Genomic DNA, 144,179 nt, shown 5'->3' on the forward strand with positions numbered 1-144,179 from the left:
CTCACCCAGCATTCTGTGGGTGATGACCTCACCTCACCCGGCGACCGCTCGGGAGTATGAGGCCCCGCTCTAGAGTGTAGACAGAAAAAGACACAGTAAGCACAGAACTTTACGGTGTCCAAACCAATGGTGCTACACTTAAAACTCAACGCACTTGTAAAAAAGCCCCACCGACATGCCATACACCCCAAACTCAAAAGAACCTTAGGTGGCGCCTGGAGAGAACATACGTTGTAATTAGAGTCATAAAGCAGGATTACCTGCTAATTCATTCAAATGTCTCTAAATGGCCTCTATAGTATATGTCTATGCCACAATGCAGTAGATGGATTACCAAAGAAACAACCTTATTATGGATCACACCCCTAGACATTGGGGGTGCTTAAAAAGGCCTCTCAGCAAATACCTTAGCCACTGTCAACCAATCTCTTATGGCTGGATATCCACAGAGAAAATCCCCGGTTTGAAATATCAAAAAACAAAGAGGAGCTAGAAGGTAAAGTTCTGACCACATATGCAAACGTGCCCTAATGGCAAATCGCTAGACTAGCGTCATTCAGATGGAATGCCGAGAGTCAAACAGAAGATGACTCACCTATCCGTCGGTGCCCCTGATCTGAGCGCGAGCGGAAGTGGAGGTGAGCAGACCTCCGCCCTTCCGTCTTAAATAGTTATCCGTGATAAAGTTACAAGGCTCCCATAATGCGGGGAAAATGGCCAAACCACCGGAAAAAGGTGCCGCCTAGGTCGCGCGTGCGCGATAGTAAGGGAACACTGTTCTCTCGCGCATGCGCGAACCTGCAATGGCGAGCACCGGAACGGTGGCGCGATGCTGTCAGACCGGTAGCGCGAAGCTGTTCACACATGCAATGACAAATTGTGCAGCAGTTTATGCACTCAATAATAAACCTTGTGGGAACTAGAACAACGCTTTCTATTGCGATGAGTTCGTGTCCCCATAATAGAGACACTACCCCTCTTGGCATGCGCCCTATGGCCCTGGACACACCAGGCACAGCCAATAAAAAAGTGGCTTGCGGTTGCAAAAAGGCCTGATATGCAGGAAATAAATGGCAATATCCACCCACTTATCTTATAATCTGCAGATTGATGGTATAATAAAAAGTGGATAATATTATTCCACCCACTCCGTGAAGTCTGAGGTACAGAAAACACTTATGATGAGTGACCACCTCTACTAGATGGAGAGATGGGTCTGGCAGTACCCCAGGACGTGGAATCTCATTGTTAGGGGGACTGTGCTGATTTTCATAGAAAAAGAGATATATAAAGGGGTATCTAAGACCCAAGTTGGTATATACTCCATCTGTAATCCCTCTCTGGCAGAACGATACTACGCCCCACACAGAAAAAATACCGCAAAAACTGTTAGCGGAAGGTATAATTAATGAGTTTGGATGAAGGCACGCAAAGGGGCAACACATACAGTTGAGTTGAGTGAGCTAAGGAATACAAAATAGGTTTGCATCCTAATCAAAACATGACCCGCAACTGAAGAGTTGCACTATAGACTAAAAAACACAAAACAGGTATGTGGAGGGTCTAGGGGAATATTTATTGACCTGTCTGCTCAAATAAATATTCCCCTAGACCCTCCACATACCTGTTTTGTGTTTTTTAACCATTTTGAGCATCCAGCTAGTTTGCTTTTGTCATAGACTTGAATGTGTTCTTTGTTTCCCATGCTCCTTGCTCAGTGTTATTGTATCACCATGTGGCAATGGCTGGTGGCCAATTTGTACTTCCAGCCAGTATGCTTTTTCCAAAGGCATGCATGTGTTCTTTGTTCCCAAGCCTCCTTGCTCAGTGTGGCTCTGGCTGTCAGCCATTTTGTGTGTCCAGCCAGTATGATTTTGCCATAGGCTTGCATGTGTTCTTTGTTCCCCATGCCTACTTGCTCAGTAATATTGTTTGACCATGTGGCACTGGCTGGCAGCCATTTTGTGCATTCAGCCAGTGTGTGAAGAACCGGGTTTTTTTAAAACCCAGTGGTGCCAGGGACACACCCGATGTCTTCGGATTCACCTGTCTTGGCAAACAGAGACACGGAATACTTCTAGGTGGTGTCAGAGATCAAATGTATTAGCTGCAGCTAGTAACAGTAAACCAAGCAATACAACGCGGTGTACAACCCAGGAAACTGCTCAATTTTTGTAGAGCAAGACATCTTCTTTTATGCACAGTTTCAACCCATTACAAATGCACACCCATTGCGGCAAATTATGACCAATCAAGTACATTTTACATACATTATTACATTCCAAGGAGCTCACTTTACATCGTACCAACCCACAAGTTAATTATTAGGATTGTCCCAAATTCGATTACCAAAAGCCGGACAAACCCATAATTGAAAGCACTACCAATGTAATGAAAAGACATAAGGAAAAGAGCAATTCAGATGTAGAGTAGGATAAGATATGTGCAAGAAACTAAAAGTTAACGATATCCTCAACATTGATTGCCAATTTGAGACAACGATCAGCTAGAGAAACTGGCTTCGTGGAAGGGTCAGTTTCAGGTGATGGGCTCAGCATCTTGCAGTTCACTCGCAAGTCGAAAAGGGCATGTTAATATGTACGTGAACAACGAGGCCCATGCAACTTCGTTCGTTCATTTACTTCCACGGCCTACGTGAGGGCAACACAAAATGGCGTCTCGAACAACGCAAAACAAAATGGAGTCCGGTCCCGAAAACCACGGAACCTCAGTCCCTCCTTTTGCCATTACGTAGGCAATAACCCAAACTCACGTCAATCTGAATCCAGGTCTATATCTATTCTCATGAGATCATCAAGGTGTTGCTGTAACATCATCTTATTCTCTATCACTTCTCTCGGAACGGGTCGCTTCACACAGATCGTAGCACAAAGGCCACAAATGGCGGGACCACACTGGATGCATAAGCAACACGAGAAAATGATCGCTAAAACCATACCAAAAAACATCAGAATCTTCCATACCCATTTGGGCAGCAGTTCCCAAAGACCAGTTCCCTTCGTCTACGTGTATAGATTCAGCAGACTTATGCAACTTCAAGATGGCTTGGTACACTGTTGGGGCGTTATCTGGTATGAAAACACAGCAACTAGATCCGATCAATTTGCATACCCTACCTCTATCTGCAAGTATAATATCTAAAACAAAACGGTTCTGTAATGTCATAAGGCGATCCGCTTGAAGCTCAGCTGTAATATTGCTAAGGGCACCTGCAGTCTCATTTATAGTGGTCTCAACCACTCTCGTAAGCTGACGAATATTCCTACTATTAGCCATAGGACCCCAAAAGAGTAGGAAACCCTTAAAGAAGTCTCCAACTTCTTGTGCGACAGTATCTTTCGCATCGATAATACCTCTACCAAATCTTGTCCTATGGTAATCAAAAGCAGCTGTGTATGTAGGGGGAAGCAAAAATGCTACATAACATGTGCCTGAAACATCAGATGGCAACCATGTATATATTCTCTGTCATAACAAACAAAATACGTGCCTTTGGCTGGCACGAACTGAGGAGATTTCTGGGACGTATAGACATAGGTGTGAACACACACACTCTTACCAAGCTGAGCTCTCGGATTCTGACCATTACCTTGCAGACAAAAATGACCTCGATGGGGTACAATCCAAATCGGAGGAGACCTTTTCTGTCTCTCTTTTTCAGACAACCTAATACTATATCTCGTCTTCTTCCAACCAACATATGCTCGTACCTCATCTTTGGGAATAGCATTATACGCATCGATATCTCTAATCATATCGACTATTCCCCGTATCAAAGCATTATTACTCACGTTGTCCTTAACGGAACGCACTGGAGATGCTTCATTCGCATAGATAAGCATTGCTTGGAGTGCCCATACTGACACATTAGGCGAAAAAGGCAAAACCAAATACGGCATTCTCTTATCTGTTGTATGTGGCATAAGACCACAAACCCAACAATTCGTAGTATTTATGACTAGCTGATGCTGGTGCAACATCTGTATAAATGAATTGTTCACAAATTCTGATCTTCGTGTCTGTTCATGTTCAAGTAACGTATGAAACTCATGTGGAGAAACAGTAGGAAAAGAAAGAGTAGGTTGGGACGTAGATGCAAGCGTCTGTTGTGTGACATAGAAAATCCCACGCACACATACTAATGTAATGTTCAAAAGCATTAGAAAACACAGTATTATAAAACATATGCTACGAACCAATATACATATTCTCACTTTTAGAATCAACTTTCCTAACACTCTTATCAGACTCAAAAAACTCCATCCTCTAACGTGCTGCTCACGGTTATTACCTTCTTCACTTAAGTGTGCGCCAAGATCGTACTAACAACCCTGAACCACAGACCTTGTGTCAATACGCGGTTCACCCCTTAAGGCTGTACCGCGACCCTGCAGCTGAGTCCGGATGGTGACTCGAAAAAGGAAAAATCAAAAAAGTTTCTTGATCTGACAAGGTGTAATTCACTATATATAAAAAAAATTCCAATCTCAATTTTATTTGTTCATATGTACAGTCTTTCGCGGTCTTAGATCGTAGCATTCTTTACCAGGCACAGTCTCATCTCGAAACAAAAGTTCTGGATTCGTTGTGTCGATTCTCAGGTGCGGCGGCACAGCAGCTTGAAGAGCATCATCATCTGCACGTTCTGACTGAGTCCATATCAAATGAGCATCACTAAATGGTACGAATCTAGGGACTTTCTCACAGTCTAAATCAGCAATTCCCTCTCTTACCCACTGATCATATGGTAAAGGCAAAGGAACTTTCTTACAATGGGTGGCATGCACCCAGTTCTTTTTGCCGGCTACTCTAACAGCAGTTCTAGTTGCCAACAACACCAAATAAGGACCAGTCCATCTCGGTTCCAAATTCTTGGTCTGTTGATAGTTCTTTATCAAAATATAGTGTCCAGGTTGGATCGCGTGCCCTGGATCTGTAGTAGCTGTTGGCAAACTGTCATAGACCTGTTGGTGGAGAACACGCAATTTAGCAGTCAAGTCATGTAAATAATCCACCAACATAGGGTACTCAATATCACTATACTTTTTGGGGCGAGGCACCTTCCACACATTTGCTGGACGACCAAACACGATTTCATACGGACTAAGTCCCACTCGAGAATGCACAGTCGTCCTTGTTGACAAAAGAGCCAACGGCAAGGCATCCGGCCATGTAAGACCAGTGCTCGCTTGAATCTTAGCTAATTTCAGCTTGAGCGTGCCATTATAGCACTCAACAAGTCCAGCTGACTGGGGGTGATTCGCAGCGTGAAACTTCTGATTGATGCCCAATCCAGAACACACGTTCTTCATGATTCGACCCACAAATTCACTCCCACTGTCCAACCATACAATTCTCGACAATCCAAATCTAGGAAAGTACTCTCTGAGCAAAACCTTGGCTGTAGACAAGGCAGTATTATCCTTTAGGGGGTAAGCCTCTATCCATCTAGAAAAGGCGCAAACAACCACAAGGACATACTTCAGATTGTTGCATCCCTCCATGTGAATGTAATCTAACTGTATCACCTCAAACAGATACGTCGGAGGAGCAAAATGACCAGCTGGAGTTGGAGTTCCCTTACCAGGATTATATTTCAGACAAATCATACAATGCTTCACCACATTCTCAGCACATTTCGGAATTCCAGCATTCTGCCAAACTGGAGCCAACAACTTGCATATTCCCTTCGAACTTATGTGAGCCATTCCATGAGCCATAGTAACCACTGGGAGCACATACGCATCTGGCAACAACCATCGCTGGTGCTCCGACAACTCAACCTAACAACCTGTCGAATCCAACATACCCGTACTCTCTCTCCACGTACTCACTTCTTTCTCAGTCGCTTCAGCCTGAATCATCTTCACACTTTCTATTGTGTCTTCACACATTCCACCTGCCATGACCCATCTTGCGGGGCCTGCAACATACATACGACTCATCATATCATATCTTTCGGCGCGACACTTTTCTATCTTGCAGCCATTCATCTGCAAAAAACCTTGCAGAATCTTCCGCCATGCGCCACTTCAGGGCACACACAGTCAGAATTAGTTCTGATTCCGACTAGGTGAGTTTTCCACCATAGTCCCTCTTTATCACACTGCTATCGTATGCAATCCACACATCTCACATTCATGTATACTTTGTCCATAGGCTGTTACCCAAAATACACCACCAGCCCCCCCTCACCGCACACTAAGTCCTGATGAAGACACATAGTGACTACCGAAGGGAGCACATCGTGGGTTAAAACGTCAACAACATAACAAGGCTCAGACAGACCAAGGCCCTCTAAAAGGAGAATTAATAGCCACCAGGGCATTTGGCTACGAGTCCATACATTTCACCCATTGCGAACAGCCGTTCTTTGTATCTTTGAAAAGGACTAATATATTTGAATGAATTAATTTAGGTAAAATGCAAAATTGATATGCACAGATCGTGTTCTTGTGGTTATTTGTGATAACCCTGTACTTATGTTTAGACGTGTGTGATATCCAGGCCCTTTTGAATAGTTGGGCTTTGCAACACTTAGTGCCCCGAGGAAATGAGATTCGAAGCCTTGGCACACATGACCCTACTGGAACTACAGATGTCCCCATTGCTGGCTTTGTTGGGGTACACCGAGGCGATTCCAGCTGCCCAACGTAAATTCGTCACTTTTAGCATATTATTAGCCAGGCACAGGGTGGCCTGTAGATAGGGCAGGGGAAGAGCTCCAAAATTAAAGGAATGGCGAGGTGGCCTGATCTTGTGGCAAGAGCAGCTGAATAATTATGCAGAGTTGATTCCCGCACCCTCCAGACCGCGAGATATATGGGCTCCTCTCACCGTGTACCTAATAGAACACTCACTCCCGTTACATACTGACACAAACTCAGTACCTACAAAAGATGGTTGCACTAAAACACATTAGACTGGAGATACTACTCTGTGGGATGTTCAAATAATAACCAATTGCATAATTGAAATTATTCCCTACAGAAAGCTATGTGAAATTTCTTTCCAGGATGTAGTAATGTTCGCCTGCTTAAATATGGACACGACCGGGTGCAGTCCCTCTGCTGAACTTCAGATGCCTAGAAGAACAGAATCAAAGACTATTGCCAATAGCACACATATTACCTTTGTATTTTATCTCTTTATTAATATGTGACGTTTTGCCGTGCTTAGATGTCTGTACTTGTGCTGGAACCAAAAGTTGGACATGTTAGTTATTGCTGAATAAAACATAAATAAATACTTTAAAAAAATTTGTCTTAGGAAATTGCAGTTCATCTCGATATTCATGAATCATACCAGACAAGTTTATCAAGTATTATATATGCTGAGCTTCATCAGCATCAATAATTATCCTAATGCCAAATTCTCCTACAATATCAGCTAATGCCTGTAAGTAGAGGACAAAGAGAATCAGTGATATTGCTAAGCCTTGCAGGACACCACATGAAGAAGTAACTATTTTGGACTGAAAGGAAAGTATAATGAGAGAAAACGTCCTGTAGTGTAGATATGATTTAAACTAATCTACAGCTATTCTTGAAAACCCACCTCCTGAAGTTGCAGAATCAATTTTGAGTGATCAACCAAGTCAAATGTTGTTTAGAGATCAAGAAAGATGATAAAATATGGACTATAGTGATTTAGATCCATTCTTAGATGATTAACTACTGACACTAGGGCAACTTCAACTCACACATTTTCTCTAAATCCTATTTGATTCTCATCCAGAGATTTGCATTTTCTAAATGCCCCGTCCAGCGACTGAGCCAAATTTATTCCTCCCATCTTGGAGACTGCTGTCAATAGAGAGATTGGTCTAAAGCTAAAAACATCTGTGGGGTGAAGGTTAGTTTTTTTTCAAAAGTGGCTTCACTACCAAATGCTTCCAGCACTGCAGAACCAAACTGTTAGTAAGTGTAGAATTCAAGATGGTGTCACTTGCTGGAATAGTTACTAAAGATCACTATGGTGCAGATATCGTCAGGCAATGTCGATTTTTTTTTTTTGTGCCAGTAATAGTCTCTTTACGTCTACCTCAAATACAGTAGGGAAGGAATTTACTTAAGTTCTTAACATCTGGTAAAGAGCTTTGAAATCTAAAGCCACCACTCCCAAAATTCTTGCTTTCAACTCCGTCAGAGAGTTGTATAATCTTGAGGTTTGGGTATCATGAGGTTGGGTCTGGATGCATCTCGGAGCTATGTCTCTGGAAAGAAAACCAAGTCCCAATTATTATCTGAATGCAGAGGAAAAAGTACCTATTTGTTTTTCCTTAGCAAGCAAATATTTAATGGGCCTGGGCAGTAAACCCCACTCTGCATGCAGAGTTTGTGGAAAATGGGTACTCCTTGCTCTGCGGAGGGGAGCAGAGTTCCTTAATTCTGCCTGCCCGGGCATGAAGCAAAGTTTTTTCCATTCATGCGCTCAAAGTTTGTTTCGCCACTCGCTCACGAGTTCCACGATAATCTCAGACCCCAAGTGAGCTCATGCGAAACTTCACACTGGCTTGCACAACTTCCGCCCACCACGGTACCAATGTAGTGCTGATCGCAAACACAATGCTCAAGTAGCTTTTGCACTCCAAAAGCAGCTGAGAGGCTTTTCAAGATGATTTTCTTCTCCAACTGTCTGTTGAAGGTTTTTTTTGCACAACAAGCCTTTATTTATTTCTACTTTTTTTTATCTGGTAGGAAGTGTGCCAGAGACTCGACCTTTCTGTTCCTGTCCAGCAGGTTTATCCCAGAGCTTTGTCCCTCTTCTGGTCACTTTTAATTTGAATTTGGAACTGAAAGGACCAGTCTCCTTTTCTGCTGCATATCTACCATTGGATTTAAGAACTTTGTATTTGAGATTGCACAAATTAGTTCAAAAACAGTTGTATACAGGTGTTGTTTTGATTGATAGAGAGCATACACCAGTAATTATTAGTACTTTCATTTGATTTATCAAAATGATTGTGGTGGGTGGCCTGCATTTTTTCAGTAGTGGCCTAGTTGTATTTTTACATTTAACTTTTCTTCTTTTGTAAAGAAACAATGTTGCACAGTTCAATACATTTTCTCCATGTTTGTTAAATTTGCAATATTTATTTTTTTACTATGTAGCCTAGTCTGCCATGGGTCATCCAGTAGGCCAGGCAGACAAAAATGGTGTCTGTGGTATATATTGTTTTAAACATTATTTAAAGTTGGGAATGCATTGGATTGAATTAAAAAGGTGGGCTTCTTTTGTATTTCATGTTTTTTAGTGTACAAAAAATGTATATGTGGGGTAATATTTGATACATTGGAAGGATGTGTGTTATTGTAAAAATGTTATAGCTCAGTTAATTATTTTTTTTTATATCTTTTTATTATTATAACACAAGAGGAAATGGTACATTTCGGGTGTCATCAAACGGAATACAGCACAGCTGTGGACGGGCAAATAAAGTGACGAAGTAATATACAGTCATAAGCAGCAGAAAAATCAAGTGGATCGTGAACCATAAGCAAAACAATTGGATAGCAATGACCGCAGGCTCCCATCAATAGCACCCGTCCACCATGAGTACAGGATATACAGAGCAAACATGTGACACCCAGATACGTTTAGGCAAGAATCAGGAGAATACGAGTTATCTCTTGTGAAGAAAGGAAAGGGGGAGATAGAATGGTCATAGAAAATAACAAAGGAAAAATAAAAATAAAAAACACAACCCCCCACCCTACACCCTGCAGATGGCTACGACCTAACCCCATTAGCAGCGTGCCTGTCGCCCCCTAAACTACACCCCAAGGAAGGGAAAAAGTTGGAGGAGGAGAACATAACAAAGCAATACGAGCTCCCAGACTCCCGTCCACCCGCCAAAAGCAGAAAAGGGACCATCTCGCCCGATCCCCGGCCCCACGGAGGCAGCAAATCCCGTGTCAAGCACATCAGACAAATAAATATCAGACACTCAGATCCAGGTCCGGCCCCCACTCCCACAGATATGACCCAGCAAAAATAAAGAAACATCACATCAGAGTCCAATCAAGTTCCGCCCAAACCCTCACGCTCCATCACAAAGCTCCCGTCCAGTACAATTGAGTTGTTGCAATTTGCACTCGGACTCTATCCATCCGAAACCCCCGCCTAACAGAACCACAAAAAACAGTAGAGTGTCAAAGTCGGTTCGAAAGAGGGGAAAACAGGATAGGTGCATACCGAGTCTAAAAGTCCAAGCAGGACCACTGCCCACCAGCAATAAATCAGCAAAGCATTGTTGACTAACCACGAAGAGAGGCAAAGGGTGAATCCTACAGACGTTGGAGAAGTCACAATGGCTCACAAATATAGGCACATCCGTCTCGGTCGGGGTTAATATAGGGCTAGATTAACTTCTGAAAATGGAGGAGGAAAAAAAAGAAAAATATTTTACTGCCCCCAGCCGCCCACGCTTCCGAGCCCCGGCTCTCAAAATCGGTTTCGAAACGACAAGAGTTGCAATCAACAAGAGGCAAGTCCCACATAGTCACCAGGAAATCAAACTCCAACAATTCAGGGCACGATCTCAACCCTGTCCCGTACGATCCAAGACATAAGCAGATATCAACCGGTCAGCCGCCATGTTTGTCGACGTGGGCAACGAAGGTAACCAGGACAGATCGGTGGGCTGTCTCCCCAAGCCAGCCGCAAGCAACAGCAGTTCACGATAGCCAACGGAGATTGTCCGACAAAATGTCCAAAGCACCCGCACAAAGTTCAAAGACAATAAGGCTGACATCGGCCCCTGTGACCCCAGGGGGGCACCCCAGAAACGTTCTTCAGATCGCGAGGCCCTGCTTACATCAGTACTGTCTTCGTGGTGAACAAGTCCGTGGGAAGATGTAGATGGGAGCATGCCCAGTTGCGACCGAACCACATCGTCAACGAGCACACAGGGCATTACTAGCTGGGGCTCATCCCCTTCGTCGGCCCCGGCGGGAACAGCTCTTGTCGGGTAGAATGCAATGAATCCCGTGTCCAGCGCTGTGGTCAGCTTTACGAACTGCGTATCCAGAGAGACTCGGACATCAGCTATGGCCGCCATGATGTCCTGCATCGTAACCGCCATCTTGGGGATGGGGGGTCGTCAGACGTTCCAAGCGTTAGTTATCAGACTGCAGGTAAATACTCCCGGAGACCCAATGGACCACACAAAAGTCAGAGCAAGTAGCACAACAGAGTAACGTTGCTCCTCACACTGCCAAGGCCACCCTGCATATGTAAAGGACAACCCGTTCAGTGTCAGGTCCCGCCATGTAGCGCCAGCAATGGGGGCACCTCAGCATCTCAGAAACAATCTCACCTCCGACAGGATCTGCAGAGCCGGTCATGCGCCAGTGTGAGAATCAGCACAAATACCAGCCCATGTCGTTTGCCAAAGCGCCCTGCTCCGTACCACCGCTACGCGGTAGAGTCCCTCCTCATCAGCTGTAGATGCGGCAGCTCCAAAACATCCGTCCGACGGACCCGACCGTCAACTTCCGGTCCGGGTCCCCGATGTTGGTGCACTCGGTGGCGTGCAGGGTGGCAACTCCAGGTCCCGGCTTCGGTGATCAACAGGCCGCAAATCGGGACGGGCAAAACTCCGGCCATCGGCCGTCCCGAAGCTCCAAAGTCGGCCCCCGATGGGCAGCACAGCTTCCGACAGCGATCCCTTGTCCCGGGGAACAGAATATGTGACCGGATGATGGGCCGGCAGACGGAGCCCGGAGGAGCCGAGCGTTTACACGGCCATGTTGCTCGAGCACAAAGCTCCTCCCAGCTCAGTTAATTTTAATTGTTTGCATTGCTGAATTAATGGTAGTGTTTTCTTCAGTGTTATTATGCCCCCTTTTTCTGTCCAGTGTGTGTGTTTGTTTACTATAGGCCATCATTGATTTCTCTTTGTTCTCCATTCCATTTGGTTAGGGGCCATTTTGTGGAGTGTGTGTCCATAGCCCTGAATGTGTTGTCTATGTTCCCCATGCCTCCATATCATTCTTGTTTGACCATGTGACACTGGCTGGCAGCCATTTTGTGCATCAAGCAGTGTCCTTTTGTGATAGTTTTACATGTGTTCTTTGATCCCCATGCCTCCTTGTTCAGTGTTGTTGTTTGACCATGTGGGACTGGCTGTCATCCATTCTGTACGTCGAATCAGTGTGCTTTTGCCGTAGGCTTGCATGTGTTCTGTGTCCCCCATGCCTCCTTGCTCAGTGTTGTTGTTTGACCATGTGGCACTGGCTGGCAGCCATTTTGTGTGCCCAATCAGTGTGCTTTTACCATATACTTGCAGTAGTACTTTGTTCCCGATGCGTCCTTTCTAAGTGTTGTAATTTGACGATGTGGCTCTGGCTGGCAACCATTTTGTGCATCCAGCTAGTTTGCTTTTGTCATAGACTTGAATGTGTTCTTTATTTCCCATGCTCCTTGCTCAGTGTTATTGTATCACCATGTGGCAATGGCTGGTGGCCAATTTGTACTTCCAGCCAGTATGCTTTTTCCAAAGGCATGCATGTGTTCTTTGTTCCCAAGCCTCCTTGCTCAGTGTGGCTCTGGCTGTCAGCCATTTTGTGTGTCCAGCCAGTATGATTTTGCCATAGGCTTGCATGTGTTCTTTGTTCCCCATGCCTACTTGCTCAGTAATATTGTTTGACCATGTGGCACTAACTGGCAGCCATTTTGTGCATTCAGCCAGTGTGTGAAGAACCGGGTTTTTTTAAAACCCAGCGCTGCCAGGGACACACCCGATGTCTTCGGATTCACCTGTCTTGGCAAACAGAGACACGGAATACTTCTAGGTGGCGTCAGAGATCAAATTTATTAGCTGCAGCTAGTAACAGTAAACCAAGCAATACAACGCGGTGTACAACCCAGGAAACTGCTCAATTTTCGTAGAGCAAGACATCTTCTTTTATGCACAGTTTCAACCCATTACAAATGCACACCCATTGCGGCAAATTTTGACCAATCAAGTAAATTTTACATACATTATTACATTCCAAGGAGCTCACTTTACATCGTACCAACCCACAAGTTAATTATTAGGATTGTCCCAAATTCGATTACCAAAAGCCGGACAAACCCATAATTGAAAGCACTACCCATGTAATGAAAAGACATAAGGAAAAGAGCAATTCAGATGTAGAGTAGGATAAGATATGTGCAAGAAACTAAAAGTTAACGATATCCTCAACATTGATTGCCAATTTGAGACAACGATCAGCTAGAGAAACTGGCTTCGTGGAAGGGTCAGTTTCAGGTGACGGGGTCAGCATCTTGCAGTTCACTCGCAAGTCGAAAAGGGCATGTTAATATGTACGTGAACAACGAGGCCCATGCAACTTCGTTCGTTCGTTTACTTCCACGGCCTACGTGAGGGCAACACAAAATGGCGTCTCGAACAATGCCAAACAAAATGGAGTCCGGTCCCGAAAACCACGGAACCTCAGCCCCTCCTTTTGCCATTACGTAGGCAATAACCCAAACTCACGTCAATCTGAATCCAGGTCTATATCTATTCTCATGAGATCATCAAGGTGTTGCTGTAACATCATCTTATGCTCTATCACTTCTCTCGGAACGGGTCTCTTCACAAAGATCGTAGCACAAAGGCCACAAATGGCGGGACCACACTGGATGCATAAGCAACACGAGAAAATGATCACTAAAACCATACCAAAAAACATCAGAATCTTCCATACCCATTTGGGCAGCAGTTCCCAAAACCATCCTATCAACGACCAGTTCCCTTCGTCTATGTGTATAGATTCAGGATACTTATGCAACTTCAAGATGGCTTGGTACACTGTTGGGGCGTTATCTGGTATGAAAACACAGCAACTAGATCCGATCAATTTGCATACCCCACCTCTATCTGCAAGTATAATATCTAAAACAAAACGGTTCTGTAATGTCATAAGGCGATCCGCTTGAAGCTCAGCTGTAATATTGCTAAGGGCACCTGCAGTCTCATTTATAGTGGCCTCAACCACTCTCGTAAGCTGACGAATATTCCTACTATTAGCCATAGGACCCCAAAAGAGTAGGAAACCCTTAAAGAAGTCTCCAACTTCTTGTGCAACAGTATCTTTCGCATCAATAATACCTCTACCAAATCTTGTCCTATGGTAATCAAAAGCAGCTGTGTATGTAGGGGGAAGCCATATTGCTACATAACATGTGCCTGAAAAATAAGTTGGCAACCATGTATATATTCTCTGTCATAACAAACAAAATACGTGCCTTTGGCTGGCACGAACGGAGGAGATTTCTGGGACGTATAGACATAGGTGTGAACACACACACTCTTACCAAGCTGATCTCTCGGATTCTGACCATTACCTTGCAGACAAAAATGACCTCGATGGGGTACAATCCAAATCGGAGGAGACCTTTTCTGTCTCTCTTTCTCAGACAAGCTAATACTATATCTCGTCTTCTTCCAACCAACATATGCTCGTACCTCATCTTTGGGAATAGCATTATACGCATCGATATCTCTAATCATATCGACTATTCCAAGTATCAAAGCATTATTACTCACGTTATCCTTAACGGAACGCACTGGAGATGCTTCATTCGCATAGATAAACATTGCTTGGAGTGCCCATACTGACCCATTAGGCGAAAAAGGCAAAACCAAATACGGCATTCTCTTATCTGTTGTATGTGGCATAAGACCACAAACCCAACAATTCGTAGTATTTATGACTAGCTGATGCTGGTGCAACATCTGTATAAATGAATTGTTCACAAATTCTGATCTTCGTGTCTGTTCATGTTCAAGTAACGTATGAAACTCATGTGGAGAAACAGTAGGAAAAGAAAGAGTAGGTTGGGACGTAGATGCAAGCGTCTGTTGTGTGACATAGAAAATCCCACCCACACATACTAATGTAATGTTCAAAAGCATTAGAAAACACAGTATTAAAAAACATTTGCTACGAACCAATATACATATTCTCACTTTTAGAATCAACTTTCCTAACACTCTTATCAGACTCAAAAAACTCCATCCTCTAACGTGCTGCTCACGGTTATTATCTTCTTCACTTAAGTGTGCGCCAAGATCGTACTAACGACCCTGAACCACAGACCTTGTGTTAATACGCGGTTCACCCCTTAGGCTGTACCGCGACCCTGCAGCTGAGTCCGGATGGTGACTCAAAAAAGGAAAAATCTAAAAAGTTTCTTGATCTGACAAGGTTTAATTCACTATATATAAAAAAAATTCCAATCTCAATTTTATTTGTCCATATGTACAGTCTTTCGCGGTCTTAGATCGTAGCATTCTTTACCAGGCACAGTCCCATCTCGAAACAAAAGTTCTGGATTCGTTGTGTCGATTCTCAGGTGCTTCGGCACAGCAGCTTGAAGAACATCATCATCTGCACGTTCTAACTGAGTCCATATCAAATGAGCATCACTAAATGGTACGAATCTAGGGACTTTCTCACAGTCTAAATCAGCAATTCCCTCTCTTACCCACTGATCATATGGTAAAGACAGAGGAACTTTCTTACAATGGGTGGCATGCACCCAGTTCTTTTTGCCGGCTACTCTAACAGCAGTTCTAGTTGCCAACAACACCAAATAAGGACCAGTCCATCTCGGTTTCAAATTCTTGGTCTGTTGAAAGTTCTTTATCAAAATATAGTGTCCAGGTTGGATCGCGTGCCCTGGATCTGTAGTAGCTGTCGGCAAACTGTCATAGACCTGTTGGTGGAGAACACGCAATTTAGCAGTCAAGTCATGTAAATAATCCACCAACATAGGGTACTCAATATCACTATACTTTTTGGGGCGAGGCACATTCCACACATTTGCTGGACGACCAAACACGATTTCATACGGACTAAGTCCCACTCGAGAATGCACAGTCGTCCTTGTTGACAAAAGAGCCAACGGCAAGGCATCCGGCCATGTAAGACCAGTGCTCGCTTGAATCTTAGCTAATTTCAGCTTGAGCGTGCCATTATAGCACTCAACAAGTCCAGCTGACTGGGGGTGATTCGCAGCGTGAAACTTCTGATTGATGCCCAATCCAGAACACACGTTCTTCATGATTCGACCCACAAATTCACTCCCACTGTCCAACCATACAATTCTCGACAATCCAAATCTAGGGAAGTACTCTCTGAGCAAAACCTTGGCTGTAGACAAGGCAGTATTATCCTTTAGGGGGTAAGCCTCTATCCATCTAGAAAAGGCGCAAACAACCACAAGGACATACTTCAGATTGTTGCATCCCTCCATGTGAATGTAATCTAACTGTATCACCTCAAACAGATACGTCGGAGGAGCAAAATGACCAGCTGGAGTTGGAGTTCCCTTACCAGGATTATATTTCAGACAAATCGTACAATGCTTCACCACATTCTCAGCACATTTCGGAATTCCAGCATTCTGCCAAACTGGAGCCAACAACTTGCATATTCCCTTCGAACTTATGTGAGCCATTCCATGAGCCATAGTAACCACTGGGAGCACATACGCATCTGGCAACAACCATCGCTGGTGCTCCGACAACTCAACCTAACAACCTGTTGAATCCAACATACCCATACTCTCTCTCCACGTACTCACTTATTTCTCAGTCGCTTCAGCCTGAATCATCTTCACACTTTCTATTGTGTCTTCACACATTCCACCTGCCATGACCCATCTTGAGGGGCCTGCAACATACATACGACTCATCATATCTTTCGCCGTTTCCTTCGCAACTTCATCCGCAAACGCATTACCTCGACCAACATCATCCACAACTTTCTTATGCGCACTACACTTCACAATTGCAATCTGCTTTGGGAGAGTAAGCGATTCCAAAAGTTCATTCACTAACTGCCCATGCTGAATTTTAATGCCATGGGAAGTGAGGAACCCTCATTCTCTCCACAAACGCCCAAAACTATGGGCAACACCAAACGCATACTGGCTATCAGTATAAACATTCACTTGTTTTCCTTCTGACAATATACACGTTCTAGTCAGTGCAATCAACTCTGCTGCTTGCGCAGAATTCTGTGCTATGCGTGCTGTCTCAACAACTGTATGCAAAGTTGTAACCGCATACGCTGCAGTCATTTCACCATTCGGAAGCTTAAAGCACGAGCCATCAACCCATAGGGTACCATCAACATTCGTAAGAGGAGTATCTTTTAGATCTACTCTAGACTTCGTTTCTTCCTCTGTACGAAGAAAACAATCATGCTGTTCTTGAGCATCCGTTTCTGTAGAGATCCGCAACAACGTAGCTGGATTCAACACATTGCATCTCTTGATATGAACATGGCTAGCCAACAGTGTCAGCTCATAACCTGACAGACGTGCACTAGTAAGGTGCTGTGTTTTGGTCCTGTTTAATAACGTATCCACTGCATGTGGGACCATCACAATCAACGTATTATCCAATACCAAACCAGCTGACTGCTGAATAGAAACAGCAGCTGCCGCTGTAGCTCTCAGACAACTCGGCAACGCTTTAGCTACCGGATCTAACGTCGCTGAAAGATACGCACATGGACGTTGCTTGTCTCCAAAACACTGCGTCAACACTGACAACGCACAACCTTCTCTCTCATGGACATACAACGCGAAAGGCTTGCTATAGTCTGGAGTACCCAACACCGGAGCCGAACACAATGCATCACGTAATTCAGAAAAACTTTTCTGACATTCGTCAGACCAAGGAAGAGGATATGGAGTATCCTTAAGAGTCAATGCTAACAGAGGTTTCGCAAGAAGAGAAAAATTTGGGATCCACTGTCTACAATACGAAGTAATACCCCAAAAAGCACGTACTTCTCTCTGTGTAGCTGGCACACTCATTTGCGCAATCGCTTGAATTCGTTCTGGGGTCAATCTCCGTCCCTCCTTCGACAAGAGATGACCTAAGTAGGTCACTTCTTGGCGGCAATATTGTAGCTTCGAAGGTGACACTTTATGATGAAGGTCAGACAAGTACCGTAACAAAGAAAGAGTAGCCTCTTTACAAATTTCTTCATCATCAGCAGCAACCAAAAGAGCGTCAACATACTGAATAAGAGTCGCACCAGAAGGCAACACAATACCATCAAGCAGAGTTTTCAACGCCTGACTATAAATTGAGGGACTTTCACAATAACCTTGGGGAGCTCTCTTAAACCAGAAACTTCGTCCTCCTAAAGAGAATCCAAAAATATCTCTACTCTCCTCTGCAATCGGAATTGTGAAGAAAGCATTCTTCAGGTCAATGACAGAAAACCAGTCTGCCGAAGCAGGAATCAACGTCAACAAAGCAGTGATATCAGGAACAACAGGAAACTGTGGCACGACAATCTTGTTAACCTCTCGAAGGTCGATCACAAACCGATACACAGGTGGCTTAGAAACATCAGTACGCTTGAGGACAGGCAAAACAGGACTATTTCACACATTTCCTCTTGTTTCTTCAACTACGCCCTTCTCAACCAGATCATAAACAATCGCTAAAAGAGCTCGCTCGCCATCGCTCGAGATCTTATATTGTGGGATACGAGGCAGCCTAGCATTCGATTTGAGGGTAACAACATACGGAGGAATTTGCAAAAGGCCAACATCATTTGGACCCGTAGCCCAAAGCGTATCAGGAAGCGAACGCAATTCCAGTGGAAGGCAATCTTTAGACAAATACATTGGAAAAATCACTCTCTTACCTAAAGTAAGATGTACTCCCGAAGGAGAACAATGTAGTGTCGCATACACTCTTTTCAACAAGTCCAAACCCAACAGATTCTCACCACAACCAGTCGTTAGAATAAGTGGAGCTTCCAATTCACAAGGGCCAATGGAAAGGGACAAAGGACTAGAAACCGGATTACGAACTGGGGCGCCTGAAAATCCTACTGAAACATTGGTCAAGCCAGACAAAGGTGCGCCAGGAATTTTAGAGTGCATAATAGAACTCTTCATCGCACCTGTATCCAAAAGAAAAGGTTCTACCACACCTGATGTAATCACTTCGACATAAGGTCCACTCTGATCTACTGGAACTGACACTACTCCCTCGCTTTGTCCATGGCTGTCCTAGTTATCATTATAACCAACACTCTCACCTTCAACACAGTAATCCTCAACATAGTACTGGGCAGACTGACCACTCGGAACATTCTGTCTGTCAAAATAATTCGCAGAATTCTGAAGGGAAGAGGAACGCTCATTTTGAGGAAACACACCACGTCCCCTACCCCTAGGAGCTTGCTGGAAACCACCACGACCTCTCTGACCAGACGCACCATTCGCACGCTGTAACAAAGCCGGACATCTATTCTTGAAACGACCTTCCTCTCTGCAATAAGCACACTGAATAGGACCAGGAAAGAATCGCGGAGCATAGGGCTCAGGTTTCTGTAACAATCTCTGAAATTGTGGAGGTTGCTGAAACTGAGGCTGATTCGTACGAGGCAGATAAGCTTGCTGCAAAAGAACTTTCGTCTTTAAATCTTTAGTTTTCTTCTCCGCTTTATCCTTCTCATCTTTATCCCTATTCTCGTAATATTGTGCAGTAGCCAATATCTGGGCCGACGAAGAAACAGCCCATGAACTCTCAGAGTCCTTCAACTTATTCGATAGTTCGGGAAGCAAATTAAAGACAAATTTGTCCACAAATAATCTTTGCCCACCTTCCGTACTCATATCCTGACCACTATGATCGATAAATGTCTCTTCAAACCTAGTGAAGAAATCAGATACACTCTCGTCTTTCTTCTGCTTACATGCTGCTAACTTATCCCAATTCACTCCTAACGCGGGCATCATCGTTTTCATTAAATTAATAATTCTACCTGGTAATTCTGTAACCAAAGGTTCAGGTTTAGCACCTCCTTCCTGTCGACCATCCGCAGCAACAATATTCGCCCACGTATCTCCTAACTCTTGCGCATGATTCTCATGACGAATCTTCGCCCACAAAGGTTGAGGGACTACATTACCCATCAACATATCGATGTCGGCTAAATTCATAATACACGCATCTACTGTCTGAGACAATTCTTTGTAATAACCAGCAGGATTCTTACGAGGATCAGGTAAGGTCTGCTTAAGAGCCAAGACATCTGCTCTCTTCCAAGGGACATGTACCCGTACTCGCTGAAAATGAGCCGGAGCGGCAACAATATTACGACCGGCATCAGCTTGAACTGCTTCCTTCCATACAGGAGGAACTTCTCTCATAGGATACTGTCTCGCTTTTCTCCTAACAGAGGAATCAGGTTCATACAATGTCTGAGGCGGAAGTCTAGATCTGAAAGCAAGTATCTTCTCTACGGCATCTGTAACATCAGATTCCACTATCATCCCTTTAGCAAAGTCTGACTGAACATCGAGCACATCCTGCGGAATCGGACCCAACTCATTATCTTCCCATTCCTGACGCCGAAAAGTACACATCACATCAAAAACATACCTTTGCTTAGGCAGTTCCCACTGAAAGAAAACATCCATAACCGCTGGCAAATCATACCTCGAAGCATTTATAATCCATCTACGAGCCAACAAATCCAACACTGTCCGTTCCTCGGAACTAGGAAGCTGACTACGACTCTGCTTACGTTCCGAAACAGGGGTCATATTCAGTGACCCAAACAATGGAGACAACAAATTAACAACAGTTTCAGTCATTCGTTTTCGAGCAGAAGGAGAAGAAGTAGACATAAGAACAGGAGAATAAGTATTTTGAGGCAAAAGAGGTGTAGGAACAAGAACAGTAGAAGTCGAAGATTCAGAAGTAGAAGGCAAAGAAGTTTGAGGCAAAGCTTGTAGCAAGGCTGGCGACCCTAGAGTGGGTTGCACAGTAGAAGGGAGAACCATCTGGGGAACAACGGGTGGCTGAACAACAGCAGGAGGTTGAACAACAAAGGGTGGAACAACCGGGGGTAATGGAGGCGCAGTAGCACCCTGCACATAAGGAGGTGGCAATCTCAGTAAATGAGAGATCAAAGGATCTTTTTCAAGGTCTTCAATCACTTTCGGAGGAGAAGACGGCAAGGCCGGATAACATTTATCTATGGCCATGCAACGCTGTCTATCTGAGACTTCACTCGCACGCTCTTCCCCATCTTCCTTAAACTGCCTAGCAGCTTGTAGTACTGACATATTCTTATCTTTCTTATCTCTTTTCGCTTGCTTAATTTCTCGCTGTTTGGCTTCCTTTCGCCAGAGACGGAAAGAGTCAAACATTACCGGCCAGGCTTTCTTCTTAAATAGCGCAACTTCCAGATTATCTAAAATATTTAATTCGAAACTACCATGTTGGGGCCATCATAAGACACCATCTTTCCTAGTATAGCGGACCCACACTTCATTATAAGTAATAGGACCCACTCCGTGTTTTGAATAGAGCTCATAAGTTGGAGTTCCAACTGGAGGTATCGGACACAAATCCTCTAGTCGGGAATCCCTGTTGCAACCACAACTAAACCATTTTCAAATCTTGCTAAGACCAGGCATCTTATAGCTCACTAATCTAGCTTCCAACTTCAAGGGGTTATCGACTATCGATACACTCGCAAATATACGAGCCCCTCGGCTTCGATTGCTGCAGTAACCGAATCAAACCAATACCAAGAACCAAACAAATTCGTGGGAGTGACCCTCTTACACTTAACCAAAATATCTGTCACGCCACCAGAAGACCGTCTATCGTCTCGCTCTACAAAGGATCAATCAAGGGTCCAAGACAGGGCGACAGTCAGGGCAGCAGTCCTCCGTAGCCGTCGGAAAGTGGGAAGCCTCGCAGCAAAAACCTTCGTTCCACGTCGACATACAGGGGTCGATGAAGTGGCGGCCTTCCTCCAGAATTTTCTCACGTGGCTCCTCACGATCCTCGGCTTGGACCGGTACCGTTTGATGTCGCCCCCCGTTGGGCGCCAACCGAAGAACCGGGTTTTCTTAAAACCCAGCGGTGCCAGGGACACACCCGATGTCTTCAGATTCACCTGTCTTGGCAAACAGAGACACGGAATACTTCTAGGTGGCGTCAGAGATCAAATTTATTAGCTGCAGCTAGTAACAGTAAACCAAGCAATACAACATGGTGTACAACCCAGGAAACTGCTAAATTTTCGTAGAGCAAGACATCTTCTTTTATGCACAGTTTCAACCCATTACAAATGCACACCCATTGCGGCAAATTCTGACCAATCAAGTACATTTTACATACATTATTACATTCCAAGGAGCTCACTTTACATCGTACCAACCCACAAGTTAATTATTAGGATTGTCCCGAATTCGATTACCAAAATCCGGACAAACCCATAATTGAAAGCACTACCCATGTAATGAAAAGACATAAGGAAAAGAGCAATTCAGATGTAGAGTAGGATAAGATATGTGCTAGAAACTAAAAGTTAACGATATCCTGAACATTGATTGCCAATTTGAGACAACGATCAGCTAGAGAAACTGGCTTCGTGGAAGGGTCAGTTTCAGGTGACGGAGTCAGCATCTTGCAGTTCACTCGCAAGTCAAAAAGGGCATGTTAATATGTACGTGAACAACGAGGCCCATGCAACTTCATTCGTTCGTTTACTTCCACGGCCTACGAGAGGGCAACACAAAATGGCGTCTCGAACAACGCAAAACAAAATGGAGTACGGTCCCGAAAACCACGGTACCTCATGTGCCTTTACCATAGGCTTGCATGGATGGATGTGAGATATCAGTTTAATAATATACTTGAGGATCATTGTAGTATGTATATTAAGAATAGGATTTTGATGAACAGTTCTTATATAATATTCCATGTATTTTTTTATTTTGCACCTCCTATATGTTTCTTCTCATCCTCCCATATAAACATTAGGAATTTTTTTGTAAATTATAATTTTTGTTTTATCTTTTTAATTTTCATGTTTGTATTCATATGTTTTTTTTACTTATTTGGATTTTACATTTTGCTATTTACATTTTTTACTTTTAAAATATTTTTTTTTTTTTACATTTTGCCTTGGTTGATCCATCCAGCCACCATAGGCGCAACAGGATCCGTTTTTCCAGGTATATAGTTCAATTTCCTCCTGGACACTCTGGCTGTGGTGCACTCATTAATTTGTGTTATGATGATTATTCAGTTCCTCCCTGGACCACATTGCCTGCCATAGGCACACACTAATGTCAATTTTTTAAATGATTACTACTCCATTTACTCATGCAGTTCCCTGAGTGCCACCGGTTACTCCTTTGGAAAATATGGATATAAAGGAAAGAGCTCCATTATTCTGTATATTGTGTTTTATTCTTATGGGGAATTACATTTTATGGTGGTTTGACGTTAAAGTGGTTATTACCTAAGTAACCAACCACACTAATATTGCCTTTGTCTGTACTAATTTAAACAAAAACAATGCCATGATTCACTAAATGTTTTCTGCTTGCGTTTGCTTTTAGGTGCACAAGAGAAGAGACATCACCTGAAGTACTGCCAAACAGAAGGCCTGTGCAGTGACGTCACATGCCAGTCCTCCAATCTCTTCTGCTTGTGCAGTTTAGTACAATTGCCAACTGAGAGTTTTAAAATGGCCCCAAAGAAAGATACTTCCATGAAAGTAGTCATTGAGAAGAAGCAGCTTCTCACCAGGGGTGTGTCACCCCAAACCTTTTTTAGACCACATTGTGTGCCTGCCATACCAACATGTGGGGAGCAAGCTGAGAGCAGCTCTCCCGCATCAACAGCAGCACCCCAACCTATGCCCAAGACCATGTCTGTCAGTGAGGCGGCCACTGCAATCATGGTGACACTGACGAGCTGTGACACTGAATTTGATTTGTCCCTTTCGCAAAATAGTACCCAATAATTTTAGGAAACAGAGCAAAGTAGGCAGCAGCCGCAGCCAGCAATATTACATCTTCCTGATGTTGGACCAGAACTAGAGGTTGAGCTTCGTTTTGAGCAAGAACACCCTCTTTTAGAATCACTGGCTCCCAGTTCTACTGCAAGGAAAGGGTACTACGCCACCATTTTCTCCAAGCACTTCTTCTGGTGATGATGATAGGGACATGGAGTGGACCCTGACAGAGTCTAGGAGACACAAGTAGAGGCAAAGGAAAAGAAAAGTTCATGAAAGCCTTAGAATTATGGAAGGGGATGAAGAGGAGGATGGCAAGCCAGTCATTGTGGAAGATGACACAGAGAAGTCTGACATTGCTATTCAACCTGCTCAAAGGGTTGTGGCAAAGTAGCACTGCCTGCTCCCCTATTTGCAAAGCCCAAAAGAGACCTGCACTAGAAACCACTACCTCAGTAGAAGTATGCACTGCAGAGTGGCAATCAACAACACCCCCACCTACCTCCAGTTCTTCTTCAGGCTTGGCAGTTGCACAGTAAAAATAAGTACTCGTCCCCAGTTTGGGACTTTTTTAAGGTTAGCAAAGAGAGGGAGCACATTGCACTATGCACCATTTGCCACATGGATTTTCGACGAGGTAAACCTAGTACACATTATGGTACGGGAGGCCAAACAACCCATGTGAAGAAACACCGTGCAATCCGGTGGGAGTAGCACCGTAAAAATTTTTCGGAAGAACGTTGTGGTGATGAAGGTGAGGTGAGCCAGGGAAAATCAGCTACAAGTCCAATCACGGTGGGAGGTGATGAAGATGAGGAAGAAGAGGGTGACATCCTCACGCAAGGCAGCCCTGCCCACAGCAGTACGCTAGCAGAATCACGCACATGAGCAACTTCAAACTGACACAAGACTCAGAGTCAGCTGGAGACACTACGGCATACAGTGACTGACCACCTACAACGCACACTGAGTCTACCACCCACTTCTCAAAAGTTGCCTACGTCAGTGACCTTAGAAAAGAACAAAAACTACGGGCGACTATTACAGGCATGGTCAAGCAGGAAGGGCCCTGTGACCATAACCACCCAATGGCATGTTTGTACAATGTGAAGCTGAACAAAATGATAGTGCTGGACCTCCTCCCTTTATCGTTTGTGGAAGGAGTGGGATTCTTAGAATTTGTGACAGCCATCTGCCTGAAATGGAAGGTTCGAAGTCAGTCCTATTTTGCCAGAGTTGCTATTCCAGTGCTGCATCACGATTGGACAACCTTTGCAGCAACTTGTTGTTCACACTATCCACCTGACAACAGACTGTGGACCAGTTGTCCGATGACTGATTACATGTGCATGACTGTATACTGGATCTCCTTTCTAGAGGTAAAGCAAAATATATTTACAGGTCTTGGTAAGAGCATTCTGGGGCATGCAACAGTGGCCATGTTCACCATGGAGAAATTGCATACAGCTGTGAACATCTTGGACAAATTTAACAGCAAGGTTTATGAATGGGAGTGACTTCGACATCTCAGAATTGGATTTGTTGCCACAGATAATGGCACTAACAAAGTCAAGGCCATGCCACAAGGTGGCTATTTCAGGGTCCTTTGTTTGTCCATCGTTATAAAAAAGAAGATATGGTCAGCAATATACTAACCACCTGCAGAAGGATCTGCACTCATTTCAGCCATTCTTGTTAAGCTCAGAAGCAGTTGTGGATTATTCAGCTTTCAAATAGAGCACCAGTTAAAGCTCTGATAAAGGACGTGCCATGACATTGGAGCTTGACTTATTATATGTGGCAACTACTCTTTGAGCAGTACAAACCGATCTCTGATTATGTCATTCAAAAGGGAGGTGATGCAGTTGGGAAAACTAAGACCATGGATGCGGACAAATGTGTTTTAGTCAAATGCATGACACAGATGCTTCTCCCTTTTGAGGTTTTTACATTGGAAGTTAGCAAGGAGGAAAGTACGATGGGCCAAGCTATCCCGTTGTTGCATCTGCTACAGGACCAGCTAAAGAAGGTGTCTGGAAAATTTGCCCCAGCTTCTTTGAACGAAAACACAGTGGCGCATGTCTTGGTTAAGAGCTTAATCCTTCATTTGGCTTGTAACACAAGGCTGCAACATGACATCATCTTGTCCAAAGAGTACAAACTTGCCACACTACTTGATCCACGGTACAAAACAATTCTGTCCACTTTCATTCCGTTTTCTGAAAGGGATGTTTCAAAATACAAGAGGTGGATTGTTGAGCAAGCCGGAACCTGGAAGAAGAACGGCTGGAACTTAGTGATCATCCGCATAAGTTCTGGGGTGCCACCTACAACTTCCTGAGAGGGAAGTCTTGTCTCACAGCAGGCAACAACACCATCAACCAGAACACCTGCAACAACAGCAACAGAAGGACTGGACCCAACCTCTGTATTGTATTGGTTTCAATTGGCAGGGATTAAGCTCCATGCAGAGGCGATGGCAAAAGAGTTTGAGCAAGTGGCAACACCAATGACAATCCAGAGGATGTTCTAGGAGTATCTGGATGATCCAGAAGAGTTCTATGTGGATCAAAACCCGTCGATATATTATTATTGGAAGGTGCGCCAATGGCCAGAGCTCAGCAGGCTGGCAAAAAAGTCCTGTTGCCAGTGTGTCTGCGGTTGTTACAGTGAGAAGGACCAGCAACTCACTCAAAATGTGGACAGATTGACTATGATCAAAATCAATCAACATTTCATACCACATTATTTTACCATTTCAGAAACAGCAGAGGAGGAGGATTGGTCAGAATCAAGTGTGTTAGCAAATTCTGGGTAAACCACCAGAGTTTGAGGACAAACTCTACTTACCAAACTGAGGATGCCAGTGCCACCATAGAACTTTTTTATTATTTCTTGTTGAACTTCTTTCTTTGGAAAAAAAGTAGCTAGTGGAACATTATGTTTGTGTCAGATTTATGCTGTCCCACCACTTTTTTGTTACATCTATTGCCAGATTGCAGTTGTATTGTATTGCATTGTATTGTAATTGCATTTATATAGCACTTACTACCCCTGACGAGGATTCAAAGCACTTTTTTGGTGACTAGCATGCTACTCAGGAACCACAAAAGGATTAGTGTTGAATTAGTATAGTCAAATATAAAAGTAATTTGAGTGGTGGGTATTAGTCAGTTGTTTGGATTGAGAAGGATAGCAGATGGATTAAAGAGGGGAAAAAAGTTTGCATTTATATAGCGCTTGTTACCCCCGATGGGGTGTTTAAGGGCTTCTTTGGCGAGTTGCACGCTACTATGGAACCCATAAAGGATTAGTGTTGAATTAGTATAGTGAAGTATGAAAGTAATCTGAGTGGTGGATATGTTAGTCAGTTATTTGGATTAAGAAGGGTAGCAGAGGGATAGGAGAGGGGAAAGGGTTTGCATTTATATAGCCCTTTTTACCCCTGATGGGGGTTGAAGTACTTTTTTGGGGAGTAGCACGATACTCCGGAGCCCATAAAAGATTAGTGTTGAACTAGTACCAGTGTGCAGTGAAGAAGTCTCCACATTTCCTTCATGGCTTTGGAGACAGTGCCTGCCTCTGTTTCATGCCTATCCTTTTTTGCATCACTTATTATGGCTGCCCCAGAAGATTGTTGATTTACAAGAGTGCCAATACCAATTTCCAATGTGTTGCCTGTACCTACCACCGTGCTTGGATTGAAACAGGTAACTATTGTACCAAGATATTATTGATTGCGAGTGATGATTGAGCATTTATCTGGTGGCAGACAGTGAGTGATGGTTTTGAACTGTAATTTGGGAACTTGCTTGAGATTATTTGCAATCTTTTGGGCCTAAATGATGGGGGATCATTTTATCCTGGAGGTGATTAGCCCTTTCACACTTAGCCAGATTTACTTGCAGGGTCCACTCCTTTTTTCTGGTTCTTCAGAGACCTCCAAAGAGGGCCCGATTCTACTGCCAGCCACTCTCCTATTGAGAAGCCCTCCTGGCTGACTCCTTTTCCCAGCAAGACGTACTTCTGGCCCAGCATTGACTTATACCCTTGGCAGGCCCACAAGCCTAACTATCCACCACGGAGGCAGATGCAGAGATCTCCAGCTTTTCATACTTGGTGGAGAGTGGGGTGGCTGCTGCTTCCCCCCCTTCTCTCTAATTATGCCTCGCAGTGAACAGGCCTGCATATGCTCCGACTCCACCGTGAAAACCACAATGGCTTTGACTCACCTCTTGCCCTGCACTGGCTACTGGTCTGCCTGCCCGTGCCTCTGATAGCACTGCTTGCCACATTCTGAGCCTGAGCCTCTTGGTGGGCTCTGGCCATCACTTAGGCACCTTGCACAGTAGCACAGAGTTGAACTACTGCTTGCTCCCCATACTGGATTTACCCTTGCTTCTCACTTAGTACTTTCACCTGGTTCCCTGCCTGTCTAGGTGAGAAATCTGCCTGGCTCTTTCCTTGCAGCACTAGGGGACCAATTGCCCTTCTGGGAGCAGACCCAGAAAACTATATGCACCTCCATTACCTGGCCTACTGCCTTATGGAGTCCAGGGGTTGGCATGGAGCCTCCTCCTCAAGCCCTGCTCCAGCCCGTGGGGTAGACAGCTCTCCTGGGTTACTGGCGAGGACATCGTTATCAACGGTGTGTTGCTGCCTAGACACCCTCCCTCGAACTCAGCCATATAGTGGATCCCTATCATGTCTGTGGCCAGGTCAAAAAAGGTTCGCCCTCTTAGAGACATGCTAACAAAACCAGTAAGGCAAGCAGAAGGGAATGATGGGTGGAGCACTGAAACATTTCAGACACTCACCCCCAGTCACACATCTGGGTTGAATCCATCATCGTTCTTTAGCTCTTTTTGCCACCCTAGTTCAGACCCAGTCAAATGCAAATCAGTCTTGACCCTGTTCCTCATGAGAACAGTCCATCCAGCCCGAACTGCCAAGCCAGGTCTTCCCTGAACCTGAAACAAGCATCCTGAGACCGATTTCAGGACAACACCCCTTATCAGCCAGGCTAGTTTGAAACCAGTGGCAAAGTGAGCAAGGGACCAATGTCTGGGCATACCCTGCCAACTTAGGGCAAACAAAGCAAACACAAGGAGATGATGGACGATGTAGCCCTGAAACTTTTCAGACACTCACCCCCAGTCACAGATCTGGGTTGAATCCATCATCATTCTTAACAAAACCAGCAAATCCACCACCCACGCTTGATTCAGACCACCTTTCTGAACCAGAAGACCTGGAGAGGCTGGTGATATGGTCCTTTTTGGAGGCACTCTTTGCATCTCTCTGCAATGACTTGCAGGAGGTGAAGAAGGGCCTCTCTGCCACGGATCTGCGAGAGGTTCTTTGCGACCTGAAGGAAGTTGGTGACAGCGTGTCTGCTATGGAAGACTGCGAAACTGGATGTGATGAAGAGGCTGGATAGCTATAACAAGAAGTTCTCTCCCTGAAGTAACAGCATGTCGATTTACAAGCACACGCTGAGGAGTTCGATAACTGCTCTCAGCAGAATAATGTGGGTATCAGAGGAGTCCTGACACAAGCAGAGTGATCTGATTTCAGAGAATATGTGGGGGCCCTTTTTTGACATATCTTGGGAATCTCAGAGGACACAGCCTAAAATTTGATCATGTTCATCGCGTGGGTCCACAGAAACTGGAGAACACCCCCAACGGACATTTTGGCCTATGTCCTTTGCTTCCAAGTGAAAGAGAGTATTTGTTGCACGGCATGGGAGAACCCCCTGATTCAATTCTGGGGTCACACACATCTGTTATATCAGGACTTGTCAGCAATAACTCTTCAGAAACCTTCATATCAATGATTCTGGGAAGGTACCCATGGCGTCAGTCTGGGAGCCTCTGATACTTGTGATGAGGGGGGAACTTAGAGACGTTGATTGCGGAACTAGAGGCAATACACAAACATACAGGTGCACTCAGAATTTGGGGGGAGCTAGAAAAAACAAGGATTCTCCTTAAATGACTTGATCTCGATAGGGCAAAATATACCCTGCTATGAATGGAACATAAATTCTACCTCAGTAGTAATTGCTGTGGGTGTATGCTAGCCCACTGCCTCCGGAGTAAAGTTTACTCCGGCTCCGTGAAGATGATACGTACTGACCGCTCTACTGAGATATACTCCAATGCAGAGATTGCTTCAGCTTTCAAGGGCTTTTACTGTTTCCTGTATTCCTCTTCTGATGGTACTAAGGGAGATCCCTCTGAGTACCTTAATGGTGTGTCTTTGACTCCGCTACCTCCGGCAGAGTCAGCCTTGCTCGACCAACCCATATGCTTAAAGGAGGTGATATTGACAATTGCTCACCTAAAGAGCCCAAACTCAGCGGGCTCTGAGGGCTTCACCGCCCAATTTTATAAAACCTTCTGCTATGAGGTTGCACCCCTCCTGACACGGTTGTACACTGCCTTCGCTGACTTTGTCTCCCTGACTGATGCTATGTTGGAGGAGTCTATTTTTGTCACTCCCAAGCCGGGCAAGGATCTCACCTTTTACCGATCATACAGACCCATCTCCATTCTTAAAGTACACACCAAATTTTTACCTGTATTCTGGCACACCGCCTGAACTGAATCATGCCAGGTCGAGTGGAACTGGATCAAGCAGGATTCATTTCAATATGGCACAGCAGTGAAAATACCAAACGCCTAATACACCTTTAGTTTAAAGTTTCCCAGTCACAGAAAGAAACCCTCCTTCTTTGCATTGATGCTAACAAGGCGTTTGATCATGTCCACTGGCCCTACCTTTTTGTGACTCCCCAAAGTTTGGCATTGGCAACACATTTATTAGATGGGTCAGAGCATATACTGAGCCCCTGCGCTTCAGTCCAGGTCAACGGTGTGTCATCTTCCACATTCCCTATATGCTGGCACTATGGGGGTACGTCTGAGGCTGAGGGGGAGTTTGTTACATACCTTGGAAACGAGATGCTCTTCCCCCCGTTCTGGCTCTAGATGTGAGGGATTTCAGCTGGGGCGAGGCCAGCAGAGCGGCATTTTCTCTTGGGGGCATGGAAGGAGATTCTTTCATTGAGGTATTGGGGTCCGGTGTTGTGGAGGGATTCGTAGGCATAAGTGAGCTCTCTTTTCGACGGGGAGCTAGTGGAGGTCTCATAGATGCTGGGTGATGTGTCTTGTCGTGGGATGCTGAGGACGAGTCTGGCTGCGGTGTTTTGGATGGTCTGGTGTTTGTGGAGTACACCTTTGTTGATTCCAGCAGAGAGGGCCTTCCAGTAGTCCAGTCTGCTGGTTATGAGTGCGTGGGTGACAGTCTTCCTGGATTCGGGGGGATCCACGTGAAGGTCTTGCAGAGTATGCAGAGGGTGTTGAAACATGAGGAAGATGCTGTGTTGACCTGTCGGTTCATGGTGAGGACGGAGTCGAGTATGATGCAGAGGTTGTGGCCCTGGTCTGTGGGTGTGGGAGGGTTGCCGAGGGCAGGGATCCACTGTCCTTTTACCTTCCTCTGAACCCACCAATACTGCAGGAGCGATGATAATCCCACTCCTCCACTACAAAACCCGCCGCCACCACTATCTGATAACACACAGTGGCAACTGGCGAATGTCACAGAAGAGGGTGGGGAAACACGATGGAATGCTTGGAGATGACACAGGACCTCACTCATGGACTGTGGACCCTCAAGGATCTACAACAGACAAGAAACAAAGAAAGAAAGAAATGCGATTTTATACATTCATTTCCATGCGTGCTTGGGTGGACAAAATTCAGTAAAAACACAGGCGATAAAATGCCTTACCCTTCTTAAAGGGTCAAAACGCTATGGGATCTTGTCACTGTCTTTACACAGCATATGCCAGTCACCTTCTATCTTTTCACAATGTCCAAACATCCATTATGTTCTTCATACCATTAGGGGAAAAAAGCCTTCAGACTGAGGCAAAAAAAAACTCTTTATAAAGTGGAAAAAAGGGAGCTAAATCCAGGACAAGTGCACTTATTTCAAGAAATGGAGTGGGGTGGACGGAGGGGGAAAACTCAAAAAATTAAGAATCACGAGTGAAATTCTATGCCTGAAACGCAGCCGCGTTAAGCCCAGGTGAATATATCTATAGCAGCAGGAGCCCCCACCCCTATGTACATGAGCAGTCCTTTTACCGGGATTCAGCAACACAAAACAAAAGGACTCATGGAGTTCAGTGCACGGACTTCAGTGCCAACGAAACTACCTGAACGGTAAAACGTGTCCTTCACAGAACAGGAGTCCAAATCCCAAGAAACAAGAGCCGGCAAAGTTCCTCACAAGAACACGCGATCTTCATACTCTCTTTAGCCGCTAGTAGATGTTCCTGTGCTTTCTCCCAATAGCTGTCAAAGAGTGATTCCTCCCTCCCAGATGGTTGAATAGGCAGTGCTCATGGATGGAAACCTGAGGAACAAAAGAAAGGGGTCATGCCCAAAGCAACTGTTGTTATACGCAACAGCCAATCACACGAAAGAGATGTTAACATGCAGCGTATGTACTGTTCCATTTTTTGATTAGTACGCACCGTTTATCCATCTGATTGAGGATGGTATGCGTATGATAACCGCAATTCCATCTTCAATGAGGAACATAGCACAGCCCAAAAATGTGACACAAACTGGGGGCCCCTATCAGATACAATAGCTGATGGCAACCCATGTAACCTCACGATGTGGGTAATAAACACCTCTGCAAGGAAACGAGCATCAGGTATCTTTAACAAGGGTACAAAATGCTGCCTGAGTGGATGAGGACCAGACAAAAGGAACACCCTTCCTTAACAAAACAGTCAGCGGGGATACTATATGCGAAAAGTGTGAAATGAAGCGCCTATAAAAATTGGCAAATCCCAACAACACCTGGATTTCTCTCACACAAGTAGGAGGGGGCCATGATAATATCGCTTCGATCTTACGGAGATCCATCTTAATTCCGTTAGCTGATACAATAAACCCTAGGAATTCAACACTGGTAGCATGAAATTTACATTTTTCCAGTTTGACGTACAGGCGATGTTCATGCAACCTTCGTAACACCTGTTTAACATGATCTATGTGCTCCTTAGGGTCCTTTGAGAAAATCAAAATATCGTCAAGATAGACGATAACACTGATGTCAAGATATTCACGTAATACCTCGTTAATAAAAAACTGAAATGCAGCCGGGGCGTTGCACAGCCCAAAGGGCATGACACAATACTCAAACAAATAGAACTTCGTACGGAAGGATGTCTTCCACTCGTCTCCATGATGGACACGAATGAGATGGTAAGCCCCCCGTAAGTCCAGTCTGGTGAATACCGTGGCATGCCTCAATTGGTCCAGCAAGACAGGAATTAGAGGTAGGGGATACTTGTTCTTAATCGTCACCTATTAAGTGCCCTGTAATCCACACAAGCGCGGAGATCACCCTCCTTCTTTGGGATAAAATAAATAGATGAAGAGACAGGGAATACTGATGGACGTATACACCCTGTACTCAAAATCCCATCAAGATAATCCCTCAGATGCCTCGCTTCCGGTTCAGATAATGCATATACCCTGCTACATGGGAGAGTAGCACCCGGCTGCAAATCAATCCGACAATCAAACTTCCTATGAGGAGGAAGGACGCCTGCCTGTACTTTGTCAAACACCTCCCTAAATTTCTAATACTCCCTGGGTATCAATAGAGACTCCTCCAATCTATTGGCTGCACAAGATAGAGGTACAACACACTCATTGGCCTCCAGATAACAATGCTGTAAACAATACACTGAATCCAATGTTACAGTCCTCCGAACCCAGTCAATCCTCGGGTTGTGTAACTGCAGCCAGGGAACACCCAATACCATCCCAAAAGAGGGAGCATCTATCAGATCAAAGCTGACACTCTCTGAATGCCCATTTTCTACACTCAACAACAACGGTTCCGTCTGACGTGTTATCGCCCCTGATGACAACTCCGTACCATCGATTGCCCTGACCGGTTCAGGTTGTTCCTTGAACACATACGGGACCTTTAGAGATTCCGCCAATCGGTTATCCATGAAATTACCAGTAGCACCGGAATCAAGCAGTACTTTCACCATTGTCCTACAGCCACCAGTTAGGACCATACACATAGACACAGTGAAGTGTGGAGGTATCCGCTGTACCGCTCCTGGAATATCATAGGGATTAGGACCAAAGACTCCCTCTGGGGCTATCCTCCTTCCCACACATGCCACAGATTTAGGGCTGGGGTAAATGAGGGCTTAATCGGGCACTCCCGGGCAAAATGCCCACCTTTCCCACAATAAAGACACAGATATGTAAACGCCTTCGATTTTTCTCCTCACTTGACAATGGACCTCTCAATCCCCCATGCTGCATAGGTTCTTGGGTTGACCTAACCTCCACTGGTTCCTTGTTTTCGCTCCGTACCCCAATTGCCCAAGACCCCAGAAACCGATTCCTTTCACCAGGACGTTCCAAAAGGCGAAGATTCAATTTAACCACCAAATCAATGAAGTCTACACACGCCTCAGGTGGATCCACTACCTGGGACACAACATCCTTCAATTCCTCACATAACACTTGATAGAAAATAGAAGTGCATTTCTCCATTGGCCAATTGGTCTCCGACAACAGCCGATTAAAGGATGAAATTAAGCATGGGCGGATTTTGCGGATCCACGATTCACGGATTTGCGTATTCACGGATCGTGGACCTGCAAAATCCGCGTATTTGCGGATTAGCGTATTTGCGGATTTGGGGCGGGGCTTCCATGCGAGTGCACATGCCTCTTGTGTGTATAAAAGGTCAGAGACCGATCAGAGCAGCGGATTAAGAAGATACAGAAGCTCCTGGTCACAGGAACAGCACGAGGATTGCGCTCGTGAAAGTCAAGGATGCAAAGGCCTCTGTCCAGCATCACAGCTGATTTTCGATGGTATATTTGGGAAGAGGGCACAGCTGCCCAGCCTTGACAACGCTCACGATTGTTTTTTGGGCCGATGAATGAGTCACTGAATTTAAGCTTCAACTAGGGCACATGCTTAAATGATATCTGTAAGTGCTTCCGGTTGAGGTTTAATTTTTGTGCCAGGACCATCGTGCCAGAATGAACTCTGCCCTTCATATTTATTCAAGAAGACGCCACCGTTTTGTGCCATACCTCTACTCAACTGGAGTACTTTCTACTGGATAATCAGTAAGTGCTACCTCGTTGGGTAAATGTATAGTGCTTTTATTACACTACAGCTGCCTAAAGTGCCAGAGAGTTGTCTACAGCGACCAGGTGTGGGTTACTATGCAATAGCGCCGAAGGGCGCAGGGGTCCCTTGAGTGAGCTATAAAAGCTCCTGGCCACAGGAACTAACTGCACGAGGATTGCGCTCGTGACAGTCAAGGATGCAAAGGCCTCTGTCCAGCATCACAGCCGATTTTCGATGGTATATTTGGGAAGAGGGCACAGCTGCCTGGCCTGTTAACTATTTTACGATGGTGCCGGCAAGCTGTCAGCACCATCCTAAAATAGTTACTAAATTAGGTTCAACAGGAAGCTCCAATAGATAAAATAAAGCAGATGCACGAGCGCCTGCTTGATTTTATCTATTAGTGCTTACTGTTGAAGCTAATTTAGTAACTATTTTACGATGGCGCTGGCAGCTTGCCGGCGCCATCGTAAATTAGTAACAACAACAGGCCAGGAAGGCTTGAACTTTTGGCCTCGGAATCCGCTGCTCGCGGATTGCGAATTTTCGGTAAATTCGCGAGAGTTCGCGGATCGCGGATTTACCGAAAATTCGTGAAATCCGCGAGCGTAGCGGATTTGGCGCTCATTAGGTCAAGACATCTTGTTTTCCCTGCCGTAACTTTAACAAATAGCTCTGCGTTGCTTGACTGCATAAAAGAATGTTTTGCAAACAAACAACACATCTGCTCCTTAAATACTGCATACTTATATAATGCATGATTATTCCCTTCCACTAACGGAACAGCCCATGTGGCTGCAGAACCCACCAAATAAGAAATAACAAATGCCACCTTGGATGAATCAAGAGGGAAAGCAGAAGGACGGCACAAAAAGTGTAGATGACATTGGTTCATAAAGACTGCATATTTATTACAGTCTCCAGAAAACCTTTCAGGGACAGCCAGGGGCACTGGAACAGGAGTATTGACAGTAATAGCCAAAGGATAGCTCCCACCTGCTCCCTGACCACTAATACGTACATAATGGAATGTAGCTGGCTGCAATACAGGTCCCTGTGTTTTAAAAGACGTCCCTGCCGTAGCACCCCAAGTACGCTCCTTTGCTCTAAAAGCATTTAACTCCTGCTGCAATCCTACATTTTCCTGTCTTAATCCATGTACTTCAGACTGAAGGGCAGTAACCGCAGCCATTAATGTCTGTAAAGAAGGGACTCCTTCTTCAGCTATGCTTCCATCATCGCTCAGGCAGTATATAATATCGTGGGCTTGGTTTTCTGTCCTGTTACCTTCCTCTTGACCCACCAATACTGCAAGAGCAACGATAATCCCACTCCTCCACTACAAAACCCGCCGCCACCACTATCTGATAACACAAAGTGGCAACTGGCGAATGTCACAGAAGAGGGTAGGGAAACACGAAGGAATGCTTTAAGATGACACGGAACCTCACTCATGGACTGTGGACCCTCACGCATCTACAACAGACAAGGAACAAAGAAAGATAGAAATGCGATTTTATACATTCATATCCATGCGTGCTTGGGTGGACATAATTCAGTAAAAACACAGGCGATAAAATGCCTTACCCTTTTTAAAGGGTCCAAACGCTCTGGGATCTTGTCACTGTCTTTACACAGCATATGCCAGTCACCTTCTATATTTTGCCACGTTTTCACAATGTCCAAACATCCATTATTTTCTTCATACAAATAGTGGAAAAAAGCCTTCAGACTGTGGCAAAAAACCCCTCTTCATAAATTGGAAAAAAGGGAGCTAAATCCAGGACAAGTGCACTTATCTCAAGAAATAAAAAAAAAGACCCCAGGGCCAAAACTCAAAATATGAAGAATCACGAGTGAAATTCTATGCCTGTAACGCAGCCGTGTTAAGCCCAGGCAAATATATCTATAGCAGCAGGAGCCCCCACCACTATGTACACGAGCAGTCCTTTTACAGGGATTCAGCAACACAAACCAAAAGGACTCACAGAGTTCAGTGCACGGACTTCAGTGCCAACGAAACTACCTGAACGGTTAAACCTGTCCTTCACAGAACAGGAGTCTAAATCCCAAGAAACAAGAGCCCGCAAAGTTCCTCACAAGAAGACGCGGTCTCCCGAAGGCTCCGAGGACGAGAATCCAAAAACCCCGGAAGTCAGGCAAGGAGGAACCGGAAGCCCCCACCAAGCATGCAGGACATGAACACTGAGAGAAAGAGGCAGAGAGGAGAGAAAAAGGACGTCCCATCATAAAGGTATGTGGCTTTGAAAGAGAGCTGGGACGTTAATTCCCAACAGCCACCATGTCTCATCCCATGAGGAGGGGTGGATCCGAGGAAGAGGACTGCTGTCTTCTCCGAGTTGCGCTTCAGGCAGCTTCTGCTCATCCAGGATGTGACATCCTTTATTACTTCCTGGAATCTGCGTCTGGTGATGTGGGGTTCATGGGTGAGAGAGAGGATGAGCTGGGTGTCGTTGGCTTAGGATACTATGCTGAGTGCATGTGTGTTATGTTCCATACAGGTGCCCAATATAGGCTCAGGTAGCTATCAGACCTTTCATTTATATTTCCCTTGCTATTAAACTACATAACAGTTCTTGGGACTGACCTTTCACCTAGATACTTTTATGCCTCAATGACATGGGGTTTTCTCTGAAAACTAGCCTAATTTATTATGCATGAGGATTCTTGGAATCACAGCAGGACACAGCAGGACACCATCTCCTGCATAATAACTATGTATAAGGTCATTCCCTCCGCCATCCTAGTCCGACACGACACAGCAAGGTATATCGCCTGAGGGTGCCACTTTGGGTATATACACACATCATATCTTGCTGAGGTAATCAGAAGAGAAAAGGACTTCCATGCCGACACACAGATGTGAGACGCTGAGGTTCCTGCACGCAGACACACCAGCTAGCAGTGGATTGATAGGGAAACAACCTTTACAACGCAACTTTTACAACGCACTACCATTACAACGAAACTTTTACAACGCAAAAACTTTACAACGCATACCATTACAACGCATGTTTTTACAACGCAAGTACTTTTACAACGCATGCCATTACAACGTAAGTATTGGTAAGTATATAATTATATTTAATATTTTATATGTTTGGTTTTTTTTTAAGTTTTCAGTTTTTGGGTAAAGGGGTATTTTTAGGGTTCAGGGTCAGTTTTCAGTTTTTGGGTAAAGGGGTATTTTTAGGGTTCAGGGTCAGTTTTCAGTTTTTGGGTAAAGGGGTATTTTTAGGGTTCAGGGTCAGTTTTCAGTTTTTGGGTAAAGGGGTATTTTTAAGGTTCAGGGTCAGTTTTCAGTTTTTGGGTAAAGGGGTATTTTTAGGGTTCAGGGTCAGTTTTCAGTTTTTGGGTAAAGGGGTATTTTTAGGGTTCAGGGTCAGTTTTCAGTTTTTGGGTAAAGGGGTATTTTTAGGGTTCAGGGTCAGTTTTCAGTTTTTGGGTAAAGGGGTATTTTTAGGGTTCAGGGTCAGTTTTGGGTTTTTGGGGTACAGGGGTATTTTTAGGGTTCAGGGGCAGTTTTGGGTTTTTGGGGTACAGGGGTATTTTTAGGGTTCAGGGACAGTTTTGGGTTTTTGGGGTACAGGGGTATTTTTAGGGGTCTGGGTTAATTTGGGTTTTTTTGGGGTACAGGGGTACAGGGTAAAAAAAAATTATAATTAATTAAATTAAATTAAATTAAATTATATTAATTACAATTAATTTAAATTAAAAAAAATATTATATACTTACCAATACTTAGGTTGTAATGGTATGCGTTGTAAAGGTATTTGCGTTGTAAAAATATGCGTTGTAATGGTATGCGTTGTAAAAGTTTTTGCGTTGTAAAAAATTCGTTGTAACGGTATGCGTTGTAAAAGTATGCGTTGTAACGTCATACATCCGATTGATATCCCTTACAGGGTCTCTATCTTGAGACCAAAACGGGGTCCCACTGTCTCTCCCTTCAGGTAAAGGGATTGATTTTACCCTAGAGGGATTCTTGGCTCTTACACCTACATACATGCTAGGTGCACTTAAGTACATATATAGTTAGGGTTCCAACGTAAGAGTACGCATTTAGTACTGTCATGTATTTTATATACTTGCCTGTGTTCATTGTTGTAGCACAATGGTAGAAATGGTAGAAATCAACCATCTTTTTACTCTGTCAGTGCTTCTAATCATTTATATCTGTTTCTGTCTAATGGTTGTTTCAGCACACCTATTTTATACTAGAATGACGCTGGTTCAATAAATGCTTATTGAGAAACGCCCCCACCGTTTATTCTGTGTATCACTCTGAGAGAAAGTGAGCACGAGTGACCGAGCAAAAAGTATTGCACTGTTTCCACGATCCTGAGGGATCAGGGATTTCGTGTTTGATAGTTGCCAAGAACTATTCTCTCCTTGGTAAGAGGAGTTTCTAGTGGCACTTTGAGCTAGCTGGTATGCAGGCTAACATACCCGGTAGGGGTGTCTAGAATCAGCCGGGGCTCCAGTCCTACAGTGTATGTTGTCTAAACGTGCAGATCCTATATAGGTTTATAGGAACTATATGACATGGTTGTGAGAGGGGCCATGTAGATATTGAAGAGCATGGGGCTGAGTGAGGATCCTTCTGGTACTCTGCATCTGATCGAAGCGAATTCAGTCTAGTGCATTTCTCTGTACGCCGGCATCATGGAGTCTGGCGGCTAGTGTGTGGTGGGACACAGTGTAGATGGCTGCTGACAGGTCCAATAGAATGAGTGCTGCTGTGTGGCCTTGGTCAAGGAGAGTGTGGATGTCATCAGTGCCGGCTAGGAGGGTGGTCTCAGTGCAGTGGTTGCTGCGGCATCCAGATTGGGAGGTGTTGAGGATCGTGTCGGATTCTCTGAAGTTCATAAGCTGGTTGTTTTGACTTTGGTGGCGAAAGGGAGAAGGGAGATGGGTCTGTAGTTCTTGAGGTCTTTGATTGTAGATAATCTCTGATTGAGGATAATCCTTGAAGTTAAGCAGCTAAGCGCTGTAAAGAGTGTTCTCATTCCAGGGTCTGTGGTCACTGGCCCTACATACAGAGGGTAGCGGAAATGCTGGTGATCTGGGTGAAAGATCATTCGATCTATCAGGGTGTTTTGGCTGAGCATTTTACTAATTTGGATGCCCAGCTTGTGTGCTATCAGAACAGAAGAGTGTCCCACATGACGTATATGGTGGTACAGCCTGGAAGGAGTATGACAAGGAGTTCGAGGGGTTAAGGCCACTAACCCTACTTTAGAGTGGGATCAGATCAATGTTATTTTGTGGCTGGGTCATGTGAAACCTCAACGCATGGATGCTACCCCCAGTCAACCCTTTCTCGCTGGCTTGGGCTGGCTAACAGGCCTGGGGGAGGAAAGAAGGGTTCCTGTTTATCAAACAATCCTGCTCCAGGCCCTTGAGGATATGTAAATTCAAGAATTGCTGATCGTTCTTTGGCATATCCTCCCAACCAGATCAAAGTGTTTCAGAAATTCCAAGGACGGTGGGCAAAGAGCAAGACTGACCACTCCCTCTTAGTCAGAGCCCACCACTCCCCGGTCAATTGGATGCCAAGGGTTCCATGGCTCAATGTGTATGACAATCCTGGGGCAGGCCAGGTCTTGTTTGAAGATTTTAGAGAGGGTGTCCAATTCTCAGCAGGAGGATTTGTGGGTGTCTCTTACTGCAGGAATCAGCAGTCACTGAGGTCCAATCATGGCGTGGCTCGGACAAATATCCTCAAGGAAGTGGGTCTAGCATGGGTAGCCGGTCCAATCGATTCAGTCCCCCTCATGGGTTACATCTGCTCCCTCAGGGGGTGGCCTCCAAGAAAGACCCTTGGGAGGTCAGATTAATAGACAGCTTATCTGCTCCCAGAGATTAGTCTGGGAATGAGGATATATATGGCTCTCTATGCTCCGTCAAGTATGCTTCCATGGACCAGGCGATTAAGATTCTTCAGTAATTGGGACGGGGTACCCTCATAGCAAAATCAGTCATAGAATCAGCCTTCCGCTTGCTCCCTGTACATCGGCAGGATTTCCACCTGCTGGGATTCCAGTATGAGGACTCACTTTACTTTGACAAATGCATACTAATTAGCTGTTTGGTCTCCTGCTCCTATTGGCAGAAGTTCATCTCAAAGTAGCAGTGAGCCCTGTTGTGTTTGTGATTTGGTGGGACAAACCGAGGTGAAAATAAGGTCATGCATTGTTGTACGGGCAGCAATGAACAAAATGTGTTTGTAATAGAACACCAGAACAAGCAACTGTTTCATTCACTCTAATTGTGTGAGAGTGAAATCCAGGCACTGATAAATTGAATAAAGCTAATTGCCAAAAGCAGTATTTAGTGTTTGATTCTATGGGAAAAACGAGAGGTAACAGTCTTTGTGATTGGTATTTTATTATAATCCTCTTTTTGCAGTGTTCTTGCCACTCAATCTCCTCTAGGTTCTGCCTTGAAAAATTGCACATGCAAAAAATCCTGGACAAAGTGAAGTTAGCTTGGGACCTGCTACTTAAATCGAGTGCAAACACCATTTGCACTACATTTTACTTATACTTCAGAGCGCTGGAATTTGTGCAGCAGTGGAACAAATTATGCGGCAGGGTTGAGCAAATCATGCCACACATTTTTTTAATAGTATTACTTCATTATTTTGTCAATTTTAAACGTGTTAACACTGTTTGGCCATTAGTTGCACCTCTTTAGTATCTGTTAAAGACCCAAATATAGCAATAAGCTACAGAAAGGTAACCAGTGACATCACTTTGACTTGGTGGTCCCTTGGAAGATTGGTGTCAAGTAAGAAGTTTACACCAGCAGAGTGTCTGCTGGTATACAGAGCCTCTGCTGGTGCAGGCCTTTCACTTCCCCAATTCTAAATAGAGCAGAAGAACTGCACGTTTAGCAGTGCAGGAGCACCAACTTTTTTATCACGGTGCTTCCACCCCACCAAACTTTAACAAGCATTTGCAATGCAATATGTCTCGCGTTTATGAGAGTTTGACCTTTTGCCATTTACAATGCTAATAGCTTAAACTCTCGCAAATACGAGACCTATTGCTTTGCAAATATTTTTTGTGTCAAAGCGCCTTGTGCTAAGCTTTCATGTTAATGAAGGCAGCGCTCCTTTCTTTAGACAGGCCACGTCTAAAGAAAGGGGTGTGGTTGACATTAAAGTGAAACTGCGGCATGGGGGCTTTGACAAATAAAAAGCATCTGTGTGTCAAGTTGCCAAACAAATGCTTTTTTTTGTAAAAGCGTCCCATGCCATGCTTTCAGTTTAATAGCGGCTGTGCACCTTTATTTAGACGCGGCTTGCCAAAAGTAGTGGCGAGGCATCCATTAATGTGAAAGCACCACATGGACGCTAGTAAACAAAATAAATAAAGAAATAAGTGCGGCTGCTATACTTAAAACAGACCTCGCTGTTAAAATAAATAAATAAATAAACGCAGCCACTATAGTTAAAACAGACCGCCATTAGTAATTAAAATTAAAACGGGCAGCGCGCTGCGACCTAGTGGGTGGAGTAGGGGCAAATCATTGAACAAAATAGTGCTCACAGCCAAGATAAAACAGACCGTGTAACAAAACAAGTAAAAGGTCCAATCGTTATGGGAGGTTACAAATGCAGGCAAGGAGGTACCAAGGAGGGACTAACAGGCCTATTCAGGAATGAAAAACAACGATTTCGCAAGGATGGTAAGAGGAGCCAATTGAAAAGATGGGCGGGACAAGGGCGGAGATTCAAGTGCCTACCTCAATACAGCATGCCTCACAGAGCAGTGCACGTGCTGCCCAGGCTCGACCTAAAAAGCACACCAATATTCAATCCCTGCAAGAAGCCCTTTCTACTTAGAAGCTACAGTCTAAGTCGCAGAGCTATTTTAACCGATTATTTAAATACCAAGCTAAAACTTGCCTACAATCAAAATTAACTACATCTTGATATGCAGCTGCAGCTTTAAACAGAACATCCACAGATGAAAAAAATAGATGATGTACATTTTGTTTCTTTCTCACAACAGGTCGACGTGGTTTCATGTGCGCCTACACAGGTTAAATAGCTTATCTCACTAGGAGTTCATTAGGATTTAGCGAAAAAACATCATCTTTTTCTTAAAACGCCGTTTACCGCCTAACGATTGCTAGTTAAAAAAGATTTATGACATTTTCCAGAGATAAAATCAAGTAGGTGCAGCCTCCTTGGCTTGTTAGCCGTCATCGGGAAATGGACTGCTCCCTTAGATCTATGTAATTGTATTTTCCAGTTCACTGGGCACGTGCTCGGCGAGCTCGCGGCGGCCCACAGCGGGGAGTGGTCAGGCCGTCCCGGGCCATTCAGGGCTCTGCCTCCGGGCCAGCTTTAAGAGGAGTGGGGGCGGCGTGAATACTTCAGAGGCATTCTGAGAAGCCTCTCGGGCAATTTACACCAATCTCAAACATGTATGTTTGGCTGAAGTCTCTTTTATCAGCGTGATAATCCCATTACTAACAAATGAAGACGTGATCACAGTTTATTCAAAGCATTTGAAAGTTTTATCCCCTTGGAAAAGCAAAGAGGCTACAATTGGCTGCAAATGACTTTAACCTCCCGCCGTGCAAATGGCTAGGTACTGTAAAAAAAACCTTTGAAGGCTCGGCGGATTGGCTGTAGCCCTCGAGCTTCACTGTAATAAGCTATGACAACATTATTGCACATTAGAAGACATCAGCAGAGGCTTAGGCAAGAGCGTCCATTAAATAAATGTTAACCTTGTGAGCGGCTGATTGATATGTAGATAAGCCGCATTGAAAGACCAGGGTAGAAATCAGCGTGACAAGGCGTTCCCCGCAGCAACTAGGCCTTACCTTTGAACCAAATAGAAACATACTTTTTCCAGCCGTATTTTTATTTTTGTTGTTGTTTGTTAGCGCTTTTTTTGCAATTAACTTTGAATCCGGAAGGATTTGTGTGGCTGTTAAGTAAACACTGGAGTTGAAACAGACCTCTGATCACTTGGGATCTGAATTTCTCTGTTTCTGCTACACAAGAAGAAATGGCTTCCAGAAAGGATATGAGGACAACGATGGAGTGGCATGTCTATCCACTCTGCTATCATTTTACAGACAGGTAAAACCCTTAAATAGAATATTGAATGTTTCTGTTTTTTAGTTCTGGTGTTAGCAAAGACCTTTTTATTTTTTCTAAATTTGCATGTATAATATACTTAAAGAGACTTTCAACCAGCTATTTTCATCCACTTGTGAGTCATTGAGTCCTCAAATTTTTTTTTCAGTCCACTACAGCATACAGAATGGAGAAGAGGGTAAGCAGTGGTCAGCAATTGGCTAACTTCTCTGTGAGTGATTACATACTGTCCTTTAACAAGAGTACACCTACAAAGTAGTTTCCTTCAGTGCCTGGGAGCACTATGGCTTTGCTTGAATGTTATAGCTTCAGTTTTTTTTAGTTTGACGAGACCTAACAGCCCCCCCAACAATTGAGAAAAAAATGCCAAAGCCAAACAAGCATTAAAAGCACCAAAAGATTGCAGCTAATGCCACACCTATAGTTTTTGCAATTTTGTTTGCATCTCTAGAGGAGCAATGTAGAGTCTTTAGTTTTGAGACAACACTGATTTTGTTCAAGGACAAAGCCCATAGCTGCTACAGTTTTGACTAAACATTCTTCTTGAAAAGTCAATGTTGAAGGACTGCCACGTCACGTTCTGCTGACACGAAGTCATGATGTCTCACTCCTGGGAATTTCTGTTCCAAGCTCAATTGAAACAAAACAGACGGCACCCCACCGAATGCACGTATTTTATCCAAGGAAAGTCGAGGACTGAAAAAAACACAAGCTTACTTAGATCTGGCAACCATAACTATCTGTAAAAGTCAGTCACAAGTTTTTACTTTCTTTTCAAAGATTGACTGGCAAGAGGGAGACAAACTATGCCACACATGTTTTACATTAATTGCCCTTGCTTTACAGGACTTTGCAAATGCTATTCAAGCACAATGTCTCATCTTAAGTGCCTGATAAGTTTCTCTCTGTACTCAAACAAGGCATTGCGCTTTTTAAAACATTTTGACCTGGCCTTTCTGATATGACTCCAGTGTGCCACTTTATGCGCAAAGAATCAATAGCACATCTTAAATCTAAACCTTACAGGTTTCTTACTACAGTTTATGCTGATTTCTAACATATCCTGATTACAAGTTTCATAGTACCGCGATTTTACTATTACTCTGCAGAAAATCCACGCCAATTACATGCAACTACAAGTAAAATCCCAGCGTGGGATATTACTCTTTGAGACTGATTTTTTTAACTTAAAACCTAATTCTGTGAGGGTTTAACACATACATTTACCCCCTGCTATATGCGGGGGGTAAATGTATGTGTGGACCATTAGCTAGGGTAGTAGGGGAGGAAACGTTTTTTTTTCTAGTAGGGTGGAGCATTGCATGCTCTCCCTGTTAATAAAATGTGAAATTATACTTGGCACCTGCTGTAGGTAAAGACTTATGCAAAGCTGGAATTAATAGCAGGTAAAATTGGTTATGGTTCACACAGCTTAAAAAAATGGGTGTGGATACATCTAACTGCTTTCAATTAGGCGAAGTGAAATTCCGTGCGCTAATTTCACTTAGTTTGACTGACTATCTCAGCTTTTAGGGGATTCACAAAAACCTGCAGGAGTGCACTATCAAAGTTATGCGTATAGCAGACTAGCATGCATATTCCTTCTACTCTAACTTGCTTCTGCAGATTTTCCCCAGGAATGCTATGTATAAGGCAACGTTTGGTGAAAACTTACATTGGAACATTTAACTTTTCCCCCGTATCTTCCAGGTGTACACATCCTTTATGAAATTCACCCAGAAAGATAGCAATGTTTTGGAGTACTTCATTCCAAATTATTTGTACTCTTGGCACACCTTTTGAGATAACTTACTGTAGGTGCAGTAATTTGATGAGAAAAGTCCCTGTGAAAGTCTGTGAATGCATGCAAAGTGCAATTTAGTACACCAACAATCCTTGTAGCATAATTCCTTTTTCTATCTTAGCTAAACACAGTAATCCTCGCACCTTGCAACTAGATGCTACATCTTGAATTATCCGTTATATATTATGTTCCAAAAATATAGCATTAAAACACATATGTATACAGAGAAAGGTTAATTGAATGAAAGAAAAAGACAATTAAATTTAATGGTGGCACATGTTAATACTCAAATTAAAAAAGAGATATTTTCCATTGCTAAATAAATGACGATTCTCCTAGTCAGAATCGAAGAATACCTGTAATCTACATTGCTATGGGCTAGTACTCCTCATATCTTCTATTAATGAGAGGGTGTGGATGTGCAGTTAGTACAGTGCATCACTTGACAGAGGAAAGCCAGTGCTGATTGAGAAGCAGTATTTTAAGTCTGCCCAAGCTATCTTTCCATGCCTATGATTGATATCAATCAGAATGGGGCAAAGTGTCACCCCGACCAGACGCACAGCATTAACTAAGCATAACTCTGATGCCAAACTGATCCATTTTAATCATATTTATTCCAACTTCATCCAATTTAGACATTTTCATCCTTAATCCTTTTGTTACACGAGAGACAACTTATGTTCTTTAAATCCTTATTAACTGCTGACATGCCAATCCTGGCCTTGTCCTGTAGCGCGGTACATAAGTCATCCTTATTCATTGATCCTGATAACCCAATGCATTTCGGGCCTATGTCTGGCCCTTCGTCAGGGGTACTTTACTATTTTAAAACATTGTTGTCAAAACGTGCATTTGAATCAATACAACACATTAATATCCCCACTGAATTGTACGTTTTTTTCTATGTAAATTAACGTTTTTCCCGCTAAAAGTAACCCTAGAGCTACCCCTAATTTGATGCCCAGAATCACCTCTATCAACCTCCCACCATTCAAACCCTTAAACTTCCATCCCAATACATTTTCGTGTCACCCCTTCATGAACAAATTATCAAATGCACGTTTTGACAACAATGTTTTTAAATTGTAGAGTACCCCTGACGAAGGACCAAACATAGGCCCAAAATGCATTGGGTTATCAGGATCAATGAATAAGGATGACTTATGTACCGCACTACAGGACAAGGCCAGGATTGACATGTCAGCAGTTGATAAGGATTAACTACTTCCATGCTAATGACAAGGTCAGCTCGTCATGCAGTGCCCATTCATTTCAATGTAAATTACATTAAAATCCTTGAAGTGCCTTAGCACTAAAGGGTTAAAGAACAAAAGGACAAAAGGATTAAGGATGAAAATGTCTAAGTTGGATGAAGTTGGAATAAATATGATGAAAATGGATCATTTTGGCATCAGAGTTATGCTTAATTATATGTCGGAGTGACATTTCGCCCCATTCTGATTGGTACTATTACTCACGTGGTTTAGGGAAGACCACGTTTTCCAGGCTTGCACGCGATCAACATTAAAAATGGAGCAAGTGTTCAGGATAAAAAGCAAACGAAGAAGGTGTGCACAAGTCAAACCCCTCTCTTGAAAGTATGTATTGATATCAGCACAGTGCTGTACATTTACACATTATTGAATTGAGAAATTATATTACACTTACATATCTAGAATTGCATTGCATTTCGTGTATAGACACTTTTAGGTGCTGAAATAATGAATGGCTTGCTGAGAATCACGGGATTTCACTCACATGCTGAAGCTGGACATAGCACGCAGGACTGCAGGTTCCACATCTAGTTACCTAACCTAGCCTTTCCATGGTCTGTAGTCGGAAGTATGCCTACTTGGGTAACACTCTACCTGTGTCCAAGGTAGATTGTTCTATGCACTTGCTATTAAGCATTTTTTTATTAAAATTGACCCAATTCTGAAATGGATGTGAACACAACATTGTTCTTGATGTGACTACACTGCATGTGAGATATTTAACCTGCTTCTCAGGCTGTATATTAAAAATGTGTGTCTCAGGATATCTAAAATACTTTAGACCTTTACATAGTTTGACTTTTAAGACGCATGGAATATTACACACTTGTCAACTGGTCACACTACCAACACTTCACTCTCACGGAGAGGCATGCATTCATTAAATCTATATGGATTACTATTCAAAGCTGTGTCAGTCATTACATTGATAAACTGCAATGTAATTAAGAGTTAAGCCTCATTTAATAATTTCTCTCTTATAGGACCACATCATGAATTAATATCCACTAAAACGAAGTACTTTTTCTGGGTTATCAGCAACAAAGAATAAATCATTAAAATAATTGCCTTTTGAAAAGTGAGTTCTTAATTGAGGGTCTTTTCATTTCACAACTGTGCTTTCGTTTTTTATTTAACTAAAAGTCAGCAATTGGGCCGATGAATTAGTTTATTGCAGTGGTAAGAAAAGAAAGCAGCACAAAAAGCAGGGTTTAGACCTTGCAAAAGATAATAACAACTCAAGGCAGTGAACTATTGCCCTTTGTGATTTATATCAATTTATACATTTCTATAATTAGGGTGCATTATGTCCATATTGTGGATTGTGGATTTTTTTGGGATTGTATAATCAAAAAATATCGAGATTGTGTCTCCACTTTAACATGGCAAAATATACATGAAGATCTGCTGCAAGCTCATAATCAATGTAAAAAAAATACACATTTGTCCCACTCCATGTAAATTGTGTCCAAAAAACAAGAAGGTATATTAGCTCATTCAGGATGACCCGGACAGAAGAAGAGTGAACACTTCCATATACTACAAGATTCAGCATCAGACTGTAAATATGAAACCAGGAGATGACTGAAGTTTGCATTGGCGTTAAAATATGATGGTATGCAGCATTATTCAAGGCTGCCTTGCATCCCAGTTGAGGTAATGCTAAAAGCGAATAAGACTCAAGGTAATGCATTTAGCCCCTAAATGTCCCCAGCCAGGATCCTAGACCCCTCCAATTCAACCGAACCAATGACCTGACTCTTGACTGTTATTTTTGTGGGTACACACAGGCCATGTTTATTAAACATGAAATCATAAACATGACTTCAAACAGCATAGCTGACATTAAATGTACTTCAAACCAAAGATTCCATAAAAACGATACCATTGATTTATATCTGCATCGTCCTGCGTTTTCCTGTCTAACATTGGTAATCTACCTACATTTAAGCATACTCTACATTTATTTATATTCCATTTAAGCATACTCTACATTTATTTATATTCCTTTCTTTTTTTTTATTTTTATTTTTTTATTTTTTGAAGACCTTTATTTATAACGGTGGTACACAAAGCTCAACAAAAAGCCCGAAGGCTTAGTAGTACAGTACACAGCAAGACATCAGTGTATAGAGGATTAGTTACAGATTTACAGAGGTCAAATTTCAAATTTCAGTTCGTAAGGAGAAGTATTATCAGGACAATTTAATCAGAACATTGATTTCAGCCGCTAAGATCAGGAGAAATAAGTACACGTTTCGTTTGTTACACAAATACTGCAACTATCCTCATAGGAGGAAGCACATGAATGATCAGTAGTACACACCATTTAAACTTCAATAATCGGGAAGTCAGTCCACTATATAGCTCATAAGAAAAAAGAATAGAAGGCCCATAGAACAAAAAAATAAAATAAACGAAAAACCCTCCTTTCCACCCCCCACCCCGCACCCCTGCAGCTGGCTACGGCCTACCCCCCCTAGCAGTGTGCCTGTCGCCCCAAAAAAGGAGTCCCGAAGTATAGAAAGGAAGAAAAAGGTCCTAACCTATAACTACAATAAGAGTAGTGGGAAGCGGGGAGGAGCCTTCCACCAGTCCCTCGGCATCTCCCTCCCGCAAGTCAATAACAGCACAGTGTAAAGTCCGGTAACAAGAACCATCACTAGCAAACAATTTTCATAGCACAAATTCGGCATATGGCACAATCAGGGAAAATCAGCACGTCGCACATCTATCACGGTCAGCAACGAAGAAACTGTAGGATTGTAGTGGGCATTGTTCATCCCTGTCCCGTCTTATCTTTTCCGCCACTGCTTACCAAAGTGTCCCAAGCGAGCGTGAACAGCAGCCCAAAAGCGTCAGTTTGATTCAACCATACCACGGCCATACCCTTCTCACGCTGATCCAGTGATCCCGGCCAGGGCCAAAAGTACACCTTCCACATGATACGCAGCGGAGCTGGGCCAGGGAGGAGAGTCTCAGTGTCAAACAAAAGCTGGAGTGGCCCCCGGGTGACCGGGAGCACGACTTGGGGCGAGCACTCACGTCGCGATTCCAATCCGAAGACCACATGTCGTCCCGGGCAAGCAATATCTTCAGCAAGGGACGTTTCGGGGCTAGGGGTCTCAAATCTGTCAGCGCCGCATAGTGCCGCCATCTTGTTGTAGACGGGCATAGAGTGAGGCATGTCTCTATGAACCCGTTGAGCAGCCATTCTCGATCGCCCCAGTGCACACACGATATCATCCACCTTGCTGGTCAGGGTCGTGGCGAAGGGCGACAATAGCTGCCATAAGACCGCCATAGTACCCGTCTCTTCCGTGCCCCCTCTCCATCATGTCTCTCTGCTCCATACGCCCACGTTCCCCTCGTGACTCAGTCTCCTCGAAGCTGCACTCCATAGTGCACGTTGCGTTCATTGGCAGAGACCCACTGATTCGGGTCAGGCAACACACAAAGGGGCACCAAATATCTGCGTAGCGCAATAGTGACCGACAAAACCAATATGGTGCGATAAGCCACTAACTATAAAAGGGGGGGGCAGCCCCGCTCGATGTTAAGTAAGCAGAAATTCGGGAGCCTCCCGCCAACAGCGGGACAATGCACCAGCAGTTTTCTCGGATGTAGAGGATCAAAGTTCCTGCGATCGTGCGATTCACCCCAAACAAATCGTCAGGCACGCCTAGGAGTCGTACCTTCAGTCCAGCAGGATATGTGTTTCGAAAGTCGGCCGTTTCTCGCCAGAAATGATCCGACCGGTTCCTCTCAGTCGCAGACGCCCGTTGTTGTTCACTTGGTGGCCAGCCCCGATATCTACTCGAGGCCCCGGTCACAGGGCTGCTACGGGCCGCAAACTCTAGCTGAGTGTTTCTCCCGTTTGCGAGTGGGCTTAAGCCTCAGGATTTCTCCGCGGGTCGTCAGAAGTTGGCATTTTCCTCAATATGCCGTTTCAGTGCAGGATCGCCGGCAGGATATCTATATTCCTTTCTTAACTGGTGAATTGCACAACACTTGTGACTAGCATTCTCTTCATTCTATCCGCCCACACAGGTGAAACCACCTGCATTCCGGAGAGGCGGTCCCATGCCTGTGGAATAATGGATGCCAGCCATGTTCCCACCCCTTCCTCCCTTACCATACCTCAATGGGGGCCAACTCATGCGAGTTCACTGACAGAAAATCGACACCTAAAATATCTCCATACCACAATATTGAGTTTTAAACATCAATGTCAAAAATATCGACATCCTATATTTATAAATGTAAGTAAAAAAGTATCGAAAAACATATAGATATCAGAAATATAGTTGTACAAAATATCGGTTTATATATATATATATATATATATTCACTGAAAAAACCATAGGTTTGACACATGTTATAGTCAGCTGGACATTTCACTCATATAAAACCATTGAAATTCCCCGTTATAGTTAGTTCAGCTAACTATATCTCGCGCGCCCGCAATGCACTGCTGATGACGTCACATATTACATCACTCATGACATGGTCAGTGACATCACTCATGACATCACTGCTGACATCTCAAATGACATCACTGATGACATCACTGATTAAATCATCCAGTGAATGGGTGTTTTTCAGAAAATTAAATATGTTTTATATATGTATACTCGAAGGTTGATGGAAGAAGAAATGGGTATATAAGTGTATAAATGGCTGCTTTTTTGGTGAAAAATAGATTGTATAACTGACTGATTAAGTGTATCTTAATGAATACATGGGTTAGTGAGTAATGTTTAAATATATACATTTCTGTATCAGTCTCTCACTTTCTGTATAAGTGGCTGCATGTGTTGGTGAGTAGCTATATGAGTGATACATGAGTGTCTATATAGGTTATTGTTTGTTTGATTAACAGTAGGAGTGTCTGAGTGTTTGAGTGTCTGTATGCTTCGTTGGGAGGTCTTACGTAGTGCATAGATGCATGAATGAGTGACCTACTGCTTGTATGTGTTGAAGGCAGCATATGTGCAGGACTGTATGGGTGGATGAGTGTGTGTGGTGAGTAGCTATATAGGTAATTATTTTTTTTCTTTTCTGTATGGGTGGATGAGTGTATATATGGGTGTGTATGTGAATGAATGACTGTTTTAATAGTGTATTTGTGAGTAAGGACATATGTTTTAAACTAGTACATATGAGTTATGTGTGAGTAACTCTATGGATGAGTGTCGGTGTGTAACAGGATGATCAGGATGTATCAGTGTATGAGTACATATGATGAGTGAGTACATGTATGAGTGACTGTATATGTCTGTTGATGAATGAGTGGATGTGTGTATAGATCTTGGAATTACTAAATAGGTGTGTTGTAAGTGGCATTGGTATGTCTATTGTATTGAAAATGTTATTTTCTATTTTTGAATGTGTGTAATAAAAGTTATATTAGGGTGAGAGAAGATCTGCCACTCTTCCACAAGGATGATGTCATCAGTGATGTCATCAGTGATGTCATTTGAGATGTCATCAGTGATGTCATGAGTGATGTCACTGACCATTTCATGAGTGATGTAATATGTGACGTCATCAGCAGTGCATTGCGGGCGCACGAGTTATAGTTAGCTGAACTAATTATAACGGGGGAATTTCAATGGTTTTATATGAGTGAAATGTCCAGCTAACTATAACATGTGTCAAACCTACGTTTTTTTCAGTGAATTTCAAAGGTTTTGTAAATGCTAATTCCTAACTATAACGTGTGTAAAACCTACGATTTTTTCAGTGAATTTCAAAGGTTTTTTAAATGCTAATTCCTAACTATAACGTATAACTAAACCTAACTATAACGTGGCTGTAACCTATGGTTTTTTCAGTGAATTTCAATGGTTTTGTAAATGAAAAATTTTTAATGTAATAATTGTTATATTTTTTATACTGATTTACTATATTATAAATTGTTTATTTTTAGATATATTATTTTTTAAGTTACATTACATATTTTTAATATAAATTGATAAAAAATGTTTGTACACCTCTCTGCAACGCAGCCCCCTGACGCGTTTGCAGAGGGGGAACTAATTCCCCTTGCATACTGGGGGTCCCTGGGGGCCAACTAGCCCACCAGGAACCTCCAGCATTCCCCAGGGGGCTGCATTGAAGAGAGGTGTAATGAGGCCACACCCTTTTTTACACCTCTCTGCAGCGCAGCCCACGGGCACGTTTGCAGAGGGGGAACTAATTCCCTGGGAGGCAACTAGACCACCAGGAGGTCCCCGGGGCAGTGTGGGGGGGATTGGGCACCCCCCACACTTCTTTATCACTATGCCCCCACAATTTGGTCCCCCTTGGGGGTCATTTTTAAATAAGCATACCGGGTTTAAAAAAAAAAAATGTTTGGCCTTGGGGGTCCTTATGGGACCCCATGAGCAGGCCTAGGCGGTCAGGGTGCTTCTACCCTGCCCCCTTTTTGTGTTCTACACGTTTCTTTTTCTGCTTTCTTGTGCCTCGGTCTACCGAGCACAAGATGGCTGCCAACCCTTCCTGGTTTGAAGTGTTGAAAGTCAATGAGCATGCAGCTCGTGCTTGAGAAGTTTTAGAACTCATAACGGGGGCAGGGTAGAAGCACCCTGACCCCCTAGGCCTGCTCAGGGGTTCCCACAAGGACCCCCTTTTTGGGAAAATCATGGGGTGCGTGCACCCCGCGATTTTTTGAAATTTTTTATTTATTTTTTTCGCCCTGTGGGACCCCCTGAGCAGGCCTAGGGGGTCAGGGTGCTTCTACCCTGCCCCCTTTTTGAGTTCTACACATTTTTTTCTGCTTTCTTGTGCCTCAGTCAGTCTTGTGCCTCAGTCTACAGTCTACTGAGGCACAAGATGGCTTCCATCCATTTCTGTTTTGGAGTGTTGACAGACAGTGGCAGCCAATCAGCATGAAGATCGTGCACGGCAAGGTGCGCCCACGGTGCGCGCACGGTGCGCGCTTATGGATATATAATTGATTTCAACTTTAATTTTCTCAAGAACTACTGGAGGGATTTACACTGTTTAACCATAAGCGTGATCTGCGTACCAGACTCTACCATTTTGCCAAGTTTGGTGTAATTCCGTTCAGCGGTTCGGGCTGTAGCCGTGACTAAAGGTCCTATGGAAATTAACATGGGGAAAACACGTTTTGGGACCCCCCTTTTTTCTCGGCCCTCACTTGATGAATCTACCCGAGACTTTCAGGGAAGGAGCGCGGCGGAGCTGGCCAAAAGTTTGGAAAATTACAAGCAAATTCCTCAACCGGCGCCAAAGTTATTCCCAATAGAATGTTGCGGATTTCCTATGGAAACTAGGTCCTAATTATAACTACCTACTGGCGACCGCCAGTAGGTAATATATATATATATATGTTGCACGATTATTTTTGCACATGGTGTATAAATAAATAGAATTTTTGTTCAAGAATACCTGTTGCTGTGCCGTGACTTCAATTGCCGTGTTAAGGGGTGAGAAGAATCCAAGAAAAAAAAAAATATATATATATATATATAAATATATATATATATATATTCACTGAAAAAACCATAGGTTATAGACCATATATAGTTAGGAATTAGCATTTAAAAAACCTTATTTTACTCACACAAAACCATTGAAATTCCATATATAGTTAGTTGCACTAACTATATATCGCGCACCCGCAATCCACTGCTGATGATGTCACATATTACATCATTCATGACATGGTCAGTGACATCACTGATGACATCACTGATGACATCACTGATAACAACATCCAGTGATTTTTTGTTTCTGTAAAGTTTAAATATGTCTTACATATTGAAGAATGAGTGGATGTATAAGTGTCTGGACGAAGGATTTAGTAGGTGCATGACTGACTGTATGAGTGAGTGATTAAATGTGTCTCACTGAGTGCACGGGTTAGTGACTAAACTGTCTTAATTTGTGCATCATTATGTTTGTTGTTCTGTAAACTGCTGCATGTGTTGATCAGTAGCTATATGACTAAGTATATGGGTTATTGATTGGTTGCTCAAGTATTTGTATGGGAGACTGAGTGTGTGTGTGGGTGCCTGGGAGGTGTATGACTCTGTGCATAGATGTATGAGCAGTTGATTCACTAGATGTATGGGTTCAAAAGTGCATGTGGAAACAGCTGTATGGGTGGTTGACTGTGTGCATGAGTGCATTGGTGAGTGAATGGATATCTCAGTGCTACATGTCAAAGTAAGTACATATGTAAAACACAGTACATGTGAGAGTTGGCATATATAAATAACTGTGCATGAGAGCCACTGAATGTGTGAGTAGCTGTATGGATCATTGTGAACTTGTATCAGGGATTGTATAAGAGAGTAAATATGTGTTAGTATATGCTTGAATAAGTAAGGTGTGTATAACTGTATAGTTGAGGAAATGGAGGTGAGATTGTTTCTTTGCATGACTGACTAGGTGTGTGAGTAACTCCATGGATGAGTGACAGTGTGTGAGTTTCTGTATACACTGAGTGTATCTAAGGTTATATTAGAGTCTGAAGAGGTTTATCGTATTAGCACAAGAATGATGTCAAATGAGATGTCATCAGTGATGTCATCAGTGATGTCATTTGAGATGTCATCAGTGATGTCATCAGTGATGTCACTGACCATGTCATGAATGATGTAATATGTGACATCATCAGCAGTGGATTGCGGGTGCGCGATATATAGTTAGTGCAACTAACTATATATGGAATTTCAATGGTTTTGTGTGAGTAAAATAAGGTTTTTTAAATGCTAATTCCTAACTATATATGGTCTATAACCTATGGTTTTTTCAGTGAATTTTCAAGGTTTTGTAAATGCTAATTCCTAACTATATATAATCTATAACCTATGGTTTTTCAGTGAATTTCAATGGTTTTTTAATAGCAAATATCTGTAGCTGTAAAATGTATTCTTCTTTAAATCCCAAAATATATTTTATATGTTTATTAATAACTTTTTTTTTTTTTAAAAATTTTTCTTCGTTCCCGCTTCGCGAATCGGGAAGCTTCCCGTTAGCTGACCTTGATGCCGCGAAATAGACCGCGAGCCGGTAAACGTTTCTTTACCGCAACTGCCGCGTTAGAAAACAACATCGTGACGCCTCCCGTCCGCATGACGTTTCGCGTTGTCGCGTGATACGTCATATGACGTACTACGTTAGCGAACTGGTACGCTTACCGAGTCGCAAAGCACAGGTTTCTGGAAGCAAACCGGGAGGCCCTGCAAAGCGTGTAACGTAAACACAGCAGGTCATGGGACTTGGTACTAACACTTTTCATTGGTTCATTTCACTTTTGGTTTCCTAATGATGTAAGACTACGTCATATAATCTAAAATGAACACTTTTCATTGGTTGAGAACTATTGTTCTTCCCAAATGATGAAAATCCCTCTTTCTTTCCTCACTCTGACTTTCATCATTGTGAGAGAAAGACCCTTTGTTACCAGTGAGCAATGGCTTCTTTAGTAGCTTCAGCTGGTGCTTCCCCACCACCTCCACCACATCCAAGGAAGAGTGGACCGATGTGTGAATGTGTTCACTGTATGCAACAACTTTGACACTTACAGAAGCCTCACCTTCTCCATGCCTCCTACACAGTTCTACATGTACATCATAAATGCAAACAGAACAGAATTAATTATACATGTTAAATGGTTTATTTTTGCTGTTCTCAGAATGTATCAAATTTCACTAAAAACAGTGACTTGAAGGTATTCATCATATAACAGCGGGGGAAAAAAAAACACAATCAAAATGATTGTGTTTAAAAAACCCATACAACATAACAAATCAGAATTCAGAACTCCTTAAAGTTAACTTACTTTCCATGACGGCCAAGGATGTCCTATGAACAGCTTACACTCTGTTGTGCTGTTATTACTTTCAACCCGCCACTTTCTGAAAGAAAACCTCCATCGTTTTCAAAAACATGTTACATACAATAAATGACTTCTTGCTCTCTACCACAAGTTTCCACAAGGCCAAATCTTGTCAGACCCATTTATAACTCTTGGATTTCTTGTAAGCCAATCCCGTCTTTTCGCATTTCCGCAACTTTCAGAATTAAAATGTTGAAGATCATTTACACAATCCTGGACTAGTAATATCTTCCCCTTCTTGCTCAATCATGTTCTACATTTCCTATCACACTGATACTGCTTACTATGAAGCAGACTTACACTACCTTTATGACTAGTACAATTATTTAATTCTCTACATCACTTTTAATCACAAAGCAATGTAAAACAGTAGACAGCATTGCAGACTTACATTCCCTCTACTCCATGTTTTGATTGGCTGCTTCAATTAGCTTATAAAAAGAAATAGTTTTTCTGAACTCATTCAAAGTGCACGTATTTCTCCATGACGTCCAGTGTTATGGTAAGAAGTTATGTCTCTGTACTACACTTATCCTCAAGGCCAAATAGTGTAGGAGCCATGAGAACTTCTTGAAATTCCTCAGAGCACATCCCGAGATTCTTTCCCTAAAATTTTGGTTTTAAAAACACCAGGTAAGAGTTTTTAAGGTCATATGGCAATTTTTTTGTGAAAATTAAAACAGAATCATTGCAGAATGACCAGCCATTTCTACACTTTAAATAAGCTGTATAATGTCCTGATGTTATTGAAGGACCATCATGATATATAATTGCTACAGTTACAAAAGTCCTTCCTGATATTGACAACTGTGAAGCCACAACATTTTTAATTAAAGTTGTCAATTTTGTTCCATCAGGCCTACATCGTTGGAACATTAAAATGACATACTGGCCATATGTTCGTATAAATAATGTGGACATCATTTCAGATTTACATTGGCTACACTCCATGTTGTGATCAGCTGCTTTTACTAGCTTATTAAAAGAGACTGATTTACTGTCTGGCAAAGTTAAATATATAAATCTTTCTGAGTCTACACTAGTAGTACTTGATACGCTACAGTTCTCGCAGTCATGCTGCCATTGATAAGAAAGCCCAAACAGGTGATCTACATCTACACCTTCATCATGCAATACATCAAGCATATACATTAAAAACTCCTGACAATCTTGCTGACTATTTTGAGAGAATTGTGTTTGGCCTGAACATCTGTCTAACAGATTTCGAATTTCAGACACACTTTCTATGTTTGTTCAGTGCTACATTTCTCTAACACAGAATTTAACAAACTGCAAAATCTTTGATCAGAATTGACCACAATCTCTTCTTTTACATTTTCTAGAGAAAACAAAACATTAACCACTACATTAGCATAGCAGTTGACACCAGAACTGTTTTCAAATTGAAAACCAACAACATCTTCAACAGAATCCTTTTTGTTTCTGCTTATAATTTCAGGTTCATCGACTTTTCGTCTTTTTGCTACAACCTCCCCAGTATTGGTCACATTTCTTCGTTTCCGGCCTACCACACGTTTCTCAAACAAAGGATACTGAGGCAAATGTGGCGCATACTCTCTTCTCAACCTATTGTATTCCTTAACACAATCTAGATCCGCACAAATGTTTGTGACATCACACTCAATCAAGTACAATCCCGATAAAGTCCTAACTCGTGACAATGCCACATATGCCATACCCTCCTTGAACACAGAACTGCCAATATTCACCAATGCACAGTCTACACTTAAACCTTGCGATTTATGGATTGTCACCGCATATGCCAAGCAAACAGGAAACTGCTTACGACGAACATATAAGTCTTTTACAAGCAAAAATCTAGCAGAACAACGGGCAATTAGCTGTACTTCCTCAATGCCATCAAATTTAATTTTTAAAAATTCAATTCCATCTCTATTTCTGTATTTCACAAAATCAACAACATTACCCATTGATCCATTTACCAGACCTCTTTCAACATGTAAATTCCTTCTTAAAATTATACGGCAGTTGAAGCACACATTCAGAGTCTTTTCAAAACCCGCAGTTTTAGATATACTCTTCTCTAATGAATCCAATTTTGTTTTCAGATTCTCAGACAAAATAATTGTTGATCCCATATGCTCTACTCTGTCAATAGCTTCCAGTTTCACAATCTCTTGCTTTTCTAAATGCAACATTTTGTTGTTGAATTTGGCACATTCTGCAAGAGTTGGCATCAAACATATTCCAGATTTTTTCTCAGTAACTTTCTGAAAAATATTCTCAGGCACAACATCTTCGTCTGGATATAAATTTGTCAGTAATCGTGCATGTAAAGCTTCTTTCCCATGCTCGGTCACTTTTCCAATTCTAACATCTTGTAGAATAGTCTTGTAAACTTCATCCTTTGCCTGACGCATATTTTCATGCAGTTCAGCATAATTGAAGTTTCACCATATATTGACGTTGCCAATGCTCCCTAAGCACTTCCTGGTATCTTCATGCGTGAGCATTTTGAACACAGGTTGCCCTTTCACTGGTGTCAGCTGCAGAAGATCTCCGAAAACAATGATGTGTTTGCCACCAAATAACACATCATACTCTGTTTTGAGAACTTCTTGCATTCTCAAATGCACAAAGGCAAGCATGACATTGGAAACCATGCTTACTTCGTCAATGATAAGAAGTTTCATTTTCCTCAAGACTCTTGAAACTTCAAAACAAGCATCTCCAGATAGCTTGTGATATTCTAATTTGTTGTCATGCTCCACTGGCAGCATCAGTAAACGATGTAAAGTAATCCCTTTAATGTTATGTGCTGCCAGTCCAGTTGGAGCGGTGACAACACAAGACAGCGATGACTCTGTCCTTTCCTGCAAATAACATGAAATTGCTTTAATAAGGAAACTTTTTCCAGTTCCCGCTTCTCCACTCACGTACAGTCGGACAGGCTTCAACGACGTACATGAGCACTCTTTCTTGTCATGACTTAATCCATGATCAATTTGCATGGTAAGTTCATCATATATTTTCCTCTGCTCAACGTTTAGTTGTCTTTCCAACTCTTCTAAGTTAACCGCATCCTCCTGAGCATGTGCCATGGCTCTTTCCACTTCATTCATAGCAGTGGCAGCTTCATTTTCGATAAGAGGTCCTCCTAGTGGATCCTGACTCAATGAAGCAGAACTCTGACTGTCCTGAGAACTGTCTCTGGCAATCTCGGCTGCAATCGTTGCTTCCTGCTCAATTTCCACATTCAACATTTCTACATATTTGGGAAAAGCAGGACATTCTATGGTCTCCTTGACAGCATTGAATGAGTCTTCGTAACAAAGGAAATCTCCAAGCAGTTCCTCTTCTGCACGCCAAGGCTTAAAAAGTTGCAAAAGTGCTAAATAGAAAAACTCCTTTTTTTCAGGAGATTCGCCACTCAATTTTCGATGGTTTATCAAGTGGCATTTTCTTTGCTTGACCAGACATCCCTCACTTCCTATTACAGCATACACTCCTTTCTCAGTATCTTCTTTGATGTTCCTCTTGAATATGTAATTTTGCAGAACCTCATACAGACAAACATTCTCGAGGTGACTGCTTCGATTTGGATAATATGTATCCAACATGTTGCTCTTCAAAATGTCGGTACTGTTTGGCTCCTTTTCCGCCAAATACTCAATTTGCCGCACAGGTTTCAGAACTCGATTACGCGTTGCAGCAAGACCAACACTCGCCCAAACGATACTCCTGGACTTGGCATAGAGACTTGCTGAAGACAACCGGTCAGAACATTCGTAAGCTCCGATTTCTCGATGCGACAACATCTTCAGACTGAAACTGTACAACTTCTTGCTGAGGCTCTTTTCATGGGAAATGTCCTCCCACATATCCTTCAATTCTGTCTTCTCTTTTTTGGTGATGTAAGATGTCACATACCGAGCCACAGCCATACAGTTATCAGCCACAAACTGTATATCCATGTTAGCATTCCACATGGACAAAATCAACGGGTTGTAGTCGTTGATGTACTTAGACTCTTCGTTCCTCTTCAAATTGTATGTGTTTTTAGGTGATTTCTTCATCACATTATGTCGCAGCGAAGACATCAAACTGTTCACTCTTCCTTTAGAAATCACCGGTCGTGGAAAGCCGAAACGACATTTGGTGTAGAACTTGTCTTTGTTCCGGAATTTACGACGACAGTACTTTCCACATCGATGGCTTTGGAAACGTAGAACTTTTTCTCTTAGGCTTTTTTTCTCCTTTGCGTTTGGAACAGCACACGTAGAATACTGTTCTATGAAACTCATCACTGAGTCTTCTGCATCCGTTCCAAATTTAGGTGCATCCTTGATCCACAGCAACATATGTATATGAGGAGCACCTCTTGCTTGGTACTCCTTCCTCCAGAAGAAATCCAACACCTCTCCAAGAGGTGGATTCTTCTTATTCATGATGAAAGACATCATACCTTCAAATCTATGATTGAAGTACCTACATACATTGACTGGATCCAAAGAGCACAGTTCTCCGGGTGTCTTGAATTCGATGTTTTCTACGTTAGCATTTGCCTCTCGTAGAAATTCAAGTAAGTCTTCCCAGCCATACTCAGCACAGCTCAAAGTGAGGAACCATGTGGGAGTTCCTAAGTTCCTCAGCATACATTTTAAATCACCATGACGACGGTACCAGTACTCATTAGTACCACGCTGACACGCCATGAGATTAATCAGGTGAGAATCCAAAATACTGTCTTGGACATTGACTTTATCCATAAAGTCACTTGCCGAGATGTTTTGCATGTGTATACCACTTTTCAAGATGTGGTTCACTGCATATGACAGTCCAGACAGATCGCTTTCAAACAGGAGATGAAACAAATAAGGAATGCATTGTCGAAACCTAGGATCTCCTGCATACAATCGCAAAGTCCGGTATTCAGAAGCAGGAATTTGATGAGGTCGCTCATCATATCTTCCTCCCTGACCTGTTGGAAAAAGCTGTGGGAAACACCGAGCTTCCAAACTTTCCTCCCAAACACTAATGGGACTCCCTTTCGCTTGTTTCATTTGAAACAACTCAATAGCATTCCCCATGACTTCCTTGGAATGCAAAGGATGAACACTATAATGTTCATATATTTCTTCACTAGTACAGGGTTCTACTTTCTCAATTTGACCAGCACACAAATCGCTATCCTCTTCCTCACTTACTTCCTCTTCTGCAACATATACATTTTTATAGTATTTATTATTTTTTTTCAAATACAATGTTGCCCTTTTGACTTTCCTAACATCTACTAAATCTTGCCATATTTTCTTATTCTTTGTCGGAACCCCATTAACTAAGATAACAAGAGGTTCCTCTTCCACTTTTTCTACTCCAATTGTGTTAATGTTTTTCTTCAAATCTAGAGGCAAATAAACAACTCTTCCCTTTAATCCTCTCTGTAAATCTGATGGAGGCAATTTCCCTGTCTTTGGCTCCATTCTTACAATAGCCTGAAAGGGATGGATACTTTGAATCAAAATAGATTCATAAGTATTTAAATCCTTCAATTCAGAAGGAATCTCAACCAATTCCAGATTATTATGAACTGCTCTAGCAGGCATCTGGTTTTGATTTAATTTGTTACAACAATAAGTACACACACGTTGATCCAATCCCAAATCAAAACAATTTTCTACCATCAAGTATGTTGTAAAATCCTTCCATTCACTATTATTTTCCCTTTCACTTTTTCCATATAAATCCACTAACTTAGTCTGATTCTTATAATAAGTGCGTCGACAACACACACAAGTGAAATTTGGCCTCTCACTTGATTTCACCTCAAACGTCGCAATTTCCCTCTGGAAATTATCTGTACTGGAAACCTGTACACTATCTTCCACATTACTCTCTTCTTCTTGGTCAATTTCAACATTCTCCTCTTTACTTCCAAAGTAACAAAACTCAATTTCTTCACATATATTCTTCACATCTATTTCAGAACCATGCAAAAGAGCAGCGCATAATTGTTTAAGCATAATTGCTGGACTCTTAGCATAATACAACATTCTAACTAATTTCCTCACTTTATTATGATGCACTGCTAGCATCCTGAAATGATGAAAAACACTCTGGCATACTCTCCTGGAAAGACAAGACAGTGAATGACCATGCAAACCTATCACTTCTCTCACTCTGCAAGGATCTAATTCTTGCAACAACTTCATTTTCTGCTTCAAACTTTTCTTATTAAATGACCGTATAAAATCACAAAGCAAATTGATGGAATCCTGTCGTACACTGCAAATACTACTACACTTCCAGGTGTACACAGGACCCTTAGGACGTCTCCCTAAAACCTCCTTACCTAACACCTCTTCTATCTCTGTTCTCACAAGTTTTTCTTTTTCAACTGGACAACCATCTTTCACTTCATAAGCTCGACCACTGGTGTCAACTGCATGCACCAAATCATTATCCTGGAAATAACTCTCCTCATTAAAAAATGCCTCAGAGCTTGAACTATGCATCCATTCTCCAGAAAAAACTTCACAAAAATTACTACGATTAACTATTCTCTTCCATCTACTATTTCTTTTGAAATCATAAATTGCCTTGTTTAGCTTCCTAATTCTATTGATTGTCAAAATAAATAACTTACGTTTAATTTCAAATGCCTGATCAATAACTTTCTCAACTATTTTTTTTCTCTTATAAAAAACCACTTTCTGTTGACCTTTCTTAATATTTTTTAACAAATTCCCAATTATCCTGTTGCGGAACATTCGTTTACGAATGTCCCTAAACTGTTGTTTCCTTCTACTTTCATGCATAGAGTTATCTCTTACTCTAGCAGTAACATTTCTCATGGGCCTTTCCTTACCATTTGAATTGTTTCTCCTTTTCTGGACTGAAACATTTTCTGTAGTAATATTTTTTTTACTAGACATATTTCTTATGCCTGTTTTTGGACTCTTACCCAGTGCTTTCTTGGTGACTTGACAAATCTTATTGTTAGAGGACTGCTGCATTATTCCATGGTCCTGCTGTCTTTGACGTTTTGCAGCCTTTCTCACTCTTTCTTTGCTTGGCATCCTAAAATCTTGAAATAATCTGCAGTTGAATCTGTGGTAAAATATAATAAAAAATGTTATTAACCACTATTACCCAACAGTAAATTAATAACAGTCATCAAAAACTTAACACACTACTTAAGTATATAATATACTGAAGCCTATCTCCAATTTTTCACTGAACAGGACTCATCTCTTCTTAACCTTGGATAAACCTCACCTACTCTGTGTCCCCTGCACATAATTAAATGTAAAGGGGCAGATTTATATTAACTAGCACATCCTCAGGGATGCACCAGTTAACGTGCACCGCTGCTCTGCCACCCACGGTGTGCCGCATTTACAATCAGATAGGACAAAGCTACATCAAAACCCTGCGCCTGCCTGAAGCAGGCATAGATCTTGACGCAGGCAGGCTGAAAGCTAAAGCAACAACTAAGTGTCGTGTGCAGAAGTTACAAAAAAGGAAAAATGGCGTTTAAACCAGTAATGAGCCCATGCTAACTTAACACAGAGTAAAAATATCCAAGATCTACATCAGTTTGGGGTTCACGAACCTGGCAGGTACAAGGCACTGAGGCTTTCCACCGTGCATGTCTCATCCCAAATCATATGTTGTTTGTGAATGAAACAATTTCCCAGACCTAATGCTTTGGATTGGCTACTTCTAAAAAATTAAACACCCCTACTATCCCGGAGTTAGAGGAATATGATGGTTGGAGTAATTTTACTCGTTGTCCATTAAAGATTTACAGGCCCTACTCCGTAATTCTTCCTTTAACATTTCCAGTATAAATCCAAAAGGTTGACTGCTTTGGCAACGTGCCTTATCCACGGTTTAATAACGCTGCCTTTTGCTTTATATAAGTTTTCAAATTGTATGAAATATATACCAATAGGTCGTTATTAACCTTTAGGTAGTGGTTTTCTTCATGAGGTCTGGTCGCTTCCATACACATACAGATTTTCAAAGATGATCAAGAAGTTTATCTGAATGGAGAGGAATGCACTGAGACGCCAGATCATTCACTAATGTGTAGGCACATACAGTTACACGGTTCATGCAACAAACACCGACCAAATATGGCTTGCGTGTTGCAAGGCACACCAGTTCCTGCTATCATCCCCACGTTCAAGTTCTTGGAAAATGGTAGTTATTTGATGCTCAATAATGAAGATTGTTCTGGGTTAATTAAAAGTATTCCTTTTATCGTAACAGTAAATGAACGGGTTATTTGCTGCAGAAATGTTCTATTTCCTCCCACACATGAACATAGGGAGTTTTCAATCTGGCCACAAATACCAACCTTGGGAGCACATTTCAACGGCATGACAAGAATAAGAGCTCTTTTGTCTCAGAGAGAGGTGGCCTTGACTTCGGCCCGTGAAACTTTCGTGCTTCACATAGCGAACACCCGTACAGAGGTGCAGACCCTTTTAAATACAGATTCGCCTTTCCATTTCAGCAAGATGGTTCGGACTATCTCTAACGCGTCCTCCACAAAGGGCCTGGCGCACTTTTTTAAAGTTGTTACCAGTGGTCTCGTGACTTCATTTGAGAAAATCTTTGGAGTCATCCCTGCTTTCTTTCATTCTATTTTTTCCACTCTGCTTCGTGGATTCCCATTTTTACTTGCATTACCAGCGGACGCTCTTGTGCTTTTTTACATTTTTAAATATGGATGTCCCTCCTGTGCAAGCTCCCGCCCTGCAGCTGCTGACACTGTTCCGCAATCGCATGCTAGAATATTATGGCACAATGCCGTTGGCGATATTAAGCACGGCATATGGATTATCTTTTCGATTCTCCTACTTCACCTGTGTCCAGCCTGTATTTCACTGCCTGACCTGTGATTTCGATTGGGCCATTGATTTGTGTCTCTGCGGACCGGTTTCTCCTGACGTCGACTTTAATCAGCTGATGACTCCTATCATTACTCACAAGTTGGTTTGTCCTGGCGAAAGGATTATGGCTGTGGCATTGATGCATGGACTAATTGGTCCCTGGAATTTACTGGCGGCAACACAGTCTTTCTTGGAACAGAGCTTTCTTGAAAACCCACCGAGCTGTCCTCTGATGTTGATAGAGGATCCGGTGCTGGGAGAGCACGTATGTTCTTTTCCGCTTTTAAATTGGATGGCTGAACTCTTTTCGGATGAAGACAGTGACTTCCTATTGGAGGCTGTTGCAGCTTATTTTGCATACACAGTTATGTCATAGACCTTTTTCATGTTTGATATGCTGAGTACTAGCATTTCATTGACAATTCATTGACTTATTTGTCAAGTTTTTATTATTTAGCTTGCCTATTGGCTTAAGACTCGATAAAGTACTTGGCTGTTTTATTTTTCTTTAGCATTAAATTTTCCTAGTTTTTAATGTTTTACCTTGCGGACCGTCCACATATAAACTTGCAATCTGCTCTCATGAGATGGCACTTCTATTATCTTATTCAGTTCGTTTCCGGATCATGGGGAGGTGTCATCTAGGTCCTGGATATCTTTACACCGTGTTAAGTTAGCATGGACTCATTACCGGTTTAAACGCCATTTTTTCCTTTTTTGCAACTTCTGCACACGACACTTAGTTGTTGCTTTAGCTTTCAACCTAATAGTTCATCGTGATTTACATGACAATAATATGTTATTGCTCTACTATCTGCTTTACTTGTTAAACTATATCTGTACAGCGAGTGCTGAAGTTTCAAGAACAACACGATACAGAATTGTTATGAGGTCTGATCTCCACGACTTCATACTCATAACATAAGTGCAGCTTCTGCCAATTCTGGGCATGAGGCGGGTTTTATATTGCTTTGCCGAACACACATACACAACACTTGATGCGGTTCACATGAAGAGAGAGCTGGTGTATGCTGATGTGATTCCTTCAAATCTAAGACACTAAAGTATCGGCACGCCCTAAACCAACACAAAGAGACCTTCTTAGCAAATAATATATTATGTGTATTAGGGAGGGTGAGATATAAGCAGCCGCGGGCCGTGGAGGGAGTTACGGTGGGGCAGGGAGGCGGGGAGGGGGAGGGGCAGGGTGGAGCCCTCTCCACTCTGCCCCTCCCCCTCCCCGCCTCCCTGCCCCACCGTAACTCCCTCCACGGCCCGCGGCTGCTTATAAGTGTTGCTAACTCTTATTCATTTACAGCACGTTAACATACTGTCACCATTCGCTTTTTATGTACTACTAACTATGCTGGTAATTTTGCTACTGATAATATGTGTACTTGTATTATCTAAGATACTATGCCTGAGAAGACGGCATTAGTAAATAAACATTTCAAATACACATGTGTTCTTCTTAACTCCATGTTCTGATTTCTAAGAACTATATAACGACCGACTGTTCATGAGTTCCACGTATCCTGAGGTACTATAAGTTCATATTCTGGATTGTCTAAACATTGAGAGTTTGTTATATCCAATGTGACACTGTACCTAGCTTGCTAAGGGGTTTTGATTACTAAGGTGAGTTTTGGGACACCCTAATTCGCCGAGGTTCCAATCCTCTGTCCACAGTTCTGTGTGAGAACAGAAACCCTGCGACAGCGGCACCCCTGAGCCTTGCTGGAGCTTCATCACACTTGCGATACAACTCCAGCAATGCGCCACCTTTACGGCACAGATACGTCACGCATCTGTGCTGTTTTTGCCCCATGATGCGCCGCATTGTAAATGCAGCACACCATAGGTGACGGAACAGCGGCACAGAATGACTAACACATCCCTGGTGATGCGCCAGTCATCATAAATCTATCCCTATGCTTCTTATCTTGTTAGAGATGAACCGCCATATGTATCATCAAAGTTTTTTGCATTTCCTAAATAGCGAACTTTAAGGAATAAATAGCGATTCTTTACCATTCCTAGTTTGCGATGACCTATTTGCTAATTACAAATTACCCATTCATTTCCATGCAGCAGGAGGCCCATAGGAATGAAGGTGCAATTTGCGATTAGCAATTACCTCATCGCAAATTACGAATTTTTCCGAGGGTGCAGGGGTGTCTCAAGAACACCCTGCTGCACCCCTGAAAAAGAAATTTGGGGGCATATGGCGCACATAAATTTTGAAAACATTCCTTTACCTCAAAAACGATTTTCAACTCATAATTTGAAAACACTGCACATGGGGAAATGACTTAAAATGTCCTTAAGACACATAAAAGCGTTTTTTGATTGCCTTTGCACCATGTTTCAGTCACCTTTAACATGCCTATGTAACGCAAACATTCAAAATCTAAATTTGCCATGCACAGGTGGGAGCATATTTACAAGCAATTTGCTCCACAGACAAACTTCTTACATTGAAATGGGAAAAATAACATCAGAGACTCTCAATTACCTTATAAAGAAGCAGACACCATTATGTCCTTCTCATCAATATTAAAACCATTGCTTTTTCTCAAAAACGATTTACAAGTCATAATTTGAAAACACTCCACAGCTCCTATGCACATAAAAGCCCTGTCAGTACTAATACTTCACATTTTCTCCAATTACAATTTCTCAAAGAAACAAAATCTATTTGTAAAACACTTGAGACAAAGCAACATTTGAAAAACACAACTTTCTTCATAATTTTCTCCTTAAAGCACACTATTTTCTATCTAAATTAAAGAAATCTTTTCTCACCTTAGCAAATACTTTGAGTTTCAAAACAGTCTCAGAAACACACCAATTTGTCTTCAGCAGAGCAAAAGGTATGCACTCCAGACTCTGCAGCTATCAAAAGCACAGAAATGCTGTAATTCCTCACACATATCTCTCATGTCACCCAATCAAAACTCTTCCCTCACTTTTTTTCAAAGCAAAACCCTTCCCCCCTCTGCCCCCTCTCTGCTTTTTCTGCATAGCAACCACCTCTTGCAAGACCTCTGGTGTTTCCAAGTTAACACAACAATGTTGCAATTGAACTCTGAACTCTCAGTGCACCTGCATATCCAGAGCATTCTTTCATTTAATGATTTTTTCTTCGCCACTCAAAATACATCTTTCAACGAACTCATCCATGCACACTAACTTTCTGTTTTCAGCAATCAAAATCCACCAATCACTCTTACTGCTTCATTAACACAGAAACTCCTCAGTTTTTTTCATTTTACACTCTCATTTTTTCAACTGCCATTTCATTGCCACACTTCATCTGACTGCAGGAGAACCTTCTCTCGCCATGTTTTCTGTCTGGATTGTTGGACATAGTTATATCTATTGGGCTCAAAGGTACGCTGAAAACAGGAATTTACCTAACCTCAATTTACAAGATGTGGAAATTAAGTGGTTTGGCCACAGAGGATTAAAATGTCACCAATTGATACCATTGGTGAAAACCTTTATGCATTTGCCAAAACCTGACCTGTTAATTGTGCACTGTGGAGGTAATGATTTGGGCACTTTGACTGGGGTAGGTCTGGAAATGCTTTTAAAGGACACCTTTGAGCAATTGATGGCACTTTTTCCTCAGACTGCCTTGGTATATTCAAATATATGCCAAAGACAAAAATGGAGGTGGTCGAACCAATTTTGTCCACAAATTGAGAAATCAAGGAAGCATGTAAACAAATCTGTTTCAGCTTACATGAGAGACCATGGAATGGGCTCCCTGTACAATAATAACTTGCGTTACTACATGCAAGATATCTACAGAGGAGATGGAGTTCACTTCTCAGATGAGGGCAACAGAATTTTCACTCTGAATTTAAGACTGTGCATTGGTACCTACTTATAAGTACCTAAATGTACCATAAACCCAAAAGCTCTTCTCAGAGCTACCCTACATCTGATCACTCACAATTATTATTTTACTCTAACTTTTTTCACTAATTTTCAAGAAAGTACGCTCCCCAGAACGCTTCCCGGTTCGCGAACCGGGCGCACTCCACGCAAAAAAACTAAAAAAACGGTATATATTTTTTTTGCCCTGCGAGACCCTTTCAAAGCCTCCACATCAAACCTAGGGGGTCAGGGACGATCTACTATGCCCCCTTATGGTCATTTGCCCCTTCGCTTTGGCCTCCTCTTGTCTCTCGATCCTACCGAGAGACAAGATGGCGGCCGCTACGGACTGTTTGGAATGTTTACAGACGCCGAAGAACCAATCAGCTTCGCAAACCTCCGTAACGCGAAAAGTACGCGAAGCGGAGCGCTGTTACAGATATATATCTTTTTTTTAACGTTAATTTCTCAAAATCCACTGGAGCACATATATTGAGACCTAGCAAAGGCACATCGGGCTACCAGTCCCTACAATTTTGCCAAGTTTCGTGCAAATCCATTCAGCCGTTCGATTATTATTATTTTATTTTTTTTTGCCCCGCGGGGCCCTTTTAAAACCTCCACATCAAACCTAGGGGGTCAGCGACAATCTACTATGCCCCCTTATGGTCATTTGCCCCTTCGCTTTGGCCTCCTCTTGTCTCTCGATCCTACCGAGAGACAAGATGGCGGCCGCTACGGACTGTTTGGAATGTTTACAGACGCCGGAGAACCAATCAGCTTCGCTTCACAAAGCTCCGTTGCGCGAAAAGTACGCGTACTGGAGCGCTGCCCGGTCCCCTGTTACAGATATATATCTTTTTTTAAACGTTAATTTCTCAAAATCCACTGTAGCACATATATTGAGACCTACAAAAGGCACATCGGGCTACCAGTCCCTACAATTTTGCCAAGTTTCGTGCAAATCCATTCAGCCGTTCGGGCTAAAAGTGAGGCCAACCGCCCTATGGAAATTAACATGGGAAAAACGCGTTTTGGGACCCCCCTTTTTTCTCGGCCCCCCCTTGACGAACCCCCCCAACATTTTCAGGGGCTGCTCAAAAACAAAATGTGCCATTTTCCAGACAATTTCAGCCAATTCCGTCCACAAACGCCAAAGTTATTAGACATAGAATTTTCAAAAATCCCATAGAGAAAAAATCCTAACTATATATACCTACTGGCGACCGCCAGTAGGTAATATATATATATATATATATATATATATATATATATATATATATATATATATATATATATATATATATATATATATATATATATATATATATATATATACATATATATATATATTACCTGGCGATAGCCAGTAGGTATATATAGTTAGGATTGTTTTCCATAGGGAAATCGCAACATTCTATTGGGAATAACTTTGGCGCCGGTTGGGGAATCTTCTTGAAATTTTCCTTAACTTTGCCTCGCGGCGCTCCGCTCCTTCCCTGAAAGTTTGGGGGGATTCGTCAAGCGGGGGCCGAGATAAAAGGGGGGTCCCAAAACGTGTTTTCCCCATGTTAATTTCCATAGGGTGGTTGGACTGACTTTTATCCCGAACGGCTGAATGGTTTTCCACCAAACTTGGCAAAATTGTAAGGACTGGTAGCCCGCTGTGCCTTTGCTATGTCTCAAGATATGTGCTCCAGTGGTTTTTACGAAAATTAACTTTGAAAAAATATATATTGGGCTACATTGGGCTATATATATGTTAGAGCCCAAATGTAGCCCAATGTAGCCCAATGTAGCCCAAAGATGGCCACCGGAGACAAAAAAAAACAAATGTAGCCCAAATATCAGCCAGATGTAGCCCAACTATAGCCCAATGACAGAATGTCCCAGAGTGTTCTAAAGAACAACTAGAACGCTAACAGTCTTACTTATGACAAAAGTATGGCACACCTGAAGTCATCTTGATTGGAATAAAGTGTTAACACTTAAAGCATTTAATTTGCAAAGGAACAAAATGAGGGGTTTCATTTTGCCAAAGAAATTTTATATATATATAAGGTGTATGTGATTGTCACGTGGATGATGTCATCAGTGATGTCATCAGTGATGTCATTTGAGATGTCATCAGTGATGTCACTGACCATGTCATGAATGATCTAATATGTGACATCATCAGCAGTGGATTGCGGGTGCGCAAAATATAGTTAGTACAACTAAGTATATAGGAGCAATTTCATTGGTTTTGTATGAGTAAAATGTCCAGCTAACTATAACACCACTAAAACTTATAGTTTTTTGAGTGAATTTCAAAGGTTTTTTAAAAACTAATTCCTAACTATATAACTCCTGAAACCTATGGTTTTTTCAGTGAATATATATATATATATATATATATATATATATATATATATATATATATATATATATATATATTACCTACTGGCGGTCGCCAGTAGGTATATATAGTTAGGATTTTTTCTCTATGGGTTTTTTGAAAATTCTATGTCTAATAACTTTGGCGTTTGTGGACGGAATTGGCTGAAATTTTCAGGAAAATGGCACATTTTGTTTCTGAGCAGCCCTTGAAAATTTGGGGGGGGTTCGTCCAGTGGGGGCCGAGAAAAAAGGGGGGTCCCAAAACGTGTTTTTAACATTGAGTTTTCCATAGGGCGGTTGGCCTCACTTTTAGCCCGAACGGCTGAATGGATTTGCACGAAACTTGGCAAAATTGTAGGGACTGGTAGCCCGATGTGCCTTTTGTAGGTCTCAATATATGTGCTCCAGTGGATTTTGAGAAATTAACGTTTAAAAAAAGATATATATCTGTAACAGCGGACCGGGCAGCGCACTGGTTCGCGGACTTTTCGCGCAACGGAGCTTTGTGAAGCGAAGCTGATTGGTTCTCCGGCGTCTGTCAACATTCCAAACAGTCCGTAGCGGCCGCCATCTTGTCTCTCGGTAGGATCGAGAGACAAGAGGAGGTCAAAACAAAGGGGGAAATAACTATAAGGGGGCATAGTAGATCCTCGCTGACCCCCTAGGTTTGATGTGGAGGTTTTAAAAGGGCCCCGCGGGGCAAAAAAAAATAATAATAATAATAATCGAACGGCTGAATGGATTTGCACGAAACTTGGCAAAATTGTAGGGACTGGTAGCCCGATGTGCCTTTGCTAGGTCTCAATATATGTGCTTCAGTGGATTTTGAGAAATTAACGTTCAAAAAAAGATATATATCTGTAACAGCGCACCGCTTCGCGTACTTTTCGCGTTACGGAGCTTTGCGAAGCGAAGCTGATTGGCTCTCCGGTGTCTGTAAACATTCCAAACAGTACGTAGCGGCCGCCATCTTGTCTCTCGGTAGGATCGAGAGACAAGAGGAGGCCAAAGCGAAGGGGCAAATGACCATAAGGGGGCATAGTAGATCCTCGCTGACCCCCTAGGTTTGATGTGGAGGTTTTAAAAGGGCCCCGCGGGGCAAAAAAAAAAAATAATAATAATAATCGAACGGCTGAATGGATTTGCACGAAACTTGGTAAAATATTAGGGACTGGTAGCCCGATGTGCCTTTGCTATGTCTCAATATATGTGCTTCAGTGCATTTTGAGAAATTAACGTTCAAAAACAAGATATATATCTGTAACAGCGCTCCGCTTCGCGGAGATAAAATTATATCTGTATTACCTAGCTGTTGCTAACACCAGTTAGCGACGGCTAGTAGGAGATAGCGACCATCTTGGGTCCCACTTTGCATGTGAGTGATATTTATCACTAATGACATGCAAAGTGGGCATGCCAAGATGTTAGCGACTGGAAACAGTCGCTAACATCGCTATCTCCTATTATCAACTTTTGGAAATATTCGAGATAAGCGCGAATATCTCCAAAAAGTAACAGCTGCCCTGAGCAGTTCTTAGCCATGTTATCCAATGGGAGGTGGATAACATGGCTAAGAGCATTAGCTCGGTAATGCATGAATATCGCGGAGTTTTCAGCGATATTAATGCATTGCGCTCGTTTTTTATCGTATTTGCGATAAACCTTGATAATAGCAAGGTTTATCTGCGATAATTTCTGACGGTAAAAAAATCTTTGCAATGCATCGTTAGGGATAAATATCGCTTAACTTTGGTAATATGCCCCAACGTCTGTTAACGTTCGATTCGAAGGAAATCAGGAATTGTTGAAAAACATTGTGTGCGCCATCTTGTCTTTTTTCAAATGCCACACTTTTGTCGTGCACGGCAGCCATTTTAGATGCCTTGACCAGACCCACTCTGTGCACGCTGTCGATCCTTAGCATGGCTCCCCACCCTCGCAAGCATCTCACCCAGGCAGTGGTCACCCCCGCTCTCTGTCTTATGCATGGGTAATAAACCTCCCCCCATCTGCGCTGCTCTTCCCTGAGAATCACACCCTGTGCCCGCCCGACACCTCCCTTTCGCCCTATTCACTACCGCACCCTCTGACACTCCTTTTCCTCTGTGTCCGATTGTCCAGGCCGGTCCTAGGCTATCAGCTAGCCCTGCAGATGTAGTTTATGGCCACAGCTGTAAAGAATCACCCCTCTTCAAAGGAGTTATAGTAGATCAAGGCCCACACTCGATGAGATCCGTCACAGCAGAAGCGTTGCTATTATCTGAAAACCATCCTGTATTGTGATTGGGGAGGGGACCGAGCGTGAAGCGGAAGATTCCAGGGATGACTCTTTGTACATCAAAGTTTTTACAATTATGTGTCACATTAAAAATATATAGCACTCCGACAAAGTAGTAAGATTATAAAACTTTAATAATTTATAAATATATACAAGAAAACAAAAATAGTAATAACATATAAACATTTTTAGAGAAAAACAACGAAGTAGCGGTCGGCTGTGCGAATAGTCCCAACGCAGCACAACGTCCAGATTTCCGGCGTGGGGCGTCGCGGGGGGTGGGTCATCAGTAGCAAACTGTTGTGCGAATAGTTCCAAGGCAGCAGAACGCGCCGAAATCTAGATGACACGAAAGTGATGTCTAGTAAGTTGCCACCCAGCAAATAACGGCGTGGGGTGTCGCGGGGGGTGGGTCATCAGTAGCAAACTGTTGTGCGAATAGTTCCAAGGCAGCAGAACGATGGCACCAAGGTGATGTCCAGTAAGTTGCCGCACTGGTTTTGGTATCCTACAATGCTGCTCCGAATAACGGCGTGGAGCGCCCCGGGGGAGGCGGCGTGAACGGGCCTCTCCAGGTGGAGTCTCATCTGTTTTAGTGGGGCGCCCCTTTACCGTTTCAGTTGCCATTCCGTCCGCTTTTGGTCCACTGTGTCAAAATCCGCCATTCAGCTGAGTTGCGCCCACTCTTGCGGTGCAGCGATAGGCGGCTGCCACAGGACTCTCAAAATGGCGGCAGGCTCTTTCCTTTTTGGGCGTGGTCCACTGAAATGGCCCTGGGACACCTTGGAAATCGGACGCTTGTCTGCTAGGTCTTGGACCCCATTCTCGAAAGCGTCCCCTCCGCCTTGAGAATTCATCAAAAGTTTTGGGGGCCCCGACTCCTGCAGGCTTCTGGTGGGGAGCGGCTGCCATGATTGCTCGCGGAATGACCACGACGGAGCTACGAGATGGTGGTGCTCTCATGCTGACGCCAGTTTAGTCTGAAACATCCAGAAACAAGGTGGGGCTTTCATCGTTTGGGGGAAAAAAAAAGTTTTCATCCAATGAAAAGTGTTGTTTTTAGGTCATATGATCAAGCTTTCCATCATTCGGAAACCAAAAGTAAAATGAACCAATGAAAAGTTTTATAAACAAGTCACATGACCTGTTATGCGGCATAGGGTATAAAATGCGGAGAAAATACGTTGGCACGTGAGGCGGCGTCAGTAGCGGACCGATGTGCGAATAGGCCGAAGGCAATACAACGCGCCAAGATCCGGATGGCACCGAGGTGGTGTCATAGTTGAGAGTTCTGAGCAGCGGTTGTAACACTGTCTGAAGCTTATTTGCAGCTGCTGCAGCTTCACTACGCGCCAAGATCCGGATGGCACCGAGGTGGTGTGTAGCAAGTTGCCGCACTGGTGTGGCCATCCTACAATGCTGAAAGTCGGCGTGGGGCGCCCCGTTGGCCTGTGAGTTTGCGTCAGTAGCGGACCGATGTGCGAATAGGCCGAAGGCAGCACAACGCGCCAAGATCCGGATGGCACCGAGGTGGTGTCTAGTAAGTTGTCGCACTTCTGTGGCCATCCTACAATGTTGAAAGTCGGCGTGGGGCGCCCCGTTGGCCTGTGAGATGGCGTCAGTAGCGGACCGATGTGCGAATAGGCCGAAGGCAGCACAACAATATTTTCTGACTGACACCACAAGGCGCTGAGATGCCAAGATCCGGATGGCACCGAGGTGATGTCTAAGTTGCGGACTGATGTGCGAATGGGGCCAAAGGCAGCGTAACAATATTTTTTGTATGGAAGATACCACTAGGCGTTGAGATGCCAAGATTCGGATGGCACTGAGGTGATGTCTAAGTTGGTGTGGTCATCCTACAATGCTGAAACTCGGCGTGGGTCGCCCCATTAGCCTGTGAGATGGCGTCAGTAGCGGACCGATGTGCGAATAGGCCGAAGGCAGCACAACGCGCCAAGATCCGGATGTCACCGTGGTGGTTTCATAGTTGAGAGGCACTTCATCTGCAGTGGGGCGCCGAGATCCGGATGGCACCGAGGTGATGTCTAGCAAGTTGCTGTACTGGTGTGGTCATCCTACAATGCTGAAACTCGGCGTGGGTCGCCCCATTAGCCTGTGAGATGGCGTCAGTAGCGGACCGATGTGCGAATAGGCCGAAGGCAGCACAACGCGCCAAGATCCGGATGTCACCGTGGTGGTTTCATAGTTGAGAGGCACTTCATCTGCAGTGGGGCGCCGAGATCCGGATGGCACCGAGGTGATGTCTAGCAAGTTGCTGTACTGGTGTGGTCATCCTACAATGCTGAAACTCGGCGTGGGTCGCCCCATTAGCCTGTGAGATGGCGTCAGTAGCGGACCGATGTGCGAATAGGCCGAAGGCAGCACAACGCGCCAAGATCCGGATGTCACCGTGGTGGTTTCATAGTTGAGAGGCACTTCATCTGCAGTGGGGCGCCGAGATCCGGATGGCACCGAGGTGATGTCTAGCAAGTTGCTGTACTTGTGTGGTCATCCTACAATGCTGAAACTCGGCGTGGGTCGCCCCATTAGCCTGTGAGATGGCTGTTCTTTGGATTTGGGCCTGGTCCACCAAAATGGCCCTGGGACACCTTAGAACTCGGACGCTCGATTTTTTTTTCCTTTCCTGTACATGCAAAAAAAGGTAAATGCCCGGTACGTTACACGCTTCATCTGCCACGATGAACTCTCCAGAGGAACCGAAAAAAAATATAGTTGTGGTAACTATACCATGCATCGTCATATGGAGAGGTGGCACCAATTAATTATAGTGCTGCATAAAAGAGAGATTTGGAGGAGAACCCCTGACCTGCTAGTACATTCATCAAAGAAGTGGCACTGAGAGCTTCAGAGGCAAGGGAAACGGTCCCAAATATTTAGAAGAACTTTGGAAAGATTAAAATGACATGTTTAGATTGTGGTAAATTAATTTCATGTGGACAGATGAGTGTTACTCTAATAAATACAGCATATGAACATCATCATAGTCGATGGTTGGTAGAGACATTTTGACTATATCCTGGACCTGCCCGTCCTCGCCCAAAATGGCGCCGGAATAAATGGGACTCGTAACTCCTTGTTGTGTACTGGTTGCAGAACCTTGAAATCACGAGATACGTATGCAGTTTTGAAGCACATGGCGGGCGGGGACGAGAATTGATTGAATATTTCGACATCCCTATTGATATTAAGTTCTGATGTGTTATTGATTACTGTACTGTTGAAAGTTCGAATTAACGTCACCCATGGTACTTGCCCGCAAATGTATATCTAGATAATTTTATTGTAACTGGCCCTGTCGTATTTTAATTATAAAATGTACGTCCACCGATTCCGTAACTGTTAGACACCTTAGTTCTTGCAACCTAATGGCCCGCCCGTTACGTTCCTCTACAGTGTAAATGTCTATTCATCATATACGATTACAGTTTGCTCTGTGGCAGGCCCACGTGGTTATAGGCTCGTATTTGTATCATGAAATTTTCTCAATAAAGGTTTTTAAAAGAAAACATGGTAGTAGTATATACATTGGTAAAGTTTTTAATAATAGTGACTGTTTTAGAATCATTAAAAGGCAAGTGAAATAAAGCAGACCAATTACATGAAGGGTAAAAGGTATAATACGAAGGAACGCAGTAAAGATAAATGGTCAAGGGCTGTTGTGTTTTCTATTCCTGCAACATAAAGTGATCGATAAGAATCTCATATTCAGGCGTATCGGCGACTAAGACAGCAGGTCGACCCTCTTTTGCTCAACGGCTCCGTCATGGGACGAAGAAACGCTCTTTTTCTCGAAAAAAGAATATATTTTACTTGCAGGACAGTTGTAAAATTTCCGGGAAAGTACATTAGCCTGGAACATTATAACATATATTTAAGAAAAAATAATGTTCGGAAGTAATGAAAAGCGTAATTTTTAGGTCATATGACCAAGCCTTTCATCATTACAATAAGAAAAGTAAAATGAACCAATGAAAAGTTTTATTAACAAGTCACATGACTTGTTATGCTTACGTTACGCGCTGCGCGCCCCGGATGACTACCGGATGCGCTAACGCGGCGCGTCATATGACGCATTACGCGACAACGCAGGTACAGAATATAGTCAAAATGTCTCCACCAACCAGCGGTCGGAACACAACCCCTTTCAGCAGGCTAAATAGTTCTGTTAAATGACAACAGAAGGGACAGGCAACAAGAACCATCAGTCAAAGAGGGGAGAGCTAGTTCTTCTCTACCGGGTTACATTGGGGCGCTACCGGAACTGATCGAATTGGTAGTCTACAGTGTTTCTGGATGTTTCAGACTGAAGCTGGGGTTAGCATGAGAGCAGCACCATTTCGTAGCTCCGTCGTGGTAATTCCGCAACCAATCATGGCAGCCGTTCTTTATCGTTATTTTGGGCGGGGTGGGTGGCGGAGCCGAGCTGTTTTGCAGCCATCATTGTGTGGAGTTCAGTTCATCTCACTAGTTTTGTATTTGTCATGAGGGGTTGTTCCTAATGTTTCTATTTTAGCGAGGTCAAAAAGAGATCCCATTAGTGGCCTACTGATTTTGCTCGATTCCTTTTCTTTTTTTTTTTACACGATTTTTCGTTATCTGCAAAGACTAAACAGAGTATTGCGACTCTGTGTTTGTTTGTAAATAGAGAATGAACCAAAGAGAACTAATTCTAAAACAGTAAATACTTGGATAACAATCAATCAAATGGAGAGAGAAGCAGGCACGACGGATTACAATGGGGGCAAAGACCTGCGTTAACTACCTTTCACTATCTGCAAAGAGAGAGTACTCCTAATAGAAATGAGGGGGGGGGGCACCATTCAAAGCAGATCAGTGTGCATAAACACGAAAATGTTTTTACTTACCACGTACTTGACATTCGACAGCTTATGATATTTGCTATTAAAAAACCATTGAAATTCACTGAAAAAACCATAGGTTATAGACCATATATAGTTAGGAATTAGCATTTACAAAACCTTGAAAATTCACTGAAAAAACCATAGGTTATAGACCATATATAGTTAGGAATTAGCATTTAAAAAACCTTATTTTACTCACACAAAACCATTGAAATTCCATATATAGTTAGTTGCACTAACTATATATCGCGCACCTGCAATCCACTGCTGATCATGTCACATATTACATCATTCATGACATGGTCAGTGACATCACTGATGACATCACTGATGACATCTCAAATGACATCACTGATGACATCACTGATGACATCTCATTTGACATCATTCTTGTGCTAATACGATAAACCTCTTCAGACTCTAATATAACCTTAGATACACTCAGTGTATACAGACACTCACACACTTCCACTCATCCATGGAGTTACTCACACACCCAGTCAGTCATGCAAAGAAACAATCTCATCTCCATTTCTTCAACTATACAGTTAAACACACCTTACTTATTGAAACATATACTAACACATATTTACTCTCTTATACAATCCCTGATACAAGTTCACAATGATCGATACAACCACTCACTCATTCGGTGGCTCTCATGCACAGTTATTTATATATGCCAACTCTCACATGTACTGTGTTTTACATATGTACTTACTATGACATGTAGCATTGAGATATCCATTCACTCATCAATACACTCATGCACACAGTCAACTGCCCATGTAGCTGTTTCCACATGCACTCTTGAACTCATACACCTAGTGAATAAACTGTTCACACATCTATGCATAGAGTCACACACCTTCCAGCCACCCCCACACAAACTCAATCTCCCATAGAAATACTTGGGCAAGCAATTAATAACACATATAGCCTCTCGTATATCTAATGATCAACACATGCAGCAGTTTACAGAACAACAGACATAATGATGCACAAATTAAGACAGTTTAGTCACTAACCCATGCATTCAGTGAGACACATTTAATCACTCACTCATACAGTCAGTCACGCACCTACTAAATCCTTCATCCAGACACTTATACATCCACTCATTCTTCAATATGTAAGATATATTTTAACTTTACAGAAACATACAGTCACTGGATGTTGTCATCAGTGATGTCATCAGTGATGTCATTTGAGATGTCATCAGTGATGTCATCAGTGATGTCACTGACCATGTCATGAATGATGTAATATGTGACATGATCAGCAGTGGATTGCAGGTGCGCGATATATAGTTAGTGCAACTAACTATATATGGAATTTCAATGGTTTTGTGTGAGTAAAATAAGGTTTTTTAAATGCTAATTCCTAACTATATATGGTCTATAACCTATGGTTTTTTCAGTGAATATATATATATATATATATATTCACTGAAAAAACCATAGGTTATAGACCATATATAGTTAGGAATTAGCATTTACAAAACCTTATTTTACTCACACAAAACCATTGAAATTCCATATATAGTTAGTTGCACTAACTATATATCGCGCACCCGCAATCCACTGCTGATGATGTCACATATTACATCATTCATGACATGGTCAGTGACATCACTGATGACATCACTGATGACATCATCTAGTGTCTGTGTGTTTTTGTAAAGTTTAAATACGTTTTACATATTGAAGAATGACTGGATGGATGGAAGACTGAGTGTGTGTGTGGCTGGCTGGGAGGTGTGTGACGCTGTGCATATCAATGTGTACTTGTATCAGTGATTGTATAAGAGAGTAAGTATGTGTTAGTATATGTGTGAAAAGTATGGTGTTCTGTGTTTAACTATAGATGAGGAAATCGAAGTGTGATTGATTCTTCACAGGACTGACTAGGTGTATGAGTGCATATCATAGTGTTCTAATAATAACTGACTGTATGTATGAGTAATTGTATGGGTGAATGAGTGAATGTGTGTGTAGACGTACGAATCAGTGAGTGCGTATGTAGTAACTGGTATTGGTGTGTCATGATGTCATCAGTGATGTCATTTGAGATGTCATCAGTGATGTCATTTCAGATGTCATTAGTGATGTCATCAGTGATGTCACTGAAGTATGGTGTTCTGTGTTTAACTGTATAGATGAAGAAATGGAAGTGTGATTGATTCTTTACAGGACTGACTTGGTGTGTGAGTAACTCCATGGATGAGTGGCAGTGTGTGACTGTCTGCATAGGTGTATGAGTGCATATGATAGTGTTGTAATAATGAGTGACTGTATGTATGAGTGATTGTATGGGTGAATGAGTGAATGTGTGTGTAGACGTAGGAATCAGTGAGTGCGTATGTAGTAACTGGTATTGGTGTGTCATGATGTCATCAGTGATGTCATTTGAGATGTCATCAGTGATGTCATCAGTGATGTCATTTGAGATGTCATCAGTGATGTCATCAGTGATGTCACTGACCATGTCATGAATGATGTAATATGTGACATCATCAGCAGTGGATTGCGGGTGCGCGATATATAGTTAGTGCAACTAACTATATATGGAATTTCAATGGTTTTGTGTGAGTAAAATAAGGTTTTGTAAATGCTAATTCCTAACTATATATGGTCTATAACCTATGGTTTTTTTAGTGAATTTTCAAGGTTTTGTAAATGCTAATTCCTAACTATATATGGTCTATAACCTATGGTTTTTTCAGTGAATATATATATATATACACAAACAAAGGTTACCCCACTGGAAGAAGCCACAGGTAAGTGCACAATGTTCCGTTTATTTCAAGGCACCTGCATTCTATGTAAAAAAAGGAGTGAACAATCTTCAGAGTTCAAACTGCCAGACCTGTTTCGGAAATCCTTTCCCTTCATCAATGGCATTCTGTGGATGGAAAACGATTTTCACGTGCACTGATGAGTTTTAAAAGAGCCTGCCCCAGTGGGCGTGGCTGTATTCACAGCCTTCTGGTTTCTGTAGTGCTCCGTGGTTTTACTCGAGTGAGTCCGTTTTCAAAAAAGGAAAATATAAACACATATAAAAAAGCCCTTGTGGGTTAGATGTTCGCTCTTAATTAAAACACAAATGTCTCACTCAGATGCCTTTCGGGAAATACCTCCCTTCCGCGATGACACTTTCTTGGCGCCATCAGGGTCTGCTGCTGCAGCGGGTTTCTGCCGCGGCCGGGTATAGCCGCTCCATATCCACAAACAAAGGTCACCCCACTGGAAGAGGCCACAGGTAAGTGCACACTGTTCCGTTTATTTCAAGGCACCTGCATTCTATGTAAACAAGCATTTACAATGCAATGGTCTCGGCATTATTAAAGGTAGAGCTATTGGCATTGCTCATGACATTTTTTTCCATTTTTTTAAAAAAACATAAATAAATGGTATTGTCATTTACAATGGCAATAGGTGAGCATTAGAGAGTAGTAGAGAGTATTTGCGGACACAGAGCCACACACACAGACAGACCCGTGCACACACACACACAGACAGAGCCACATACACACACACGGCCCAACACACAAAGCCCCCCACACACACACAGAGCCCCACACACACACACAGAGCCCCCCCCCCACACACACAGAGCCCCCCCACACACAGAGTCCCCTACACACACAGAGCCCACCCCACACACAGAGCCCCCCACACACACAGAGCCCCCCACACACACAGAGCGCCACACACACACACAGAGCCCCCCCACACACACACACAGAGCCCTCCCCCACACACACACAGAACCACCACACACACACACACAGAGCCCCCACCCCACAAACACAGAGCCCACACACACACTGAGCCCACACACACACACACACACATAAAGCCCCCACACACACCCAGAGCCACACACACACACCCAGAGCCACACACACACACAGGAGAGCAAGCACAGCGAGGGGGCAGGGAAGCAAGCACAGAGAGGGGACAGGGAAGTAAGCACATAGAGGGGGCAGGGAAGCAAGCACAGAGAGGGGGCAGGGGAGCAAGCACAGCCAGGGGGCAGGGGAGCAAGCACAGCCAGGGGGCAGGGGAGCAAGCACAGCCAGGGAAGCAAGCACAGTCAGGGGGCAGGGAAGCAAGCACAGCCAGGGAAGCAAGCACAGCCAGGGGGCAGGGAAGCAAGCACAGCCAGGAGCCAGGGGGCAGGGAAGCAAGCACAGCCAGGGGGCAGGGAAGCAAGCACAGCCAGGAGCCAGGGGGCAGGGAAGCAAGCACAGCCAGGGGGCAGGGAAGCAAGCACAGCTCGGCTCCCCGTGAGAACCATGAAAGAGTACATATATCTGTACATTGGCCCAACGCAGCCAGCATGTACCTTGCCATGTGTATTGGTGTATATCTGGCTTAAACTGCCTGCCGTGTGCATTGGCTTACGGTGGAATGCATCTGCCTTGCCCTGTGTATTGGCCCGGGGAGGGGCAGCGCTACCTGCTGTTTGTGTCGGCCCAGGCTGGTGCTCCAACTGCCTCGCTATGTGCATCGGCCTGGGTCAGGCTGCAGCTGCGTTAGCTTGTGTCTTCGTTGGCTCGGAAGCGGGCTGCGACTCCTGAGGAAGCCAGCCTCTTAGCAGCAGAAGCCACTGAGTACCATCCTGACAGTCCAAGGCAGCTACGCTCAGTGAAGACAGGAGCTTTGCATGACGTCCATGGTGTTCATTGCTGAGGCAGCACATGAATACCATCGGCCACCATCTGTGGTCAGAAGCCTCTCCGAAAACACTGAGGTGAGTGCGAGGACTAAAGACTGTTTTTCTGTCCAATCAAGCGACGGGTAAGTACTAGAGTGGACAACGAACTGACTGCACATTTTATTTGTGGGAAACGTAATTTGCACCTGAGCCTTATTCGTGCTCTACCAAAGCTGGCTGGGGACAATCTTAGACAGGGTGACCCGGGAGACAGAAACATGAAGAGGAGGACTTAAGTGCCATAATTAGTGCTGCATGCCTACTAGTAGCGTCTAATTTACAGGTCCTGGGTATAATGTATAACACTCTACTAGGGGTCTATAAATACATTAGATATGCCAATCAGGTGTAAGCAAATGTTACCATAACTTAGAGTATGAGCACAGGCACTTTAGCACTGGTTAGCAGTGGTAAAGCACACAGAGTTCTAGGCCAGCCCGGGTTGCCACTATACCTAACAGGTCGGTAAATTGGGTTCATTAAAGCACTGATTTATTCTTTTCGACTTCTTTGTAGTTCATAAATAACATTTTAAGGGAAAACATGACAGTGCAGAGTGGTGTAGGTAGAGGGCTGCTAATGACACAAGACAGTACCAAGACATAGAAAGAGAAATTATGAAAATAGGGTAAAAAGACAGAGAAAATGAAAGAGTGAGCAGAAAAGACAGATGTGACAGAAGAGCATGGAAGCAAATTAGACGGTTATAATGCAAAAAGAGGAGAGGGAGCTATGAAGAAAGGAGGCAAGGAAGGAGTGTTGAAATTATGGATGAAAAGTTGATAGGATGGATAGATGTATGAAAGTAAGAATTTTAAATTGAAGAGAAGTTTTCAAGGGAATCCCAGGCAGGCGTGCAACACCCATTGGACTCACCGGGCTTCAGCCCCCCCCCCCCGTCATGTGTGGCAGCCCGGGATGAGACAGATCCCGGGCACACACACAGACGCACCCGAACGTTTCACAGGTCTTTAAAAGACCATTTGAATGTTAATTAGGCCTTGCTGTTGTTCCATCCCTTGTTGGAGGCCCTGCAGCTCCACTCTGCACTCTGCCTACTGATTAAAGGTTCAGCCCCCCCCGAAATGTTTTCTTAGGCCCCCCCCTCGAAATGTGGCTCTAGTCGCGCCTCTGATCCCAGGTATGCTTGCTTCACTGGCTCGTCACAATTAAAGGTATGTTTTAAAGTAGTGGATATTTTTATTTTCTGTTTACTCCCTGGAGTTTTACAAATTCTCTACATGCCTTTAGTCATGCTAACTTCTTACCAGCAACTAATCTTTAACTCTACCCACTGTACTACACTGTACAATCCAGTACTCACCCAGCCTCCCAGTCCATCCTGTCTTTCTGTGTTTTCACTGTGACCGCTGTCAAGCTCACTAACCCACCTCTGGCTTTATCCGTGGACACTGTTGTCTGAAGTTCTGCATTCTGCCTCAGAGTTGCTCTACTTCGCCAGGAAATTGGCAGCTGATGATTCATCCCTGCACTGCTTTCCTTACATCATCAACTATTTAAGAATCCTTCACTAAGCTGAAAAGGCATTTCGGGACACCACGGGGAAATGCCTGCTAGACTTAGGGACCAGTTGTTGCTTTTATAGGTGTATGGTTTGATGGGAAAATAAGTGATTGATGCTGGAGGAAAGCAATGCCACTGTATAAGTAATACTGGAATATCCCATAAACTCCTCTTCAAAACTGCATGTAAAACGTATATCCACGTGTGGCCAACATATTTATTTAAATAGTTGTTCATTCAATGCATAGTTTGGCCCTATTTAAAAAGCGTGAGTGTGGAGTTCCTGAAACCCACCTAGAACAGTCAGACTAGCTCTCTCGGTGCAACATGTGGCTGGTCTTACATTCCACTTGCCTTCTTTTAGGTCCCAGTGGGCCCTCCTGATCCTGCCCCCCCCCTTCCCCACCTTCCCCCCTCCTCCTGGTGAACATGTGACAAAGGTATTACATACATAAGAGTGTGTCTTTTCAAGTTTTCGTGAGGCAGAAAGAACTCCCATCAAGCCAGCAGTCTGATAGGCATGCAGGGGTGCTGGTGGCACTAGCAGTCTCAGTGACGCGAGACCCTTGGGGCGCGACGGTCAGACTCTGTCGCCCACTGGCCTGGCGGATGCACTGACCTCCCGTGTGCCTGCAGGCCCCTCCCTCTGCTGAGAACCCGTCTTTTCTGAGGAGGTTAAAAAGCGCAGGGCCTCCGCCGCCGCAGAGACAGTGATAATCATAAATGTAGGGAAGTGGTAGCCAGGGCGGTAAATCACTGTCAGCGGGCGGGAAGGCGAACAGATTGCATGTGCCATGACTTTCCCGTGCCAGCTTGTGCCGGCAGGGGTGTGATTCGGAAACTGTCATTACGAGTCACTTGAGCCCGGGAACCCATTAGGGTAAATGGACCTGTGACGCAGCCATGAATTCCCCTCCTCTGCTCAGTGCCTGCGAGGTTTGGAAGATGTAGAGAGAGGAGCGCGCGCAAGCACGGCAGAGGGCTGTGACGGGAAGGCTACGGGGTAAAGATGGGACAGAGGGTACAGACTTATTTCGGGGAAAGAGGCAGTCAGGAACTCTCCTTTTGCTTCAGCGTGGCACCGGAAATAGAGATTTTTCAAGTTTTTAACATTTTCATGAATGACGAGATTACATCACAGGAAGGATGCCAAAGGGGTTTAGACATCAATGACTAGGCAGGGCATGGCGTCATTGATATTCAATGATGTGTATATATATATATATATATATATATATATATATATATAAAATAATAACATTTTAAAATATTAAAGAATACAATTAATACAAAAAAAATTAGATTTAATATATATTTTAACAAATATAACAAATAAACGTAATTGAAAAAGTTAAACACGCACATAATAATTAATATGTACATTTACTTTAAAACAATTAATAAACTATAAATGGTAATTCATTTTAATAATTTTAAAATGATATACAAATGTACAAATATATATATATATATATATATATATATATATATATATATATATATATATATATATATATATATATATATATTTCTGCTGAAACCACACCTGTGAGTGCTTTCCATTAGGAGTGAGAGATGGTTGCTTCTGTTCGTGTATGAATAGCGGCTCACCACGGCAGGAGTGAGCACCCAGGACGATTTGGAGTGGCGATGGTGAGGATCGGTAATTGAAATATATATATATTCACTGAAAAAACCATGGGTTTCGCACCAGTTATAGTTAGCTGAACATTTTACTCATACAAAACCAATGAAATTCCCACGTTATAGTTAGTTGGACTCACTATAACTCGCGCGCCCGCAATCCACTGCTGATGAAGTCACATATTACATCATTCATGACATGGTCAGTGACATCACTGATGACATCACTGATGACATCTCAAATGACATCACTGATGACATCACTGATGACATCTCAAATGACATCACTGATGACATCATCCATGTGATAATATGATGCACCTCCTCACACTCTAATCTAACCTTTGATACACCCAGTGTTAAATACACACTGCCATTCCTGAAATTATTGACACACCAATACCAGTAACTACATATGCACTCACTGATTTCTAGGTCTACACACACATCCACTCATTCACCCATAGAATCACTCATACATACAGTCACTCATCAATAAAACACTATCTTATCCACTCATACACCTATACAGACACTCACACGCTGACACTCATCCACAGAGTTACTCACACACCTAGTCAGTTATGCAAAAAATCAATCACACTCCCATTTCCTCAACTACACAGTTATACACACTAAATCTTACTTATTCAAACATATACTAACACATACTTACTCTCTTTTACAATCACTGATACAAGTACACATTGATCCATACAGTCACTTACGCAATCACAGGCTCTCATGTATAGTCATTTATATATGCCAACTCTCACATGCACTGTGTTTTACATATGTACTTACTTGAACATGGAGCACTGAGATAGCCATTCACTCACAACACACCCATGCAGACAGTCAACCACCCATACAGCTCTTTCCACATGCACTCTTGAACTCATACACCTAGTGAATCAACTGCTCACACATCTATGCACAGAGTCACACACCTCCCAGCCACCCACACACACACTCACCCTCACATACAAATACTTGGACAACCAATCAATAACCCATATAGCCACTCATATAGCTACTGATCAACACATGCAGCAGCCTACACAACAACAGACATACTGATGCACACATTCAGAAAGTTTAGCCACTAACCAATGCATTCAGTAAGACACATTTAATCCCTCGCTCATACAGTCAGTCACGCACCTACTAAATCCTTCATCCAGACACTCATACATCCACTCATTCTTCAATATATAAAACATATTTTTACTTTTCAGAAACACACATTCACTGGATGATGTCATGTCCAGAGGAGGCACCCCCAGAACTATGCCCGGGAGAGTGTCAGGGCTCTGGCACGAGAAGCACCAAGGGATGGTGCTTCTACTTCAACTGGAGGAGCAACTGTATCGGTGAGGGGGCGACCAGAACAGCTCATCCCAAATATTCAGCCTGTTTTTAATGAGGCCACAGTTAAATGCAAACATTGTGATGCTCTACTTTGTTACGGGGAACAAAGTATTTTGAACATTGTTCGTGCATTAGAGAACCACCGCTGCCGTCCCCAGCCCTAATTTTTTTTTTTTTTTTTTGCTCCTGTTGAGCAGTTTGCCATTCCCTGTTTTTGTTTTTGTTGAAAAAAAGAAAAAAGAAGAAAAAAAAAGTTCTTTTTAGAACTACCTCCAATTCTCAAAAATGAGCTGTATTCTTTAAAAAATGAAAAAGAGTAACTGAAGTGGAGTGCAGTGAGAGAGGAGAGGAAAATGAGTGAGGGAGCAAAGAAAGGGACGAGAGGGGAAGGGAAGTGAAGTAGGGGACTGAAAGAAGGTGAGTGGGGGGAAGGAGAGTGAGGAGAAGGAGAGTGAACATGTGGAATGAGGATAAGTGAAGAAAATGTAGTAAAGGAACGGGGGTGTGGAAGGATAAGAAAAGAGCAGTAATGTTTAGGAAAGAGAGGAGATACAGAATGGATAAAGACAAATGAGTGTGAGACAAGGTGAGTAAGGGAGTGAAGAGACAGAGAAAGTGAAAGAAAAAGTGAGAGTAGAAGACTGAGAGCCTCATTTATGAGACCATGCGTCACTTTTACGCTGCTGGTGCGTCACTTTTTGTGACACACCAGTGGTGTAAAAAATGCACCTTGTTGAGTCATATTTACAAAGTGACGCATCTAGGTAGATGCGTCACTTTGTAAACCCCTGCGCCACATTATACCTGCGCCAGGTGTAATGTATGCAAAGGGGGCGTATTGACGGAAGAAAGGGTCGTAGAAGTGACGCAGTGAAATCTATGAGATTTCACTGCGTCACTTTTAGGACGCCGTTGCGTCAAAATCTTGCGCCTGTCTCACAGCAGGCGTAAGACTGACGCAGGCCCTTTCACATGGGGCTGGCCCCATGTGAAAGGATGCATTGCTGGAGTTGCGTCACTTTTGTGACACACTCCAGCAATGCGTCACTTTTGCGCTTACAGATACGTCAGAAATACTGACGTATCTGTAACTCCTTGCGACATAATGCGTCATATATTAAATATGACGCATCAGGAATGTCGCAAGGAGAGCGCACTGAGAAGTGATGCATCGCTGCTTTCACGCAGCGATGCGTCATTTCTCATAAATGATGCCATGAGTGAGAGAGGAAAGAAACATAAGTGAGGGAGTGTGGCTGTGTTATAGGGAGTGAGTGTGATAGAAGAGGAGTGACAGACTAAGGGGTCAGAGAGAATGAGGCTAACAGAGAGAGAATGAGGTAAGAGGAGTATAGAAGTAAGAGGACAGAGGGAGTAAGAGAAGGAATTAGTGAAGTGGAGTAAGGAGTGTAAGGGAAGGGAAAACAGTGAAGGAGCGAAGGATGGGAAGAGAGAGGAAGGAAAGTAAAGGAGAAGGTCTGAAAGAAGGTGAGTGTAGGAGTATGGCTGAGTTATAGGCAGTGAGCGTGACAGAAGAGGAGTGAGAGACTAAGGGGACGGAGAGAATGAGGCTAACAGAGAGAGATTGAGGGAAGGGGACGGTAGAACAAAGAGGACAGAGGAAAAAAATGAAGGAGTTAATGAAGTGGAGTAAGAAACTGCACATTTTAATTGGTTATACTTTTGAACACTTTGAAAGTCACATAACATTCACCCACCCCCCAGTGCTCATTCCCCTGTTATCATGTTAACTCCCTCCTCACCCAGCACACAGTTCAGAAGTTCTTCATTCTATGTTGCAAAAAAATGCAACAAGAGTGTTTGACCTCTCAATCTTTTAGCTAATCATGTGCAATGTTTCTTGAAATGACTTTTCCTCAACTATTGAAATGACTTTTTTTTTTAAAAAAAGCATGCACCCTAATTTTCAGTGCTGAATTTTTAGAAAGCACCAATCATGTTTTGTTTTTCAAGTGCACTAAATCTCAACCAGTTTTTTACATAACTCCTACTTTCAAACTGCCATTTCATTTCCACAACTCATCTGAATACAAGCACATCTACCTTGAAGATGACAAAAGTCTGGTTTGTGGGTCATAGCTTTGTCCACTGGAGTCAAAAATACACAGCTAACAGAGGTATTTACAACCTTGATTTACCAAATGTGGACATTGTATGGATTGGACAGAGAGGATTGAGAAGTCACCAATTGATACCATTGGTAAAATCCTTTATGCATTTACCACACCCTGACCTCATAATTGTGCACTGTGGTGGCAATGACCTGGGCACTTTGACTGGGGTAGGTCTGGAAATGCTTTTAAAGGACATCTTTGGGCAATTGATGTCACTTTTTCCAAAAACTGCCTTGGTATTTTCTAATATATGCCAAAGGCAAAAATGGAACTGGTCCAACCAATTTTGTCCACAGATTGAGAAAGCAAGGAAACATGTAAATAAAGCTGTTTCTGCCTTCCTCAGAGACTATGGTATGGGTTCCATTTACCACAACAACTTGCGTTACAACATGCAAGACATCTATAGGAGAGATGGTGTGCATTTTACAGATGAGGGGAATAGAGTTTTCCTCTTGAATATAAGACTTTGCATTGGTACCTACTTGTAGGTACCAAAAACACCCACATATCACAGCAGCTCTTTTCACAGCTACCCTACCTCTAAGGACTCTAAATTATTTTGTCACTATTTTCTTGCACTATTTTTCCCCGTGGTGCGCTCAGGGTGCGCGTACCCGGGAACGCACCCAGCGCTTACCCAGCGAAAACCCCCCCAAACAAAAATGTGTTTTTGTTCTTCAGGGTCCTTCTAGGCCCCCTCACAAAACCTAGGGGGTCAGGGGGTGTCTACCCTGCCCCCTTTTAATAATTTCCCCCTTTCTTTTTCTACCGAGACACAAGATGGCGGACTCTCCGGACTGTTTAGAATGTTGACAGACACCCGACAGCCAATCAGCTTTCCGCTCGCGCACTCCCGTAGCGCGCCGGGTGCGCTCCCCGGTACGCGTACCGGTGAGCGCTCGGAGCGCGCCTATAGATATATATGTGTTTTTGAAGTTAATTTAAAAAAAAAACACACTGGAGCAATTTTCACCAAACATAGCAAAGGCACATCTGCGTACCAGACCCTACAATTTTGCCAAGTTTGGCGTAATTCCATTCAGCGGTTCAGGCTGTAGACTTGTCAGACCGTCCTATGGAAATTAACATGGGGAAAACACGCTTTGGGACCCCCCTTTTTTCTCAGCCCCCACTTCATGAATCCCCCCGAAACTTCCAGGGAAGGAGTGGAGCAGAGCTGGCCAAAAGTTTGGAAAATGACACACAAATTCCTCAACCGGCGCCAGAGTTATTCCCAATAGAATGTTGCGGATTTCCTATGGTAGCCAATCCTAACTATAACTACCTACTGGTGACCGCCAGTAGGTAATATATATATATATATATATATATATATATATACTTGAAGATGAAGGATCACAAGAAAACAACAGCCAGCCAGGGCAAAAATCTGGATCCCAAAGGATACAATGAGTCACAAACAAATAAAATATATAAGAAAGAAGTGACTCAAACAGATAGATTCATCAAAGAACAAAAATATATTTCCACTACAACGTTTCAGCTTCCGCCTTCCTCAGGTAGTTTCAAGATGGTAAGCTCAGTGGTTGCACAGATGACACAGCTGAATTTTCAAAAAGCATCATGAGTGAAGATTCCATTTGGAATGTGGAATCAATGCAGCCCTGAGAGTTCTTGAGATATGCATTAATCAGGTTGTATTGTCAGTAATGTTCAGTCCATCTGGATGCAATGATTTTAAACGGTACATCCAGAAGTTTTCCTTGGAGTCCAGTAGTTCTTTCTTTGAGACATGTTCTACGGGGAAAATCTTCAAATCTGATAGTGAATGATCCATAAGGTTAAAATGATTGGCTACAGGCTGGTCAATTTTCTTATTAATTATTGCTGATTTGTGGTTCCTGAATCGTGTGCGGAGGTCATTCACTGTTTGGCCTACATATTGTTTTTTACAGCTTTGCCGTTGGCACTGAATCACATAAATAATGCATGTTGAGCGACATGTTAGATGCTGCCTTATTGCATAGGTTCTTCTGGTAACATAACTCGTAACTGATGATGTTTGTAAAAGGTATTCACACGTGATGCATCTTTTAGAGTCACAGCAATGAACCCCTGCATTTGTTACAGCTTGCTTGATTTCAGCTCTCACAATAAGAGATCGTAAATTTGGAGCTCTGCGGTAAGCAATGACTGGCGGTTTTGGAAAAACCTTTTGCAATTTTTCACAAGTGGACAGTAAGGGAAATGTTTTTTGCATTATATTTCTGTAGTTGGGAGCTGATGGATGATAGTCAACTACAAATGGAGTTCTGTCACTTTTTTTTTTTTTTTTTCCCAACTACAGAAATATAAGTTCCGGTTCATAACCACATACTCCCGGAATGCTTCTTTTCTGAAAAAAACTTTGAGGAAAAGTTGGCATATTCTTCAGACTGATGAAAGTTTGGCTGCTGACCTCCCCACCAATCCCCTGATAACATTCAGGAAAGCAAGGTCCATAAAAAATGAACTAGTCCAGAGTCACCTAGTGGACATTCCCAAATCCCCTTTTGGGTCAATGAAAGGCTTCTTCCCCTGCGGGAAGTGCAAGGCCTGCAAAGCGAGCAAGAGGGTCTTGACTTATGACATCCCAGGGGTAGGCTTACAGAAAAGAATAAATAAATTTCTTACATGCACCACTCCCTTTAGTGTCTATTGTCTCTATTGTCCTTGTGGACTTAGATACATAGGAAGCACTGTCCATCCCATGAAGGTCAGGATACTAGAGCACATGCGTGCGATTGCCAATTTTGACGAAGGGTACCCTGTTGCACGTCATTTTGACCAAGTACACCATCGCAACAGGGACCTCCTTGGGTACTTTGGTCTTGATTGTATTTCCAGTAATCCTAGAGGAGGTGACAGGCTCACTAGATTGAGGCGTCTAGAGTCAAGATACATCATTGACTTGCAGACCAAGACGCCTGGAGGTTTGAACATGCATGAAGAACTTTCAGTCCATTTAGGGGAATGATTATTTTCTACATTTTCTCTAGCATCGTCCTGTTTGATATCCCAGGCTGTATCAGGGGAGGGATCTCCCCACTTGAATGCCATTGGGCTCAATGCATTCTTTGTTCTAGTTTGGGACCTTTCAGATGTGATTTCTCGGATGAGATTTCTCTGGTTTTGAATGATGTGATTTATAATGTGTGTTTTGCACTAACTTTTCCTTCCCTTTCTTGATTGTAGATATTCTTGATTTTTTGCGTACATTTTTCAATATGGTTTATTGTACATGGAAACGGACCTGTATGGTCTTGCCCATCTGTGGGCTCAATGTGTTACCTTTTGTTAAGGTTTGACGCTTCTGTTATTTATCTAGAAGCGCTCTTTCATTGATTTGGGTTTATGTTTTCTCATTTCTTTGAACAACATGCCAATATGGCGCTTACATTGTTGGACTCTTATCTAGAGTGGACTTGTCCTTTGTTTGTTTCCATGTCCATTGAGTATATTATTGGTGAAAGTGACGCTTTATGTAAACATAGAAAAAGGTTACGACCGAAACGCGTCTGTTTTTGCAGAGGTTGCTGTGTTTGATTAAACAAACTTTTCAAACAGCCCCCGTGAGTGCTTTTTTCCGGTGGAGGAGATTCCACGTTGGGAGCAGAGAGCGGCAATTGATTTGCGAGAGCACCCTCGCATGTTAGCACCCACCTGTGAGTGCCGCGCACACTGGTGCGATAGGAGCTGTAATTGATTTGGGCGAGGCACCGCCGTGACGCGCTGCTGTCATATCGAGGGACTACGAGTGTCGGATGGCGCCGAGAACCAAAGGCGTACCACATCACGGAGAGTCCCGGTAGGACGCCGGCTGGTGTGTTTACTTATTTATCGAATTGACGGACGCGTCAAGACAAGGCGAGGGGGCCAGGACATTATTTATTGTCCATTCACAGCATTTAACCCTGGGAACATAGTATGTTTTGTGAAACTGAGCGTCACGAAGCGGCTACTAATATCTTTAAAGGGAAAGATAAAAGAGAGACAACACGTCAACAAACTCCTGGAAGCTCCACAACTAACAGTGTAACTACCAAATGTAACGCACTTTAACGGCTGTACGAGCGCGAAATCAGGAAGTGGTGGGAAGGTACATCACTTCAAAATTACATAGAGGTAAACAGAGTCCCGAGGGGACTACGAATCTACACTGTACCAGCATATGAGTCACCAGATCCCCTTTTACTGGATGCTTGGGCAGAACACACAGCGTCTGCTTGCCAAGGTAGTCTACGCCTTCTTACCAAATTCGCGTGGAGTGATCGCGATAAGGCTTTAGAAGACATTAAGACACTAGAAAACGAGCTATCCAAGGAGGAGGACCAGACTAAGATCACAGAGTACAAGGAGCTTATGAAAAAACGTCTCAAATCATATGAAGATAAAATCAAAGCTCGCAAACAAAGCAAATTCGACCGAGACGAAGAAGACTATGCTCAAGGCAGAATCCTGACTTTCGCTAAAAAATATGATGCACCCCGAAAAGAACTGCTGAAAAAGAAAACGACGGGTGGACAAGCGAAAGTGGCGGAGACTCCAGCAACCTCAGAGTCAGAGGTTACGGAGAACAAATTATCAGAAGACGAGAGCAGAAGTCGGCTCAGATCCGGTCGAGTGCTTGCTCCTTTTCGCGAGGAGTTCAAACTGATCCGCCAGTCTCGACAGAGTGGTGGGGCGGGCAAACCACCAGAAAAATCTACACGAGGAAGACAAGGAGGGGACAGAGGAGCCGCGGGAGCCAACACTTCACCACCTATCACAAGAAGCAAGAAGAAATATTTCAACAGGAAACGCCAGTAATGGAGGATAATCTTACCATCATCAACTTAACGGAGAAAAAGTTGACAGAAACTGAAGAATCCATTTTGAGATTGGGACTCAACTTTTGCCCGGACCGAGATTTGGAATATACACAGACTCGGATCGATTTATATAAATTCGTCCGGAAGATGAAACTTCATAAATTCTTCAAAACTAAAGTGCAGACAGGAACACAAAGGAAAAAGATCCCAAAAAGTATGGCAACCGACTCTTTAGCTGGGACAGATCTGCGTGCCATTATGGTATTAGAAGATTTGGAAAGAGATGACGAAGGAATCTCTTCAACTTCGGTCAGCAGATCCCAGCAAGTAGCCATCACAGGCATTGAACAAATTGGAGGACAGACATCCTTCAAACCTGTCTCACAATTCAACCCACAATTAGCAAACGATGCTATTGACGTTTTTTCAGATGCGGTTTTGAAGGACCTTAAATATTTTCGGGCCAAGCAAAAATGGACCAAGGCCAAGACCAATAACTTCTCGAAAGAACAACATCTAGCCTTGAGAACGTTGAGTCAAGAGAAAGATATAATTTACAAACCTGCGGATAAGGGCGGGAATATCGTCCTACAGAGCAGGACCAATTATAATCTAGAAGCCCTTCGTCAATTAACGAATAGACATACCTATCTGCCAATCTCAAATAAGGAATACTTGCAGAGCATTGATGAATATCACCAGTTGATATCGAAATGGCATACCAAGGGACTGTTAGAGATGGATGAGTTTCTCTTTTTAAGGCGCTTGAACCCTACTATCCCCACTTTTTACCACCTGCCCAAGGTGCACAAAAGTATGGAGAGGCCACCAGGGAGACCGATCGTGGCGTCACAAGGCTGCCTTACAGAACACTTATCCATTTATGTTGATTCTTTTCTTTTACCTTTTGTGAGAACATTGAAATCGTATGGACGTGATACTACGGATTTTTTGGACAAAATATCCTCTGTGGACTGGCAACCAGGGTATACCATGATGGTATTAGACATTACGAGCCTATATACCTCGATAGATCATGAGGATGGTCTAAGAGCCATGAAATATTTTCTAGACCAGAGACCTTTGAAGTTCATGTCCCATAACACTCTCATACTTGAATTTGCCAGATTTTGTTTATCTAACAACATTTTTTTGTTCCAGACACAATTGTACAGGCAAATGTCGGGCACAGCGATGGGCACCTGCTTCGCCCCCAGCTATGCGAACCTTTTCGTTGGCTGGTGGGAGGAGCAGGTGGCCTGGGGGGCAACTAATGCCCGGTGGTCCGAGAAGGTGATAGGTTGGCATCGATTTATCGATGACCTATTTGTCATTTGGAATGGTACCACTGAGTCTGCAAGATCATACATTGATGTACTCAATACCAATGATGTCAATTTGGAATTTACTGGTGAAGTGAGTGAGACATCTGTGAACTATCTAGATGTCAACATATATGTGGAGGCAGGTAAACTTAAAAGTAAGCTATTTCGCAAAGTTACTGCGGGGAACTCTGTGTTGGTAGCATCCAGCTGTCACCCCTCAAACCTGGTACGGAGCATCCCCTATGGGGAGCTCCTGAGAATCAAGCGTAATTGCACTGAGGAAAGGGAATTCCAACTAGCTGCCAAACATAGCGTTGAACGCTTTAAGGTCAGGGGCTACAGTGATGACATTCTTGCGAATGCCCTGAAAAGAGTGAATGCCACGAAACGAGAGAACCTGTTCAAAAAGAAAGAAGAAAAACAAAAGTCTGATAGAAATTCGAAAAATAAGTTCCGGTTCATAACCACATACTCCCGGAATGCTTCTTTTCTGAAAAAAACTTTGAGGAAAAGTTGGCATATTCTTCAGACTGATGAAAGTTTGGCTGCCGACCTCCCCACCAATCCCCTGATAACATTCAGGAAAGCAAGGTCCATAAAAAATGAACTAGTCCAGAGTCACCTAGTGGACATTCCCAAATCCCCTTTTGGGTCAATGAAAGGCTTCTTCCCCTGCGGGAAGTGCAAGGCCTGCAAAGCGAGCAAGAGGGACTTGACTTATGACATCCCAGGGGTAGGCTTACAGAAAAGAATAAATACATTTCTTACATGCACCACTCCCTTTAGTGTCTATTGTCTCTATTGTCCTTGTGGACTTAGATACATAGGAAGCACTGTCCATCCCATGAAGGTCAGGATACTAGAGCACATGCGTGCGATTGCCAATTTTGACGAAGGGTACCCTGTTGCACGTCATTTTGACCAAGTACACCATCGCAACAGGGACCTCCTTGGGTACTTTGGTCTTGATTGTATTTCCAGTAATCCTAGAGGAGGTGACAGGCTCACTAGATTGAGGCGTCTAGAGTCAAGATACATCATTGACTTGCAGACCAAGACGCCTGGAGGTTTGAACATGCATGAAGAACTTTCAGTCCATTTAGGGGAATGATTATTTTCTACATTTTCTCTAGCATCGTCCTGTTTGATATCCCAGGCTGTATCAGGGGAGGGATCTCCCCACTTGAATGCCATTGGGCTCAATGCATTCTTTGTTCTAGTTTGGGACCTTTCAGATGTGATTTCTCGGATGAGATTTCTCTGGTTTTGAATGATGTGATTTATAATGTGTGTTTTGCACTAACTTTTCCTTCCCTTTCTTGATTGTAGATATTCTTGATTTTTTGCGTACATTTTTCAATCTGGTTTATTGTACATGGAAACGGACCTGTATGGTCTTGCTCATCTGTGGGCTCAATGTGTTACCTTTTGTTAAGGTTTGACGCTTCTGTTATTTATCTAGAAGCGCTCTTTCATTGATTTGGGTTTATGTTTTCTCATTTCTTTGAACAACATGCCAATATGGCGCTTACATTGTTGGACTCTTATCTAGAGTGGACTTGTCCTTTGTTTGTTTCCATGTCCATTGAGTATATTATTGGTGAAAGTGACGCTTTATGTAAACATAGAAAAAGGTTACGACCGAAACGCGTCTGTTTTTGCAGAGGTTGCTGTGTTTGATTAAACAAACTTTTCAAACAGCCCCCGTGAGTGCTTTTTTCCGGTGGAGGAGATTCCACGTTGGGAGCAGAGAGCGGCAATATATATATATATATATATATATATATATATATATATATATATATATATATATATTTTGCTCAAAGTGGTCTTGTCACAGGATCGCTCGTCAGCGGGTGCCGGCGTTGGGCCAGACCAATGGCCAAAAAGTAATTTTTCATGCAAAGGACGCCGCACACAGCAATTTTTTTCCACAGATTTATTCCAATGCCCAGTCTAACACCAACGCGTTTCAGCCTAGCGGCCTTGCTCACGGTAAGTGAAATTACTATCTTGCAACTGTTTATACCATCTTTGCTTTCTAATATTCCCATAGACTTCTGGGATATGTAGTTCTAACTTACATACAAGAATTCACTATTTGTTAGACAATGTTCTCATAGTCTTTTCGGGATACGTTCTTATCACACATATATTTCTTAATTGCATTTTTATGTAAAAAGTATTTTGTGTGTCTGAGGACGCTACATGTTTTCAAAGCTTAGTATTACATTATTATCTACAAGTATAGCGATTTCACATTTACGCAATATTATACATGTAGATAGACCAACTTTGCTATGCACAAAGAGAGTTCTGTGTGGTTTGTTTTTAGTCTTTAGGTCTCATTTCATGGTATAGTACCCATGTTCTCCTGGTTTTCTTTCATCTTACAGTTTCATATTGAGTTTTCTTCTCTTTGGCGGATACAGTTGTCATTGGGGCCCCATGACTCTGATCTCTACTCCAAGTGCACATAAAGTTCTTCATCGAAGTTCATGCCTCTAGGGATTTTTGTTCTTAGCCTTATGATGTATTTTGATTCCAACTGACGGAGTTTCCTTTTCCGATCCCCCATTCTCTCATGTTCTTCCACAGAGTCAATTGCAAAATAGGTCATTTTTCTCCAATCTCCCTCTTGACAGGTTAGACGATGTTTTGCTGTAGCATATGCCATATCTTTGTTCTTAACTGCCCTGATGTGCTCCAAAATTCGTTTTTTCAAATTGCAGGTTGTGCTGCCTATGTAGAGCATACCACAATTACATTGGATGGCATATACCACAAATTGCGTCATACACGTGATCTTCTTCTGAATCACAATTAGTCTTCCCTCTGGGTCTCTGATGTTCTTTTTATTTACACCAATCTTACATGCCTTACAGACAAGGTATTTTTTGAAGCCATTCTGTTGTTTTTCTAGCCAGTTCGGATTTTTGTCACTTTGCTTCCTTTGGCTGAAATGGCTCTGAACTACTGCGTCTTTTATTGATGGTGCTTTCCTGAACGTGATCTGGGGATTTGGACCCATCAGGTTGGCCATGTCTGTGTCCTGTTTGAGAATGGCCAGTATTTTTGTACTGCTTGACGTATTTTGTGAGACTCCTTGCTATATGATAATATTAGTCTTGGAGTTTGTTGAGGTTTGTCTTCTTCTTTTTGTTTCCTTGTTTTTCTGATTAAGATATCCGTTCGTGAAATCTTCTCAATCTTGTTTGTACATTTTTTTAGGTCACACTCACGGTACCCTAAAAAAAAAAAAAAAAAAAATATATATATATATATATATATATATATATATTCACTGAAAAAACCATAGGTTTTACACCAGTTATAGTTAGCTGGGCATTTTACTCATACAAAACCATTGAAATTCCCCCGTTATAGTTAGTTGTACTCACTATAACTCGCGTGCCCTCAATCCACTGCTGATGATGTCACATATTACATGATTCATGACATGGTCAGTGACATCACTGATGACATCACTGATGACATCTCAAATGACATCACTGATGACATCACTGATGACATCTTCCTGTGAATGTGGTTTGCTTTGATATTTAAATATGTATTATAAATACACTACTTTGCATTGAAGAATGAGTGGATATATAAATATGAATATATGAATGGTGGATTTAGTAACAGTGTCATCGATTGTTTCCTTGACTAATTTGTAGAGTCTCACTATATACAATGTGTAGTTATTAGAGTGCCTCTAGAGCTATTGCTGGATCAGAGTGTTTTGTTTAACACCGTTTGCCGACTGGGCAAGCTTACTACCTACACAGACCGACTCAGAAATAATAGTAAATAGTAGTAACACAGAGAGTGATGGTAGAGAGGCAGGATAAGAAAGTAGAAACCGTCTACAAGAAGATCAAAGACTATTTTGTAAAAAATAGAATTAGGAAACAGTTTGGAATGAATAGGAGCTGTAAAAGTTGGGGAAGTATAATTATATTAACAACAGAACAACTTACTGGGGCCAGCAGAAGAGCCTGCAGAGGACCATTCCTGCCCACTCTGTTCCGCCGGAGTCTGGGGTGTTGCTGTCTTCTTGCCCCTGGGAGGTTCTGATGATCATGAAATAAACACAAACATGGATGATTGTTTTTTGGAAATATTTGATTTCTTTTACCACAATCTAAAATTATCTCGGGGAAACAAATTAGCAACAATTGCACTACATGTATTGACCTATCTGATCTGGTCCACTAGGAGGATACTAGTACAGTATTGCTGAATTCGCAGACCGTCTACTTGGAAAGTTATGTAAATCACTAACTAAACCAACAAAAAAAGGTTCTACTACGACTGCCAGCACTCAGCAGCACGCGACGTGACAGACACAGTCCGTCATCATGATTGCAGACCACTAAAAAATGTCCTACCACTAATAACAAGTCATAATATACTCAACCTACCAATCCATCACTATCTCTTCTTCTTAGTGGCAGCAGGAGTACAAAGGAAGGACTAGACTTGAGTCTCTAGTCTCTCTAGCATTACGCAGTTCTGTAAAGTACTACACTCATACATATTCTCAGTCCAAATGAGCACAAAGTTGCAAACAATTGAGCATAGTAGCAACACCACTGAGGAGGCGAGCACCTGCAATCACAGAAGCTATTTAAACACTATTTTACCTGCAATGTAATCGAATAGGCAGCATTCTTGCTCTTCTGGAAAAACATATATTAGCAATATAACACAGAGCAGAAGAATACAAAGTAGTTATTAAATAGCTAGTCACCAAGGCCAGGGATCTCCACAACTAGCAGGTGGAGCAGGTCCTGCTCCCGGTCGAGGACGTCGGCTCACCGGTGCGTCGCTTGGTAATAGGTGCGCCGGACCCCCGACTCCCTCCGCATGGCCCGGCACACCTTATCCCACCGCTGCTGACGCTCCCGGAGGCCATACCCTTGACCGGGCCTGCCCCCTGCTGCCACGGTCTTAGGGAGGTGGCGCTGAACAAAAAAAATAAGGGCAGCCACCTCCACCGCAGTAAAAACCTCCCTGGCCACTAAATCCACTCCCCTCAATCGCCCGCAAGGGAGCCGGCTACGGGGTGCGGTACCCTTCCCCTTTGACTTGCCGGCTCCCTTTGCCATGGTCCTGGACGAAAGAAGAAAAGAATAGGGGGAAAAAAATAAATAAATAAAAGAGAGGGCTAAACAAAAAAAGTAGTTATTAAAGTAACAAAAAGTTGAAAAAAAAACAAAATATAGATCTAGACATATAGAGAGGTAGATAATGAGCAAAAAAAAGATGTTCAAAGAAACAAAGGATTGTAAAGATTAAAAGAGGATAGAAAAGCCAGGCCCAGAACCATAGCAATGAATGAAAAACAAGATAGCCGCGCCCATTGAGGACCACGTGGGTAAGTTCGCGCGATATTTCTCCCGTGAGCACGCAAAAACACACGCAAACTCATAATAGCGTGCCGCACACAACGCAAGATTGCCAATAGTGCCCGGAAACGGAAATATGCAACGCCCAATAGATGGCCGCGCCCATGTACGACCGCATGGGTAACTTCGCGGTCGGTGCGCTGCAAGCGGCCCACGAATACACAAAAAAAACCACAAACACGCAAAAAAATCCACAAATTTGCACGAATTCGCGGATTATGCGGATCGCGAATTCGATTTCGCGCGAATTCGCGGACCATGAATTCACAAATTTCGCCCATACTTAACACCCACTCCACTTTATTATGTTCAATATTACTAAATACTAAGCAAAAACATATCTAAAGTATGTGGTTACAATCCCACACAAAATACATATAATGCATTCGAAATGGTTGCACACGAAAATTAGCCTTTGTGCTGTACGCATTTAAAAAAAATCAATATTTGCATTCAAAGCATGTAGTGTGACATAGGAAAAATGCTTATAAGAATGAATCATGAAATTACATTTATGAAATGGCTCTTATATACAGAAGAAAGGTCGAGACCATTCCATGATAGAATATATAAACTGTTTTAGTTTTGATCGAGGTCATATATTGTCTCTTGGAAGTGTTCAAACAATTCTTGTTCTCTAAGAATAGTTCTACTTTAAGCAGATTACTTTGTGCACAAAAAAAGTTTAATTTTGGAAAAAGTCAAATCGTAGAAAAAATAGAGTTCTTAAAGTTGGATGTTTTGTTTTGAAAAAATGAAGGTCGAATACAGAGTCCTATAGAACGCTGTGTGCTAACTTCAAAAGTCATTCTCGTTGTTTGGAGAAAACATTAAATCCTCTAAGCTGTTAAAGAAATCGTCTACCATAGTAGGTGAAAGTTGGACCACCTCATTTAGCAGATCAATTGTACACAGATGAGAAGCATCGTCGTCAGCGTCAGTCGCATTAGCAATGTTCGCAGCAGATGGTACCTGTGTGCCTGTCGATCCACGTATCTCAACGTCAGCAGACTGCGTCTGTGAGATCTCAATGAATGCCGTCATCAGGATTGGTAGCCGTTGTGACAGCATGATGCATGGGCCGTTACTGAACCAAGCAGGGTATCAACATCCATTGGCAGTGCTCATTGAAGCGTTAGACAGACATCCAACACACATTCTTCTCCACATAGCAGGTATCGTAGAACATGTAAGATACAATCTTGCCTGATTGGTTTAATTGATAGAAACCATGTGGTATTCAGGTCCCTTAGACGAGCCAGGCCCACGATCTGTATCATGCGCTCACGACACTTCCTTGCCAGGAGAGTGTTCTCGATGGTAATCTGGGTGTCGTTGTTAACCCAACTTGCCATATCGGAGCAGGATAAATAAGAATAGTATTCCTGCTACGAGTCCCAGAATGAGAGGCAGGCCGCCGAACACAGAGTGTACGAAGTTTGGAAAAATGCTGAGGACTGCTTCAAAAGGTGCTAGCAGTCCCGAAAAAATTGTCTTAAATACATGTACAATACCACTGGTATCAGACATGTTTAAGATACGACCTAACATTTCCACTAAATGTATGGGGCAGTTTGTTGATAATAGGGCATGTATCTCTGCAGAGGACCATGCAACTTGCAGATCATACGTCTCTTTGGACGAGGTCAGTTGCACAGTTTCTTTGTAAAAGAATGGCTTTCAATCTGCTTAAAGTATCAATTCGAATATAAGAGATGTTCAGTGAAGGCCATAGCGGCGACTCCCCGTCTGTCTTAGCTTTAGGAAACAATACTTGCATACAACAAGTGACCCTGGCTGACACACTTACGAGGTAGGCAATTCCTGACATTATTCCACAACAGCTGTGATCATTCAACATTATGTAACTCCCATTGGAAAACTGCCTAGAAATTGAATCTATCACTGCTGCCGGAGAACCTTGCAGGTGGCAGGATAAGTTGGTGGAAGAACCATCACAGGCTCCTTGTAAATTAATACCCTGACATAAAAGTGTACCGCTTAGTGCGCTGTTACATTGTGTACCACTAAGAAATACTTCTTTTCCCCACACTCCAACATTTGTGTGTGTATGGTAATTCCCAGGTTGACTTTATGTATTCTTTACCCAACCTTTCATACAGGCCTTCTTGTATATGTCTCAAGCAATACTGAAACTGGAAAATTGTCACTGGCAACGTAATGGTGCCATGTATTATCCATTCTATGGCTGGTTTCTCAGAAACAGTCAATGGTAATCTTTCCAGTTTTTCTATGCTCAGCACTGTATAGTCTGCTCCCCTTTGTGCCAAAGAGATTTGTTTATCTGTAAGGTTAAATCCAGTAAACAATGACGTGGTGTTGATTAAACGCCAAGGGACATAGCCTGAACGAAACTTTTGTAAAGTCCAGCCTAGCAGCATTATAGAACGCAATTGAGACTGTCCGTGTTGTAACATGAGCAAGTCATGTTCCATTATGTCTATGGCAGAGGATACAATGCTGTCCAAAGAATAAATTCAGGATGACAGAGTCATTAACGCATTGTCCACTACAGAGAGTGCTTTCTCTAAATCAATACGATCAATTTCTCGTATTTGTTCTGCAGTTTCCATTTGCGTGACTTTCCATGCTTCATTATAAGCAGCATAAATACTGGCGTATATGATACGTTTATGACGTGGTTTATGAGGCCCTAGTAAAAAGTCTCTAAAATCGACGCCATCTTTAAGTAAAGTTAAGTGTTGTTTAACCTCTGTAAGTGTAGATTTTTGTAGCCATTCGAGGCATAGTTTTCCTACACTGTATGTTGTAACTATCCCTGGATGTTGTCTCTGGACATATCTTGGATCCGGCCTAGTTACTGTGAACCCTTGTGTCTTGTTCAGGAATCCATCTTGACATTTATTCGTGCCTGTGGGCCAGATTAACCAACTTTTCCAATTAGGATAAGTTCTGTTTTTAAGTAAAATCATTTTTACGTCGACCCCTTCCTCTGAAGAGTTTTTGCTATCAGCTATGGGTACAGGTAAGGACGCTTTGTTTAAATCTTTTATCTTGGCTAGGCCAAGACAGGATGTTTGTTGAACAGTGTCATTCAAAAACATTATTTGCTCAGGAATAATGCAGGCTCGGAGTAACGCTTCTACTCCCTGCACTTGCCAGTCTTTTGAGCCCCAGACAGTTTTTGTTTCTATGTTCTCACTCCAAAAGTCAAAGCCTAATGAGGACAGCTGGGCATAAAAGGCTGCTGAATAACTTTGCTTTGTATTTGGTAACATACTTTTCATTCCTGTCTTATTAACATTTTTAAAGTAAAATGTTTCCGGATTTGTGGTATTAAAACCTGAGAAGTATGGAAATTTATTATAGAATGTTTTTGAGCTACCTTTTGGTGGTGCTGGACAATGTTTCCATTGATTGAACTTATAAATATTCCTAGGGTTTGCAGATTTGTGCAAGTAATGATCACCAAAATGATTATAACAATACATTTGTGCATAATCTGATGAACCTTCTTTGTGTTCATGTTTTGAGAATTTAGCAGACATCTCTAAATCTGACATCATATTATTAACAGTCTCAAAGTGCCAATCATCAGAAAATGTGCTGGGTGAAACAAAGTCACTCAAGGAAACCTTGAATTGATGTGGAATCTTCAGCAGCTCGGCAGGACCATGAATGTCATAATCAGTTCTGTCCCATGCTATACCACCAGGTATGGGAACGGCTGGGATGTTCACTTATGTCAAGTCTCTTTGTTCATGATGAGATTATTTACGTGGCTTCAGGAGCAAATTGATGTTCTTACTTGCTGTGTCCTTTTTACTATGTTGTCCATCTATCATCATCCCCAAAGTTAATACCATGATTAGCCAAAGTAGGGGAAAAAGTACGCCAAGCACAATCCAAAGTTCAACCTATTGTGAAACTAGATATATTTTTTCAAGTTGATGAAGAACTTCTGTTACTTGTTTTTTAAATGTTTTATTTGCTGGCGTCATTTCAGGCTCACTAGGATCCTCAGAAAACGTATCAAAGTTGATGAAATAGCCAGAGGCAGTTCTGTCAATAGTTGGTATCACAACCGGATTGTTTGAAATCGCTGGAGCTGCTTGTTCCCTTGACATGTTGGTATAGTCAGATGCGACTTTATTGTAGACGGGAGTTTCTTGACAAACTGTTATTTGGGTTTCAAGAGGCACATGTTCCATGGCTTTGTTGCATAGTCCTTCTTTTCTCACTGCAGATTCTTCAAAGGTGATGAGTCTTTCAGTTTGAACCTCTTGGATGGTAGCAAGATTTGGACGTCTGCTACATCTTTGGAGTCCACTGGGCCTACTACTTATTATCGGCCACATGGTCTGGTTTTACCAGGTCAATTGATACAACCGGTTCTCCTTTCTTCCAGCTAGAGCGGCAGTAACACTGTTCTTGATCTGTGGATTGCTAGCACAGGTACTGGTTTTCTGTAAGAAGGCCCAAATTCCTTCTTATCCGCGATCTTTTCTCTGACTAGATCCCCAATCTTTGGAATGTAGACAGGCCTTGCTGGGACAGGTGGTTTTTCTTCAGTGGTCGTTGGCTTCTGTAATGTGTTGCTTAGACTTCTTCTTGTTTCTTTAAAGTCCTGCAAAACAGCCAAACGGTCTTTGATATCAAAGGTTTTTTTTTCTACCACTGAGGTATGACGATCGAGGTCCTGAGCAAGCTTTCTAGTACCAAAAAAAATTTCATATGGAGTGATTCCACCCAGAGAATTTCTTGGCAGATTGTTAAGACTACGTTGGACACTTATTAGATGTTTGACCCACCCGTCACCCGAGCCTAATACCCTAGCGTTTATAGATTGCTTTATGTCATGGTTTTTTCTTTCCACTACAGAATTTCCCTCAGGATGAAATTGACTTGAGTACCACAATGCAACGCCCAGATTGGCCATGGCCTCTTTGTAAGCTCGAGAGCTAAACGCAGGACCCTGGTCAGAGTGTAGTGTGCCGATTGCGTATGTGCCAATAAAGACTAGCAAATCTTTTATAACAGTTTGGGCGTCAGCCGAGCGCAGAGGCCACATCCAAATGAATCTTGTCCTAATAGTTGTGGGACCGCATTCGTCCATAGCGACGTCTGCGTGTAGAAATCCTAATGCTGTCTGACAATGGTGTCTGAACTGGGCTGGCTACACTGTAGTCAGGTATCTGGTGACTTTCTCTGCTGCGATCTCTGTTGCAGTCAGGGCAATTAATTGCAAATTTGTGAATGTAGGCATTCATTCCTGGCCACCAGTATGTCTCTTTTAATTTTAGTATAGATTCAGAGATCCCTTGATGTATCAGACCCTCGCCCATATGTGCTTCTTGAATCAAAGCACCTCTCTGCCTCCTGTTTGGAATTACCCTATCCCCCACTCCAGGGATTCGAGCAAAAGGAACGGAGTTTGCATCAATTATGTATGAATATTCGAGTGGATACTTTAGAGGTAACGCTGCACCCCTGCCTTTGCTTGTGGCATTGAAAGCTAGCATAGTTTTGCCGTCTATTTTAATTTTTGAACGAGTGATTACAGCTACGGAAGCCGTTTGCACAGCTGCCTTCGTGGCTTCATCAGCCAATGAATTCCCTTCAACGTGAACGCCATCACGTTGATGACTCAGTGTATGGATCACATGAGTCTTTTGTAGTACTTTCTGTAATTGAACTACTTGTTCCCAAAGCAACTTATGCTTGATTGTGCCACCTTTTGCATCTTTGAAACCGTTGTGAACCCAGTTCTGCAAGTATTCATTGTAAGATTGGACGCAGTAATACGAATCGCACACTATGAGTGTGGGGAATTTGCGATCAGTATTTTCAAGCGCCATCTTGAAAGCCTGTAGTTCAGCTCGCTGAGCTGTACAGTCTCCGAGAGATTGAGTTTTTGTGACCATTGGTCTGAATTTACCATTGTGCCAGCGACCTTTGACAATCGCGCACGCAGCATTATAAGCTTGTTTACCCCCAATTGCGGGCTGTGCTGATCCGTCTGTATAAATTATACATTCGTACTGTTCTAGAGGCAGAATCTCAGTTGGCAGAGGACATTCTTGTTCGTATTGTAAAAATTCTTGAGTTTTCAAATAGGAGGTAAAAAACGTATTTAACGCCTGTTGCAGCAAGAGAGTTAACCCATTGTATCCATCTCGGATGTAAAGCCTTTGCATTCGGAATGCTTGCTTTTGTCACTGCCTCTAAGGCAGGTACAGGAGTAACAACCTTTATGCATTTTCCCTGTGTTCTGACCGTCCTCTTCTTTCTGATTTCTGTGAGGAAGTCTGAAAGGAACGAGAGGAACGTGTATCAATATCTTGATATCTATCAGGTTTTTTCAAATTATCCCTATTCCTGAGGTTATACCTCTTTTCAGAGGGCTCCTTTTGAGGAGACCCACCTCTGGATTGAGAACGCTTCTCTTTAGGAAGTGTCTGTATAGTGTTTTCCCACTTCTCTTTAGGAGTAGTAAGAGTGTTTTAATAAAGACCTTTTCAGGACTTTCTGTTAGTTGGGATTTAACTGGTTTCCCACCCAAACTATCTCTACCTAGCTCTTCATAGGATTTTTCAATTATTTTGGCCAGTTCATATGGTTGCTCAGTTACATCAAGTTCTTTTAATTTTTGGCGGATCGCCACGGATGCTGCTTCACCTTTAATATTTGCTAATATTATAGCTGAGACCTGTTTGAAATCTTTAAGTAATTTCATACCCAGATTTAAGGCAGGCTCTGCCCCGTATTAATTTTGAATCTGTTTCAGGACGTCTGGTATTACCGCCATAGCCAGAACACCATGAGTTTTTGTGTAAATTGCAGCAAAGACTGACCCCAAGTGTCGCAGTCCTCCAGGTGTGGTGCGATCCCCATTGATGATCAGATTGTTTAAATTCTGTTTCTCATGAGGTGTACTATCAGGAAATACTGCCTCGATTTGAGAAATTTTTGGAGCTATCAGAATGGAATTTGTTCCTGTTTTGCGGGTAATTTACCAATGACTGATTGTATAGTCTGTAGTGTAATTTTATTTGTGTTCCCCTGGTAAGGGGTTTGTTGTGGAATCCTTATAGGAGGTTGGACTCTTAGAGTCCGCATGACATATTGAACCAATTATCTATGTATTTTAATTATTTGTTTTAGTTGAACTAGTAGTTCTGGGCCTGACATTTCTCCAATGTCAGGATGTGGTGTATAGCTGGCTAGTACCGGCCATGTTGCTCCTGGTCTGCCTAGTGGACCGAGCCTGGTAATGTGATTTTGATGTTGTAGGGCGCCTTTAAACCAGAGCTGATGCTCTTAGTAAGTTAGTGGAATATCAATATCCTCGAAAGGAACGTATTCCGTTGGACTATCCTCTACTTTGTGGAAGTGAAACACATACGATACTGCATTTGCTTCAGGGAAGACTATCCATGAATAGAATACCTCTGTCTGCTGATATTCGTGTGCCTCTATGACAAAAATTACCCTACCACCTCTTGATGATAGGCCATTTTGTATAAGCTTTATAGTGATGGTTTTACTTAAGTTTTCCTGGATGATTATAGCATCCGGGTCGTTTTCTTGGAAACTGGTAATGTTAATGTCCGGTCGGGCTGCAGCTGCAGCTCCACCGGTCCACCATTCTCGATGTCGCTATTCGACATTTTGTTGACTGAAAGTTTGCAGAGCAGTTTCAAGGAAACAAAGATAAGGTGCACAATATTTTGGAACACTGTATCCTTCAACGTTGAACAAATAAAAAAACTGATACATAGGATTTTTCGTCCTACTCAGTTATGGCAGATATTTTATCCTTTTACCCACTCCAGACGTCTATTGGAGTATTTTACGGGTAAAAGTTTCTCTGTAAAAAGCACAACTGAGTTACTTTAGTATCTAGCGTTAAATTAGTGCCTTACCAAACGTTGGGCGCCATGTAGTGTAGTTCTTATATTCCCAATAGACTCTGCGCATTGGAATAATATGTCCTATAGATGTGACAAAGGACTTAAGTCGACTAGGTCTCTATCAAATATATTAAACTTAATTGTGAGTGCCAGCTAGCTCAGAGGTCACTAGAAACTTTCTCGAATAAACAAGAAGGGATTAGTTTCTGACAACCGCACAAATATGACAACTTTGTTTCCCCAAGATAAAACTGATCTTCAGAGTCGTGGAAACTATAGATAGATATTTCACTCAGTCAATCTTGCATGCTTCGTTTCATCAGAGGTGCAGAGAAACAGAGAGATGGAAGTTTTTCAATAAAAGTATTTATTGAACAGTCTTGTTTCTCATGCAAAAGAAATGAACTGCTACAATCGTAATACTGGCTGTAAAGTATAATGCGTACAGCAAGAAGAGTATTATAAAATAATACTGTAAAAGCATGGTATGGTTTCTAAGACATAACATACATACATAAATAACAAAGACTAAAAGTACTCAACTGGTGCTTCTAAAATACACTCAATCAATCAATCAAATCTTTATTTAGATATAAAACAAATATCTTTAAAAGAAATTCCCAAATCGCATTGTATACAAGTTTAAGAGAAAAAAGAATTGAAAAAATAAAAGCAATACAACACATTTGATAAATTGTTGCTTCTAAAATACGCCTACCCCAAATGTACCTAACCTAAGTCTAGTACGAGGGAAGAAGAAAGTATGTGTTTCGTTTCTTTACCAAGAATTTATCCAAGATTTCTCTTAGGGTCTAACCAGCTCCGTACCTTGCTTTAGAATGAAGGAGGTCTGGTATCTCTGTCCGGGACTCGATTTCCCAAAACCCCGCGAAGGGAACTTGGAAACACTGGAGTTGGATTCTCAGTGAGAGAAAGGCAGCCTCTCTGTCAGTGCATCAGCTGGAGGGTCGGCTTCCTTTGGGAACTTGCTGTAGCGAGCTGCGTCGGGCAAGTAAGATAGTCAAACTGCTCCAAACCACCGTGTGTTTGCTAGGTCAAGTGTGGGCATATTTATACCTTGAAGGTGCCTGGTTTGACATAAAGTCGGACATAATAATGTCACCAAAGAATCCCAAGGGAATGGTAGTTCTTTGAAAATGCCATGATTTCTAGGACAAAGCAATATTCTAGAAAGGGGATGTCCCTGACTGCTGAGGCCGAGATTTCCAAGAAATCATTGTGGCTTTTTAGAACTAGTGGAAGTAGCCATGCCGTATTTGGACTGGATGGGTTATGTCTAAATATGGTTATGATTTCTATGCCTATATAAGGGTAATGTGAATTATACCTATATGAGGGCATGAATCGGGAAAATTACACTAGGGTCCTAAAACGCTATACAACAGAATGTGATGAACATTTAAATTTTGGTGCAATCATTCATCATGATAATGTACAATTACACCAGCAAATGGATAAAAAAATGTAAGTGTTACTACAGGGGTGCATATTTGAACTTGATAAGTGATATCAATAAACACATGTGCAATACACATTAAAAAAACATAGACACAAATAACATTGAATACATTACAGGAAATGCACTAGACATGGGGAAATGCTACATTATTATATATATTAAATGATTCAGGTCTGGAACTAACGTTGATTTTACTGTTATTTTGAAACAAATGTTTCACCTTGTCTAGTGCCGTTTCTACATTATATTAAATTTCACTTATCCCAATAATCCGTAATGCATATATTCATAATTTTATAGTTTACACAAATTAATCAAACACAGTTGTTTGGTCACTTTTTGATTTTTGGATTGATGTCCATTTTTGTGTAAGTGTCCATTATCATGAAGGCAGCTTGCAACAAATTTGAAAATCAAATAAAATTATACAGGCATGTTTCTTTAAATTTCTTAGACAACAACATTCCTCACATATGCATTACACAGTAGTATGTTATTGCTTGTAAGATATATTTAAAACTGCAAGAGTCCAGAACAACAATTCAAAAGGTAACAAGTAAAAATAGAAGCTTACCTTCGATCTGGCGAGGGCGGGTTGATTTGTTTTCTGGTCAAGTAGCAGCAGCAAATGCAGGACTTGGATGCTCACATCTATGATAGAAAAGGAAGTGTGAAAAAGAAAGAAGGTAAGTTTCTGCCTTATATCCCTTGCAATCCGCCAACTCAGGTGGGGAGGTTTCCCTGCCACAGTTGCGTCGGCCAGAAGTCACATTGTGATTTGCCCGGCAGAAAAACTGGCTGTATTCCCTCCGACAGACGTTTTTTCATATGACATCTTCAATGTGGGAGGAACATTCTGACGGAGATGCCAGCATTCCGATGATCTTTCTTCCAGTGACCCACCAGCATCTAAATGGAATGGACCAACCACCTAGTAGGCGGATGAAGAATCCTTCAAAAATCAACAGCAAGACCAATTCCACTAAGATCTAAATCAGGCCCTAAATCTGACAAAGGAAAAAATGGGAACAAACATTCTTGCTACAAAATCAGATCAACAGACCATCAAAGAAACAAATGAAGAAATTACAGTCAAGACTACAAGAGATGTTAGAAGTGTGGAAAGACATACCTTAATGTTGGCACACAGCCGCAAGAGAACAAGGGTGTCATAAGAGTGGCAAAGACAATTACTATGAGAAAATGTGCAAGAGATCTAGTTGAAGAATTCTCAGGCTGGTGGCAGCGCCTGGGGTTTGCTTGGAGGTTCCCGGTACCAAGAGCAAGTTGTAAGCTGCGCTTTGGGAGTGTGTTATATAAATATTCGCCACTGCTTTTTAATGTTTTAAATTGCACTACCTTGTCTGCACTAACCCGTTTTTTGTTGTGCAGGGTGCCGCCACTTCCCCGCGCCTCCACTGCCCTCCCTCGTGGATTACAGCCGGCCTCAGGGCCAAGAGGGGAGGGCGAGCCACCATCTTGGGGTGGGGTGTCCCACGAGCCTGGCCGGAGTTAGCGGTCCAGTGTTCGGGTGGGAAAGCACCTAAAAAGCAATATGCTTCCGGGAGCGCAGCGGGCGCGCCGAAGGTGCGCCTAAGGTAAGCCCGTCTGCGCCCGTCCGTGGCCAGACGGGGCTGGGGGCGCGTCCTTATGCCCAATTCATCACATATTCTTCTGAGGAATTATCTGCAATTCAGGGGCGCTGGCCGTTGGCTGACTCTACCATCAACTACATTGCCTCCCTCGGTCTGTGTCCCCCTGCCTACTCCACAGTCCCCCTTTCTCCTCTCCCCCCCTGCACCGCACGATTCAGTTGTCAAGCGACTCTAGCTCACCATCACCCCGCCCTCTATCTATTATCTTACTTAATACTAGGTTGGCGGTCAGGCACTATCAGGAGCTCTTTGTTTTACTTGATACACATAAGCCCGACATGTTATTTTTAACTGAGACTTGGTTTTGCGAGTCTTCCCTGCCCTCCCTCCTTGCTGCTCTCCTCCCCTCCTACGTTGCCCTCCGCGCAGACCGCCCGGCTGGCAAGGCAGGGGGCGGTGTGGCTCTCATTGCCCGGTCAGAATTAAATTTTCAACTTCTTCCCTCATCCCCCATCGTGTCCACTGATTATCTTGTTATTCGCTCACCCACTTTTTCCCCCCCGCTCACTTGCTTATTGATGTATCGTCCACCTCAGTTTTCGCCCTTGTTTCTGCCAGCCCTCCAGGACCTCTTGGCCACCCTGGTGGTCAACCATGCCTCGGTCCTTGTGTTAGGGGACTTTAATTATTGGCCTACTGATCCCCATGAGTGTACTTCCTCTAAACAGTTCTCAGAATCACTTCAGGCCTTGAACTTTGTCTCTCATGTGCAAGTCCCCATGGACACGTGTTGGACTAGGTCTGGTCCCTCAACTGTTCTGTTTTATCGCTGTCTGTCTCCCCTTGTCCTTGGTCGGATCACTTCCTAATTACCTTTTCCCTTCACCTTAGCCCTGTAGGAAAAGTCCCGCTTGCCAAAAACATCTGGGCACGCAATTGGAGTCGTGTTGATCTCCCGTCACTATCATCCTCCCTCCTGAGTTCCTCGCCCAACCTGGCTGGCCTGTCTTCATCATCTCAAGCCGCCTCCATTAACATCTGGCTTGCCGGAGGTTGCGATTCGGTAGCTCCCCTACGGCGGATATCGGTCAGATGTCCCAATGAGGCCAACCGGTGGTTCAGTGAGGATTTAAAGGAGAAAAAGCTGACCCTTCAGAGGTCTGAGAGGAAGTAGAGAAGGGACTACTGTCCCATACTGAAAATCCAATATACCACCCTTTTGGGAGAGTACAAGAGAGCTATACTTGGTGCAAAAACAGCTTATTTCTCCGCAAAAATTTGGGCTGCGGAGAATAAACCCAGGGAGATTTTCACCACTGTCCACGACCTGGCTTTTTCGGACAGGGCTACCCTCAAACCCCCTCCCACCCAGTTTTTATGTGACTCCCTGAATTCTTATTTTTTGAGTAAAATTATTAATATTAAATCTAATATCCCCCCTCCCTCCCCTTCCTTTGTTGATCCCCTTCCCCCGACTGCTCAGTCTTTTCTCACCTCGATTCCTCCTCTTACTGAAGATGCGTTCCTGGCTATACTCCCCAAAGTCAAGTCAGGCTCTCCGGCTGACATCTGCCCGGCTCGCATCCTCAGACAGATTTACTCTGTTTGCAACCAGCCCCCTCTTACACTTCTGAACAGTTCCCTTGCCCAGGGGGTCGTGATTCCAGCTCTTAAATCCGCCACCATAGTGCCTATCCTTAAGAAGCCCGGGGCTGATCCTTCTGCCCCTGCCAATTACCGCCCCATCTCATTGTTGCCCTATTTGGGTAAGGTGCTAGAGCGCCACGTAACCGCGGTACTCAGCTCCTTTGTTGAGGAGAATGGGGGCCTAGCATCCCGTCAGGCAGGCTTCCGGCCTAGACACTCTACCGAGTCCGTAGTGGTGTCGGTCCTGGATAACCTCAGGGAGGGCATGGACCAAAACCAACATCAGGCCTTGGTGCTCCTCGATCTCTCCGCCGCTTTCGACACGGTAGACCATTCCATCTTGCTGTCACGTGTCGGAGCGGCGGGAGTCGGGGGCTCGGCCCTGGTCTGGCTTTCCTCCTTCCTGAGGGACCGCACCCAGGCGGTTCGGTTGCGGGACTTCTCGGCCGCCCCATTGAGGGTCACGTGTGGTGTTCCCCAGGGTTCTTCTCTTTCTCCTCTTCTGTTTAACCTCTATATCTATCCTTTGATTTTTGCTCTCCAGCAGCTGGAGGTCACCATTTATAACTATGCAGATGACCTCCAGCTCATCTTTAATCTATCTTCCTCTTCTCATTCTATTCCCAATTTCCAGTCTGTTATGATTTTTATCAGGGACTGGATGAACTTCAACCACCTGAAGCTGAACCCTGACAAGACCGAGCTGGTTCTCACGGATGGTTGTTCCAGTCCCTGGAACTCTTTGTTTTGGCCTTCTTCTTTTGGGCCCCCCCCACTCCTTCTTCCTCAGTTAAGACTGAAAGTGTCAAGCTTAATAATCATCTCACCCTTCACTTACAGATTAGTTCTGTTGTTTCCTCTTGCTTCCTCACCCTTCGTACTATCCGCACTGTCTCCCGCTTTTTTTCTCCCCTGGCACTTAAGCTGATCATGTCCGCCTTGGTGATACACCGGCTGGACTAAGCGAATGCCCTCTACAACGGCATTCCGGCATACAGTCTGCGGAAACTCCAGCTGGTCCAAAACCAGGCGGCTCGATTAGTTTATGGCCTATCACGTTCCCACCACTCAACCCCTTTACTGAAGGCGCTTCATTGGCTGCCTGTCAGGGAGCGAGCCCTATTTAAAATAGGTTGTATGGTCTTCCAGGCACGACGGGGCTCGGCTCCCGCCTTCATCTCCTCCTTGATCAGGGAGTACACCCCCACCAGAGAGCTGCGCTCTTCGTCACAGTCACTCCTGCTGGTCCCTCGCTATAAGCGCAAAAAGTGGGGAGGGGTCAATTTTTCTACCTTGGCACCCACCTTCTGGAACTCTCTCCCCGACCATCTAAGATCAGCCACGCATTATCTTCCCTTCCGGAAAGACCTTAACACTTTTTTTTTTAAACAGGTTTTCTCTCTGTAAAACTGCTTTCACTTTCCTGAGTTTGTGGTTGTCATCTTTTTCCTCTGGTACCCTCCCCTCACAGCGCCAAGAAACCGCCAGGTGAATGTTGCGCTCTATAAATATTTTAAAATCAAAATCAAATCAAATCGAAGAAATTCTTACCAGACCCGTAACAATACCAAAATTCATCACCATACCGAGGCAGTGACAAATATGGACATTGGTACATCTTAAGACACAATTGTTGAGATCCCAGTTAGAGAATCACAGGGAATTTACTATTGTCTTACTCTTAAGACAGCAACAAATATCTATTCATTGAGTCTGATGAAAAAAACACTTAGAAAAAATATATCTTATTTAGACCTTATGATTAGGTATCATACAGCTCATTTTCGACTAATCACTGTAGAATATTTTATTTCAATGTGTGCTGCTGAACTCAGGATGAATCTTAAATCAAAACTAAAACACACAGATGGGAACCAGTGACATGCCTAGGCAAATTCAAATTGACACTTGTCTACAAACCTGTACAATATTATTTGATACATAATTAGATTTGCTCTTAATGGGTAAGCCTATTTCAATGCTTCCCCTACCCCCACCCTGACCCAAGCTTACTATATCCTTAGCCTACTAACTGGCTGAACAATTAAAGCTAGCCGTCATTCTTCATATCTTGAATGATGACCCATAGTATCCAAACCATTTATTAGATTGGGAAAATAAAATACTTTGAATTACACATGCAAATGAATGAGACCATCAAGATGATAGCTCAACTCCACAGAAAACTCTGTTTCATCTACAGATGGCAGTAGAAGATGAACTACAAAGCTGCTGACAACCAATGTCATTAAAGATTCGCAACAGCCAACCCCCTGCAAGTCTCCACTTGTGGTCGTTCCCAAGCATAATACAGATGGCAAGGTATACCTATGTGGTGATATAGGGTTAACCCAACACTGCTATAGAATGAAAACAACCACAAGAACCTCACATTAAGATGTGAACACACTCCATAATGCAGATAAGATATTCTGCAAAATGGACGTCAGCAGTGGTTGTCATTCACTTAAGCGGCACCAAGACTCCTGGTTTACCCCAACATTCTCTACCAGTTTGGGACTATTCTGATTTGAAATACTCAGACTTGGCATATTGGCAACCATGGAGATATTCCAAGAAGCCATCAGTATGGTGAGCAGACCCATTTTAAATGCAGTAAACTACACAAATGACAATATAGTATTTGGAGCATTCAGGAAGGCTTTAATTCAGTTGTGTCGAGCACCACTAAATACAAACATAACTCTAAATGGCATTGTAAGAAATTGAGTTATTGGTTGATGGGGCCCTACTCAAGTACCAACCACAGTCCTTGTCAGGGTGAACCACAAAAGTCACTAAAATAACCTGTGAGTAACTCTCTGGTAGCTTGGCACAAAGCAGTCAGGCTTAATGTATACGCAATGTATAAAGTATTTATGGAGCGCACACACAATAATACAGTAAAAATACAACACAAGAAAAATCCCAAGCCAGTTTAGAGAAATAGAGTAACTTTTAATAAATAAAATGATACCAGAATAACAGATATCAAGCTAGCATAACTCGAGAAATGCAATTTCAATGTTTTTAGTGAAAATAGCACCTAAAAGCACAAAGCGCCACTCGCTGTCATCTGGTTATGCTAGATCGGGGGAAAGTCACATCTTTAGGCCCACCGCAATTGAGTGTGGATCAGATACAGGGACTAGGTTAGTCCTGCTAAAGAGTTACCTTAAAAGTGTGCGAGAAGCAGGTAGAGTGTCATAAATGGCCAACTATGTAGCGCGAACAGTAGTCAGGCCTGACAGGCTTTTGTCGTTATAGTACGAAGAGCAGGTGGGGTGTGGCAAATGGTCATTGCTGTAGCTTTGCACTGGTGATCACTGAGGGCTGTTGGTGCTCTAGCCCGAAGCGCAGCTCTAACGCTGCCAGTTGTCGATGTAGGTCACTGTAGCACAAAGAGCAGATCTCACCAGAGCTTCACATTTGCAGTTGTGGACGGCAGAGTCTTGGCATGAATGGGCTCATTCGCAGTCATGAGGAGTACAGACTTCAGGATTTTCACCTTTTCTGTAGTAGGAGTATACTCTTATGCCAGCCAAGGCTCCATGACCTAGGGAGACACCGATTGGGGATAAGGGACTCACTAGAGCAGAGCTCAGTCAGATTCAGTTGCAGGTCTAGGCTGGTCGAGTTGCAGCAGGTCAGCTGGGCACTTGTAGGGAGACCTCTGAACCTTGTTGTGTCTTGGTAGCTTATACAGGAGGTAGGCCAACTGACCACTGAAATCACTCTGAGTAGTCTGGGATGAAGGGAAGCAGTTTCTGTCTTCCTTCTTAGATAGCAAGGCAGTCTTCAAGAAGCACAGCTGTAACTTCCACAGGTCCAGGAGTGTGCTGATGAGTGAATCTGCAAGTCACATATTTATTCTTGGTGCTAGCCTTTGTGTGTGGGGACTCCGTGTCCTACCCCCACATCTGGTTCTGGAAAGCTCTTCACTTCCCCCTGCCAAGGCTCCAAACTGTCTGGGTGTGACAAAAGACAGGACAGACCAGGTGTCGTATTCCTTTGTGTGTGCAGGAGACAAAACCATTTGAAGTGAGGCTATGTACAGCCCCTCCCCACTCCTGTTGCCAAGATGGCCCAGACTGTCCAAACTTAATTCTCCTTAGTGTTACTGTCTGGAAGCAATACACAAACCCCAACAGAAAAGCCATTCACAGTCATGTGACATAGGACACTGGGAGAAGCAACAAATGGTTGCAACAAGAAAATTCCAACTTTCGAAAAATGCAATTTTAAGACTTAAAATCCTAATTTACCATTAAAGAGGATTTTAAATCACAAGTCATTTGAGTGTAAACAGCATATTCCTACCTGCCCCCAATCTAAAGTTAACACTTATTAACCCCTTCACTGCGGCGGCTATTCCGTCGCAGTGCTAAGGGGGCGGGGCGGAAATGCGGCGGGCGCATGCTGGTGACGGAACCGCTCCGTCACCAGCGTCGGTTGCGCTGTGCTTGTGACAGAGCGGTTCCGTCATGGCCCGCCCCGCTCAATAGAACGCTCAGCGCAGGCGCGGAATTCACGCCGCGCATGAGCGGCAAGCGGGCCATGACGGAACCGCTCCGTCATCAGCACAGCGCACCCGCAGCTGATGACGGAGCGGTTCCGTCATCAGCATGCAAAGGGTTAAATGTAATAGTGTAACCCAGTGTTAGTCAATGGGCCTTACAACAGTGAAAAGCAATTTTCAAAGATTTTCACTGCCAGAACATATAAAAGTTAAATATACATCTCCTACTTTTTAAATGCAATTCACGCTGCACCATGAGCCTTTAGGGGCTATGATAGGGGTGACTTATACGTATCAAAAAGGAAGATTTAGGCCCGGCAAAACTTTATTTTGCCAGGTCAAAATAGCAATTTAAAACTACATTACAGGCTGGAATAACAGGCTTCAGACATCTCTTGAAGGGCTATTTTTGTGGTTTTAGTGGGTGGCTCAATGAGTGCTACTGGCCAGTAGTAGCATTTAATTAATAGGCCCTGGTACATGTATTACCATTTGCTAGGAAAAAAATTAAATACACCAACCAGGTAGATGCCAACTGTATCATGATTTACGGAGAGAACACAAGCCCTTTACTAATGATTAGCAGGAGAAAAGGGCACAGTGCTCAAATCCCAACAATAACTGGTTCAGCAACATAAGGCAAAAGATCTGGAGTTGACCCTGAGAGAAGGGCCAACAGCTGCAAAGTGTGGCTTCCACAAAGATAATCTGAAGATGTATGGGCAATCTTTCAAAATAAAGTAGTGCTCCTAAACCAGGTCAGGGCTCTGAATGAAACCACAGCCCCTCATAAGGTCCTTCTGAGGCAGAGCTCGTTTCTGTTCAAGAAATACAAAAGGCTACTTTCCTCTAAGCAGTGCACCAGGGGATTAACCAAACAAGGGTGAGCGTTCAAGTTGTTCAACAAGCATGAACATACATTCAAAGATATCAGGAAACAATTCAGAGGTGCCACCAACATGACATACTTCAACCCCACATCATACACCAAAGACCCTGAAAACACCCAATTAGTCTAGGCGCTTTTTTGCACATCTTTGTAAAGGTAGTTTCTGCTGACAAATTGTGTCTTATAGCAGCAGGAGCATTGCAGACTTGGAGAGGACCTACTCACGAGCGGAAAAGGAGAGCTTGTCTATACAGTGGACATGAACAAGCTATTAAATCTTCATCTATAGAGGGGGCGTGGCCACGGAGGCGACCAAGATGGCCGCTTCTGACTGAAGCTCCGCCGTCCGGGCGGCCGATCTTCTCCATCCTGCCGGATTTAGCTTAACCTGAAACCGGCCGGAAATATCCATCCTGCAGCGGCGGCGTTTTGCCACCATCCTACGTTTGTTTGGGGTCCAGAGGTGCCCCGTGAGGACTATGCGGCAGAGGAGATGGTGCGCCACCCCATCAGCACCCTCTCTAACTGCGCCCGGCCCGCCGGTGAGTTCTGCTCCGGGGGCGTGTTGCCTCTTGCCCTTAACTCGCCTGCGGCGGTAGGGGCCTGGTTGTGCTTCTTCCGGTCCCGCGGGGGTGCGGCCCGGTAGTTTTGGGGCGCCGGGCGCATGAAGGCCTTCGGGCCCGAGGCGTAGGCCGGAGCCGGGGACTCGAGTGGCGGCTGTCCCCGGCTTGGACCGGGGGACGGCGGGACCTGGTCCCGGAGCCGCGGGGGGACTCGGGGGTCGGAGGTGGCTGGGACCGCGGGCGGGGGGGGCTGGGAGGACCCGCCTTCCATCAGGGACTTCTCCCTGTACCTGCCTACTGGACAGGACTCCACACAAATTGGCACCAAGCGCTCTTACGATAACTGCGCAGCAGCTTTGGACCGCCATTTTCCGATGGAAAGGCCTGTTATCGGGCCGCTACGTTTTGGCCTCTGGAGACGGCTCTTGATTTGACCGCGGACCACGAAGTGATAGCGTTGGCTGCCCGTGTACGTGCCCCCCCCTGTGCCTGCCTGAGGATTGCCTTGGGGTGCCTGGCGGTGGTAGGGCCCCTCCTCTACCAGAGTGTACGTGCCAGTCGCTGTGCCTCCCTCCTGCCTCATAAGTGTCGCTGACCTCCTTGCACTTCCCCTGGTCCCCCGGGGCGTGGACCCTGCTTACCAACATGGGCAAGAAGGATCCCAATCAAAGGAAGCTCAGCTTCGACAAATCCCCCCTGCTTACCGCTGACTCCGCGATGGGGGCCTTGTCAGACGCGATGCCCCCCCCCTCAGGATGCCACCGCCACTCTGGTCACCACCATGATGTCCGAAATGAGGGCAGGTTTCAAATCATTGGACAACAGATTCGACGCTTTGGAGCAGAAGTTGGCAGTTATGGGCTCCAAAGTACAAGCACATGATCGCCGGCTTGATATAGTCGAGGCCCGGGTGTCGGACCTTGAAGACACGGGCGCGAAAGACCGGAAAAAGCTAGAACGTGTTGAAAAAATCCTGAAAGAAGTGGCCACAAAAAACGAGGATTTGGAGTCGCGCGGACGACGAAATAACGTCCGTATTTTGGGTGTGGCGGAATCTACCCAAACGGGCAGAATAGACGTCTTCGTTGAAAAATTGTTAGTTGAGCTGTTTGGCAGGGATCATTTTACTCCCGGATTTGTGATGGAGAGGGCCCATAGATCTCTGGGACCCCGGCCAAAACCGGGTCTACCACTCCGCCCCATCATAGCCAGGATCATGAACTTTAGGGACCGTGATGCGGCGCTTCGAGCAGCTCGTGAAAAGGGAGAGAAACGATGGCAAGGTGACTCCCTGTCCCTCTATCCAGACTTCACTCTCATGGTCCAGGAGGCCCGCCGGAAATAAACGGGGGGTGAAGGCCACGCTCCGCAATCTAGGCCTTAAATACGGGATGCTCTACCCCGCACGCCTCAGAGTGGAAGTTCCTGGTAGTACACGCATTTTCGATACCCCTTCGGAGGTCCAAGAATTTTGTCACACTTATAAATCAAGGGCCACACAGACATCAGACACCTCCAGAGTGCCTTCTCCAGCTCAGGAAGACTCGCAGCGCAGTGTAGATCTGTTTTCTGGCTCCGGCCATGGCTGACACTTTGCCTTTTGCCCTTGCTTCTTCCCTCCTGTCGCGGCCTTTCATAATCCATTTCCATATCCATGGTCTTGTATGTTGCGTGACTACTTGGATTGGTTTGCCCGGCCATTGTGGCGTTGCCACCCCTAATGGCGGCTGCCTTGTGTCACTTGGGGTTTATTGTTTTACTTCTTGCGGTACACCCCGTCCACCTTGTTAATTTTCAATGCATGGTATTCCGTTACACCACTTTGTTGGGATGGGTTTTCCTCTTTGGGGTCTATGAGAGGTTGGGTGGGGGGTGGGAATGGGGTTTTGTTTGGTTTTGTCCTTCTCGAATGTGTTGCATCATTGTCGATATTGCCCATTGTGTGTTGAGCTGCTTCTATCGTATGTCTTCATCCATGTCACAGTACTCATGGCCGGGTTAGGATTACAGAGCGGCCCCTCCGGCCTTTCACTGATGTCGTGGAATGTCAGGGGATTAAATAACGCTAGGAAATGCAGACAGGTTTTCAACTACATCGCCCGACACAAGATAGACGTGGTTTTCCTGCAGGAAACTCACTTGTCACCTGACGCTGCCTCCCAGGTTGCCAAAGTTGGGGCCCCCATCGCTTCTTTTCCCACTACAGCAGATACTCCAGGGGGGTCGCTATTTGCATACATAATCGCGTACCATTTAAGTTATCACACACGGTAACTGACAGTGAGGGTAGATATGTCATTGTAGTGGGTACTCTATTGGACCACAGAATTACGCTAGTTGGGGTTTATGGGCCTAACATAGACACACCTGCTTTTTTCACTGAGCTACAGGTGCACCTGTTTAACTTGGAGCCGGGGCTCCTGATACTTGGTGGCGATTTTAACCTACTATTTAACCCAGCCAGAGACAGTACGTCTTCGGCCCCAGACTCGAAGCCCCGTTCACGACCAATCCTTCTTGATGTGTGCTCCCATTTTTCCCTCATTGACATCGAGGCGTCCTTGCATGCCCACACACCTGCGTACACACACTACTCAGGGTTTCACGACACCAGGATTGATTACTGGCTGATTTCCACAGGAGTGGCTGGTTGGGTAGGCGACCTCCTTACACTCCCTCGCACCCTGTCAGATCATTCCCCCATTGTGCTGCGGCTGCAGGTCCCAAGGGCGGGTGGCTATGAAAGACAGTGGCGCTTCCCCGGGAGGGCCTTATCGGACCCCGTGTTTACTGAGGAAGTCAGAGAAACCATAGAGGAATATTTTGAACTGAACACAGGCACGGTTGACACCTGGGCGGTCCTGTGGGAGGGCTTCAAAGCTACTATCAGGGGAGTGTGCATTGCTAAACATACAGGTACATTGCACGATATTCGTTCTACCCTGCTCCGGATAGAGCGCAACATAGCAGCATTGGATGCGGAACAACTCATAAAACATACGGAAGAAAGGGAAACAAAATGCTTACAACTGATGCTGCGATTCTGTGAGGAAGCGCAAAGGGAGCTTCGATTTCTGACTAGGGTGCACACGGCTAGGCAATATGGGGCGGGCGACCGACCGGGCAAAATGTTGGCTCAGCTATTGCGGCCCCCACGCAAATCTGCTACATCACTGACCTCGTGGGCCCTGCAGGGGACACTCTACACACTACACCGGCAATATGCAATGCTTTTTTGCACTATTACACATCCCTGTACACTTCCACGTTGGCCGATGACACCATAGACCGTGGTAACTATCTTAACGAAATAGCGATGGTGTACTTGGAGAAATGGATGATAGATTTTTTAGCCGACCCCATCACATCTGACATTATCATTGAAGCTATCGACTCCATGAAAGGGTCTTCGGCCCCCGGTCTGGACGGCTTTTCTGCAGACTTTTACAAGGCCTATAAAGAATTGCTGGTCCCCCGCTTGGTGGAAGTGTACGCTGAGGCCCTGGAGACGGGCTGTTTGCCCCCCACGCTTAGGGAAGCGGTCATAGTGCTTTTGCCCAAACCGGGAAAAGATCCCACACTGTGCGGTTCTTATCGCCCTCTCTCTTTGTTAAACTTGGACTACAAGATCTTAGCGAAAGCCATCGCCATCCGCCTGTCTCTGCTGATGGAGTCCATTATCTCCCCGGCACAGTCTGGCTTTGTACTGCATCGCTCCACATCTCTCAACCTCCGCACCCTCTTCTCCGTCCTGCACCGAGTGGATCCTGCCGTCCCAGCTGCGGCGATTCTTTTAGACGCCGAAAAAGCATTTGACTCTTTAGAATGGCCATTCCTTATGTCGGTGATGCGCCGGATGGGCATTCCTGAGTGCTTGGTGAACACGGTGGAGTTGCTCTACACGCGGCCTGTGGCGCGACTGCGCCTCAATGGCACTATCACTACACAATTCCCCCTGTCGCGTGGCACGCGACAGGGCTGCCCCCTCTCGCCAATTCTATACATCTTGGCGATGGACCCGTTGGTCCGTCACTTCCAGGAAGGACATATGCATCGGGGTCTTCAGTTCCGCACTGGACCACTTTTAGTCTCGCTTTATGCAAACGATACCATCCTTTACGTCCGGCAACCACAGGACAACCTTGAACCACTGATAGCGGAAATAACCCGGTTTGGCGCGTTTTCGGGCTTGTGCATAAATTGGCACAAATCTGTTATTTTTCCACTCACGCCGAGCACTACCGAATGGTCCTGCCCCTTCCCCCTCACTTGGAGCCGGGATTCGGTAACATACCTGGGGATACAAGTCCACCTGGACACTGAATCCATTATCAGACTGGATTATGGCACCGCGTTGGTTGCCCTGGAAGGTCGGATTGAACGATGGAATCGTCTCCCATTGTCCATGGCTGGGCGAGTCGCACTCTTTAAAGTGATGATGCTGCCAGGTTTTCTGTACCTGTTCAACAATATTCCTGTTCCCCTCACAAAAATCTTCTTCACACAATTGCGCTCCTTACTACTACGACTAGTGTGGGGAAATAAAACTCCACGCGTGTCCTGGCGCGTATTGACACTCCCCTATGAGCGCGGCGGGCTGGGCGTTCCCGATTTTTATCTTTACTTTCTTGTGGCGCAGTGTTCCTACGCATACCCCTGGTACCACCCCGATGCCCGGATCGTATACTTGATGCCTGAGGCCGATCTGGTTCTACCGGGTACACTGGCTGCCACTCTGCCTTCGGGCTTCCCTAGGGACCCACGTGACATTCAGACTGTATCGTCGACCTGCTGGGCGTGGGGCAGACTGCGCCACTTGACTGGGCTCGCCCAGATGTACTCTCCAACCCTCCCACTGCCCAACCCCTCCTGGCTAGCAATCACTGGGGAAACTGTGGTGAAACGAACATTATCCAAATTTCACATTTCCACCATAGGGGACCTGTTTCCTGAGGGCCATGCTTTTTCCCTCACAGAGGATACCGCTTCACGGCACGGACGTTCATGGACTCCTTTGTGCTCAATAGATTGCGATCATTGCTACATGACTCGTTCCCCTCGTTCCCCCTCCCTCCAGAGGAATTCCCTCCCCTCAACTTCCTTATCCAACACACATCGGGGACGCACCTAGTCTCTAAACTATATCGGATGTGCTCCGACATGCTCCCGGCTCCGGATCAGACAGTGCGGGCTGCATGGGAGGCGGATTTGGGTTACCCCATCACAGATGAACAGTGGCAATGGTGCTGCAGAGCGACCAAAGACATCTCACTGAACAGTAGACACAAGCTCCTCCACTTTAAGTTCTTGCGTAGACTCTACTTCACGCCAGCACCACTGCATAGAATAGACCCTGCGTGTCCACACAACTGCCCCAAATGCGGCTGCCCCCAGGAAGACTTCGCGCACCTTTCGTGGGCATGCCCAATGCTTCAAGACTACTGGTCCGGAGTACACCGCACACTTAGTGACATGCTGCGCTTGAATCTAGTCCCCATCCCCGAGATTGCCCTTTTGGGCTACATGGCCGACTTCCCTAAGGCGACGCGTAGGCTAGCGGCGCTGGGATTCTTGCTGGCAAAGCGCGAGGTGGCACTTCGTTAGTGCGACCGTCGACCCCCGTTGCACAATTCCTGGCTCCGGAGCATGGCGCACTGCAAGGCCAACAGTGAGGAGTACTCCACCACGGTCCCCATTTCATCCAGACCTAAGGATATTTGGGGCCCGTATCGCGCATATCTGGCTGGCACCACGGCTGCGGCTCAGGCGGCCTCTACCCCGGATATGGATCCCGAAGGGATCGGTTGATAAGCTTTGCTGACACACTCCCAATACTCTGGCTTTGTGGAGCCTGCCTGACCACCTCCCGGGTTACTTCCCCCTCCCTCATCAAGTATTGTGGGATTATATGTGAAACCTCTATTTCGTTAAGACTGAGAAATCTACCCGAACGCACTTTGACCCAGCGTTGCAATTATCTACATTGACTGTCCGATGTATTGGCCTGTTCTTGATATTGGGTATGCTCAAGTTATTATGCACTGTATGTATGTAACCAAGGGGACGCGATGTGATGCAACTGTTCTTATTCTACATCTATGCAACGCTTTCATTGTATGTTTATTTTTTGAAAATGATAAATAAAGATTAAAAAAAAAAAAAATCTTCATCTATAGAAAACACATCACACAATGACAATCAAGCACTTCTGGCAAAATATGGGAAATCAAGAGCCAAGATGCACCTCAAATCGCATTATAGAAGTTCCCTTACAAGAATATACCTATAACCAGATTAGCAAACCTTGATTTAACCTCTACACACCCGAAATGATGCTGGTATGTTAGTGCACCTAAAATTAACTATCCTCTTTGCCCCACAAGCTCAATTTGTTTTTATTTTATTTTTAACGTTTTCTATAGCGCGGACCAGACCCAGGGTAGGGTATCAGAGCGCTTTACAGAGAGTACATAGAATGCATAAAAACAGGTAACAAGATAAAGGCACTACATAGTATCAGCATGTTTAGTCAAAAGATAGGAGGGGTACCGGCGACAAGGATAAAACGGATCAATGGGTAATAGGAGCGAGGGAGTCCTTGGAAGGGGAAAGGAGGCAAGAATGAGAATGTAGAGCTGAAATAGATTATGAGAGAGATTACTTGAGGAATTTACACATCAGGAATGATTTTGCTTCTCTTTTGAACAGAATGGTAGAGGATGTAAGGGGGGAGTGAGTTGCATATTTTTGGTGCTGCTCCGAAGAATGCTCGGTTCTATGTTTTTTTTTTGCTGAAACATAATGGTTTTAGGAGTAGGTTATCAACACTCCTTGAATGTCTGAGTCCTCCAGATAGGGTGAGTTTTTTGGATGGGTATTGGGGCATATTGTGGTGAAGCGCTGTGTAAGTGATGCATGCCATTTTTAGTTGGATTCGAGCTTTGTAAGGTAACCAGTTGAGTATTTTCAGGTGTGGTGATATGTGGTCAAATTTTCTAGATCCTGTTAAGAGTCTTGCTGCGGCGTTCAGGCAGGCTTTTAGAAGGGCGGTTGAGATTTTGGGGAGCCCCGCTAGGGTGGTGCATCGGTATTCCAGCCTTGAGATGACTAAGGACTGAACTGCTGTTCTGAGGTCCGGGTTTTCAATGAAAGGTTTCATTTTTCTAAGGTAACTGCGGTGAAAGCGTGCATTTTTGGCCATCAAGTTGATGTGTGTTTGCATGTTAAGGTTTTTCTCTAGTGTCATTCCGAGTGATTTGCTGGAGTCCACCAAAGTTGGCGTGCAATTCCGATCCGTGGTTAACTCGGTCCATCTCTTTGTTTCCAGTGAGTTATTGGCGGGAGAGATTAGAAGAAATTCTGTCTTTTGTGAGTTTAGCTTGAGGAAGTTGGTCATTAGCCAGTAGACGGTCTTTTCGAGTGCCAGTTTTATTGTTTTCATGTCTTCAATGGAGGAGATCTTGATGTAAAGTTGAGTGTCGTCTGAGTACATGTGGTAGGCAATGTGCGACTGCTGGAGTAGATCAGTTAGTGGTTCGCTATATAGGTTGAATAGGGTGGGTGATAGGGTTGATCCCTGTGGTACTCCTAGAAGGTTCAGTGAAGAGGGAGAGAGATGTTTGTTCACCATGTACGATTGTGTTCTGTTTTCCAGGAAGGATTTGAACCATTGTGCCAGAAAAACCAATTCTTAGAATTTTGTCGTGATTGACCGTTTCTAAGGCTGAGGAGAGATAGAGCAGGACTAGTAGACATGTTTCATTGCGGTCAAGAGCTAGGAGGGCGTTGCCCCCTATATACAGAATGGCTGTTTCTGTGCTATGACCGGGCCTGAAGCCTGATTGGTGGATTTTCAGAAAGTTGAAGTCCTCGATGTGTTGGTTCATTTGTTGTTGATCACATTTTTCCAGGACCATGGCTAGCATGGGAATGTTGGTAATGGGTCGGAAATTTTTGGGATCGGCAGAGTTTGCTGTCAGTTTCTTCAATATAGTGGTGACTTGGCCCATTTTTAGGCAGTCCGGTATGTGTCCTTGTGCAAGTGATGCGTTGATGATTTTGGTCCAGAGAGGGGAGATGACTTAGTAGATGTGGGGAAGGCAGTTTGAAGGGACTGGGTTGTTGAAGTGGTTGTTGAGTTTACTCGTTGCTATGGGTTTGGTGCTGTCATTAATATTGTAGAGTTTGAAAGTGGACCAGTGAGAGTTGTTTTTTGGCAGAGGTAACTCAGGTTGAATGCTTTTTGGGGTGGCTGAGTTGGTTGCTGCTGCATTAAGCTCTAGTTGGAGGGAGTTTGTTTTAGCTGCGAAGAAGGAATTGAATTCTTCACAGCTAATCAGTGATTTTGGGCTTGATAGTGAGGTTTTGGCCAATTTGTCAGATTGTTGTTTAAGGATTTCAAAGAGCTTTTTAGGTCTATTCTTGGCATTATCTAGTTCTGATCTAAAGAAGTCTTTTTTTGATTGTAGAACATGTTTGTTATAAGAGTTTCTATTTTTTCGAAGTAGTTTAAGATAGAGGGTGGATAGATGTTGTCTCCATTTCAGTTCCGATGTTCTAAGTTTACGCCTTTCTTCATTCAGGTCTCCGTTAAACCATGGGTTTTTGTCTTTGTTTGGAATACGTTTGAGTTTTGGTGGAGCAACTTGGTCGAAAACCTTTGTCATCGTGGAGTTGTAATGATCGGTGAGGTCATTGAGATCTGACATGTTGTTGGGGGGGATGAAACTTTCTCACAGTGGGATGCTAGGTTGTTCTAGTCGAGGTTTTTCATGTTTCTTATCCATTGTTTAGGCTTGTTTTGTTGAGTAAAGGATTTCTTGAAAGTAGAAGAAATGTAGAAGGTGCTGATGTGTGATGGTCTGACAAGTCACATGGGGTGATTAGGATGGAGTCAATGGTATTTTGTTTGGAGATGAGACAGTCGAGAGTTGAACCCTTGGAGTGAGTTGGTTTTGTAATAGCTTGAATCAAAGAGTGGCCCTCTAGGAAAGTTTTGTAGGGCGTTGATCTGCTTGTCTAGGGGGTTACCCCAGTGGAGATTGAAGTCGCCGAGGAAAATGTTGTTGGAATGAGGTGAGTAGTTTGTAGAAATGATTTCCATAAGTTGGTCTATGAAATCTGCGTTCTTACCTGGGGGGTGGTAGAGGATATGAAGTGTGTGGAAGTGGTTAGCTTATGATTTGACAGAGATCCCAAGGTATTCACAGGAGTCCATGTGTTCGGGGTGAAACTTTGAGATGGTGAGGTCAGATCGATGTATGCAGGCTAAACCTCTACCCTTATTTATAGTTCTGTCTAGTCTGATGATGTTGTAGTCAGGGGGGACTAGAATGTCCAGACATGGTGAGGACGATTCCTTGAGCCAAGTTTCCGTGAGGATGATTATGTCCGTTTTCATGTTTAGGATGAGGTCAGCGATGTCAGAAGCGTGTTTAAAGGCTTAGCGGCAGTTTAGGAGACGGCAGGAGATCAGTTTTGAGGCGTTTTTTAAGATTGGCTCATGGGTAGCGGGGTTGTGGGTAATCGATTGTAGGTTGTTCAGGTTAATTCCTCTTTGTTTTGGATGGGATATTCTGTTTGTGTTGATAGGGACTGGGAGAATAAAGAATTTGTCATCATTATTTGTGATGTGACCGGCAGGGGGTTCATATGATAATAACAGGTTTTGGATTTCCAGATCTGTTAGGTGGTGGAGATCTTCTTCAATAGTATTGGGGCCCGTGGGATTTTCGTAGAGAAGTGCAAGGGATTGGACTTCTAGTTCTGTAAGGCAGTGAGAAGTTTTACAGGTGTGTAAGTGTCGATTGGATAAGGGCAGCAGGATAGTTTTTGTCATGTTCTTGACTTCAGATAGAGATTGTTGCAGATGCGAAAGTTTGGATAGAGATTCTTTGGCAAGTTGTAGGATGCTTTTGATTTCCAATATGATGTTTTGGAGTTTACTTGATTTGAAGGAGGACTGGGTAAGGAGTGAGTCTTGTTCCAAAGGGTGATATGGAGGAGGGGACAGAGTTGACGAGCTGGTAAGTAGTATTCCTGAGGGGTCTGATCTCTGTGAGGACAGTGTGGAGGGTGTGTGTGTGGTTGGGAGAGGGGTAGTGGATAATGAGTGGGGTATTGGCTGGCTGGGGAGTCTAAACTGACTATAGCGCGTAGCTGTGTCGTGGTGGGTGTTATCCGTGTTTGGTGGGTGGGTGTAGTGGAGGGTGAGAGTAGTGGGGATAGGGGAGATGGCAGAGAGTGGGGATGAGGAGGGTCTGAGACTGGAGGTAACGGGAGGGGTGGTGTTGTTTGATCTTATGATGTTTACATTGGAGGGTGTAGGCGGAAAGTGTTCTAGGGTAGGTGGGTTGATGATGCCTCTTTTGTATGTTCTGGGTAGGGGGATGGACTCTGATTTACTGTAGATGGGGGAGTGAGTGGAGTGGGTAGGTCCAGTGGGGCTTTGGGAGGGGAGATGGTGAGTGTTTTTAGGGTGCTAAAGTATTTGTCAAATAGTTTTAGGTCTATGTTAGCTGCTTGAATAAGAATAATGCCATTTTTGTAGGATGTTATGTTCAAAGTGGCTCTGAGGTTTGGTGCAGGAGTTATTATTATCTTGGTTCCGTAGGGTATATTTTTATGGACACGGATGGTTAGTAGCTTTGTAAAGGAAGACCGCCATTTGACTGTTAATCTTGTAAAAAATATGAGGTTATTCATTATCGTGCCATTCTTGGCGTTGAAGGAAGGGTCCAGAAACAAGATGTTTGGGTTTTTTCTAAGGAGGTTATGTTTGAAGGTTTTAGTGGCACTTTTAGATAGTTTGAGGGGGTAACTAAAAGATTGTGCACTGTTTCCTTCATGTATCATATGATGTCCAGCTATGATGTGGTAGGTCTTGGTGTCTTACCTCCTAGGAGATGGGAGGCAAATTAATAGAAGGTGGGAGCCTTAAGATAACAAAACAGCTCAACCCACGCCACAAAATCAATTAAGCACTTGCCCTGGCACCTCTCGCATCGACCAACCAAACAAGAAATAAAACTCTCCCCCATCTCCATTCAGTAATGAAATTTTCCCAGCTAAATTACAGGTCACCGACACAAGCACTCCCATTGACATAGGCCCGATATAAAGAGCACGGAACTGGGAAGTGGGTAGCAGCAGAAAACCCAACAATCCCATCCCCAACATCGAAAGGCAGCAGTGTATGCGGTGCAGAGGGCAGAAACATAGAGTCCAAGCCCCATCTTGCTACACCTTTTGTTTATGGTGTTTTTTGGCCATGCCCCACCTCGCCTCCTGCCGCCACAAGTCTTTAAACAGTGCTGGGCAGGTGCATGAGCATTAACAAGTTGGCTGGTCTTACCCAATGCAGGGACATCATTTAATGACCCGTCATCTTGCCAAGTGCGGATCCCACATTGCCCTCAGAATTGTGAGCCTAGGGACATGTCCCTAAACCCTTCCCAACTAATAGTAATTATTTCCCATTTTCTCACCACTCTTCCAGGTCTCTTACACATTTACAACTAATTTGTATACTTATGTGTGCAGAGATGTCTATCACAGTAGCAGAAAGTTCTGCATATAAAGATAGGCGAGGCAGAGGTGCAGATCTCCACCTGTAGGTTTGGGATTTGCATTTTGTAGTATGTGAGTAGTAATACTGTAGTGGTACTATATGTGCTTAAAATACAGTTTGAGAAGGGAGTCCTGTATTTCAATGCAAGACATCTTTTAGTTCAATGAGTAACAAGCCTCTCATCTTTGTATTATGTTGTCAGTTTGAACAGAACCGAATAATGGAAAAAAAAACATTACAAAAGACCAACAATCCCCCACCTCTGCATTACGATGACCCGCAGTTTTCTTCTCTAGCTCTGTCTCCTAATTCTCTTTCTCCCAGTTTTCAATGTGAAGCGCTGTTCGAAAAACAGATCTGGAGTGTGGTGTGAAATTCATCATTCGTAGAGGGAAAAGGGACTGTTAGTGCATAAGAGTAAGCACCGACATGCATTTTGTTGTGCATTAGGAAACATCCTTTCATGATTATGTTGTGTTTTATGTTTACTATTCTCTTCCAGGAGTTTCCTCACCCCTATTTTCACTGCTTTGATGTCACTATAAACAATGAGAGTAGGTAGGGGAAATGCTTGCTGCCTGTGCATCCTCTCCTTTCAAGACAGGCTATGATTGCTTGCCGACACATACATATTCCTGATAACGCACTATCTCAACCAGCCTTTTTGTTCCGTCATTAGTGCTGGACAAGTGCAGACGATATGTCAAATGTCTTCCTTTGGGTAGTTACAGAGCCAGCAGGTAGTCTCAGCAGCTAGTCTCAGTGGAAGATGGGGGATTTACAGTGGGTTCGAATTCACCTAGCTGAAGATTGAGCCGTTTGAGCTTGGACTTTAGCCCAAACAGTTCCTCTAAGTATGAGAGAGGTTTTAGGAGGCCATATGAGCCTATCATCATCCAAGCGTGAGATCTCTTGGACAGCACAGCTTTATCATTGAGGGATGAGATATTTTTCGCAGTTCGGTTGATAGTTCTACTAAAAGCTGGTTGTGAAAGGGTCAAGGCCCAGAGTTCATTGGCCTTAAATATGGTTAGTTTAAGTTTTAGGTTTAAGTCATCATGACCTGGGAGTTTCTTGGGTCACTTACGACTAAGCATGGGCGGATTTTGCGGATTCGCGATCCGCGAATTTGCGGATTTGCGTATTCGCGGATTGCGAAAATACGCGAAATCCGCGAATTCTCGCGGATTAGCGGATTTTTTGGGGGTGTGTGTGTTCGCACGGGTTTCTGCAAGTTCGCGAGGGTTTTGTACTATTTCGCAAATTGCGAACTTACTTGTCGGGTCGCCAGTTTAGCGAACTTGTTGTTTGTACGTGCCCAGTCTGTTTGCTAAGCTTTCTTCATCACTGCCACTCTCTGTCACCACTGGCACTCTCTTTGGTCACCCATGCCACCCTCTGGCTCACCCATGTCACCCTCTGTGTCATCACATCACCCTCTAGTTCACCAGTGTACATTATTGGGGCAAAGCAAAGCACTGCCATCCTCTGTCAACACTGGCACTCTGGTTCACCCATGCCACCCTCTGGCTGGCACACCCATGCCACCCTCAGTGTCATCACAACACCCTCTGATTGACCACTGAGTGAACAAACACCTGCTAAGTCCCTTAAGTTTTGCAAACAACAACACCTGCCCTGCCCCAACTGACATTAATGAAGGCTGGCACCTGCTTGTCTGCTCCCTTTCCTTTTTGTTGCAAATGCAAAGTAAATAATTTTTTTTAACAGGATGCAATGGCATACTTGTAACTATTCTGTGACTGATAGAGCAGGGTCACACAATAGTTGCAAGTTGGCAACCGGATTCTGGAGGGCCCCTTCAGGAAGCACTACAGGTAAATGGTTACAAATGAATAGCTCGAACTTTTGCACCTGCTCGTTCGTTTTGCTTTTGCAAAACTCGTTTTTCGGTAATTTCGCCCTATTCGCGGGGCGCGTCGTAGTGCGAACTCGCCCGTGGAAGCCGCGAACTCGTGCGAGTTACCTCAAGGTTGAGTATGGGCGCCGCCATTTTGTTTGCGTGACGTATTTCCGTTTCCGCCCGCTAAGTGTAATCTCGCCCGACTCGCGCCTTGCGAATACAAGTTCGCACGAGTTCGCGAGAGAAATCGCGTGCGAACTTACTTACTCGCGCGTGATCGGGCCGCCATCTTGTTTTTCATTCATTCCTATGTGTCTGGGTATGGTGTTTCTATCCTCTCTATATCTCTGCCATCCTTTGCTTGTTTTACTATTTTTTTGATCTATTTAACTTATTTTCTATCCCTGTATTTTTCTAGATCTATATTTTTGTGTTTTAGGCTATTTTTGTTTACTTTTGAACTACTTTTTTAAACTTTTACTTTCCTTCTTCCCTACTCTTATTTTTTTTCATTTTGTCTCTTCTTTACTGCTCACACCTGCCCAGAACAAGAACATGGTCAAGACAGCTGTGAAGCTGCCCAAGACGGGCACCGCAGCCCGTGCCCGGCTCCCGTGTGGTCGATTGAGGGCGGAAATGGTGGTGCCTCGGGAGATTTTCAGCCCTGAGGAGGTGGGCGCACTTGTTTTTTACGTGCAGCGCCGTCTCCCCAGGACCATCGCGGCAGGCGGCAGGATTGCTGCTGGTTACACCAACGGCCAGGAGCGACGGAAGCGGTGGGCGCAGGTGTGCCGGGCCCTTTTTAAGATCACGGGGGTCCAGCGCACCTACAATCAGGTCACCCACCGCTGGACCGACATCCTTGACCGAGAGCGTGACCTGCTAGACGTGCTGGGAGTGGAGGTCCCCGGTCTTGGTGAGTAGTAGTAGCAATTTTTTCATTAATATTTCAAAATCTTCTGTGCATTTCATGTGCATTGTTCTCCTTCTCTGTGCCGGTGCCACTGCTTATTTGTTATCTATTTTGTGTTCATTTAATTGGGCTGAGTATGAGTGTATGTTACAGAACTGCGTAATGCTAGACACAAAGGGGCAGATTTACAAGCCCCTTGTTCCACGTTTACACTGCCTTACCTGATGCACAGCGACGTAAACGTGGCGCATCCCTGCGAGTCATGCACAACGTGATGCATCTAAGGAGATGCGCCACGTGAATGCCTGGGCCTGCGCCTCAATGGGTGCGTTCCCACGCAGGGGGGGAGTGGGGGGTGGGTGTTAATATACGCCACACCATGGCGCCTCTCTTGTGGCGCTGCGTCACAAAATTGACGCAAGAATGGAGCAGAAGAGCTGCAAGGGGCTTGTAAATCTGCCCCTAGAGTAGAGGCTCAGGTGCAGTCCTTCCTTTGTAGCCCTCTTTTTGGATGAAATAGTAGGTTCTTGTTCTTTCTAAATGTTTGATTTGGTTGACAAGGACATCGGCAAGCAGCAATCATCAATGTTTTCTGTTATTTCTTTCATGTTGTACGTTAGGTCCGCCCAGGGGCAAATCTGCTGCAGCAGTGGCTCCAAAGGAGGAGGATGCAGGCCAGGGCGGCGAGTGCTCCTTTGCTGGCCCCAGTAAGTTTTCTTTTAAATATAGAGGACCTATTGTTGTCCAAGCATTCCTAATTTAATTGTTTTGAAATAGTGTTTAGATAGGAGCAAAATCAATATTCCTACTGTTGCAGGGACAATTCTCCACAAACCGAACTATGGACACCAAAGACCAGAGTAATAATATTTCAGAGGGGCGTGTTTGGCACACTGTATAAATAAACCTGGTAGTGTCAGCAGCACAGATTCCTCCTTCCAAAAATTGCAAAACTTTTCGCTCAGTCACTCTAGTCCGGACTCTCTAGAGGAAAAACTACAGAGTCAATTCAAGTTTAAAAGCTTTATTAAAAGTTTAAGTAAACACATATATTAAAATAAAGTTAGTTGGAAATGGAAAAGTGCTTGGTGCTGATTTGATGAGTTCTGGAATGGTACACATTTCTTGTGGTCGAGCCGAGCTTTCACCTGGTTTCAAGTTGATGTTCCTCTCTTGTCATTAGAAGTCCAGTTTCTGTCTGTTCAGAGAAAAATAATGTGTGTTAAAAAATTAAGCAAGCATTCAACAATTGTGACAAAAAAATTAAGCAAGACAACAGCTTTCCCTGGAAGGAGGGACATTTACTTTAGACTACAGTAGACAGTCAATTACTTTTTCAGTTGTTTTCACATTTTTTCATTCATAGTCCAAATACTAGTGGAGTGGTGTAATCTAACATTCTTAAATCTATTTTGTAGGTGGAACATCTGGTGGCGGGGCCAGCTCGGATGTTGTCATCATTGACTCGGAGTCCGAGGGTCAATCTGGGGAGGAGTCGCACCAAGAACAAGTACAGACTGTGAGGCAGGAGACAGTGGCGGTGGCGAGTACAGGTAAGCTGGATCATGGTACTATCTGACTCTTAGATAGGATATGATGTGTATTCAGTGGTGGCCCAGTGACAAATTACAATATGGTAATTACAGCAGGCTGGGACCGAAAGACAGATAGAGGCAGAGACAGAGAGAGAGGAAGACAGAAGGAGAGATAGAGAGGGAGGGAGCCAGAGGGAGGGTGAGGGAGGGAGACAGAGAGAGAGAGACAGCGAGGTAGAGGGAGACAAAGGGAGACAGAAAGAGTGAGACAGAGAGAGAGAGAGAGAGAGAGAGAGAGAGAGAGAGAGAGAGGGAGGGAAACAGACATATCGCCTGGGCCTGGTGCAGATGATACGGTTGCTGGTGTGGTTAACGGCTCAGAGGAAAAATCACTCACTTCTGCCAGATCTCTTTCATATGAAAGAGCACCAAACCAAGGATACAAGAGAGTTGTGGGAAGGGAAATGGTGATTCAAGCGCCCCTCCCTGCGGACGCCCATGATACTGGCCTGAATAGTTTTGTACTGCCCTGGCTAGTTGCTAGTTGTACTGTGACACAACTTCCTGCTGAATCATTTTGTGTTAATCATATTCCTAAAGAGCATTGCTTACAGATTATGTCTTTCTTTCTTCATATAGTTGGCAATACTAAAACCTCCAAACCAACGAGGAGTATGCTGGCTGTACTGGCCCGGCAACGGAGGCTGGAAGCAACTGTTGCGGAGTATCGGCGACTGGTGGACCTCGAGGGGGATGACACGCACTCCAGTGCATCCAACTTAACATCGTCTACATCCTCCTCTGTTACCCCACGTTCTGCCGGTAAGCACAGTGCTCCAGCGAACCGGAGCCGTGCCGGAAGACGCCACCGCCGCGCAGCAAAAGCTGCACCTCGCAGCACTGTCAAAGGACGCTTGCGCCGTGCACTCCGCAGAGTGTCAGACCTAGAGGCGGAGGTCCAGAAATGGCACAAATTTCAAAATGTGGTGGAGGGCCTCCGCCTAGAGCAAGCCATCCTCCAGGAAAAATATGATGCCCTGGCCCTAAAGCATGATGCCCTGGAGGCCAAACTTACCAGCTTGCATCCATAGAGTGTCCCTTGCCCCTTTTTTTGAGACTGTTGGGGGGTGGGAATTGGGAGTTGGGTTTTTTGGGGACTTTTGAGGACTATTTGTTGGGGTTAGGGAGGGTCTTGCGGGAGATTATTTTGTTAGGGATATAAATATACTTTTTCAAACTTTATCTGAGCATACCTGTTTTTTTACTACTTTTGAGCTGGGTGGGTGGTGGTTTTGCAGTAATTTCATTTAACAGAACACTGTCATCGTGTTGGTTCACGTGCAATAGGCCACATTTTTTCCTAAGTAAATGCCTGTCACAGACTTTGTTAATTCAAGAGCCCTAGGACTTTGCTGCTAGTACCACTGTCACTCTCTCGCCTCTCCGAATACTCCATTATACTACCTCCCATCCAAAAGCTTATCTTACCTGTAATTTGTGTTTGAGGGCTGGCTCCACCTGGAATTCACAGAGTCCTAACGCGTTCTGCAGCAGGGCCACAACTGGAGTTTCCCGGCGTGGATTTTCTGCAAATCAAAAGCAATCAACATTAGAAATGTGGTAGCGGTGCTGACACAACCCTAAAACCTAGAAACCCCAGAGACAGCACCCCTGAGACAGGCAAGCGAGCAATAGAACGCCTACACGTTCACGTGCAATAGGCCACATTTTTTCCTAAGTAAATGCCTGTCACAGACTTTGTTAATTCAAGAGCCCTAGGACTTTGCTGCTAGTACCACTGTCACTCTCTCGCCTCTCCGAATACTCCATTATACTACCTCCCATCCAAAAGCTTATCTTACCTGTAATTTGTGTTTGAGGGCTGGCTCCTTCATTTCTTCATTTCTTCATTGTGCAGAATCCAGGCATCAGCATTATGGGTAATGGATAGGGTGAGTCTGGAGGAGGAGGACTCAGGATAGACGACCAGGACTGAGTTCTTGTCAACTAACTGTTGTGAACCGGTGGAATGCTGCTGCATCAAAATCAAGACAGTTCTGCTGATGTGCTTGTTGTTTGATTGGGTGATTACAGTTTTGTTGGGAATGTGATGAAGCACTTGCTAAAGAAAGACAGACATACAGGAATAAAAGTGAATAAGGAGGACTATTTACAATTAATGAATGATTGATTGAGTCATTTTCAGAACTCGCTGTCAGGGAAGCAGAACTCGTCCTCATACTCTGCTAACTCATCAGTCGGGGTTACTTCTGGTAACTGAGGAGAACTTTCCTCGGGTAGGGCGGTGTCCTCTTCTTCCTGCGTGCATTCTCGTACTCTGTAATCTGGTGGTATGAAGTGCTGGTTCATCTTTATCAAGGTGAGCCGCTCCACATTTGCGGGCAAGAGGCGGGACCTTTTGGAAGTCACAATGCCACCAGCAGAACTAAAAACACGTTCTGAAGACACGCTTGCGAGTGGGCAAGACAAGTAATTGATAGCCAGGTTGGTGAGCTCTCGCCATATTTTTCTTTTCCCATGCCAATACGCCAATGGGTCCTCAGTAATATTGACCTCTGTTGAGTCATCCAGATAGGCCTGCACCATTGAAAGAATGTCCTCCCGGATTCCTGTACTTTGCACTTCTGTGTCCTTTCTAGGACCAGGAAACCCTAGCTGAGTTAGCCAACTCGCTTCAGACATATCGCATGTGCCTGGTGCAGATGATACGGTTGCTGGTGTGGTTAACGGCTCAGAGGGAAAGTCACTCACTTCTGCCACAGGCACAGATGGTGAAGTGCTTTTTTGGGACGCCTGATCGCCTGCTGATTGACTAGTAGTACTGTCTTCTCCTACAGTTTCCTTCCGTTCTATTTCAAAACGAATGGCTGACTGAGCTAGCCAACCTTTGTACTCTGTAACATCCGATGTTTCAAAAGGAATTATTACTTTGCCAAACAATGGCTTTTTGTAACGTGGATCCAGAATAGTAGCACAAATGTAGTGCTGTTGTTTCTTGATATTTACAAGCCGTTCATTGCTAACTAGGCGTTGTAATAATCTCTGCGCCAACTCATGTGCTTCGTTCTTTCCAACGTCCTTTAATTGTGAAGACACCACCTTGACTTGGTGCTCGAGCTTCAGCAACAGTGGGATAGCTTTGCTCAAAGAACAGTCCTCCCTGCTCACGTCACGCGTGAAGACCTCAAAAGGCCGAAGCATGTCTGTCAGGCTTTTAACTAGCTGCCATTGCTCCACCGCTAGCATCATTCCTGTCGTATCACCACCCAGGTTGTAGAAATACTCATTGACTACTGGAAACAGCTCATGCAGACGCTCAAGCATGTAGAAGGTTGAGTTCCAACGTGTTGCTACCTCCTGGATAAGTGCTTTCACTGGCATTCTACGTTCATTTTGCTTGCGCCTCAGCTCCTTCCGGGCCTTAAAAGAATGGTTGAAATGTGTGCATATTCTTCTGCAGATGGTCAGTGTTTTGTCGACTGCAAGTTCTTTTTTCAAAAAATTTTGCACAACAAGGTTGATACAGTGCGCCAAACACGGCACTCTGATATAGAAACCGTCCTCCATGGCCTTAACTACATTCCTGCCATTATCTGTAGAAACATAACCAACCTTGCAATTTCTTGGGCGCAGCCATTTCAAGACCTTTTTGTTAAAGTCAGCCAAAATGTTGACTGCAGTATGACTTTTCTCCATGCCAAACATGGCTAATGTTGCATGTTTACGAGCACCCTTAAAAATCTCGACCAAATCACCACCTGCATTTATCTGTTTAATAACCCCTGAAAAAGAGACCCAGTGTGCAGTGATGCACATGTAATCAGTGGCTGCGCAACTGGTCCACATGTCTGTTGTCAGGTGTATAGTGTGAACAGCACTCTTCTGCAAAGCTGCCCCCACCAACTCAAGCACCTCTTTGTGTAGTGCTGGAACAGCAACCCTGGCAAAATAGTACCGGCTAGGAACCTTCCATTTAGGGGCCAATGTTGCCACGAGTTCAAGGAAACCCACACATTCGACAAACGAAAAAGGGAGAAGGTCCACCGCTAGCATTTTTGCCAGCTTAGTGTTATAGAGGCGTACAGTTGGGTGGTTGCGTTGAAATTGCGCATCTGAGGAGAACATGCCTGAAATGGTGCGCTGGACAAATTTACGGGATGATGCGGATGCCTTCTTCGACCCACTTCTGATCAGTGTTGACATTTTCCGCATTGGTGTGTCTCCCAGACTCTCAGTGTGCCTGCTATGTGTTACGGAGGGTGTGATGCTGCAAGGGGTACTGGGTGCAACCGGACACATGTCTGACGCTTCTTCTACCTCCCCATCATCTTCAGATGAAACACCTACTATGGGTATATTTTGGCCACTTGCCCTTTGGGATCGCTTTCCCTTGACTTTTGCTAGGTGCGGAAACCATTCGACAGCGTGCTTTCTTTCAAGATGACCTATCTGGCCTCCGGTTCCATAGTTGGTACCAGTCTTACCACGGCTAACTCTAGTCTTACAAATGCAACAAACGGCTATGTTATCATATTTTTCGTGGACACTAAAAAAGTTCCAAACTGGGGACTGGAAACTTCTGGTTTTGCCGCACGAGGTGATACTGGTGCCAATGCCAGATGAAGCAGTGGTGGATGAGCCTTGCAGACATCTACTGGGTTGTGCAATTATTGCAGCAACCTTACTTGAGGGAGTCGAGCGGGATGGAGTCCCCCTCCGGGGAGAAAATATGGGAGCTGTAGGTTTTGTTGAACTTGTGGTACTACTTGACTGCGTTGGTGGTGCTACCAGTGGCACGTCGCCAGGGTCACGCTCAGCATGACGTCGGGATAGGGTGTAAATGTCTGTCTGCTGCATGGCCGGTGTGGCTGGACTGACATGTGTGATGACTAGGTCATTGCTGTCATCCTCTTCAACAACATCAGAATGCACCACTTCATCAAGTCCGACGTTCGGATCCATAAGTATAAGCTTTCCGGGGCCCTTCCTTTTAACATTTGATACCTTTCGCAGCTCATGGTGTGCCTCCCTCTCAGACATCGGAGATGGTTGCCAATCCAGATCCAGATCATCGTCTGATGGAGCGGGGCTTGAAGAGGAACTTCTACACATCCTCCTTGATCTTTTCCTTGCTGGGGAGCTGGGAGAAAATGAATCATCAGGAGGAGTGGCTTCGTCTTCCTGACATGATACCCCGGCTCCAAAGTCAATTTCCTCCTGTGCCCCTACTTCTGGAAGAACAACCATTGTGGGAACTTGCACCGCTCCATGGCCATCTTCACTGACCTCTACTTGCAAGTCTCCATGGACCTCTCCTTCTCGGCCTTCTCCTTCTCGGCCTTCTCCTTCTCGGCCTTCTCCTTCTCGGCCTTCTCCTTCTCGGCCTTCTCCTTCTCGGCCTTCTCCTTCTCGGCCTTCTCCTTCTCGGCCTTCTCCTTCTCGGTCTTCTCCTTCTCGGCCTTCTCCTTCTCGGCCTTCTCCTTCTCGGCCTTCTCCTTCTCGGCCTTCTCCTTCTCGGCCTTCTCCTTCTCGGACAGCTCCTTCTCGGACAGCTCCTTCTCGGACAGCTCCTTGCGCATGTACTTCTGCTTGTACTAGTAGCCCATGCAGTTGTTGTTGCGGCTTTGGTTGTTGAATAGTACTTGTGAGATGAGTTAAAACCTGTGTTGATGGCGTGCTGCTACTTTCTTGCGATGATCCAACATCACTGGTCGTTGGTGATTCAACAACTAAACAGGCTACCTGTGCAGCACTCATGGTGGGCCTTTGTTTTTTTGGTTGTTGTTGCCCAAAAAATGTCTTGGTTGAGCAACCAGTCGCCTTGGTAAGTGGTGCCACTTGCTTCTTCTTCTCCTTAGTAGAGACATCTTTCTTGGAAGAGGACCTACGGGCACCTCTTTTTGGAGCCATCTTCTTCAGATGTCTTAACAACAGGCCGCAGCAGCACTTCTTCCTGGCACTGATGCTCAACGATGATGCGTAGTTTTGTGCACCTAAACGCAAATGAAGACAGAGGAACATCAGTAAATATAAATGTTGCATATCTAGCGCTTGAATAAACAGTTAGCAAGTAGGCATTTATGAATACACACGTGCACACCACACAATATGGAATTTTCATAATTAGGATTTGCTACATTTTTGGGAAACAGGAATTTAACAATGATCCAAGAGAGCACACACACAGAGGGTTGTGCTTTCATGTACCCCTGACTCCGCCTGGGCACCATGGGTGAAAGCAAGGCACAATGGGTGTAGGCCTATGTCTCATAGCTCACTGCCTGCCTTCAAAATGGCCGCTTGACCCCCCCATCCACATGGCCAGGACCATGCCTCAAAATGGCCACCACCAACATAGCCAGCACCCAACCCCTACTCCAAAAAGTGAAAACACACAACACAAATCAAATCACCACAATCCAATGCCATCCATCCATTTTCAGAAGGCTTATGCTGCCTGCTGGTGGTTTTCCGGTGCAAAATTGCATTTTTTACAATTTCGCGAGTGCGAGATTGTTGCTTCACGGCGCGAACGTGGCAAAAACCCACAAAATCCGCGAACAGACCGATTCTGGGCCCCCCTGGGCATAATGGATGACATCAGAGCACAGAATCATGTTAACAAAAATAATTTTAACAAAACAGTTGTATCATCCATGCACCCATAAATAAGCCTGGTGGTTTTCAATTCATGTGCAGCAGAATTGTAATTTTTACAATTTCGCGAGTGCGAGATTGTTGCTGCGCGGGACACGAGCAGTGCGAACACAAGCAAAAACATCCTCAGCTCGCGAACTTGCAGATTTTCCCCCCAAAAAGTCGAAAAAAAAAACACACACAAAAATCACCACAAACAAACAACATCAACTTACTTCTTTGTGAAATCAAAATTCGAATCCAAAATTAATCCAAAAAGCCTCAAATCCAAATATCCAGCAGCAACCACAAAAAGTAATCCTTCCCAGTCAAGAATGATCGAAAAGTGGCCAGGAAATGGAGGAGCTTGCTGGACAGGAACAGGAAGTTGGAGACTGGGGCACTTCCTTCACCCCACCCCTATGGGAGGAGCTTGCTGGACAGGAACAGGAAGTTGGAGACTGGGCCACTTCCTTTACTAAGTAATTTTTGTACTTTCGCTAGTGCGAGATTGTTCCTGCCCGCGCCGCGGACCGCGAGCAGCGCGAGCAGTGCGAACACAAACAAAAAATCCGCTTCGCGCGGATTTAGCGTATTCTCGCCGCATCCGCGAGAGTTCGCGGATTGCGGATTCCCCGAAAATACGAAAAATCCGCGAGCGT

This window comes from Lissotriton helveticus, chromosome 2_2 (assembly GCF_964261635.1).
Source record: "Lissotriton helveticus chromosome 2_2, aLisHel1.1, whole genome shotgun sequence".
In the NCBI taxonomy this organism is placed as follows: Eukaryota; Metazoa; Chordata; class Amphibia; order Caudata; family Salamandridae; genus Lissotriton; species Lissotriton helveticus.